Source organism: Chlamydotis macqueenii, chromosome 8, assembly GCF_036417535.1.
Source record: "Chlamydotis macqueenii isolate bChlMac1 chromosome 8, bChlMac1.mat, whole genome shotgun sequence".
Taxonomy (NCBI): domain Eukaryota; kingdom Metazoa; phylum Chordata; class Aves; order Otidiformes; family Otididae; genus Chlamydotis; species Chlamydotis macqueenii.
In genome coordinates this window covers 13,372,430-13,498,579 of record NC_141563.1, presented here as the reverse complement: position 1 = coordinate 13,498,579, position 126,150 = coordinate 13,372,430, and the positions used below count along the sequence as shown (strand labels likewise).

The following is a 126,150-nucleotide window of genomic DNA, read 5'->3' as shown; positions in this document are numbered from 1 at the left end:
TTGGCTGCAAGGGTTTTTGTATAAGCTGCCATAAAGATAGGAACTGCTTTGAGAACTCAAGCTGGAGTCTAATCCTATATTGTGCTGATATCTATCTCTGGAGTTAGCTAAACTCCAATATAACTTCACAGCAGCTTTGTGTAATCCCATGCTGCAGATACCCAGGGGTCCAGGGTGCTGGTTCATTTCCATTTCTGTTCAAAACAGACCACTGCTGTACAAAACCATTCTAATTTGTAACAAGTCAGCAGGAATTTTCAGAGAGTAATTTCAGCAGCTTGCAACTGGATTTGTACCCACTGTTTTACCCCATGGGGAAAAGGGGAGAGCTACTGCTCTGTATCATCACAGTCCTGTAGCTGGAGTCTGACAGAAGGGCATTTGTGCACACTTCTCTTCTGCACAGGGACCTTAGCTCCGACCTGATGTAAGGACACTTGGTGCGGTGAAAGCCAGAGGACATTGCTTGGGGGTACAAAGCTACTCCTGGAGCTAGAGTTGTGTGCCAGACCCAACGCTGCTGCATGTGAGCAGGAGGGGGGTGCTTTGTACATCTCCAGCGCTAGGAAGGCTGTGACTCTGCTGCCCTGTATTTCACAGGCATCTCCCACTGGGAGGAGTGGAGCAGGTGTGGCCTCGGGTGATGCTGCACCGATGTCCAGCATCTGGTGAACACAGGCAGCCTCAGAAAAAGAGGCTATAATCTCAAGAGCAGAAGGATAAGGAGAGCTTATTCTCCCAAATGTAAGGGTTTCTATTTTTTTCCCTGCTTTTATACCTTTAGTTGCTTGCACAATGATGTGGTTTGCCCGTGCTTGCTTGCTGTCAGTGCGTGCCACCAGCCGCCTCGTGAGGATGCTTGGTGCGCTCTTTGGCTCGTGTGGTAGCAGCAGCAGCAAAGGCAGAGACAACTGACAGCCACCTCAACGGTACCAGACAGAAGGTCCCTCGTGTAAGCTTCACGTGACTTCACCTCTGAACATTTGGACTCTTATTTTAGGAGTTTTTGGTTTTGTTTTTGTTTTTTTTCCAAAGCATTGTTTTATGTAATTAACAAATGTTGATTACATGCAGTCACCAGCTGTGCCAGCCACAATTTTACAGCAAACAGAGCTCCGTGACAGATCTATTCAGCCTAGATTGGTTACATTTGCCTCTAATAATCCATCAGGCTCTGGCTTTCTTGTTATGTTTCGATAGTCTTTGTGCTTACTGTAATGCTAGAGTTGAGTTGAAGAAAAATGTTATGGACAGTTCTTGCATTAACTTGGTCATATTTTAAATGTATTTGTATTTCTGTAGCCTTGAGTTCTGCTCTTAAATCATGTGTTATTCTCAAAAGTACTTCCTCTTGCTTAATTTAAATCTCCCCTCTGATCATTTCATAAGGTGCCTTCACATTTAGGTTATTAGAAAGAATGAATACTGAAATTCCTTCTGTATTTTCCATTCTGCTCATAACTTCACAAACTTGTATCCTCTGTTTTTCAACCACATGAATTTTCAAATTTAGAGTTTTGGGCTATCTCACCTGCCTTGCTGTGGAAATCACTGCATACCTCCTGTGCTACCAGCTGTGACCTTCTGTACACCCATCGACAGCTGAAGTGGCCAAAAGTTGATGCTGTTGTAGGTTGTTTGGAGCCTTTTTTTTTTTTTCTCTTCCCCCACATGTGTTGCTGTTTATATTTGTCAGCCTTCACTTTCTGCTTTGTACTGTATAAAGGTACTAGATAACTTCTGTTGATGCAAAAACTAGCATTAACCGCATACTTCAGTTAATATTTAAAAAAAAATAAAATTATCAGAAAGATCACAACGTACCTGAAAAAGAAAGGAGCGAGCTTTGGCAACACTTTGTGCTTTCCCAAGTAGCAGGTGTATATCAAAGTGAGTGATACAAAAACACTTCTGGGAACAGTTAGTACAAGGGGCAGGTAGAGTGGCATTTTTTTTTTTCTGGAACAACAATCTCAGTGTGCTATTGGATTTTTAAATATTATCCTCTATTTAGAGAGTGATAGATTTAAAACACTCTGTCCTGAGAATTTTGCTTGTTTGCTTAGCAATTTGAAGAGAATTGCAGGTGAAGGCTTCAGCTCTTTGATGCTGTCCCTTGAAATGCAGGCTCCTCATTTGTCATCTATTCAATTTTTCTTGTCATTACATCTTCATTTGTGTATAAAGAAAAAGACATCCAGTACGATTTTGTAAAAGAAAAGCTTAAATGTGGTTGTTTGGGGTTTTTTTATAGCATGAACAGAAGTAATTTGACAGCAATTATGGTGCCAGGGCTGTGAGTAGCGTGGTACTGAGCAACTGGAATCCTTTCAAACAGCATCACTTCACTTTGAGTGGTGAAACAACAGTGTCCAGAGCAGAATGGATGTGATATTTCTCCTGGGTGATACAGCCCCTGGTAATGGTGGAATGCTGTTTTTTTTGTGGCTCTGTACAAACATATCAGAGAACAAATAGGAGAGGTGGGTGGATGACAGGCTGACTAGCTCAAGGTCACACAGGGTATTGTCCCAGAGGGAGCATCCCGGGAATACCGTAACAGCTCACGTAAAAAGCTAACTCCTCTCTAACCTCCCATACTTCTTTACAGAGAAAAAAGGCTGGAGTTTAAATAAAAAGTACTATGTTGTATTTGTAGTAAAACTTAAAAAAAGCAATTAGGGAAGGCAATTTGTAAAAATCCCAATGATATTTTAAATAGAATTTAAAGTGAAAACACATAAAGCCATGAATTCCCGTGTCATATTTTCACTCTTAATATTGTATAACCAAAGACAGATTCGGCAATGTTTGAGAGGGGAAAAAAAAAAAAGATTCTTTTAACAGAAAAACATAATTTTAGCACAGCTACTGCAGAAATATACAGGAGCAAGCTCTGCCCACAATTGCTTTTGGAGATAGCTTGCTGATTTCAGTGCAGTTGCAGGAGCCACGTGAAGAAAATAACTGGCATGCTGTTACTAATTTAATTTGTGGAAGATGAGGTAAATAGTAATGGATATAAACGCCCATTAAGTGTAGACTCACCAGTTAAATAACTCTGCTGACTAAATTAATACACAGAGAGATGCTTTGTAGTCAGGATGACATTCAGCTGGAATGATACGCTCTGAAAGGCAATTTCTGCAAGTTTATAATTTTATTAATGCTACCTGAACTACTTTCTGTTTAAATCTACGTGGTGAGCCTGCAGACTTTTTTCTTCATGTCAAAGTCATTTACATTCCCTCTTTCTGCTCCTCGCTGCTTCCTTGGCAGTGCTGATCAAAGCATTGGAGGGATGCCCAGTGAGCAAACCTTCATTATTTCAGCTGGGACCAGTTTTTCGATCCAGCACACTGCGTAGTCTCATAAACAGCAGCTGCAGCTCAGGTGAGGAACAGGAATAAGTGCCTGAGGTTTGGAGAATATGGATGGGAACGAGCTTGACTGAAATAAAATAATGTGCAGTTAATTCATGCTGCCACCTTGTGGCTCCTGCTTTAAAAGAGTTAAAAATACTGAAAAGTGCCCAAATTATCAGAATCTACCATGCAACAGTAGGAAACACTAGAGCTGCTCTTTAAATAGCCAGTGACACAGAAGATTTGTGTGTGTGTTCCTAGGGGTTACTGTTGCCTTTGACATCATAAAGTAGATGGCCGCTTTCTTCCTTAGCCTTTTACAGAGGTGTGAAATAAAAGCTGGAAGTGCACAGTGTGTGCTTATGTATATCTTCTGTGACATGATGCATCTTCTTATGGAGAACAGACATCACATCATGTGCAGTTATAGGGGGGTTTTCATGCATTTTAACAAATTCATAAACAGAAAAGGGCACTAACATGGAAGTCAGTGCATAGCATTCGTTTATTACCTGGAGCATGAGTAAAACCAAGGAGGAGAAGCCTCACCGAAGTCTGCTGAAGGCTGTGTCCACCTTGGTGTCGTGAAAGAAGAAACGATGAGGGTGATCAGGAGGGTGAGTTGCTTAACTTGCCTTGCTTTCAAGAGTCAGGACTTGAACACGATGCTACCGAACAGCAGAATGTTTCTAATTGGGCGTAATACTTTTATGACCTCTTTGGCAGCTCTTGCATTTCACTTGACCTTGCTTTTGACCTGCTGTAGGTTTGTTTTGTGTGTTTTTTCCCTCCTCCCTGGAGCTAGGATTGCTCATGCTGATGTCTCAATTTTCTTCTCTGGCTGTGGATGACTCCATCCGATTCCCTTAGTCACTGTGGTCCCTGTTGCAGGCACACGCGGGGACTTCAGGAGGCAGTGCCTCCTGGCAGCTCCATGTGCTTCTCCAAATCTTTTTTTTTCAGGGCATTCTGAGTTGCCATTTGCCATTTATAACATTTCAAGTAATGTTGGATAGATGGTGTGTTGGACTGCCCTGCATAGGTTGCATGGCCGAATGAGATTTATTTTTCTTTCCCCCAGGTTTCTATCTCAGTATCACAGTTTGGTTTCTTCCAGCTTGCCTAACTCGGAGCTTGCCTCTTGAGCAAAGGGAGCGAGCTTTTGGTGACAGCGACCTAAAGTGCCACTACTACCTGAATAACCACAATTCTCCCTTTGTAACACTGGGATTTGTTTATATCTCTAAGCCGGCAAAACAAGTGCTTTTTGCTTTGTCATGACCCCTTAATGTAAAAAATACTTGTTATGATGGTGACAACCCTGCCTTTCAGTAGTCCTGGTAAACGCGACAAATGAGTACTCCTCGTACTATTAATGTGCAAGTAGGATAATCATGGGAACAGAAAGACCTATTGAAAAAAATATCAAGAACGCCAAAATGCTTAATGCTTTATTTTTTTTTGTGCTAGTCGTTGTTAGAAAGTGCAAGAAAAAGAAGTGCTGACTAGCACTGCTGGCGATAATGACAAATAGTGAGATCTCTGCTCAGAGTAGAGGAAAAAATATGAAAATGTTGGACAAGTAAACCATGTAGTTTTTTTTGAGGAAATTAATCTCAAACCAAAGTAATATCATCCTATGACAAGATTAAAAGGTCTTATTTCTTAGGAGAGAGGCAGTACGTGACAAATACCAAGTCTTTTTGGCATGATCACCCCTAATGTGACTCTAGATGAAACTGGATACAAAGTGGTTGGATGATGCTACTCAGGGGGAAAAAAAAAAATTAAACATGTATTTTCAGGTGCTTGTCCTGGGAACATTTCTTTCAGTTTTGGACGGTGAATAGAAATTGTAGTTTTGTATATTTCTTAACAAAACTAGTACAAATTTGGAGAATCTGTAGGCTACTGGGAGAGGGATATGGCTGGGATTCAAACCTTGACAAATACAGAAATGGTCATGGAAAAACTAGGATGCCATGCAATGAAGATAAATGCAGGTTGCTGAATTTGGGAAAAAAACCCCCAGCTCTGTAGCCCGCAGCAGACAACCGGCTGTTCTGACAGCAGAAACTGCTGGTGTTTATAGCGGGTCACAAGCCAAACATGAGTCAACAAACTGGTCCTATTGTGAAACAGCAAACACCACGCTGGGGTGGAAACAGTCACGCAGACAGCAAAACACACGCTGCTGCCTCTTCGCTCCGCTCAGCATGGTGTGGTCCCAGCTCCAACACCTGATTTTGGGGATTTGAAGCTGTGCCCTTGAAGAGAATCTGCGCGCTGCTGTAATCCCCAGCCTGTGCTTCCGGACCAGCGAAGAGCAGCTCTGTTTGCTTGCTGCCTCGTGACGTAGGTGTCGAATGATTCTCCGTGCTACAGAAAAGCTGTTTCCTCCTGTCTGCAAGCAGGGAAAGCAAATTGGGTTCTCTTTTTGGAGTCATGTGTGGTTCTGTCCTGAAGCTTGATTCCTGGCCCATGCAGAGTTGATCTGTGATGCCGGTGTGCTTGGACAGTTAGTTCTACATTCGATTGCTCCGTCTTGTTTAGTAGGTATTGATGTCGTCCAAGAGGGACAGATACCGATATTCAGGTAGCTGTGAAAGTCCATTCTTGTATTGTTTGCTTTATCTCATTGCATATTTGTTGTTGTGCACCACAAAGCTGGAGTACGGCTCCACAACACATTTTGCAGAGCTGCCGCTGACAGCGGGTCAGCTTGAGTGAGCGGTGAGCAACAGCCGAAGGAAATGAGAGAGCAGCAGGAACGTTGTTATATCCTTCTCGGCTGTGATTAGGAAGGAGCGCTGGAAGATGATGGCTCACCTCTGAGCTCTGCGTGCAGGGTAAATGCAGAATTAATAGCAGGGTTTTTTTAAGACTTTTTTTTTTTTAATCCAGAAATGCTTTAGGAAAACTGTTGCTCCCAGGGGCATTTACTTCAGGAGAGAGGTTGTCTTGAGTCTTTTCCCAAAGGAGTTCTCTGTTACCCGGTGTTTTACCAAGAAAGACCTTCTCCAGAGACTATGCTTTCTCTCAGGAGGTTAGTCTGTTTTGCAGAGCTTTTCTTTGTATATATCAAAAAAACTAACTTCTCTCTCTGTTTATTTGAAAACAACACTTTATACTGGTCGTAGCCTTTGTTCTGTTGGTCCCCTGAGGTGTGGTGGTCTCCCTTACCTCCCGGGCTGGACTGCAGTCACACAGAAGTTACAATACAGCCATCTGCAGCCGCTGCCTTTACTCAGTACTGCCCCTGGCTTGGACTCTGCTTACAGACGTCCAAAGCCCTGGGTGACCGTCCTTTCTGGAAATCATCTCCTGCTCTCTTCAGGTAGGGTATCCAGGAGCACGGCCGCAGGAACAGGGACTAGCGGAATCAGAGGCTACACAAGCAGCCAAAATGAAATGCTTTTTTTCTCTTGGTTTCCCTTTGGGGAAGTATATTTGCCTTTTCTGCCATTTGCAAGCCCAGTTTAGCCAACAAAGGGCTTTACCAGAGGTAAAGGGTTCCTGAGGTGAATCCAAGCCATCAGACTTTCCAGCCAGGATGGGCTGCTAATTTCAGTACTGGCGCTGCTCCGGCTGCCTGCTTCCAGAGCTGCTTGGCTTTTGTGTGTGCACGAGGAAGTTGTGTTTGGTGAAACATGGGGGATGTTGTCTCTGGGAGCACAGGGCCGGCACTAATGCCATCCTGCGTGGCTGTGAATGAATTTGCCCGTTGTTCAGTGCTCCCCACCCCTGCCGAGCCCAAAGCCCCGCACCGCTCACGAGCGTACATAGATGCTGTCGTTTGCAGTGCTCGTTCTGCTGGGCTTCCGCACCCCGGTGCCTCTAATCCCGGACAAAACCTGGCCTGTGGAGCAGCAAACACCACAAGACCTCTATTCTTAGCCTGCAAAGCCTCAGAGCCGGTTCTCCGGGGTGTCGGGCGATGAATATGCAGTTACTGGAGCTCTCGCCGAAGCGGAGTGAATAGAAGTGTTTGTTGCTAGCCCTGAACATACGCTCCTCTCCCATTGGATCCGTAGCCTCCACTGCAGCTTTTCCCAGTTACATAAATATGGCCTATTTTCCCCTCACGAATTAACATCTTGCTTGCTAAGTTTAGGCATTTGCAGGCATGCAAAACAAACCTTCCAATTTTTCACGCGCAGCTGGAAATGCTGGCTCACCCGGGAAGAAGCCGTCCCTGCCCAGATAAAGCCTTCACGCTGGTGGCAGGCAGTGGCACTGGCCCTGTCCCTTTGTGAGTGGCAGGACCCCACAAAGTCCTGGACACCGTATTGCAAAATCATTCGAGGAGCCTCGTCCTTTTTTTTTGTTTTGTTTTTCTTCTTCCTTCCCAGGAATGTTAGACCCCAGCCGTGCGTGGCTGTGAGGATGCTGGAGGGTCTGCCGGAGGCATCCTGGAGACTGGGAAGTTGGCTGCACGCTGTGGGGCACAGAGCAGATGGCTCCTCGCTCCCTGGAAGATGCAGATAGGGGTATTATTTTCCCCGAAGATGGTTCACCTCTGTCCCCCTGAACGTACTGGGAAATTGCACCGCAGTATATCTGCGTTAAAAACAGCCCCAGCTGTCACCTGGATATCTCCCAGCCCCGGGGAGTAAGAAAGCTGACTTGCATCCTCTGAGGCTCTGGGTACTTTATCAGTGATACAAGTAACCGAGATGCATGGGGCTGGAAAACACGTGCCCATGCAGTGATATTACTCCCTACTCCAGCAGCCTAAAGAGATCCAGCTCCCCAGCGCTGCTGGGGTCTCTCCGTGGTGGGGGAATGGTCAGGATTGTCACCTAGCAGCAAATCTCACCCTCTTACTCCTCTTATGGTGGGAATAAGGATACCTGGTTGTAGGTCCTGAAATGATCGTCCCCTGGGCCGATGCATCTGCCGCTACAGTTGGAGAAGCCGTCTGTAGCTACAGATCCACAGCGAGACATTTTCTGTTCCAGGGCTGATGGCACCCTGTGACTTGAAATACATTCTCACGGCTCCTGGCAGAGGGGCCGACGAGGGAGGTGTTTCCTGGAGCTGGGCCCCGATGTCCCCAGGCCAGCTGAGCAGGCAGGCCGTTGGGGTGCCGGATTTTGGCTCAGGAGGACTGGGTCCATTCCTACATGTGTGTGGGATCTCAGGTGAGTCTTGAAGATGTTTTACTGAATATAGTCACTTAGAGATAGAGACGGACCTGGCAACGTGGCTAGATATCCAGGTCTCTGAAATCATCAGTGGGAAACCTGAGAGTAGGGAGCTGCAGTAAACAGGTGACCGGGGGGTTTCAGGGAAACTTAAGGGGGAAGCAGAAGGGGGAAAGAGGTTTGGGATCTTTAAAAAAGCTGGCAAAGGCAGTAGGCACAAAGGTCTCTCCTCCTTCCGAAGGGGCACGCGCCTCTAAGCACGTGACGCTCGAGAAAAGCGCATTGTAAAAATCTGCGGAGTGAGGAACCGGAGCCCCTTCGGGGAGGATTACCGTTAGATCCCTGAATCCCCGGCTGTTTGGGTCTGTCGTTGCAGCAGATCAGCAGTGTCAGGGGCTGCAGGCAGCTCTGCACACAGCATTCTGAGCAGCATGCAAAAATGGGAGGTGTTATGGCTGGAGTGTCTTTCCACACCCTCCAACAGCCCTGCCATGCCTTTGGACCCGTGTCGGCATGACCCGGATAATGGGAATGAGAGGGAGGAGGCTGAGCTTTAAGCAATGCTGGTGCTTTGGGTACGTGCAGCCCACTTTCTGCTTGTCCTGATGCAATGCCATCTTTAAAAGCTCAGGCTCAGGCTAGCCCTATGCCATCCCTCGGCACAGCTGACGAGGACTGGGGTTGGGGATTTTTTTTTTTTAGGTTCAAAGGAGGGAAGCTGTAGTACAGCCCTTCCTCTCCCAGGTAAAAGCAAACAAAGACAACAAAGCCTCTGGTGCCCGAGCGGTAGTTTTCCTCGCTCCAGTGGTCCATGAGGTCCTAATCTCTTCTCGGTCCCTTTTTCCCCACCGTGCCCCCGGCCAGCGGCGGATGGATGCTGCCGAGTTCTCCACGGGCAGCAGCCAGCCTGCGGCACTAACGAGCGCAAGCCAGGCACTAACGAGAGTGAGCCAGGCAGTGCCGTCCTGTACAAGCCTCTGTCTGCTCTGCCCACCTGCGTCGGCGAGAGCGCGCGTTCTTGCTTTCTGTTCCCCCCCTTCCCTCTCTTCTGTAACCCCCATCCTTTCCTCCAGCCCTTCTTCTTTTCATAGGATGCAGGGCTAGGAAGCGATGCAAAGTGGCACAGTGCTGCTGCTCCTCCAGAGATAACTGTGTCTGGGCTGGGTCCCTCGCCCTCCCCGATGCCCCGGGAGTCTGCCAACACTGCTCCTCAGTGTCCCAACCAGCCGTGTCTATCAAGCACCAAAAGCCAAGTTACCAGTACCCTGCTGTCAGCTGCAAGGCAGGTAAGAGCTAGGAGGACCTTGGTGGGTGACAAAAGGCCCTGTTTTGGTCCCCAGGGAAAGGATTTTTTTTTTTTTTTTTTTACTTGCTTCTGTGCCAGTTTTCTGTGGGGAAGGATGGCTCCACAGGGAAAGCGGGAGGGGAAGGGCGCTGCTCAGTTGTCGTCCCTGTGAATGTCACGGCAGCCCTTCTCCTGGTACGTTAATCTTCCCGTGGCATCTTAGGAATGGTCAGAGGGACACAGACACTGCTTCTAATGAGCAGGCGGGGAAAGAGAGCGGCCTGGCTGGGCTGATACGGGAGCAGGAGTGATTCTGGAGCGATCTCCGTTTCAATGGGATTAGCAGCAGTCCTTTGATGCTGGGAGAAAACATCAGCCCGTGCTGGTGCCTGTAGCTCTGAGATCTTCACCATCTTTTCTTTTTTCCCCCTCCTCCATCGCTATTGTTGTTATTTTAAAATGGTGGATTGTGTTTCCTGTGAATATTTGGGTATCTGCGACATCGTGACTGACACCCGGGCTGAGCGTGGGGGCTGAGCTAGTTAAAAACACCACTAATTGGAGCGCAAGGAGGACGTGTTGGAGGCGAGAGGACTGCGTTGGGCAGAGGCTGTAGCAAGAACTTGCGGAGGGCAGGAGCGTGCGCACTCTTTGGGGGCAGAGCTGGGGGTCAACCTGAGGGGGCTCGCTTTCCCGCAGGCCTGACCGCGGGGTGGGTGGGTGAAATAAGCCGGTAATTTGGCACAGTGCTAAGAAATGCAAGGGACCCATCGCGCTAGCATCTTCTTTCTGTGGCTGGATATCACCATGCCAAATCCCGGAGGAATCCGGTTGCATCTGCATGGGCAGGACTAGCCTGGCCCCTTGTCCTGCCGTCCTCCCAGGCAGCTCTGGAGATGTGTCCCATTCCTGAGGGCTTGACCGGTGCAGGCATCGGCAGAGCTTGGCGTGCCTCCATCCAGACTGGCAGGACACGGGCGACGGTGGCAGTCCAGTCTCCCGAGGAGATGTCGGTGCAGGATGCAGCAGGCGTTTTTACTAAAGAACCATCATCTGCTGGAGAAAGGAGATGAGCCCATCTAACTCACTTCATTTATGCCTTAATTAAGGCTAGAGCAGCGGCCTCCAGGGATGAAGAGAAATCCCAGCTCACCCATCCGGTTAACTCCGTTTGTATTTTGTTGTACAAATATCCATTCAGCTGCTCACATGCTCGAGGTTGAGCACGTGCTCAGGTGTTTTGCTGCAGCGGGAATGACCTCCCAGTGCCACGCTGTGTATCCGTACAGCGGCCAATAGTCCCGGCAAATCCTTGCTGTGGGACCTGGGAGGCCCATGTCTTTGAAATGACAGCGATAACAGGAAGAAACATAGACCTTGTCCGTTATAAAAGGATTTGTGGCTGCAACCGCCAGATCTGGGAGCTGATTTCTAACATCCGATAAACAACTCGTTTGCAGCGTTCAGCTCATGAAATGCAGGCTTGTGCAAGCCCCTTGAGTGATCTCTCAGCAGAAAATTAACCCCATCTGTCAGCAGGGCTCACCCCCTGGCCCACATTGAGCGTCAGACCCCAACCCAAACATGCCAGGGACGGAGCATCCGCAGCAGGGGATCTTTGTGGGGCTCTGTCTATCGGGGTGGATCTGTCTCGGCTTCCCAGCCATCCGTCTGTGCTACAGACGCTGCCATATTGAAGGCAGCAGCGACGCTGAAAGCTGGGAGCACTCCAAGGCTGCACAGAGCAGCTCTGTGTCAACTCCAATCCTTTCTGCCTCCCTGCTCCGTGCTAACGACATCCTCTCCGACGCACACGCAGAGCCACCGATGCGCTTCTTCACGTGGAACCGCTCCTGGGCACGGGCAGCGCACTTCCTCGGAGAAGAATTATGAAATTGCAATGAAGTGCTTGAAAGGGGAAACTCTTCCCTTTGATTCCTGCCCCTCTCAGCCCAGAGCCTTCGGCTGTTGGATTGGCATCCTACCTGCCCGGAGGAGTCGGGCGTGCGCAGGCTGCGGCCAGGAGCCATCTCGCAGCCGAGGCATCTCTGCGCTGCAGCAATCGCCATGCCCCAGTGCAGCAAATGTGTCCAGCAGACACTTTTGTCACGGACACAGGGGAGAATTTAAATAGCGGCCGTGCTCTCGAGCTAAGCCAGAGACAGGACGTGGCCTGTGCTTTATGTAACTCATTTTTATTTTTAAACACAGTCTTTTATTTTCAAGAGAGGAGTTCAACTCCGTGGGTGTCTCCTGCCCTGCCTCATTAGCCCATAGGAGGTGGCTTCTTTTACCAACCCCCCATCCAGTATATCAGCTGCTTGGTTTCCTCACCTGCCCCTGAAACTCAAGCTCCCCTGGTTTCACCTGTCAGGATTTCCTCCCTGCCTGGGCTCATGTGGAGAATTATTTGAAGTTTAAGCTGAACAGAAAAATTAACCCCTTAAAAACCTTCTGAGCTACATCTGTGGCTATTTCCTGATGTCACTGGAGCTCCCTTTTTAGAAGGGGAAGCTGTGGTTCTCTTCACAAGTGAGACAAGCCTGTGATTTGTTTTGCAGTTTTGGAAGCTAGCTATGCCGGTCGTAATTCCCTCTTGCCAAGACCTAGAGAGTGGTTGTTCTTTCCAGTCCTCCAGCAAAAAACCAAAGCCCCCTTGGGCCACAGCAGAAGTGGGCCATGGCTGGAGGCTTGTGGTTGAGCCAAAGGCAGGCTTTGCAGCACGCAGGTCACCTGAACTCCCAAAGCAGTGACTACTGTGGGAGGCAGCCGGCCTCATGTAATCAGCATTTTGCAGTCACGGAGCCTACATCACTGAGCATCTTCCAGAGAGATCGCGGAGATGATGGGATCCTGTGAAAATGTACCAAAGAATTACTTCACCTGTGGGGATGCTGCTGCCAAACATCACAGCAGCCTGAAGAAGCACTTTCTTGGCACTAGGGGAAAAAACCTCTCAGACTAGCAAGTCATGAAGCACACCCTCGACACGATACTAGAAAAGAGAGATGCTGGCATGGAACCAGGAAAAGTCTCAAAGTAAGAGCAAAGACAACCCCGAAGAAGTTCAAAGCCCTTGTGACACACATCCCTGTAAGTGTGACACGGCCACGAAGTCTGAAATGGGAAGTGGAAGTGACAGCAGCAGGCTCGGTGTAACAGCTCGTTAAGCATAAAATAATGGAATCCCAGAGCAGCAGCAGATCCCCGAGGAAAGAGAGCAAGAGTGAGAAGATGAGAAGAAGTCTGCTTAAATGTCAAGGTGAAGGAGCTTATTTAAGGCAAACTCACTGGAGATGCCAGCCAAGCAAATGAGATCTTAGGCGTCCTCTGATCCTCCAGCTCCAAACAGAGCAGGGTGGTCAACCGCCAGCCCCGGAGGAGCATCCCTGTACCTGGAGAGGGAAACGCCACACAACGACCAGCCAGAGCTGCCTTCCTGGTCCGGGTGGATATGTGAGGGCAGCTGCACTGGAAGGGACAGATATCTTCAGGCCACACAATTTTATCTAGCAGTTGGGCAGCAGAAACTGGGACCAAGTGAAACTGGTGGAGGTGTTTGGTCCAGAAGAATTTTTTGGGTGAAAACCACTTGAATGATGATCGATGGACAAAAAAAAGGCAGAATAGGCAGGAAGGCAGTTAAAATAGGGAGGGTGAAAAAGATCCCTGGGGGTGGTGGAGAAAAAGTCAGCGTCCTGGGGACAAATTCCTTTCCACCCTGCGCAGTGACACCCAATGCTCCCAGCGCCGCACATGTTCACTGCTTGTGCGTTTGCTGTTAGCGGGTCGTGAGGAAATTGCTCTAAGATATTTCTTGGAGAGATTAAAATTTTTGGATGGGATTTAAGCCTAATATCAAAATGAGTTATTTTATTAAAAGCTTTTAAATACAAGCTACAGAGTAGTCGGAAACAGGAGGACCATTTTAGAAGGAATTTGCTATAAACCTCTTCCCCTACTGCACAGCCGCTTTCTAAAATATTACCCTGTAAAAATATAATTCTCTTTATCTGCAATTTAATTACATTTCCCATAGTGCCTGTGTCAACACAGTTCACTTATTTGTGTTCTCCATTAACTCACACCTGGCCTAGGAACTAGAAGAAAAAAATATTGATCTTCAGAGTCACTGGTGGGTTGCTCCAAGATCTCTGTTGAGGTTGTGAAAGAGTGTACTGCATACTGGAGAAATAGGGACTGGAGTCTGTCCATACTGGTGACGGCTACGAGATGGCAATATATGAAACTGGTGTAAGAGCAGGAGGAGGAGTGGGAGTGTGGTCCTCTGATCTGCCCCATCCAGAGTTAACAGATCAGAGTTTTTGATCCGTTTGAGACTGCAGCAAAGCCCAGTTATCTGAATAATGGACCAGAATTATCTAGAGTTTTGTTGATGGAACATTTTGTTGACCTCCCCTATCCCAACATGTCTGCGTAAATGAGATCTGAGGGGTGTCCTGGAAGTATTCTGAAAATGATGTCTCTTGTGACATCCTGCAGTTGCCCAGAGAGAACCTGGAAGTGTTAAAAACAAAAATGTATTAAACCAAAAATGACATGTTAGAAGTTAAAGCCTTGGCGATGTTGCATTAAATTTGGCTTTGGTTTGGGGCAAGGGCTGAAGCTGACAGTTATTTAACTTGAACAAACCAGCCTGTCGTACCAGAGGCATAAGATGGACTTCAACCTTTGACCTTGGCTGAGTGGCATTTTTTTCAGTGCTTGTCTTCTGATAACTGGAGACACGACTAGTCCGAGTGAGGATGACCTGGACTTTGCAATGGGAGGATGAGAACAAGGCAAATATTTCCTGTCCAAGCTGAGCTGTGAAGGAGAGGATCCAAGATGACAGAGAGCTGGGATCGCTGCTGCAGTGCTCCTAAGCCCTGTGTTTTTGTAGTAAGTTTGGCAGGACTCTGTCTCTCCCCAGGGATGCTGCCTGGTGATAATGTGCTATCTCAAGACACGTTTCCTGCTAGGGGCACCAGGATGTCAGGCTTACCAGTGCTTTAGCAGAGGAGAGGCAGTTGACTACCAGTTTCCAGGAAAAAGGCAATGACTTGTTTAGCTGCAGAGGAGCTTTTTAAATTTATTTTAAAATTTTTGTTACATTTTTAATTTAAATTTTTATTTATTTATTTATTTATTTAGTCAATCACCTTTGTCAGGGTCAAAAAAAGCAATAGAGATCCCACAGCTGGAGCCCTCAGTGAGCCAGTGCCCGTGCAGCCGGCGTGACGCCCAGATTGCTGCTGCCTGAGCGAAGTTCAGAGCTGGGGGGCCATGCTGCAGCCCCATGGTGTCGGTGCTGTGGGTTAGGTGGTTGTTGGAGTCATTGGGGTGCACTGGACGCCCCACAGACATCCTCTGGAGGATGGAGCTGTGGGTGCAGGAGGAAAAAGGGACTCAGAGCCCGTAGGGTGGGGTGAGGGAGGTTTTGGGGAGCCCGCTGCAGGGCGGGCAGTGAGCAGGACCGCTCAGGTGAGGGAAGGGGAGATGGATGAGTGGGGTCGGTTACATCACTGACTCACCAGGTGGATTTTTTTTTTTCTTCTGTCATCCCCTGCTCTGTAACAAGGTGCTCCCTTGCCTGTTAACAATTTTCTTTAGCCCTGCTGACACCAGGGCTCTTTAATTAAATTCTCCTATCCCTTCTGTGGCAACTCCCGATGCTCTGTGATCTGAGGGCAGCAACCTTCCCTAAACCTCAGAGGAGCCGATTAAAGCGATGCGGGCGGATGCTTTATTCCAACACACCGAGGGTGACAACAGCGAGCGCTTTCGCAGGCATCCCTCCCCACCCCTCATCCCCAGATGCTCCCTGCCAGCATTTGGCATCCGCCTCCCGTGCCGAGCGGTCCCCCGTCCCCGAGGGGGGAGAAGCTGGGCTTTTGCTGCCAGGTGGGTGAGGAGGGGATGCGATGAAAAGGCGCCCACCGGGTGGGTGGGCTCCTCGGCTGTGCCGCCGGTGAACGGTGGGATGGGGCTGCGCAGCCGAGCCCCCAAACCTGCTGTGCTGAGGCTGCTGGAGGGTTTTGCTGGATGGGAGAGAGCTGGGCTGCTGCTGCCCGGGGAGGGGAGGGAGGGCTGGCGAGGTGTGACTTGTCCCCCGTGCAGGGGGTTGTCTCTGAAGAAGACCGCTCTGCTCTCTCCCCAGAGCCTCCCTGGCCACGCTGCCGGCACAGACCCACCGGCAGAGAGGACAGGGCAGCGGCAGTGAGTATCTCTCCGCATCTGTCTGTCTGTCTGCAGTGCCTCTGTGTTCAGGTGGTTTGGTTTTGTTTATTTTTTTTTTTCTGGCTTTCTCTGCATGTGAATGGATGCTCTTGAAACCCCTGAGACCTCATAATTTGATTTTTGGCTGTTTGGCTTTTTTTTTTTTTTTTTTTTTAACCTTTGTGCTGCTAATTTTTTCCAGTTGGGATGGCTTCTTTATCTTTGCTCAGGTGATCCCCTGGGGTGGTTTGATAACCTGAATGTCATAACTGCACCCCTTTCTTTCTGTTTCACAAGGAGAAACCCCTAAAACACATCCATGGTGAGACTGGCGATTCTCCTTGACCAGGGTCCTTTCATAGGAGGGGGAGGTAGGTGGGAGGCAAAAAACCTCACCATGGACCCCTACTGGGATGCCTTTATGCCACAGATTATAGTCCTAAATTCATAATTGCCTGGCTTTGTTTGCAATCAGAGGAAATATTCGTGGGTATGTGAGCCTAGCAGTGGGGTTGCCTTCACTGGGAAACAAGAGATCTCGGCATCCGGGGAGTCAGACAGACTTTGGGGGTCACGGGGAAGTTTGGTACTGCGCAGGTTGTTGTCATGGGTGGGAGCAGGGGGCGAGCAGGAGGCCGTTTCGTAACGGGACCCCAGAAAGCAGGCTGCTAGAGGAGGCTTGCAAGGGAGAGGGCACCCGGCTCTGTGCCTGGCTGTCACTTCGGCGCAGTGGTGGGGAAAGAGAGGTCAGGGCTGCTGGACTCTAGGAGATCATGTGCCATGGCCCCACATGCGGGTGAGGCTGTTAATGAGGAAATTTAAAAGGGCTTAAGGAATTACAAGGATTGATTTCAGTTAAAGCGCATCGAAGCAGCCGGTCGGAGTAGGGATTAAGGAAATGCACTCACTGGCATGTAGCGCAATCCCGGTTCCATTAATTTAGTTGGGAAGAGGCTTTGTGCGTTTTTAATGTAATCAGGTTTTAAAAGGGAGGTTGCGTTGGGCAGCCCAAGCTCAGGGATCTCCCAGGCCCCAGCAGAGCAGAGTCCTGGCTCCTGTTGCAGTCTCTGCTCTCATCTGTTCCTTTGTCTCCTCCTCAGTTGTCCCCCTGACCAAGGGGATGTGGAGGTTATTTGGAGCTTGGCCCTGTCCTGACAAAAAAAAAAAACCTTTGCCCTTTGCTCGCTATACAGTCCCGTCCCATCGGTCTCCTGGCTGGTGGACCTTGCCTTCACTCTCCCAACTTGCTGCCTGTGTGCCAAGGCTCCTGGGGACCCTGCCATCCCCTCCGTCCCTCCCTCCTTCCCTCCCCTTTGCAGACTGTGCACCTTCATGATCCCATCACCCTGAAGAGGAGACGCTTTCTTTGAGTTATCTTTGTGTGAGTGCTTGAGCCTGCGATGGTGAAAGGACCGGCATCTGCAGAAGCATGAAGTCCTCCTGTTATTCTATTTGCAGTGCCAGCTTTTCCATGATGCCTGGCCAGTAACATCAACCATGACCTGGAGGGAGAGGGACAAGAGGTAGTTTGGTCTTCTTAGCAAGGTCAGCCCGGAGCCCTGCCCGTTGAGGAGAGATCTTCAGAGGTGTTGAATGATGAGTGTGGTAATGCCAACTCCTGCTGCTCCGTGGTGAGCTGTGACGCCAAACTCAAATCACTTTGGACCTGAAGCTGGACTTATCCCATGGTCCTGGTCTTAGAAGGGAATGCTGTCTCTCCTCTGTGGTCATCCCGCAACTCTGAACGTCTTCTGTTGAAAAAAATCGACCTTCTGCACTAGAAGGCAAGGATCAAATGGGTTGAGAACAACTGGCCCTCCTTTTTTCGCAGAGGATTCTTTGATATACTTTTAAGTGCCAGGACATGAAACAGTAAATCCCCTCCTCTCCGCACGCCTGCATCCTGCCAACAGCCTCGACTGCTGTCCGAGCCGGCCAGTTAAAGAGTTAACTCTAACTGGATGTCTGAATGGCTGCCTTACTGATCCCACGGAGGTAACTGAAAAGACATGATGCATCCCTCACCCCTGCCTCTCCTGTCGCTGTCTGCTTCATCCAGCAACCCTTTCGGCTCGCTGCAGTTCCCCTCTTCCCTCCTGCCCTTCCCTTGCCTCTCCACCTCCTGTGGACCTGGTTCCTTTCCCTCTCTTTCTTCTGTGTCCTGTCTTTGAAGTCCCCACCTCGACATCGCTGTTCCATGAGAGACGATGAGCTCCTCGCTCGTGGCGCAGCATCTCCGTCCCCCACGCGCTCTGATTCCCTGCTGCAGTCCCTTGATCTCAGGCATCAGAGAGAAATCTGAGCAGCATTGCGGTAATGCGTGTCACACCTCTTGCTGAGAAATTCCTGAGCTTGCTAGAGCAAACAGTGCAGGGAAGATAAAGGTTGGGGGCAGGAGATATCAGGAAAGGCACCAGAAAGATCCGATAGCGGACTTGGTGTAGGTCTGAGCACAGCAGGTCCAGCGTACTTGGCCAGGAACGTTAAATTCTGCACTGATGTCTGAGCTTTACGTAGCATGGCATCCCGAGACCACCGGCCACGGGTCCATAGTTTGAGGCTGTGGCTGAAGATCTCCAGGTTTTCATGCTTGTTAAATGCCGTGAGCTGCCTGTGCCGCGCCAGGGAGACGCTCGTTGCATTTAATTAACATTTCATTTGCTTTAAGATTACATTAAAAGTGCAATAATAGAAACTCTCTGAAGGGCAGGAGGGGAAGGGGAAACAGGCATGCTACAGGCTGGCTCAATGGCTGGTGCTGAAGCGTTCTGCAAGAATTACGTATGGAAGGGAAAAATACCGTGTTTCCCTCCGCAGTCACGGAAACTATTTGGCGGCAGGGGTCGGAGAAGGGCTTTCTCTGGCTCAGAAGCAGGTCCAGCAGCTGAAAAGTGGAGACTGGGTCACTAAATTCTCCTCATGGTCCGGAGGAGAGAACGGCCTCGTTCAGTGTCCAGGGAATCTAGCAGGAGAAATGCCCTTGGGCTGGAGAGGCCAAGTCACAGGCTCTGTCCTTCTAGGGACCACAGAAAACCGTTAGCTGGCACCTCTGTGTTTTTCAGAGGAGACGACGCCAGTCCTGTATAATGCATGCGCGTGTTGCCTTTCCCTCTCCCCTTGTGTCCCTCCCCATCCCAGGGTTATGTAAGGAAGGATCCTGGGAAGGGGCTGGTGAGGATGAGAGGGGCTGGTGGAGGAGTAAAGGCTCTGAAGCTGGCTTGAAATTTAGAAGGAAAGAAAAAAAAAAAACGACAAAGCTCTATTTTCTGCCTGGGTAAGCCTGTCAGGAAAGAGGCAGTTTTAGCCTGCTTATGTAATCCTGAGTCTAAAGAAGCTGCTTGGGATCCTGGCCGGGCTCTGCAGCACAGGCTCACCTTGCAGATGCCTTGCTCCCTGTCTTCTTCCTCCAGCCCCCTTCCTGCCCTCAAGCCTTGGTATTTGCCCTGTTTCTGATGCTGCTGGATGGTGGTGACTGATTTCTGGTATTGCTGTCCTTTGCTCTCTTCCCATGCCTGAGCAGAGCAGGTCTTTCCAAGAAACCATCCCAAAGGGCAGCATTTAAAACCCTTTTTTTTTTTTTTGCCAGCCAAAGTAGCTGAATGACCAGAGCCTTCAGCTGCTCTGGTGCTGTGTCCATCCTTAGCGTTTGCTTGGCATCTTACTGGAGGTGTTTCAGGGTCTCTCCCACCAGTGAGGGAACCAAGGACACAGGTTTGATGAGGCACAGAGCCACTGAGGTTTTTTTTAGTTTTGTTTTTGTTTGGCTTTTTGTTTGGTTTGGTGTTTTCATTTTTGCCGCTCTGGCTAAACTTATAATCGTCGTCTTCTTTGGTTTTCCCCTGCTCACACCCCTGCTCCCCCACATCGACCACAGGAACAGAGGGATGAGGACTCGCCTGGGCTGCCTGTCTCACAAATCAGACTCATATAATGATTTCACAGCTATTCTTCCGGACAAGCCCAACCGGGCTTTGAAGTGAGTATAGCTGCAGCATCCCACTCCAATCCCATTTCTGTCCTTCTCCTCCCTGCACACCACCCCCTCTAGCATTATCTTGCTTTTGTTGTACTTTTTATAAGCTCTCAGTAGTTCCTTTAGCTGCAAGGAAGCAGGAAAGCAAACCAGCGCTGATACAGCAGGAACAGCCTCAGAAAATGCCCGCATCATTGGCACGAGTTCTCCCGTGAGATGGGACACGGGCACTGTCCCTGCTGCTGTGTGTGAGACATGTCTGCACATTTTTGAGGACATAATTTACCTTTCTGGCATCACAAATCAAAGTCTGAGCAGTTGACTCGGTATAAGAGGCGACCAGCAACTTCAGGTCACAGTCCTCCTTAGCTAAGTCTTGTTGTAAAACACTACCGAAAAGTCCTGAATTAGTTTGCATAACACTTCAGGTAGACGCTTTGGACAATCCAGAGTCCTGATTTGAGATGAGTGGGATGGGATTCATCCGATTGCAAGTCACTGCTTACATCTCAGCTAACAGTCGAACCTTCCCCTTAAGGTCAGGAGAGAGAAGTAAACACTTCCGCAGGAGTGGGTTTTCATTTCACTTAACTTCTGGCTTTTACAGTGTAGATGTTTACATCTGAACTTGTTCCCCGAGCCTCTGCTTAGAGTCAATGAGGTTGGGTGTGATTCATCTGGCGTATTTTACCCTCCTGCCTGGGGATGCGAGGTGAAGAGAATCAAGTCCCTCCAAGTCCCTTGGTGTCTCCTCAGTGACTCTAAAGGGAGCCCAGGGTGACTTGCTCACCTGGAGACCTCTCCATTGTAGACATCCAAAGTTAAGTGAGAAGAAACCAGCCTTCCTCGGCGTCCTTATCGAACAGCCACAGAGGAGACCAGCGGCCATGGGTTGTCTATAATTTGCCTCTTCCTTTCTTTACAGAAGACTGTCAACAGAAGAAGCAACAAGATGGGCAGACTCTTTTGATGTCCTTTTGTCCCATAAATGTGAGTAGAGATCAAATTCTATCTTTTTTAGATTTTTTTTCCTTAATAATGTTTGTAGCTAGGGCAAACAAAGCATGTGTTGCACTGCATAGCGCAGGAATGGTCCCTCGAGTGGCTGCTCACTACTCACTAAGCTACAGTCACCGTTGTTTATAGGCAGGAGTCGTCCTCTGGTTAAAAGGCAAAGAAATAAGTTTCCGTGGTTCCCTTCCTGGCTTTGCTCTTCACTGGGTGATGGCAACGGATAAAGCCACCAACCCAAGGTCTAGGTCCTGGAGGCAGGACCCCAAGGCTGTGGCCGCGTGTACCGTTCTTTGGCAAGTGCCTCTGGGTCCAGTCTTTCCGCACGAGCAAATGTCAGGTTCTCAGCTTTCTAAAGCTGTGGTTGTCCATGGCTCAGTCACCTTGAACAACTTGCTCTGTAGCAGAGAAATCATGCATGGTAGCCCTTAGCAGGATCTAATTTACAATTACCAATGGAAACCTGAAAATTTCACATCCAGAAGCCTTCTGCAAACATATAATCAGCACGCCTCGCTCCATTCAATAGATCGATTGTATCCGTTCTGGTCAGAAAATATTACTCTGCTTCACCAACATTTTCACCCTGAGAAATTACAAACAGGGCAGCGCAGTTCACAGTACAGGTTCATTAATGTGTTTCTAGCGGAGAACAAAACAAGAGCGAGTCAAGGTTGGGGGGAAGTCAATGTGGGTGGTGAACTATTTTATTGCAATAAGGAGCTGTCTGGTTTTCTTAGAGATTCAGGATTTTTCTGCACTTGTATTTTAAAACATAAGTGTAGAATTATATTATTATTTTAAATAAAGTGTAATTTTGCTGGATTTCTACTGAGATGACAACAGTTTTGGCAGGGAATTAAGTGACAACTTTAAACAGGCTGGCTGTCCAAGGCAGAAAAAGCAATGTATAATTTTAGCAGCAGTATCTTGTTGAGATCATTGCTCTTGCAGCCAGTAGAAAAAAAAAAAAACAACCATAAAAATGATGTAGCTGGATATGGCTAAGAGGGAACATTTCTTCTGAAAAAGAGAAAAATGGACCAAAGAGACTATAGGCTGCCTTGGGGGATGGGGGGACGAGGACCAGAGGATATTCACACGAGTGTTACAATTCTATACTTCTGTCTCTCTTCCTCCTTCACCAGTGTAAAAGTAAAAATTTTCCCTTTTTAGGTTCAGACTGCAGCAAAAGTGCTTTGGTTAAAAAAAGCCAGTTTACGCATCTCCGTACTGGCGTTACACAGATTGTTCCTTCTGCGGTCAACTGCTGCGAGTGCTCAGTCAAACCTTAGTTCAATTATTTCATCCAACAGCCTCCATGACAGTGTCTGGTTTTATTAATAAATTAGCTTTATAGAGTGATAAATGAATTATCAGGATTTTTCCTGTCTCTAGAACGGAAAGTCATTCCGATAACTCTGCGGCACCTAATGAAAAATATTCGGTTCCTGATAGCAACAGAAGATGATCTTTACAATTTAAATTAATCTTTTTTTATCAGCAGTCATGGTGACATTGCCTGGTGATCAGTGACAAAAAAAAAAAAAAAGTTGTTTAATAAACTACTTTCTAAAGGAATATATTACAACCACTCTGCACCTGAAGTTTCTGGAATTGGAGCTTGGCAGTCAAGGGTTTTACTGATGTGAATATAAAAAGCTCTTTTGAAACAGAAGTGCTATTTCAGCTGCACTGGTTTGAAGGAGAGAAGAGCCTGCATCCATAAAAGGAATTATCTTCTAAAACCGTTGTGGTTTTGCTTATATATGCTTGTAGCCAAAACACAGAATAATTGCCAAAGATCTGCTATGAAAACAGGACAAAAGGGAATTACGTTTTTGCTGTTAGAGATGTGCTGATATTAGGCAGGTAAGGGGGGCTTGTGCCTTATCTGGCCAAAATTTGAGATTAGGAAAAGCAGCGCCTGGCCTGCCTGCATCCGTCTGTCGTAAAGCTGCTGGCTAATATTCTGTTTCTAGTGCCAAGAAGAGGACAGAACTGTCTCATTTCTCTGTGACCGTCCAGGTGAACAGTATTAGCCAGGGAAAATTCGAATTCATGCTTGGGGGCAGCGGCTGAGCACCAGCTGGGCTCTGGGAGAATTTCCCTTAGGGCTTAGAGCATCAGCAGGTAGACCTGCTTGACACATCTGTCATGAACTCCTCCTTCGCTAGATGGACAGTTCATCTGTTTTGGAAGGGACATTGTGATGCCAGTTTCAGGGGGTTGAGCAGCAACTTCTGCTGCAGTCAGTGTTGCAGCGGTTTCAGATCCCTTCCAGCCAACGCGTTGTTTTTTGGGAAAAAAACCCCAGAGAGCTCAAGCAGGACTCAGGAGCTGGATGTAGCAGCTAAGAATGGGGTGGTCTTTGCGGGTAATATTGCAAGGGGTTGGATAGAGGCAAAAAAAAAAAAAAAAGAGCTCCAGGAGCAAGAAAGCAGATCCGAGCTCCCTAAGAGTCTGTCTGAAGTGCGAAGGTGAGCAGGCTGCCCTTGTACACGGAGGAGGCTTGCAGGGCTGCAGTGCTCCTTCGGGGAAAGGCAAACAACTTGTACTCTTTCGCTTCCTATTTTAATGAATCTTCAAAAGGTTTCTAAATGGAATTGACCTGAACAGGTATTATGCGTTATACAGGCTCTATGGAGAGTGCCATGATGCTTGTTTTTGTCAAATATCCCTTGAAGTGTGCTGGCCCTGTGGAGCCTCCCCTTCCCTCTCCCCTGATTGCTTTATTGAATGGCTTCTGTAGGTAATGTTTGATCCTGATCTGCTAATTCTGGTGGCATCTTGAGTGGAGGATTGAAAAACTTGGGTTTTGAAGCAGCTGTGTGTCTGCAGAGATTCCCAGGCTGGGCAGCGCTGTCCGTATACAGTGGTCTGATTTGGATGAATTCCCTAGTCATTTAAAGAACAATTTGTGTTGACGTTAGGAAGAGATTGTGAGCAGGAAAGGCAGAAAGGTGCTCTCTGTCACACCTCCACCTTCCTTTTGTGCTGGCATTGGGATTTGACCGTCCCATGCTGGATGGATGCTGAATGGGAGGATGCAGCTCTGCTCTGTTTCATCGACAGCCCCAGATGCACAGGTCAATGCAATGATATCCTACTTGGTTTTGCTAACGGGTGAAGTGAATCCACTTGAAACTGTAGGGTCAGCCAGTTGAGCTCCTGCTGTAAAAAGGGGATCAATGCGTGCGATACAAGCGCAGCGTAGCAGTGCTCCCTTGGGTCAGGGCTTCCGAGCACGGCAAGCAACAGGACAGAGGAGTATGATCCTGCTTTGCAGCAGGGAATTGAGAGAGCAAGAGGCAGATCATGTAGCATGCTTCCTTGGGCACTCTGGGAGCAAAAGCAGTGGTTTTAACATGCTGGATTTCAGCGTCCTTTCCCATTTTGTGCCAGTGCGATGGCTCCCAGAGAAGTGGAGCTCAGTGTGGTCCACAGAGTGTGTGTGGATGCGTGTGAGTAACAGAGGAGTAATCCCTGCTCTGTACCCATGCCCAGGAGGTGCAGGCTGGTCAGCCAGATGGAGATTTCTTTTGACAGGCTGCTGGAAGGAAATACAAGCAATGGCATGTCTCATTCTGCATCCCTCGCGGGGCTGCACACATGGCTTCTCAATTGTCCGGAATCCAGCAGGACAGTCTGTCCTCAGCCCTTAGTCACTTTTCAAGGAAGCATCCAACAGAGAAAACCTTTGCACTGAATTTCCATTTTTATTTCAAGGGTGATTTCCACCCTTCCTCCACCATGTTTCGTGAACTCTTTGCTCTTCTGCACAAACTTTGTTGTCCTCATCCTCCTCCTGTTGTCTACACATTGCTCCTCTTCCTACACAGCACAGGAATATCGCAACCTACTCCTGTTTTTTTTTTTTTGCTAAGCTAGAACAGCGTTAGCATTAAGCATTGTGCTGCTGACAGGCAGCTAACATTCACCACGGCAATGCTAAGCAGCAGAAAGAGCACATACATATGCTGTACAGAGCATTGTGGCCTTGTCTCTTCAGCCCTGGACCCAACATCCTCCCTAGAGCTAACCCAGTCACCCACCAGCCATAAGGACTCTACCTTATTTCCTACATGAAGTGCTGATTGCCCCGACGGCGTGGAATGCATGCATTAAATATAAATGTATCATTGTCCATTGATTTCTTACTCTGGCACGGGCTAATGCTTGGCTATTGAGCTGTCTGCCTGAATGACTTATGTCACTAATCTCTTCCTCACGTTGCTGAAGCTTGTCTTAGTTAAGACCTGTGTCATGCTGTGTGCTAGCCAGTTGAGTCCCTTCCTCCACAGCCCTTCTTGCTGGAAAGGATCCACTCCCCACAGCCTGAAGGACAACGTTTGCATGGCACGTTGGGGAAACTCTGAGTCTCCATCTATAAACCACAAATTCTTGTCGTTGTCTCATTCACAGGTGACCTGCAGGGTTGTAGCTGCCCGCTGCACTGCAGGAGCCTGGGATGGGGTTATCTGTAAAGGCACAATCCTTCCTGAACATGTTCCTGCGCGTTCCCTTGGTCTATTTGAACAGAGAGCAGGTCCTTTTGAAGCTTATATTTACACTGCAAAAGTAAACAGCAAACGTCTTCTTCTCCTCTTTCAGACTCTTGACACTCAGTAGAAGAGCTCCTTTTCTTTGCCTTCACCCTGCCTGCTCCATCAGTACTGATTTACTCCTTTGGCTTCAATTGAGGCTCTCTTGAGTCAAATTCCTGAATAAGTGTCCAACAGTTGTCTTGAAGGGCTGTGAATCTACACCAGTACATCTCTGTCTTCTTGAATGGCCATGACTTTAGGCTACACATTATAGGGATAACTTGTGCTGCTGCATCTGAATACTTCTAATCCTGCTTTTCAGGATTTTTTTTTTTTTTGTGTAAAGCATCCCTTTGGAATTGCACTTCTCTGGTGCTCTGACCATCTTCCAGGAGGTGGACTCAGTAAATGATGCTCTCCTGCTCATATCACACTGCAATCCAGTGCTAGTTGCTGTCCAGTTGGGTGGGATGAGCTTTGAAACACTGATTATTCATGAATGATGCTTCCTTGGTAGTCTTCATGTGCAGGAGGAGATTAAAGTCAACATTTGGGGGTTGGACTAGATGACCCTTGAGGGTCCCTTCCAACCCTATGATCCAGGTCAAATTCCAGCTCAGGTGGTGGCAGTGCCCATACATCATCGCCCTCGCAATTAGATTCGTCGTTGTTCCATGATAAATTTGTGGGCAGTGATTTACTACTGCACAGTCATCTGGGCTCCCGTCTCTGAACTCTGGCTGCCAGGCACAGCTGTAAATGCTGGCAGGCAGTCAAAAGTTAAAGATGAAATTTGTGGAGAGCCAGGCAGCCTCCAGCCAAAGATGACCTCTCCTGCATCTAAAGCCACCTCTGCAAGGTCCTTCCAGCTACGGCCTCATAATCTCCAGCTCCTCAAAGGCTGTGAGGACGGCATGATGGGAATATATAAAGAAGTGGAGAACAGCCAGATATTATTATCAAGCACTATTATTTATCTATCCTCCATCTAAACTTACTTGAGGATAAAAAGGAGCTGATTGACGTGAGAGCAGGAGGCAGAGCATATGGAAACCTCCTGGTGCCAGGAGGGACTTGCTGTGGCTGCTTGCCAGGGCAGGGCTGAAGCAAACACCTTTCTCACCTCATCAATCATGAAGAAGTCCACTTCTTTTAGCAGATATTACATTTTTGCAGATATTATATTTGCCTCACCAAGCTTCTACCTCTGCAAGTGATCCTCTGTCAGTGCTGGGGTGCCAGGGATGTTGTAGAGAAAAGGGAGGGGAAAAAAAAAAAAAAAAAGACTAGGACAGAGAAAGGAGCTGCTCTGCGGGGACCAAGAGCAGAGGTTGTGTAGTGATAACAGTGTGCTTGGGTGCTGGAATATTTAACGTCAAACGTCCTAGGAGCTGACAATATGTAAGATGACATGTATCTCGGTGAACTGCTGCTTTCTCCCTTTTGTACTTTCTGAAACCTGTCAGCCTGCTGTTCCCTCCTCTCCGTTTCCTCCTGCAAAGACTCCCTGCTCTATTCTCAAGTCCTCCACTTGCTTTCGCACAGGCTCTGTGAATTTTATAGGCACTAAAGGGGGTTCTCCTAAATTTTGGGAAGGGGACCAGCCCTAAAACATTTCTCTCATTCGACATATTTATCTACTCATATTTATCTGCTCAAAGCAGCTTGATCCTGATGGGTACCCTGCTCCTGGAGATGCCTTTGGCACTCTGCTCTGCAGGTTTCTCCAGGGCTAACTGTCACATCATTGCCCCAGGCTTGAACCCACAATTTGCACCGTTAATTGCTCTGCAGTGCTCATGGCCGAGAGCCCTGGTTTTGTCCATAGTAGCAGTCTGAAAACCTGATCTTCTCCTAAAAGTGCATTAATTAGGAAGTGGCAAGGTGAGTTGGTACAATACAGCTATTTCTCACCCTCCTGGGGCTAACAGAAGAAGGAAGCACAGCTGAGATGGGCCGTACCCATCCCATTTTTGTTGCCGATTGCTGTGCTCTTTGGCATGCCGGCTGCTGATGCCCATTAATGAAAGAGCCTGGAGAAACAGAGTGGAGAGGTTTAGCCTGTGGTTTCGTCCTGTCTGGCCTAATATCTTTTTCTGCCTTTCCCTTTGAGAATCTGGGCAGCCGGACATCTCTGCTGACTTATGCGCAACCAGAAATAGGATTGTTTGCTGCTGTTTGACACCTGGGGCCATTTTTTAGGTCTTGAGACTGAGGACTTAGAACTGAAAAATATCTCCATGTCCTAAGTTATCACCATACGTGAGAGAAGCAGTCCCTGGTGAGCCCGGGCTTGCTGTGGACGTGTGGAAATGACCCACACCAAGCATCAGGCATGGCCCCTCAGGCTCCATCCCAGCTCCCGCACGCCCTGCCATGGGAGGAAGGAGGAAAGGTCACACCGCCGAGGTCTCCCACAGCAGAAAAGGGGCACGTGGAGCCCCCAGCCCACAGCACGGCAAGAGTTTGTGTCCTACAAAGCCTCACTGGTCTCTCTCCATCCCTGCCAGGCAAACACGCGCTTGCTCCCTCGCCCTTTTGAGGAGTCCGACCTTGCCGAGTGCATTCCTGATTCCGTCAATATTTTTAGACACTTGCTTGGAATTAGCCAGTGCTGACTCAGGAGGTTTCCAGTAATGAACTACAAATACTCAGACCCTGTAGAAAAAGACCAGGAAAAGTTAGAAACATGTTACTGGAAACAAAATTAAGAGTCAAATTTATCCTAAGGCTAAAGAAAGGGCATGTGTGAAACCTTCAGCTACTTCTGCTGATGCCATTCAGGGAAAGGAAATAAAAAACAATAGCCGTGTCCATAAATATGCCCAGGCAGGGGTTTAAGAGGACATAGATTGCCTAATAAATCTTTCCATATTTCTAATCTGCCCCGGCTGACTCAGATTACATTACTGAAATGTCACAATTGCTAAGCATTAGCAAGTGATAAGAACACTTTTACCACCGACTAGACAAGCAGTAATTATGCCGCGTCCTTTCCCTCTCCCCTTTATTGTAGCTGTAACAGTTAGACTTTCCATGATCCTTCCTCTGTTCAAATAAGAACTAAAAATATGTCAGAGAGCAATAAAGCAAAGTGACAGAAAGCATAGGAGGCAAGTCCACAGATGCTATGTTTTATTAAAGGTTCTTCTTAATGACAGATAGGACACTACAAAGTGCTGCATTAACGCACACAAGATGGGGGGGAAAGGGACCATATCATTGAAGCCCAGCGTTTTCAAAAGGAACTTTTCAACGGTCAGGTGCCCCAATCCCCATGTTAGCTGGCAAAATGCTCTTACAGAGCATCAGCAAAAGATGCTTGGCTTTGTGGCAGCTCACAAGAATCCAGCTGATGTAATGGTGTAAGTTATGGACAGGTCCTGGGATCACAGAACTTGGGAGAAAAATCAAATGTTTTTTAGCAGGCAGGGATGGATGGAGGGATGTCTGTTAAAGAGACTGCTCCCTGCCCTCTTACTCCTCTGGTTGTGACTCCCCGTGTCTCCCTCGCAGATGGGCTGGCCGCTTTCCGTGCTTTCCTGAAGACGGAGTTCAGCGAGGAAAACCTGGAGTTCTGGCTCGCCTGCGAGGACTTCAAGAAGACCCGCTCGGCAGCCAAGCTGGCCTCCAAGGCTCAGCGAATCTTCGAGGAGTTCATTGACGTGCAGGCTCCTCGAGAGGTGGGTACGCCAACAACCCCGGGGCAGGCAGAGCATCCCTTCGGTGCGAGGAGCGGGTCCACCTCCCCCAGCCGGGACCTGCTGGGTGCCAGGGGGTTGGGGAGCCCTCACTTCCCTCCCAGAGGTGATGGTGAGGAGTGGGTAAGGAGGACGGGAATGCCGTCCTGCCTGCTAGAGCTGCCTCTGCTCGCCGTGACTCATCCCCTGGTGAGGGCGACTACTTTGATGATACTAAATTAGTCACAGCCAGTGAGTTCGCTGGCAACTGCAACCTACATTTCCTAACCTCTGTGAGCTTCCTGGGAGCATTTCACCTTGCTCCTCTCGTTTACTGTCAATCCTCGAGCAGGCTATTGGGCTCATGTCTCGCAAGACATTTTGCACAGAAGCATCCCACGAATGACTAACTTGTTGACTCTCCAGGGAGGAGTGTTTATCTGCTGACTAACTCCCAGCTCACTTAGACCTCCTAAAAGATGTGTGTGATAACTCAGAGCTGAGCAAAAGGCGCAGTCGCGACCCGAAGCCTGGAACAGTTAAGTCCTCGTTCAGGTACTGACAGGCTGACGCGACTGTCGCATCCTGTGTCGTGATGTTGGGCTGTGTTATTGTGTTCGTGAGGCAAATGGGAGGGCGCTTGCTGCACCCACTCTCCCACAGCGGTCCTCCCGCAAGATAACACGGGTGCTTGCCACCGTACAGGTGCCAGTGAGCGGATCCCCCCTCAAAAGGGCTCTCTTTGCCCCATCTGTGGGCTAGGCAGGCTATGGAGAGGCCGCTGAAAAGTACCTGGATTTACACCAAGGGGTGCGGGCGTCTCGGGGCACGCTTCGATCCCCATCGCCCTCCATGAGCATCTTCTTCCTGTCATTCATGAAGCTGGGTGAGATTTTGCAGGGCTGAATCTGGATTAGAAACGTGAGTGCAGGCTGGATGAGGTTTTTTCCTAAAATTTGGTCCCGTTGCCATAACTTCAGCGTGCTAGAATGCGAGATGACCCTCAAGTGACACAAACAGCTGATCTATACTGCTGTCATCCGAGTAAAGGCAGACAGCTTTACTTTCTAGGCTCCTTGAAGTTTGGACACTGGGTTAACGACAACAAACAACATCTTTTCAGTCAGGTTTTAAACAATAACCCTAACAAACACTGACTGCTTTGCTATGGAAAACTCACGTTGCTGGCTTTGCAAACAAACGGCAGTCATAACATGAGGCTGGTTTATTTTTTCAAGTCCCTGCTGGAGATATTGTAATAGAAAGCTGTTATGGGAAAAATCAAACAATTTATTTTATAGCAACAGAGTTTAAAAACATTTAATAAGACTGTACTAATATTTTAAACCCAGCTAAAAGTTCATTCACCCTCATATTGAGGGTGTAGTGAAGAGCAAAGGGACTAGAGAAATCTTGGTCAACAGGAGAGAGGTTAGGCTGAGTCAGCATTTTTAGAAGATGTCCTACATAAACCCATACTTAAGAGCCTGAACAAAAGTAATTTTATTTCAGAAGTGCTCAGATCAATATAAATTTAAAAAGTTCAACTTTTTCACATTTGGGGCAGGATTCGTAACGCCAGACTGCTAAGCCCCGCAGTGTTTGAGGGGCATTTTGGGCAGAGGCGAGGGCAGGACCTTGGTTCTGCAGCCACTTGCGCAACGCGGCTGAGATGGAACGCACCGTTTGATGCAGGCAAAACTGGTTGCTTGGTACCAAACTCTTTTCTGCTGCTTTTCCCAGGTGAACATAGACTTCCAGACACGGGAGCTGACGAGAAGAAATATGCAGGAGCCCTCCCTCTCTTGCTTCGACCAAGCTCAGGGGAAGGTGCACAGCCTGATGGAGAAAGACTCTTACCCCAGGTTCCTGAGATCCAAAATTTACACAGACCTGCTGTCTCAAACCCAGAGGAGGCTCAGCTAGAGCAGAGATGGGGCCCTCGAAAACCACGTGCTTCCCACAACAGCCAAACCCCATGTCTACCTGTGAAACTTTCTTGGTGTTAAAAGCAGTGGGAATGAGAAAAGAGGGAGAAGGGGAAGAGGAGGCTTCCATAGTGTGATCCAGATGTGGCATTAGGACTCTCTGAGTTTCTGTGCTTTTTTTTTTTTTGTTGTTAGTGGTAGCATCTCGCAGTTGTTGCCTCTCTCTAGCACAAACCCATAACCCTTTCTAGTCATGGGGTCATCTGTTGGGAAGGCATGTTTCCTTTAAAATGATTACGTTGGTTCGTGTGTAAATAATGCCACTGCACCTTTCCAATCTTCCCGACATCTCCCTGCCTCTCAGCTCTCTCCCCTGTGTTTCAGAAGAGCCCTATGGGCAGTTCTGAAACTTGGGAAACCCAGTGCGGCCCAAAGCATTATCTCCCACACTGGCTGCCGGGGTCTGGATCCAGAGATCGTCAAGAGGGAGAGAGAAAGCAAAGGCACATGATTCACGCTGCTTCCCGGAGCGGAAACTGTCAGCGGACTCGGCTCACCTTCCTATTTTGGTTGCACACCTTACGACACCAGCTGCTACCCTGTCACAGCCCCGTATTTTCCAGGGATGGAGACTAAGAGTTATTTTCTGTACGACTGTCAAGAAGCTGAGTTTTTCTTACGAGGAAAGTAATCCCAAAAGCTCTCGCTAGACCTGGTCAGGCAAGTCTTCTAGTGCAAATGACTGTTTTCCATTAATATTATTTATTTTTACTGTAGTCCAGCCTCAGGACCCAAGTCGTCATTCAGGCTTCGTTGTGCTAGGCACCGTACCAAAACCTAACACACAGAGGCTCCTGGCCGCTGGAGACATGAACAGGCTTGTGTTCTTTACTGGTTAATGACTGTTGTTACCTACCTATTGTCCACTGTGGGTCCAATGCCATGTAAAGAGCTACACAAGACCCGGACCCCGCTGCCTGGCGCTTGCTTGCAAACAGGACACAGGGAAGCGGGCAGGGAGCGGGACAAGCACCCGGGTGTGAAACGTTCTTTGGCCCTGTTCCCTGGATAGCCAGCTGCAGGAGAAGGCTCTGTGCAGATGTCAGTGGTGTAGCATCTCCTCTGTGCTGTGCAGTCGTACTTACCATCCAATGGCATTGCTTTTCCAGCTTATCAGCCGTCGGATTCTTGCAATACTTTCTGGTGGAGAAGCAGACAGCCTGTCTGTGGATTTGAGCCTACAGACAAGAGGTCTATTTTCTTAGCTTTGTGAAGGCCTGGAAAGCCGTCCCATGGATCTTTTCCTTCTCTCATGGATCAGAGGCTGTTAAACCTCTGCTCTGGTTTAGGGTGGTGAGCAGGTTCCATACATCAGAAAGTTGGTGACAGAGATTTTGTGTGTGTGGTGTAAACGAGGTAGACTGAATTCTAAACCTAAGCATAACAGAATGAGAAATAAAACATCTGCTTGGCTATCACAGGTTACTGTCCATGAATTAGGTAGGAAGCAGGTTTTGAGGCTTTTTGTAAGGATACTGTGCAGGGCATTAGACAAATAGGTTTGGGATCAAGACAGGGATGGTAAGCATGTTTGGTTTGTTTTGGAGGTGTATTCCTGTGGTCTCTAGGACAGTATAGTCTACATAGGGTGCAAGTGCATAATTCATGTTCAGTAGGGAAACCTGCTTTTCAGTACCTGGTTGGTTGGCTCTAGAATTCTCCAGTTGTTTTGCCAGAAAAGATCAGTGAAAGGCTGGCACTGGAAAAGCCCCCCAGATTCATCCAAGGGATCCACATCTTGCAAAACTCTGCCAGCCATGACTTTAGCTGCTCATGGGCCCAAAGCTCGATGGCAAACAAGGCACCTGGCAAAGAAGGTCTAGTGGGAGAGGTGTCTGCGACGACTTGTGCGATGCTCTGGAAGGAGTCAAAGACAGAAGCAAAGGATATAGAGTCACGTATCCCATGGCCGCCTCCGGTGGTATCCGGGCTATAGGAAATGGAACAGAGTCGCATCACCTACACAGCCCCCTCCTGCTATAGGTGAAAGGGAGGGAGGAGGGCAAATCACCCCATATTGCAGTGGAACACCCTCAGCGCTTGGCCTGCAAGGGAAGATGCAAAGCCACGGACTGCGAGCAGGGGCTGGAAGAGCTCTCCTTTCCAAGAAACACTGTCTACTACGCTTGCATACCATGGGATGCATGGGATCTCTCAGGGGCACAGATTGCTTTGGGTGAAATAGTTCCCCCTGAGATGGCCTGTGGTGACACTCGTACCCGGTGCCACTGAGACCGCGACGTGGCACAGCGACCAGTGACCCAACAGCCGCAACGCAGCAGCTCGGCTTCCTGGTGCTGTGGCATCCAACAAGCCGTGTTGCAAGGGACGAAGGGAGGTCACCTTGTCTGGTTCTGCCTTCCTCCGTTTCTGGCTCCTCTCGACTGCACGTGCGAAAAGCATCCCAGTGCTGCCCTGGATGCGAGAGACAGCAGCAGCAGGCTTGTGCAGTCGTTGCTTTTGAAGAGAAGGCAGAAAGCCATGCTAACTGCCTTGTGGTATTGCTCTTAAAGCCACCCAACCGCTTGCTGAGTGGGCTTGGGCGGTGCTGACCTCTACTTCCAGCTGATTTCTCCCAGGCAAGGCTTGTCAGCAGGCAGAGGTGCCATTGCTGCAGTGGTGACAGGAGCCGTATTTGTGCTGGCTGGTGTGGAAGTGTTTTTCCCATTAAATTGGTGCCAGGTAATAACTTCCACAGGAAACGTCCTAGAGCACAGAGCGGAGCAAAGGTGTTGTCTGAGGCGCATGATGAGTCTTTCACAGTTATTTTTGTTGCTGCTCTTAGTTTGTCTCCCTTGAAGGAAAGCAGACTAGTTATTTTAAGTAATTTTTTTTTTTTAAACAAGAAATTGGCACCAGCTGCTTCTTTTATGCCAAATGTCAGTCTGAAGTGAATTGAAATAGGCAGCTTGTAGCTCTTCCCCTTAAACCAGGGGCTGATTAAGGAAATAATGACTGAGCCAAAGCCTCGGAAAGCACTGAGTGGTGACTAATCCCCATCAAGGACAAATATCCTATCTTTGATTCATCTCTTACTGATGTGAAAGGGACATTCGTAACTCAGAAATCCCATTTCCCCTCTCCACAAGCACACACCTTCAAAATTTTCCTCCTGTTTCAAGTAATGTCAGAGTGTGCCATCACATGAAGAGAGGGAAAAAAAAATGTTTTGCTCAGCTCTTTTTATTCTGTGTGTTTGCTGGCACATATCCAGTCAGCTCCCAACCCCTCTGACAGCAAAAGGGAAGAAGAGTTTACAAATTGCCTTTCCCTTTTCCGTAAGCTCCGGGTGGTGGTAACTCCAGAAGCAGATGCAGAACCCCAATCTGCTTTGAGTTTCTTTCTCCTGTTTTGGCCCGTCAGCCAGATTCGGGATGATTTCCATCACTTTTACTCAGACTTTTTAATGTACTGGTGGGTCCCTGCCCAGGGTGTGAGGGGCAGAGTCCCATCAGTCTAAGCGGGGGAGTGAAATCGGGGTGTGTGTCTGCGGGTGTGGGTGGGTGAGAGCGCATGTGACTTCATGTGTACGTTATTTAGTGTCTCCTACTAGAGAAGTTTTTCTGAGACATAGATGTGCATGTTAAACTAGGAGAATTAGGCATAAATGACATAAAATGAGATTTTTAGCCAGTGTTGTGTTTGCCTCGTGTCTAAGATTGACTAGTAATCAGAGGCGTAAAATTCTGCTAGGCTTCCAGTTACCTGTAGAGCACATGTATCAAACTGAACTGAATGTTCACTGATAGACACAAAACCAAAATGTTTACAGCATTCAGAGCAATAGCAAAGCATACCTCACGCCAGTCCCGGAGTGCCTCTCACCCATCAGTGCAAGCTCTCCACTCCCCGGGGGCCTCTTGCTTCTCCCTCCAAAACCACCTGTCCTCCTCAGTCCTGTCCTCGTGGTCCTCCCTCCTCCTCCTCCTCGTGTTTTCCTCCCTGAAGCACTCCGGCCCGTGCCAACCTTCCTCTCCACCAGTATGCTTTGCCCCCACGTAGCTGAGCCTAGGTTTCGCGTAACTTCCTCCTGCGCCCTCCTCGTTGCGTACCCTCCATCCCCATCTCTCCCTCCCACCGTCACTGTAAAGCTCCTGGTAGCTATTCCTTGCCCGTTATATAAGAAGAAAACGTTTCACCTCATCATTTCTGCATTATCCTTCATTCCTGGGGCTGCGGCAGTTGTCTTCTTCCTTGGTACTGTGTTTTCTCCGGCGTTATAGCACAGAACTGGCATTAAAGTACATTTTGCTGCTAGACCGGAATGCTTTTCTCTACCACGCGCCCCTTGGGCTCGTTTTGCCCCCAGCGTCGTGTCGTCATCTTCTTCCATCCACGTTCCACGTGCTGCGCTTGTGGCAGGGGCACAAAAAAAAAAAAAGAGAGTGTAAATAAAGGTGTGCGTGTTGTATGTGCTTAGTAAAGTAAGTCGTTCTGCTCCATGCCTCCTCTTGGTTTTACTGGAGGGATGCATCTCTGATTTGAGACTGCAGTAAACTCAGCTGGACTTCAGAGGGCATGGGAGAGAGGTGGCAAAAGGGGATGAGCTTATGACCGAAAAAACCCCAACATTTCTGGCAAAAAGGCGCAGAAGAAAAGGCAGTGCCTGCTTCTGGAGGGACCTGGTGTACCAGGGAGGAATGGACACTGGCGGCAGTGTGAGTCACTTATCTCCAGCAGCCCCGCGACTCCCAGTCTGCATCACATGCTGGATCTAAAACACAAGGGATGAGGAGCCGCTCAGCTTTGCATTTACAGCGTAAATAACGGCACTATACTACAGGAAATGTCTTCACGTTGCTCCGTCAGTGCCCGCAGCCAACAGCTAGAAAGCAATGAGGGGAAGGAGGCATCTTGTGTCATGTTTACTTTGCGGGATTGCTGGTAATGAGCCACAAGCACTCCCTGGGGTAGATCCCCCTTCCTTAAAAAAACCCCATGACTGAAGTGTCTCGTCCCCCTATAACCCCTCACCCCACCTCCTCTGCAGGCAACCCAAGCCAGACACGCAGAGTTCAGATTTCTCCTTAAGCTCTCTGGCATCTCCATCTTTGGCGGGACAGCAGCATCCCACCGGCAGGAAGGGGCCTTGAGGACCCCAGTCCAAACTCACACACCGAATAAGGCGTAAATCATAAAAATGTCTCATTCCTTGGGAAACATGCTTGTGGATGGCTCCAAAGAGATTTAGGAGGGTGTTACTGTAGGGAGCGAACTCAGGAGTGAGCCACCATGTAGCCGGGTAGAAAGACCAGCTCTGTTAAGACCTTCCCTATGGGATGTTTTTATTTTAATTGAGTCCTGATGCTGTAACCGCCTCCGCGGTGCCTGGGCGCTGCTGGTGCTGGTAGACAACAGCAGGAGCTGTTTGGACAGGACACGCAGGCTGCTCAGTCTGAATTCCTTCCCATTCAGGGAAAAAGCCTGGGTTTAGCTTTGGTTTGCCCTTCCCTCTGCGTTAGCTGCTCATTTGCTAGGGTCACTTGCCCCTGGGAGGCTGGAGAAGCTCCTCAGCCGTACCACATGTCCAACCGGCGATGGTGTTCCCACTTGACCGCGTTGTAAAATGTACTGTATAGAGACCGTGCGGAAGTAATAGAGAGCCCAAGACTACTTGCTCTCTGCCCGAGTGCCTGAAAAAGTGCGAGTCGAGCACACATTCCTGTGTGGCGAGGAATGCGGGAACCACGAGGCCAGGGATGTAGGGGTGTCTCCCGGCAGAATTGCTGAGGAGGAGAAGGATGGGGGAAGCTCGTGCCTTGTCGGGCCCTGCCCTCGTCCTTCTGTGGGCTGGTTTCACCAGTGCAGACATGCTGGATGGGGACGTGTTAACTCTGAGCAGTCTCCTCTTTTGAAGGAATTCAGAGCCAATCTCCCTGAGGTACAAAAATCTGGCCAGTAGGATGTGGGAGACTACGAGGAAGGTCAATCTGAAAAGCCTTCCACCAGTGCACGGTGGTCCTTTTCCGGGTACACCCTGCTGCCGCCTGTGATGGATTACCCACCCCAAACCCCCAAACCAAGGACCCGAGCACAAGCAGTGCCAAGAACAGCCGTTCTTGGAGAAGGCTGCAGCAAAGCCTCCCCTCAGCAAGGGGCTTCAGCCCTGGAGGCAGGCAGGATGGAGACCGGCGATGTTCCAGTGCAGATGGGTGGCATGAGCAGCCCTTGATCGCAGACAGATTACCCACTCCTCTGAACCGAGGACCTCATGCAAACACAGGTACATCTGCAGGACCTTTCTGCAGGGGATGCGCTGCATCAAGGTCTCATCCATCCTTGGCGGGTAAAGTGGGGAGAGATGAGCAGGAATAGGCAGGGGCTGGATGTGGGGATGGAGGCAAATGAGTAGGGAACAGAAGAGGCAAGGGCTGGCTCAGCACACAGGGAAAGCATCTCTGAGGACCAGGGCACATGTGAGCTGGAGAAGTCAGGGCGAGTACCAAGGACCAGTTCAGGGAGCCTGGGCTTGCTGGGGAAGGGTCAGGCAGCAGCTGGGGGCAATCCTGGCTGCTAAAAGGGGAGGGGGAGGTGTTAGCAGGGGCAGGGATTGGAGTGAGAGTGAGGGAAGCTGGGTGGAGGGGAAAAATTGTTTGGGTGTCAGCAGAAAATGGCAGGGTGGGAGATCTGCTGCAGTGATTCCCTGGGGGCTGCTGCCCACCCAGAGGAGAGGCTCCAGCGGGGAAGGGCTGAGGCCGACCAGAGCATCTCCCAAGGGCGCCTGGCAAGTGAGGGAGAGTAGGGACTGGGTCTGGTCTGGCCCTGGGTACCACGGGTGCTCCTTGCCTGGTGCACAGCCTGTCCTCCTGCTGAAAGGTGAGTGTGTGCCGCAGGGCCTGCACAGCATCACCTCTAAAAACAAAAATTAAATGAGCTTGTTTTTTTTTTAATTCTGGGAATTGATGCAGTGGAATTTATCAGACCCTCTACCTTTCTTCTATTTCCCCCTCCCCTCTTTTTTTTTCCTCCCTAATTCCCTTCCCTTCTTCTCTTGTTTTTCCTTTTTATTTGCTGCCTCTTCCCTCTAAGCCTGCCTCTGAGCCAAAACAATTTTCATGCATCCAAGGAAGGATCTGCCATTAGTGCTGCTCTGCCTCTCCTCTTAGTTAGGATATATTTAGCCATCGCCTTGGGTTTCTTCCTTTTTTTTTTTTTTTGTTTCTTTCTTTTTTTTTTTTTTTTTTTTTTTTTTGCTGTTCAGTGGCTTTAAAGAGCAGGTGCTGGGAACAGAAAGAGAAGATTAAAAATACCTGCTGTCAGATACAGCTCCCTACGCAGATGTGCTCCGGCGCTGTGCGAAGCAAGCACGTGAGCTGAGTGGATAACAGCTGCCCCTCGAAAAGCTCATTTGTAATTCTAATTTTTTTTTTTTATTATTATTTCAATAATCTCTTTCCGCACTGCTACAAATTTCCAGAGCAGCTATTTCCTCTCATGCTTCATGTGAAGGGAGCGTGTGGTTTTGCTGGGAATCGATTAACTGGGGCGAGGGCCTTCTGTCACACGGGAGCCACCAAGGGGCGAGCGCTGTGGGTGATGCCCTGCCAGCACCCCTTTCCCCATCTCTTTTACCTACATCTGTCCTTAAATGCAACCAGAGCTTAACAAGTTCCCCCTTTGCACTCAGCATCTCCCCAGTTTCACGCAGATGGCGCCGGGTCGGGCTCCTGGCAGCCTCTGCTGAAGCAAGGCAGAGGCCGTGCAGTGCTGTCGTTGGGTTTTACGGCTCCTGAGCACCGGCTCTGCAGTTCCCCATCCGTTTAGGAGGAATCGGCTGTCAGGGCCCTCGGTGAGCCTGCCTGGCCCACATCTTCTGTGATGCATCTTCTCCTCCTCCTCTTCCTCCCTGCCGTTTCTGCATCCTCACCTTCTTATTCCACCCAAACTGTACAAAAATACACAAACACCTGGTACCAAAAACTCTCCTCAGAGCTTGGCTGTGCTTTGGTGCACAGGTCCAAGGATGCTGTCCCCAGTCTCTCCTGGTTTCCCAGCCACCCACCTCATGTGTGTAGTTTTGGGGCTGAAAACTTCATTTTCTGCTTTTCAAGGTTGCTGGCACTTCACAAATACAAACCCAGAAACAAGAACACCCTGGGGCTGGGAGGTTTTTGTGTTTGGCTTCTGATGGGGAAGCCGATAGCTGTACCCCGGCAAACGCCGGTGCTGCACTGGCAAAAGGCGGCTGTGGGTGCCTCCACAGGCCAGCCATCTCCCGGTCCAAGCATGTGGGGTCCCCCAGGACCACCCTGCCTGGGTTGCCAGGACCAGCCTGGTGCAAACAAAACGCTGAGGGAGCCTGTCCCTGTGGATGGGAGGTGGGCTTCGTGCTGGCGAGGTTACGGGAAGGGAGCCCAGCCCCAGGCGTTGCAACACAAATGAGTTGTTTGGATTTTTTTTTTTTGGTGTTCCAAAACAAGGACTGATAATAGAGGCAAGCAGGCTGGAGCCGCGGGAGGCTGCTAAGCTAAATGAGACAGGAAGCACGTAATTAAATTAGATACAGAGCGGCATAAAGACATATGAGTACACATACGTCGTTGGGCTGAGAGGCTGTTGCATAACCCTGCTGAAGAGCTCTGTATTGTAAAATATTGCACCCACCGCATCCCACGCGGGCGAGCTGCCTGTCCTTGAACAGCCTCTCCCACCCCATCCAAGGCGAGCGTGAAAAATGCTGCCCCACCAGAGCGGAGCTGCCAGCCCGTGGCTTATGCAGGGGGCCGGTGGCCACGGCAGAGCAAGCGGAGGGCCTGTCCCAGCTGTGGTGGGAAGGATGTCACCGAAAAAGCCTCATCCTGTTCCTGGGATGGGATGGGGGGAGGACCCCAGACTCAGACCCGGATGCGTGGTGCTGGCACTGCAGTCTGTCCCAGAGCCATGTGCTGGTTTCAAACACCCAAGCGTGAGGCTCCGTCATGAGCGTGGCAGGGGTTCAGGTGGGATTTCCTTCAGCTTTGTGCATTTTCTGGCTGAGCAACCATGGTGCCCAAGAATACACAGCCTTTCATTGACTCTTTCACTCCCACTGAGGATTCTCAGAGATCTCTCCCTTGCTTGCAGGGACCAAGCTCCCACCGCAGGCATTTCCTCCCTTCTGCCTGAGCCACGCGCTTCAAAATTTGCTATGGAGGGGACAAGGTAAAACCACGCACGCCATTGCCCAAAGTGCTTTATTTCTATGGGTGGAAAGCTGTGGGGAGACAGGGGCTAAAGCCAAGTGGAGGTTTCCGTGGGCTGTCACACCAGGGCAGAGGTGCGCAGAGATTCTCCACTCTGGTTCACTTCACCCGTGCTCCTCTCCCATGGGCTGGGGCTGTGTTGCTGCCGTCCTGGCTCATGTTTTTGCCGTACGACTACATTTCCCCGGCTGCTTCAAGCAGCACGTGGCTCCCAGCGCAGCAGCCGTCTCAGCCACCGTGGCCTTGCTGCCAGAAGACATCTGTCCCGCTCCGTGTGTCTGCCGCACGTGCCCAGCATCCCAGAGGTTTTTCCTCTCCGCATAACCTGCTCAGGGGAGGCCTTGGACTCCGGGGAGGGCCACCAGAGCATCCTGTGACTGCAGACCTGTAGGTGGAAGAATGGGGTGCCGTGCGTAAGGACAGTTTCAAAGGGGAAAAAAGCCACAGATGAAGTCTGTGGCTTTTTCTAAGCCGTGGGAGGAAGACAGGAGTCCCCACTGCAGTTCAAGGGAGCTGAGGTGCTTTGTGCTTCTCCTAAAGTCCCATCCTGAAATCCTTGTGTTTGGGACCCCAGGGGAGCCTTCCTCCCTGGCCTGGGGCCGAGACTGCTGCCTGCTTCCACCTCCCTGGCACGGCTCATCTCCCAGGGGCAAGATGTGCCGGCAATGTCCCGCACGTGATCAACGCAGACAGTGAGGGTAGGAGACAACCTGAGCTCTGGACAAATGTCTGTGCTGTCTGCGGAGCTGGTAAGAGCAGGGACTGAGTGGGGAGGAAGGAAGAGGATGAGGAGTGGAGATGGCAGCTCTTGCTTTTGCCCTGGGACAGCAGTGAGCAGGGGTGTTTAGGGTCCCTCCCTCCCAGAGCCACTGACCAGGAATTGCAGGGAGGGCAGCTCTTTAGGGCTCTGTGTGATGCCAGCCTTGGCGTGGGGGGGGACCTCTTGGCTGTCATGGACCCCTCGCTTGTCACACCAGACCTTGGGGTTTGCTAGTGCGCCCTGTCTGACACTGGTTTAACCCTTGCTCGTCATCCTTCTGTTTTGCTGGTTCTGTCCTTCCCCTCCAGTTCCCAGCCTCCTCCCTGCTTTTAGTCTCTTCTTCCCACCTTTGGTTCTCATTAGGATCCACCTTTATTAGATGCTTCCCCACACTTTGCTCAGACTTTTGTTGATGTGCATTACTCTCCCCTTCTCCTCTCGCACCACAGATCCAACAGAGAATTTGTGATGAAGAAGGGCGACTTCCGCTAGCTCATGGGGCCAGACATCAGTTGTTGTGTATTCTGGCAGTGTAATTTGGGGGGAACGTGGACACATCACACCCTTCTGCTCTATCTGCAGTGCAAGGGGGTGTATTTCGTTGCCCTGGGGAGCGCAAGCCCTTCCCCCAGGCTTTGCATCCTCCCCTGGGATGCTGCAAACCAGCCTGACTCTGCCTGGGGAAAAGCGTGCTGCCGCAATGCCGCCGGGAGGGTTGGAAGTCCTCGAGCAGCGGGACGGAGCTGACGAAGAATCGCCGTGCATGACCGCGTCTGTCCTGTCCCTCTCGCTCTCCCCATCTGCGTACCCACCCGCTGGCGGTTACTCAGCAGGCTCCGCGCGTCGGTGGAAATGAGCCTGTTTTTTCCTGTTATCGAGGAAGCAGTTATGACTGTGATGCTCAAGGACAAGCCTGGGCCTCCCGCTCCCCCCGCCCCCCCTTAACAGTACAAAATAAACCTACCTAAGCCGTTATCTTCTCCAGGCGCTGCCACAGCAGCTTTTGGTTGGCTGGATGCTGGAGCGATGCCGAGTCCACGTCCCAGCCCTCCTGCCTCCCACTTGCTATAAAGCACAGCTCCTCTCCGCTTTTCCAGCTGACAGCACACAAGCGCGGGCGCAGGTGTTGCTGCTGCCGCCTGTTGCACGCTCCCGCCGCCGCCGTACGGACACGATGAGTTGCTGGGTGCCTGGGTGCCCAGCTCTCAGCATGTGCCGGGGGTTAGCTGCGCTCCCCATCACTTGCCTGGAAAGGTAAGGGGCTCCGCCACGCCGCAGTCCTGGGATGCAGAGGGTTTGCCGGAAAAAGATGCGCCTAACTTCGGAGCAGGCACCGGGCCAGCCTCTGCTGCTGGTAGAATTCGGGATGCAGACCGTGAGGAAAGATGCAGTGAAGGATGGCCTGGGTGATTTGTTTTGGCTGCATCCCTAGGAGGTAAAACATGCGGAGGGAGAGGAGGCTGGACAGGGCTGCCCGGGGTGTGTCCGGGTGGACAAACACACAAGGGCTGTTCCTCTGGCTCCATCCCTGCAGAACTTGCTTTAGGTTGACAGCAGCAGGACTATTGGACTATTTTTTTGGTCAACATGGTGAAAATGTTTAGCGACACGTTGCTCCTCCTGCCAAACACGGCTACAAAGCCCCACGCCGCCGGCTTGGCATTTAAACACTTATTTTTGCGCCTTGGGATGCCTGAACGAGCCTGCAGCACACAAATAGCAGCGGGGGGGACCCCGGGGAGAGGGACTCGATTTAGCAACAGCTCCAGCCGTATTGCCGCAGAGACCTCCGGGTAGGGAGGTGCCTCTGTGCCACCGCCGCAGAACCGCGGTGACGGGCAGCTGCATCCCAGGCTCTGGCAGAGCCGCCTCTGCCGCAGGAGCATCACGCTGTCACCGGGCTCGATGGGTCTCGAAGGCATGGGGTAGGTGGATGGTGCCACCGGGGAGCACAGCCATCTCTGTGGTGTGACTCAGGGGGCAACCCTTCCCCCCCCCCCCAAAAAAAAAAAAAAAAAAGCAGGGGGACTCTGCCGAGCAGAAAGCAATCGCTGTGTTTTTCCAGTGTTTTCAGAGCAGCATAGCACTGGCGGGAGAGGGGGATGGGTAAAGGAGCTAGGTGGGCTACAGGGGATTGCGGGGGCTCCAGCTGGGCACTCAGCAGCTGCTCTGCTACCTGCCCCAGAGGAAAAAGCTCCCCGCGCTTTAAAAATGCGTGCGGCGCGACTTGGGAAGCCAGCCAGAGGTAAGGGTCCCCTGGGCTTAATGCGCTGCTGAGCGTGGTTGCCAAGGAGCAGAAAAAAAAAAGCAATTGGGGGAGCATGCATTTAGTACATCAGAAGGTAAAGAAGCAGCTGAAGCTGAGGAGCGAGGGCTGCCCCTCGGAGCTGTGCTGGGTCTGTGGGGTGCAGATCCTGCGAGGCTGGGGGGGTGGCGGCAGCACTCCGGTTGTCCAGGCATCCCACCTCTCCCTTTCTTCCCTTCCAGAGCCAAGGACCTGAAGACTCGCTTAGGGATCCTGCTTCATAAACCGGAGCTGGGGCATAGGATCGGGACCTCCGGCAAGCTGCAGCTGGGCTCCAGGCGGAGGTAAGCAACGTCCCACCTTCGGGCCGTGACGGGTCCCCACGGACCAGGCTGTCCCGGGGGATGCTCCTGCCCATCTGCGCAGCAGAGAGGACAGAGCACAGCTCGCCCTCCCCATGGTCCCACCCCGGCAGGCAGGGAAGGCGGATCGCTTCCCAGCTCCGTCGATTATAAAATCAGAGGGGGGAACTGATGCTCTGGCATTAGGCACAAGGGAGCAGGGGCTTAGCAACAGGCTAGAAACCCAGAGGGCTCCCGCAGTTTCTGGTGTCTCAGACCAGTGCCTGGGACCCCTGGGGAATGCAGGCAGCATTAGAAACAAAATACTAAATATTGCTGCTGAAGGCAGGGTGTCTTCTTGCAGAGGAGGCTCTACTGGGCTTGTACCAGCAGAAAAGGGCTCTAGAGGGTACCCTGCCTGGCCAGAGCCGCACTATGGAGCTGAGGTCTGGGGAGCCCTCGGGGAGGGTAAAAGAAAGGGAGAAAGGAAAGAGAGCTCACAGGTAATGGATGCTGGGGTCTCGCTTTGGTTTCCTACCGAGTGCCGCTGCCTCCCTTCTCGCACTGTCTCCCATTAACTTGCTTCACTCAAGCGCTGCCATCCTTCGCCGCGGGGCAGATGTGTTGTCGGCAGAAGAGTGAGCCTTACGTCCTCTTGTCTTTTCCAGAGACTCCTCGCGAGAGGTACTGGAATGGAGGGAGTCCTTCGACCAGCTTCTGAAGAGTAAAAGTGAGTAGGATTTTGTGTTCTCCTCTTGGTGAAAGCGCGTAGGACAAAGATGCTCCCAGTGAGCAAGGGGGTGACTGTATGCCCAGAGCCAGCGTACGAGGAAATCTTGTTTCCTCCCCAGATGAGATCGTTTAGCATTTAGAAAGAGGCCCCTTTCCTGCCCTGACAGAGCTGATGCAGGGGTCTCGCTCCCTGGCTTGCTAAGCTGTACCCTTTTCTTCTGCCTGGGTGCTTTTTGTGGGGCACAGGCACTGTCTCGCAACCCCTTGCTGCTGCCTCGAGGCAGGAGCATCGTCCTGGGCACCCCGTGTGCGGCAGTCTGCCGGGGGTACGTCACGCCATGCCCTGACCGTGCCTTTCTCCACGCTCTGCAGCAAAGCAGCCACCTCCCCGCAGGCTTTTGCTGCTTAGAAACCTGAGTTGCTGTCCTCTGCCTGTCGCATGCCTCTGGGGATGGCTCTTCCACGTGGAAAAGGAATTCAGCTGCTTTCCAGAGTTACATGCAGCCATTTTCCCCTCCAATATTTGCTATACGATGGCGATGCGCAGGGTCCCCGTAAGCTGCTGTCTCCCTCTCCCCCATGCAGACAGCACCTCCAGACCCAGAGAGGGGACCTCTTCTGAGTCCCACATGTAATCCTCTCCTTAGACTGGGCTTTACAGCAGGTACACAATGCTAGAAGTGCCCAATTTTAATACAAAAGTAATTGTCTACCTTAAAAGCTACTCTGCAGCAAGACGAAGTCCTTCTATAGTGCTAATTTGGGGCTAGGCATATTTTTTTTTTCCAGCCTTCCTCATGTGCTGTGATGGCTAACAAGCACCTCCAGCTTTGTAACTTAATATATCCCCCCAGCCTGGCTCTGAAATCCTTGCTGCGATTACTCTCTCATACTCCTCAGCATCTCGTTCCCCTTAGATTTCAGCTGGGAAATAAAAATAAAGCCATTGCTGCTCGGTTCCTGCAGGCGTACTGATACCTCAGTGGATTTTTCCTTAGGTAGATTTAGTTATTTTCCGAAGCTGTAAAGAAAATACTCTGAAGCCTCATTACAGAAAGGTCAGATAAATAAAACCAAAGGATTACTTGTCTGTGGGAAAGGATTTTATTGGAGTCTAGAGGCCAATTAGCAGTGTCTCAGAGGGTGGAATTTGCCCATAGGGAAAGGAAATCTGCAGATGTCATGGTCCAAGCTCCCAGGGCGATGCTCGCCAGCAGTGCTCCATCTGGCAGCCATCCTCCTCTTCCTCCCCTTCTTCTGCCCTCTTAACTGCTCTTCTCTCCCCACCCCCCCCAGGCGGGGTGACGGCCTTCCACACCTTCCTGAAGACAGAGTTCAGTGAGGAGAACCTCGACTTCTGGCTGGCATGTGAGGACTTCAAAAAGACCCGGTCAAAAACCAAGCTGGCCTCCAAGGCCAACAGGATCTTTGAGGAGTTTGTGCAAAGCGAGGCACCCAGGGAGGTGAGAGCATTTTCTGGCTCTGTCCTGTGGCATCAAATAGGGTGGGAAAGGAATAAAAGATCCCAGTGGGTTTTATGAAAGTGGGAAGACAGGCTGTTGTTCATGAGAGCTTTCATTTCAACCTCGCGTGGTCTACCAACATGAAGGGATATAAAAGCTTGGGAGCATCTTCACCCTCATCTGAAGATGAAGAAAACAGTTTTTCTTCCCCCATGGGAGGGGAGCTAACGCCGAAGTTAATCTTTGTGGATGCTGCTTCCTTGCAGGTGAATATTGACCATGAAACCAGGGAGATCACCCGGAAGAATCTCTCAGGTGCCACCTCTGCTTGCTTCAATGAAGCCCAAGCCAAGACCCGCACCTTGATGGAGAAGGACTCCTACCCCCGGTTCCTGAAGTCCGCCTCCTACCAGGACATGACCAAGCAGGCCGCCAGCCATGGTGTCAGCAAACGGTCGCATACCTGACCCGAGCCCGAATCTGCCACAAGGGGACGAGCCGGGGGACCAGGCAGAGGCTGAGAGATGGTTTGCGAGGGCTGATGTCTGCGCGGTGGGGTTTTTGCTGACGTCCTGGTGTTTTAGGAGGATCTCCAGGACCTCAAGAGCTTCGGCTTCTCACCATGCTGCTGGGAAGAGAGGTCCTTCCTCCCCAGAGGAGCGGAGCGGGTGGGAACGGCTTGCGTGCCAGCATGCACCTGATGCCTCCCCTTGCAGCACAGCCAGAGACCTGCACTGCCGCAGGGACAGAAAGAAATAAGATTTGAGTTGCAAGCCTGGGAAAAAGAGACTGGATTCCCCTGAGCATCCGTAACTGCAGAGCTCCTGCCTGGTTTCAGGACCCTGCCTCCGACCTGCAACATCACAGGAGCCTGCAATCCCCGCAGTGCCTGGGGCAACCGCCCCAGACCTGTCCACAGGACTTTTTCTGAGAGAATGGCCAGAATTAAAGCCCAAAGACTACGTGGCACCTTCAGCTGGAGGGACCCTGCCCCTGCCTTCTCCTCATCCTGAGATCCTTATTCTGCCATTTCCTATGCATGCTCTGCATCAAAGCTTTCCACCTTCTTCCAGTGCAGCACACCCCTAGCAGCAACGTTTTTATCTCTCGCTTAAGCTACATGATCTTTAGGCTGCACATAATCTTAGGTCACATGAGTAACTTTTAATTACTGTTATCGTTATTTATTTTATCATTATTATAACATAAATATTTATTAGAAGAGCACTGCTCAAAGCATACACACGTCCCTTGCTCCAAGGAGCTTGTAAATTAAATTATTATTGTAGCACTGAGCATGCCTCCCACCTTTTCTGTAGAGTAACTTAAGAGAGATGACCAGACAGATCCGTAACACGAACAGGGAGGAAGGTACGCGAGCAGCAGCAGAGCGGGCTGCGGTTTGGGGTCTGCGGCGGCAGGTTTCCCGTGAGCTCGGAGGATGGTTGATGGCAGTAAAAAGGATGCTGTGCAGTCCATGCTCTTTCCTTTCTGCCCTTAAAGACGTGGACGGCATCTCACCAGGTAGGCTAGCAGCTTGTCCTAGACAGAATAGCGGGGTAAGCCAGGCACTTGGGTGAGTGATCCTATTGAAAACTTATTTTTCACATATGGATGCAAAAGCCTAGGGCTTTCTCTTGGTTTAAAATTGGGCTCAGCATTCCCTTGGCCAGTGAAACCAGCCTGCAGCCACAGCACTTTACCAGGAACCCGGGGAGCCAAGTGAAACAATGATGCGTGCCGTGAATTCAGTGTCTCAGGGGGCGGCAGGATGTTCCCTCAGCTCAGACCTGTGGGGTGAGCTCCTCAGAAAGCCCCACAGAGCAGGGATTCCTGGGTCCCGCAGCTACCCCAGAAAGCTGCGGATCCCCTTTGGCAGCAACGGTGCCAGCAGTCGGGTGGGTGGGTGACGAGGAGCCCACCAGCGTCCTGTGCTGGGTGATGGGGAACGTGCCACCAGCGTGTCCTATCGGTACAGCCTGGGGCTGACAGGTGTGACTCCATTCATCCCTAAAGACCAAACCTGGAGGTCCTTGCCCCACTGGTACTCACTCCTTCCCGAGGGAACCGCGTTTTGTCCCCTCCAGCATTAGCCGGAGCATGGGATTGCTCGGGCTTTTTGAGGCTGCTAGAGCAGAGCAAGGGACCGAGGAGTATGGGGATGTTATTCTGAATCCTCTTCCACTTTTCCCATCCCGGTTCTACCTCTGAGCCTCCGTGGGTCCCGGCTGCGTTTACAGGGAGATTCTAGCTGTTTTCTTATTTATTATTTATTTTTACAACTGGAACCACCTCTGTTGTGTTACTGACGTGAACGATGCACAATGGTTCGTTTTCATTGCTAACGCAATATTGTCATTATAAAATAAAATGTAAAGAGGAAAATACTGTGACAATGTGGGGTTTTTTTTGGTTGTGGGCTTTCAATTAATTTTTACATTCTAATTTTGGATGAGTTACAAAGCATACTAAAGCAAGCTGCTCATGTTGGATGGCTCAAGGGGCATTTACAGTCTCTTCAACAGTTGCAGTGTCAGGAAAAGGAAAGGGAAGACTTGTGAAGAGTAAAGCTTCATGTATTCGGCTTATTGAAGAGAACTGAAGAGCTCACAGCAAGAATGAATGCAGAAGTTTTTAATACATCAGTTGCCAGGGTGTTCAGTACTGTTTGTATTGCTCGCCCTTCTCCGAGCGCTTACAGGGCTGCAGTTTCCAGCGCCTATTTAATATCACTGAGATGCTGTTGTCCTAAAAGCACAGGAGGGTTCAAATTAGGGCTGCTGTTTGCAATGCCTGCTTTTGAGTTGCTGTCATAAATAATATTTGATTTTTGTCAATAACTCAGCCGATGACCGAGTTAATTTACAAGGGGGGGAAGCAGCTGGCTTCTAGAGGGGATATTAGAAAGCATCCTACCTCTGTTGCAGCATGCGCTGTCTCTGAGGTCTGAGCAGTCCCCCGTGCCCCTGCGGGATGCTCTGGGAGAACAGAGGTGGGGTGTGGGGTGTGTGCACCTCCAGGGACGGTGGGAGCACCGGAGAGATGCCGGGAGGGGAGCATGCAAGGGTGGCACAGAGATGCTAATGCTCCGAATAAAAACCAAACAAAACATGTTCGCAAGTTGTCATTTTTCTATTCATTGTGTGGTTTGGGAGCCAAAATTAACCGGCCTGTGTCAGCGGAGCAGACTGCCAAGGAGGAGCTGGCGTCGCAGGTGACTGACTCGGGAGCACTTAGGTCACAAGGTGCTGCTGTTAGCGCAAGCCAGCCCCTGCCATTAAAAAGCCTTTTACAAGCAACCGCGTCTGTAACAGAAGCAGATAGAAACAAAATAATGTGGTTTTTTTAAAAAAAAACTACAGCTTCTAACTGAAAAAAAAAAAAAGAATATTTTGCCTTGCATACACTGAAGTTAATTTAAAACCAATTTTCCATAAAAAAAAATTAAATTGGCCAAAAGAAAAAGTAAGAAAAATGCAGAATAAAACCCTTTTTGAGCTTTCTTTAAAAGGACATTTGGGGCTGCATCCATTCTTAATGCACTGTGCATGGAGATGGATGGCCCAGGCCGAGTCTGAGCCTCGGTGGTAGCACTTAAACCTCACCTTAAATGGCACCGGAGCATCCCATTGGCAGCATAGTTCCACTGCCACAAATCTGATATGCTTCCCAAAGAGAAAGCTCGGTCAATAAATCCGTGCTTGCGTCCAGCGTGTCCTCCGCACTTGCTGGCAAAACCCAGTGGTAATATAACGAAACTTTTAAAGCCTTGGGAGGATAAAAAAAAAAAAAAAAAAGCCCAACCCACAACACCGTGTTGAGGAAGAGGAGCCAAAGCTGCCTGTGACTGGCTTTGGGCACAGCCAGCTGTGGTGGCTTCCAACAGACCACAGCCAAACGTTTCCCAGGGCGGAGGCTGTGAATTTGGAAGCAGCAGAGATTTGAGCTCCGGGGAGCAAAAGTTGGGGCTGGCGCTGGCCCCCCCAGGCGTGACACATACTTGCTCCAGGGCCAGGTTTCCATGAGTCGGGATGGGGGGTGGATTTATTTGGTGGAAAAATAACCCCACCCGTTTCCCTCTGTCCTGGGACCTGGCGTGTTCCCAGCAGCAGCTCAGTGGGGTGGCATCGCCGCTCAACCACCCCGTCTCCTGCTGCGGCTGGGGGTCCCCACTCCGGCAGGACGTGGGGACGTACGTACCTGCACGAGCGGCCCCACGGAGACACTTATTTGGGCAGGGGAAGTGCATGTATAGGCCTATGGATGCTGAGCTTTCTGTTGGGTGCACCGCAAGGCACACACACGTGTAACACCACACATATGCAGGCAAATTCGTATGTGTTTGCACGTGCGTGCACATAAAGGATGATTTATTTTTTTTTTTAAAGACAGTCTGCAAATAAATGCTACAAAATGTTGTTGAAATGTGTTTTTGAAGGAAGCTGGCCAGCAAAGGGGATGCACTGAGCCATTTCAAATCCCGCAAACGCCTTAGCCAGCGCTTTGCAGCGCTCTGCCAGCCCCTGCGCCGGCCGATGCGGAGGGAGCAGCTGTGTCGCCCTGCTTCCCGCTCCGCGGCTTCCACTTCAAGGCCTTAGCCTGAATAAAGCATCAGAAATCACGCGCGACACATTTCCATACAGCTCACCCTCCCTCTCGGTACACATGCCGCTAAATGCCAAGGTTGGCAACCCAGTCCAGCTGCAAGCAGGGATTCTTACCTCCAGGCTGCCTTGGGAATTGATAAAAAATTAATGATAATATTCATGCTTTCTGGCAGTGCTGGGCTCTGCAGCCCTCCTGCATCCCTGGGGTCAGGCTGCCTGTGCTGGAGGGCAGCTCTGACCCAGTGCAGCTGCAAACTGGGCTCAGCCTGCGGGGAGAAGCAGCAGATGAGAAACAGCTGGGAGAAAGGCTGCTGGGGAACCACCTCCCAGCTGGGAAATGCATTTAAGCTCACAGCCTCAGCTTGGCCCCTTGTTTGACCTGTTTGGTTGATCTGGGGTGCTTTCAATGGACCTGCTATGCTCTTCTCACCAGGGACTAGGACACCATGCCCTGCTTGGTGAGGTCCCTGCCTGTCTTGCTGTTGCCCTCATCTCTTCTTCTCAGCCCACTCCAGCTGGAAATATGCCATGGTTTGGTCTTGTTTGTGTTTTGTTTTGTTTTGTTTTGTTTTTTTTTCTGGTGATGAGGCTTGAGCAGCCATCTAAAAAGGTAGCAAACGTGGATTAAAAAATGTAAAAATACTTCACAGTGAAGTTAATTGTTGTTGATGCTCCGGAGTGGACAGCACCACTTGTCAGTGTTTACATTGCGTCCTTCTGTGGATTATTTTCCAGGGCCATGCTCCAGCACTGAACGTCACATCGGCAAGGCCAAGCATATAAACCCTGGGATATTCCCATTTGGAAATATAATACGGAAACAAGTACAGGGAACACAGAGAAAAAAGCCATCCTACTATTCATAGCTACTTTAAAAATTATTCTGACTTTAGCAGGCAGTTTTTGTTACTGCGCTTTAGCTCATGTTTATTTGTGGCTGATGGCCAGGGCATGGATGCTCGGAGCTGTTATCTCAGGGGAAGGGTGGCAAAAATCATGTAGGCCCATCAGGATGGAGGAAAAAGAAGATTGGCCTAATTGTGCCTGTGATTTCCCTGTTGACCGTGTCTCAGCAGCTTGTCTCTGGAGTCCCTGTTGCCTATGGGCAAATAAGGACTCTGCAGACAGGAGGAGCTACATAGCCCAGAGGCACAGGAATGGTTGTGGAGAGGAGCTTTGTGACTCCTATGCTTTAGAAAACCTCTGAGGCCCTTCTATTCCCAGTAAACTGCCTGCCACAGGGACTCAGAGTTTAAACTTACGACTATGGAAAGCAATCTGGATTAGAGATGAGAGAGAGGGAAAGCGTTACAAGAAAATCCTCCTTTGCTGGGGTGCAGGCACAGCCCTGCCAGTTGCAAATGCCTCATTCCTAGCATCCTAGGGCTTGGGTTCCTACCATCCTTTCCATCTTTCATCTGTGGGGCTGTGCCAAGGTCTCCCACAGCAACGCAAACTCTGAGATGCCGCACCTGGAAACCACAGGATGCTCCCAGACCTTGCGGATGAGCTGCAGACAGCAGGATGCTCGATGTGACAGTTAGGTACAAAGACGTGACTTCTGCACAGGGCAGAGCTTTTCAGGGCATTTGTGAATGCTGGCATGCAGACATGAGCAGGCAATGCAGGGTACATAAGGATTTGGATATGCATGTGAAACACTTGCAGGACTGCATCCACACATCCCTTTAGGGTACGCTTTTCTGTGTTCATGCCCTCGCGTTTGCACCCAGCCACGTCTCTGTGCAGACACTCAGATTTCCAGTTTGTACATTAACTGGAAGTTAATCTATTGATTAACTGATGCAGTTTCGGCCTCATTTCAAGCGTGGTCTGAATCTTGCAGCCCGCATGGTTGGGTGGAAGTGGCTGAGGAGGTTGCACAGGCTCCGCGCGCTGGTGAGCTCATCTGACATTATCGGGCAGCAGGGGAAACTGGGTGGCACATGGCAGCCTGGGTTCCCTCACGTATTTCCTGCACACGAACAGGAAGGGCTGGAGCAGCGGGCTCCCCCGGGCAGCACCGTGTTTGCACAGAGCTGGTGGCTGGGCAGCTGCCCGCTTGCGGGACAAGTGGGTGCAGCTGGGAACACGCCGACCGTGGTGGGAATGGAGCTGGAGCTCAGGGGTTTCCTGCGTGAAATTTAGCGGCGTGGCTAGTTCCCTCATGTGGATGGATTTACCAAAAGGTGAGCAAAAGCTTAAAATAAAATAAAATTTAAAAAAAACAAAAGCCCACTCTCCAAAAAAAAAACCCCAACCCCTGCCCCTCTGACCTCCCCCCAAAAAACCCAAACCCCAGCATTGGCACATTTAAGGTCTCTATGCCTCCAGCTCCTGAGCCACTGCTGAGTACAGGTTTATAAACAGGGGCTGCACGGGGGGGGGGACTGTTTGGGGACAGCGTTCTGCTCATAACCTTTCTGATGTGTGCTGAAAGAAGGTCCCCAAAAAACCTGAACATCCCCCTGCAAGTGGATAAAATGCTCCTAGGGCTGCTTTTTGCTGGGAGGGGACAGCGCATACTCCCAGGCTTTGCTGGGAAGCAAAATAGTATCTGAGGATGCTCGCTGGGAAAGGGGAGGGGAGGGAAGCGCAGCCGCTGAGAAAAGCTGCTCCCTGGCTTTGAAGGCGTTTCGAGCCGTGACTGGGTTTTCCGGCCGGGCAGAGGGATCTCTTCCTCTGCTTCCTGGGACGGGTGACGGCGAGTGATGCTGAGCAGGGTTGGGTGGCCCTGCGCATTGGCTGGTGCCTGTGGTGCGCAGACGCGAAGCGGCTGCTGGCCGAAAGCCAGCGTGGGATGGGACGGGAGCGTTCGAACGTTTCCTAGCGTAGGGCGCTTGCGGCAATGCTTGCTCGGTGGAGGACGAGGAGGAAGGGGTGCAGCCTTCTGCCTTCCCAACGGGGGTGAGGAACTTGAGCCCCACTGTGTGCAGGGAACACTGTGCTGCTTCTCCAGCCAGGAAAGTAATATTTATTTATTTTCTTTTTTAATACGCTGCAAAAGGCGTAGAAGTTACTAGAAGGAAATGAAAGGCATGTAAATCAATGAAATAGGGTATTCATTTCCTGCTGGGCGGGGGGAGAAACCATCTCTAAAACAGTCCTTGTCTTTCCTGAGGGTAAATTTATGTGAATTTGTACTTTGGCTTTGTACCTTAAGACTTCTCTGTTCCTTTTCTGATTTGCTTAGATAATTTCTTTGGCGTTCACCTTGTCAGACAGTGACTCCTGAAAGCACTGGTCACTTGAACCAGCCTTTGCAGTCAGGAAAATGGGTACTGGAGTTCTGGTTTTCTAGATACTAGGTAGATAAAGAGAGACCAGGTCCTACCTGATTAACCTCTTAATGTCATGAAAAGCTTAGGAAAGGCTTTTGGCCAGGTGGGGTCTCCTAATTGCCTATGGAGGCAGGCAGGATTAAGGCTGGCTTTCCGTCTCATTCCAGGTATCGGATCAGGGACTCCCCAGGACCATGTGTGTGGCTGCCGTGCAAAACTGGAGGGTAATGCCCACCTCTGCCTGCTTGCTGTGTTCTGCACCTGAAAACATTGCCAGAGGCCCGCTTACTAGGTGACCTGTAATAAATATGAAATAACACTCACAGCAGGAGCACCCCGGGTTCTCACCCGACGCCCAGGGGATGCCTGCCTGGGCTGCAATTAGTGCTGAGACCAGGCAAGTGAGCGTGATGGGTATGTGTGTCTGGGTAAGTGCTGAAGTCATGTTTCTTGCCAGCCCTTGGCTGGCACTGGCATTGCTGTCCTCAGTTTCCCCTCATATATAGACCTGCAGGACATCAAATATAAATGGCAAAGTTTCACGGTCTAATCCAATCAAATTTTCTGTTTATTAATTAGGTGAAGACTGTGAAGCCTTTAAAATAGCAGCCTGTCCTACCTAGCGTGTTTTGTCAGCCAAACCCAGAGCATCACCCGCAACGAAGGCACTGAGTATTTCACCTCTCCCATCCGACAGTAGGATCCCTGGGGTCAGGTGAGGAACATCAGAGGTACGGAGCCCTCCCTCTGACCATCATGGAGCCCACAGCTCACAGCCAGCAGAAGACATCTACCCCTCCCAGCACAGAGACAGCAGAAGACCTCGCCTTCAAGTTAAATGCTGCTCTGAGGAAAGGTAATAAAAGAGATGTGCTGGAGCTGCTGGAGAAAGGGGCAGATGTGAACTCCAAAGCAGAAAGCGGCTGGACACCACTGCAGAGCGCTGTGCAAGCTAATGACGAGGACCTGGTCCGGCTTCTGCTGGACAAGGGTGCTTGTCCACATGCCAGGAAGGACAACGGTGGGACTGCATTTACTGAGGCAGCGATAGTGGGAAACGTGAATGTACTGGAGCTCCTCCTTGACTGTGGGTTAAATATTAATGACCACGACAACAATGGCTTCACAGCTTTCATGGAGGCTGCCTGGTATGGGAAGGAGGAAGCCTTGAAATTCCTGTATAGCAAAGGAGCAAATGTGAATTTGAGGAGGGAAGTTAGTGAGGAGAAACTGAAACTGCATCAAGGAGGTGAGACAGCACTTATGGATGCTTGTAGGAGGGGCCACTTCTCAGTTGTAAAAACTCTTGTCCAGGAGATGGGGGCTGACGTGAACATTTGTGACAACAAAGATAGGAATGCCTTGATCCATGCCCTCAGGGAGGGTTGTGCCAAGAAAAGATACGAGTCAGCTGTCTCCATAGGCCATTTCCTGCTGGGCTGTGGTGCTGATGTAAACAGCAAAGACGAATGTGGCAAAACTGCCCTCATCCAAGCTGTTGAAATGCAGAGCCTAGATTTGGTGAAAGCTTTACTGGAGAAGGGTGAAATAGATATCGATGATGCAGATGAGGAGGGCAACACGGCACTGATGGTGGCTGTAGAGAAAAATGATTACAACATAGCAAAGCTGTTGTGTGAAGAAAAAGCAAGGACTGATGTTGGGAACCTTATTGCTGTTGCAAATAGGAACCGTGCTCATGACATGTCGCGTCTTCTTCAGCAGTATGATGCCAAATTTGTTTCAGAAACCCTCAAAGACTGGGAGCCAAACAGCAAACGCTGGAGGGACCAGCTGAAAAATCTTTATAAAATGTATCGCCCTATGATTGGGAAACTGAAGATATTTCAGTGCATCCAGCAGAGAATTTGGAACACTTCCCAGGGTGGCATTTACCTGGGGCTCCACGGTGGGACTGAGGTAGCAGTAAGAATAAGCTGCAGTACAGAGGGTGACAACGAGAAAAGGTTCTTCGAACAATGTGGTAACTGTGAACATCTCCTGAAGCTCTTCCAGTTTGAGAAGGCAAGAGGCTACATGTACTTCTGCTTCCCCCTCTGGGAGAGAAACCTTGAAGAACATCTGCAGGAACCAGAAGACCAAATGGATTACAAAGATACTCTGAGGATGATCCTCCAGGCAGTGAGAGAGCTGCACTCCCTTGGATTTGCTCTCCAGGATCTGCATCCCAGCAATTTTTTCATAGGTTATCTTTTGCTTTCTCAGTGTTTTCATTTTGCTATCCTGTTGCTTGTAGTTTAGAAAAGAAGATGCTTCATAGCTGTCTGTATAAAAGCAGATATGAAACACCAGTGCAGATGTCTTTATGCAAAATGAGCTGTCTGTGACACGAGCTCTCCTCATTGAACAAGTATAGATATGCTTGCAGGCAGCCTCAGAGGACTGAACAGAACAGCTTTACATGTTCCATTAGATCTGCCTTCCTTTCCAGGGCTTTGTAGACACACCAGCCCACAGCAGATCTCTTCAGAGATTTGTTTTCTAAAGAAAGGGCCATCCAGAAGTCAGTGACAGACTCTATAAAAAGTTTCCCATTGTTATTTGTTAACAATTTCCCTTATTTCCTCAGATTTAAGGGGCAAAATTTACTTGACGGACTTTGATAATAAAAGAGAGCTGATTGAAGGCAAAGAAGAACTTGTCAACGCAGATTTAGAGGTAACTTCCTGCAAATCATCATATGGTTTAAAATTTCAGGTGCTCTGATATTTTCTGTTGCTGTGAATCCTAGGGGAAGCCCTTCTGCGTCTTCGACTAGAAAACACCTTGATTTTGGGGAAAGCCCGTATCACAATAGGCGCTGCGTAAGAATGCCAGTGGTTAGGATGCGAGGATGTGGGGGGTGCTGGGATATCCACAGGTACCCCGTGAGCATGATGATGGTGCCTGTCTCCTCTATCTTTGTGCACAGAGCTTCGAGGTTTGCGTGTGTCGGTATACTTCTGCACACCTATAGGCGCATGCATGGTCTGCTCATTTAGGAGTACCAGTCCTCTTCCAGCTGGGGAGAAGTCATGCATCGGGCACGTGAGCAGTCATGTGTTTCTTTGCAGGCCCTCAGCAGGCTCGTGCTGTATGTTTTAGCCCGGGGTAGGAAACCCCTTCAGCAAGTCAGTCCTGCAGATTTGGCTGCTGATTCCCCAGATTACAAGGAGGCTCTGGACCTTGTAAGCTGCCTGGCCTCTCATGATGAATGGGGCTTGGAAGGTTTGAGCAAACATCCCTATTTCTGGAGCAAACAGACGTAAGTCCTGGAAGAAGCTTTCAGTACAAGATCTGCCTGTAGTGCTGGGAACAGTGATGGCCTGTTGCAGCTAACGAAGCTCCTCGCTCCACAGCAGGTTCAAGTTCCTGAAGAGTATATGGAATAAAATCAAAGACCTTCGCAACCGAAAAGCTGTCTTTCAAGCTTCTAATGCTACTGAAAGTTCTCCTTACCCACGGTGGACCAAGGAGGTACTCCTCTTATCTTTGGATTGACATGAGGTTTCAGCTAGACATTTAGGCAGAAGCTTTTCCTGAGCATTTCACAGGCCTGTTTAAAGCTGTAACTGGAAAAAGTAGCACCACATAAATACAGATAGCTGAGGGAAACAATTAATTCTGTGTCACGTAGTCAACATACACCAGACTGAAGACATTGACACCAAACGGAGCTCTGCTGACTGAGGTGGTAGTATGGGATGGTTGTTATAGAACTGGCTGGCAAACCTTCAAGGGTGTTTGGTGACCCCTCAAGACAAGGACCTCTGGCCCTTGTTGCCAGCAAATTTCTGGCAAAAGTGTTGAGTTGGATGGGCTCAAAAGCAATGAGACCAGGCCTGCTTTTGCAGGTAGCATCCTGGAAAGACGTGCTGCATTGCCTGAGATCTGACAGTCTCGGTTTGGTACGGCAACCCATGTGGTCTTCTCAACAGCGGCACAGTCGGATCAAGGCTCTCGAGAGTCTCTCCTGCCCTCCAGGCACGCATTAATATTTCATGTGCCGTGTTGACGGCCCTAATATGAATGCCACGCCTTGGCAAGGCAGGAGAAGTAAAACTTAGCAGAATCAGGGGGTCTGCATGCTGCATGCCCTGCAGCATGAACTCTTCTGCTCATGTTGGCAAAATACGTTTTTAAGGGTCACAAGATTTACCCATGCAAGATTTACTCTGCAGAAAGGCAGCGCCTGGGGTGAGTCGAGGTACGTGTGCTGCTTTCGTGGTGTGTGAAAGACAGAGAATAATCCATGTGGTTTCTTTTCAGATTGACAAAGATGTTCTGAATATTATGGAAAATCCTAGGAAAGGAAAACCATTCAAGTATAGCGATGATGTCACCGACCTGCTGAGGCTCATCAGAAACCTGGACGAACACCCAGATAGCAGGTACGTGTTCACATCCTTGCCCCTGCCACGACTGCATTGCAGGAAGCATGTGGGTATCTGCAAGTGTCAGGGAGTTTGAGAGCAAAATCTTCTTCAGATTTTGCGAATGCAACTGTGATGTGGGAGAAAGTCCATTAAAGCTCGTCTCGTTAGAGGGGCTATCTCCCCTGGCAGCACAATAGAGTTTGAAAGGTTATGCATCACAAGGGCAAGCAGTCTGGGGGGTCAGCCCTCAAAATCACCTTCCTGAGGGTGAGAAAAGGAAGTTAGCTCACAGGATTAGACCTCAGAGTTTGAAGAAAAATCTGACTCCCAGATCATCTCCCACAGATGAGCATCCTCATCCAGAGCCTTACAATCCTGAGGGACAGCAGCGGCTTCAGGGAACCACTTGCAGGTCCCTCTGCACCCTTGCCTTTGCAGAGCAGCCTGTGGGCTGGAGAGGCTCTGTGACAGCTAGGGCAGTCCATGGCTCTACAGCAGAGGACACTGTGAATGTGTCCTTCCTGGCTGTTATTTTTGCTGCGGGCTGGTGTTTCTTGCCATAACTCCAGGAAGGTTTTTAGATCGCTCTTAAATATTTGTATCATCTTTTATACCTTTGAAAAGCCTCCTTATCACCTTGCTAGTATTTCCAAAGTGATGATGTTTACTGTGCTGAAGTGCTTTGAGATACGGATCAGGAAGCACCAGTCCTGTTAGAAGATCCTGTTAGGAGGTCTTGATTCCTAAAGAGTTGCCAGAGTCTCCAACCCTCTACAGTCATGGGCACTTACTTGTGGGGTTAGAGGTGGTGTTAGCTCCTAGTGATGGTTTCACTGATGCTGGTGGCCAGCACTGCTCTTCAGTGAAGATGCAGGTGGGGTTAGGCAGATAGAGCTGCAGGAGGAATAGCAAAAAAAATAAAATTGATTGAGGAGCTTAGGAAAGGTAGAGAAAAGTTGCCTCTCAAGGATTTCTAGGAAACCTTCCTGTGTTATGAGAAAGCCTCTGGAATAGCTTTTTCTCTGCAAGGGAGGAACCAGGGCATCCTGGACACTTTGATTACTCGCGCAAGCTTTAAGAATCCATTTTGGTTTTGTTCTCTTTCAGGATCAGCAACAGAATAGGAGACCACGCTGAGTATTTCTTGAAGCTTTTTCCAGCACTTACCATTTATGTCTACAACAGTTTACGCCAGAATCCCAAATACAGTCACTTTGCAGACATTCAGGACCCTTCTCTGTAGGATGTCATTGCCTCATATCCCATGTCTTGAACCCACCATCCAGCCAGAAAATGAGATGCCTAGACAATGATCTGACTGCAGAGTTGCCCTTGGTCCGTTATCCCTCTGATCTGGTAGAGGCACACTCAGCCCAGCCTGCTGGGACCTGAAGGACTTCTGCTGGGGGAGCATAGGAGAGGTTTCCATGAGGGATGGACGCAAGGAGCAGGATGTAAGGAGATACTCTGCTACTATGAGTAGTTCTGACTCACCTGAAAAAGGCCGCTGATGTTAAAGGGACTGCAGGGACCGGTTCCTCCTGGAAAGGACAAGCTGTGCTGTGGCAGGCTGGGTGCACAAGCACTCCCTATCTCCAAAACAGCGGTGCATGGCTGTCCTCCTGCCAGGCTCGCCTCCCTTGCAGGGAGCTGGCGCCCGTACAGCTGCAGCACACAGCCGGCTCGGAGCTTTGATGCTGGAGGCTGGGTGGCACAAACCCACTTCTGAAATCCCGGGGCATGCGATGTGCGTCTGATTGTCTGAGGGCTTTCTTGTTTCTCATCTAATGCTCTGATTTGCAGGATGATTATATGTTGCTTACAGAAATATTTTTCCGCTGTTGAAAGGATTTTAAATTTTTTTTCAAACTGTGATTGTTATTCTTTCAATTAGCCTATGGAGAACCAAACTTGGAATAAACTTGCATGGAAAACCGAATCTACACTCATCTGTTGATGAGGTTTCCCCATCCCCTCTGCACAGAAAGTCTGCAGCACTATAAAATACACAAAAGGCTGGGGTTTTTGGCCTCCCTGCGGAGGTGCGTCTTGGGTGTTTAGCTAAGGTGGTGGATGGCTCTGTCACTGCTCAGACAAATTGCTTCTGGCCCGTATGGGTATCTGATGGGAAAAGATGTTGGGAAGTACTGAAGGCTTCCTGCCCTCGGAAGCAAGCGGACTCTTGTGAAATAATGGGCTGAATGGTGGGGTTTTTTTGAATTGTTTTTGTGGGGTCAGGGTGAGGATTTTGTGGATGAGTTGAGGTGTGAAGATGAGCATCAATGCTTGCACACGCGTGTTTGCATACCTGTAAAACTCTGGGAGTGGATGTGTTTGACCCATCTCCTCTGCAAATGGGCGGCTGCCGGAACGCATCGCTGAGCCCCGCACATCTGTTTAGCCGTGTGTGTGTTTACAGACGGATGTACCTGCAACCCGGCAGGCATTGCCGCGCGTGCGTTTGATTGCAGACTGCCAGCTATGTCCTTGTGGCTCATGAGGTGCGTGTGCCAGCCTGCATCAGTGGTCCTGACTCAGAGACAAAGGTCTTGGGAGCCTTTTATAATACACAAAGGTAACAACAAGGAAGCTTGACTATGCAACTGTTGGTGAAGTGCCATTAGAGAAAATGCAACCAGGAGAATGTCAGCTCCTCTTGTGTCAATATTTTTATTTTTTCCTTTTCTCCCTGCTCACTTTTTCTTGCTCACTGGGTCTTTCTCGTGCCCAAGAAGCAGGAGGACACTTGGAGATGTGTGCCCAGGTCTCAGCAGCGTGGGGCTCAGGGGTGCTATGTGAAACACAGTGACTCTTGCCCAGCAGCAGCACATTTCTGATCTTGCACAAGGCGAGGTAAGGCTATGGGCTGGGCTCCTTCAGCCTCTTGTAAAACGCCATGTTTCTGGCTTGTTTTGACCTTTGTGTCTTCTTACATTGCTCTGCTGTTTTGCTAAAGGGCTGTGGCTTGGCAGCCTAAAAAGGCTGTGGAAAGACCTTCCTGAAAGCAGAGAGTGCTCAAGGATGTCCAAACCAGAGAAACAATTAAACCCATAGAGGCTGTCACTTGTCTCTCTGGGGCAATCGGGCTGCTGGGAAGAATTTCCAGGGAAAACCCATATGGTCTGCAGGGCCATGTCCTGCTTTCCGAGAAGCCGGAGGTGCCGGCAGGCTGATGTCAGAGGAGAAACTTGATCCAAGCACAGCATCTGCAAAACTTATTCCTCACAGAGCATCAGGCCGCGGGAAGTGGCGGGGATGCAGTACTGGGACCAACTCTTGGGGAAAACCCCAGGCTGCCTCTCCTCCTTGCGGGGCCTGGGAGGGTGGGCGAGTGCTCAGTGAGAGGCCAGGCAGGACAGAAAACCAGTGGCAAGGACAGCCGTACAGTATTGCAGCTGGGTGGCGTGGCAGTAAGGATGTTGTAGGGAGCTGGGGGCAGAGCCAGCTGCCAGAGTTAGTGCCATCAGATGTGCTGATGGCTCCCAGCATCAGTGCCCATCTGGGAGGTGCTGCCTGCCCTTGCCTTGTGCAGGCAGGCTTGTGGACCATGCACGGTGCCCGAGGACATGCTGATTTGGCCCTACACGCTTCATTCCCCTGCTGTCATGCCTGTGTGTTGTGCATTTGCTTTGCCTCTGCCTTTTTCCTTTACTCCCACTGGGTGAGCCCAGGGGCAGCTGGCTCAACCTGATGTGATGGGATCAGGTGCTCCCCATCCTGTCACTTGTGTACACTGAGGTGGCCCCAGGTCAATGTGTCTGCTTAAAAAAAAAAAAAAAGTTTGCAGAAGCAGTGGAGTGAAGATTGGTTTTAGCTGAGGTTTTGCTGTGACGAGCTCCAGGCACATCCATGAAGCCTTCTAGGGACCGGGCTCAGCTGGGCTCAGACCATGGAGCCTGACGTGTTAGTACAATGCACACAAAACTGCAGCTAGCTTGTGCGGCTGAAAGCTTCTGGGGCAACATCAAGTCGCAGCAGAAGGGCAGTTTTGAAGAGCTGGTCACAGCTCAGGTCGTAGGAGTGGCATCAGCTTCCTAAGCCCTGCATTTATAGAAATGCTGTTGGACTTTGGGTTTGTTTGTTTTTTTGATCCTCCAGAAGCAAAGCGTTGATCATCATAACTGACAAATATGAACATGTTGTCATCTGCCTTAAATACACTTGTGTTATTCCCAGGATGCAGTCTTCTAGGCTCTGAGGGTTAAAAAGTAGCTAAAAACAGCTCAAAATTACAAAGCTGAGAGCTTGCAAGGGAGCTGTCAGAGGCAATGTGTGATAAGGGTCATGGTCTTCTCTTCATGAGGTCCAAAGAACATTTGGGATTTCTGCAGCTCCTTGGTGACTTGGCAAAGCTGTTCTGACTCAGTTTCAGCTGGTGAAAATGAAGGTCTTTCATATGATTTGGTTAGTGCTTTGTCAGCGTACTGGTTTTTAATAAAAACCATGCCAAGGCCCCGAGTCAAGCATGAGCAGGTTTTGATCGGAAAATTGGAAAGGCGCTGGCAAGAGAGGCACCGTCTCCCCACCTGGGAACAGCTGAGTGGTGAACCAGGTGGGCTCCCTTAGCCGTGCCACCCACAGCAGGTATTTAATTTGCATGGAAACCATGGTGGGGGGTGAGGAGCTGAGGTAATGTTTGCTGAGCAGAGGGGGAGTGATTGTGGTCCTTGGTGAGAAGCATGGCTCTGAGCACCTCAGATCCTCTGTGAGGATCCTCATCCTTAGGTGAAGTATTTACTGTGAGTGCTTTCTGGCTTTAAGCACCTTCTGAATGTCTTGTAAAAACCACCTCAAAGGTGGTGTGGTGCTGTGCACCCAGCATGATTTATTTACATTGATACAGGGTCCCAGCTATGGGCAATGCAGCCTTCTACAGTTACACATGAGGAAAGAGAGTGTTGTGTGGACAAGGGTGTCTCCTTGGGTGGAAGTGCACTGTGGCATGTCCCTGCCATGGTTGCAGAGGTGCAAGCTGCTACGCTGTGTTACCACAGAGGATGGAGGATGCTGCGAGTTCCTTTATTTTCAGGTCTTACTGCTGATTAAGTGCAAACTATGGAGTGTGTTCAGGCTGCTCAGCTTTCTTGGAGCACACCCTCATCCTGATAATAGTTGGTTGGGATGTCTGTTCTTCCTTGGAGGCCTGTCCTTCCTTCGGTGCTTGCAGGGAAGGGAGAGATGTTGCACCAGTGGCTGCTGCTGATGGAGGCAGGGTGTGGGTGATCAGGGATGAAGAGGATCGCTGTGTGCTCCCAGGGGGGTGTTCAAGGCATGGGGAGGTGCAGCAATGGGGGATTTTCTGTGAATGTGTTACTGGAGATGGTGGCAGTGTCCAGCATCCTGCACAGACCCACCCCTTGGCCTTTGGGTTTTAAGGGGAGTCAGTTCTGCTGCTCCACGTGCTGGTGTGGTTTGAGGGAGGTAGGCTGCCTCTGCAACAACCTACCTGCTCTGCAGGACAGGAGCCACACGTGCTGGAGCTCCAGGTTCAGCCTTTTCTCAAGAATTCCATCTGAATCTGAGAAAAACAATGTGTACAAGCGTCCCATTGTGGACTGATGCAGGGAGCCCTAAAGCCCAGCTCCCATCCCAGCAGCTGAAGCAGGAATGGTCCTTTCAGCACTGGCTGACCTTTTTGCTCCTCCAAATGCTCCATTTTCTTCTGGGGCTGTGGCAGCAGGATTCAGATCCCTTTCAGGAGCGTGAAGCTGATGATGACATGATTGCCTGGTGAGGGAGAAGAGATGAAGTGGTGCTGTGCGCCAACCGCTCTGATGGCAAATAAGGGAGGACAGCAGGATGTGTTGTCCCCTTCAAATCCCACGGGGCTTGTACAGAGGTCACGAGCGGGTGGTTGAGCAAGGACGTGGGTTACCCAGATCTCCTTGACTGCAAAGCTGTTTTGGGTGTTTTGTCCCACTCTGGCTCTGCTGCAGGGGTCGAGGCGTCCTGCATGGGAGATGGGAGGCTTGCGAGGAAATGGCATTCGGAGAGATGAGGAACATGTGCTCTCAGCTTTGTGCCCGCATGGGTGGCTTCTCCCAAGTGGAGCTGCATGTTTGTGCCCATGATGTGAGGTGCAGGCAGCGTGTCCGGTCTCAGCGGATGGGGCCTCTCCGCTCTGTGCAGAGGCAGTGCCACAGTGACGCCTGGTGATGGGAGATGGGCTCATGTCTGGCACCTTCCCAGCCCTTGCGTGCAGCGCGTCTGCGCAAAGCAGCAACCCTCCAAAGGAGAGAAAAGCAGGACGTGGGCGATAGGAGGTCTTCTCTGGAATTACAGGTATTTTCCCTAGCAATTTGAGTGCCTTTTAAAGACAACAGAACCAATTTTTCCCAGCTGAAAAGGAAGCTTTTTATCTAAAGGTCAGAAAAGCAAGATCGTTAGATAAAGGTCATGGATGAGCATGACAAGGTGCAGAAAAGTGTCCTGAGCTAAAGGTGGAACGGGCATTAGCGCAGTTAGAAACAGCAGCTATTTTTGGGTTGCACACCAATTTGGTTTGCTCCTCTCTGGCAGCCGGGGCTGCCTGCACATTGGCAGGCGATGCAGAGCAGGAGCCGGGCTCCGCTGCATCCCCCGTCATGCAGCTCAACCAAGGCGTGACAGCGTATGCCCTTCTTACTCAACCAGCCAGCCACGCAGGCTAGGGCAGGAGGAATGAGACAGGTCTGAGACATCACACATGCCTTCCCACAACACACCACCGGAACAGAGGGATTTTTATCAGCATGGCTCTTGTTATTCATTGCTACAAGGAACTGCAGCTTGGGGATGAGAGTTGTCCTAGGCACACTCACTACAGGGTTAATGTCCATGTGAGAAAGATCACAGCCTTTTCAATAGGTTCCCCAGCTGTCTCTCCAAGCAATATTGTTGTGTGCTCGCTCTCTGGTTAAATATGGGCTGCGCTGCTTGGGCAGCAGTGGGACTGTCCCAACCCTTGCAACAGTTTGCACTGCTTGAACATCTCTCTCCCTCCCCACCAGTTTCCTGAACACCTTGGCAAACACATGGTTTTTATCCCAGATAACACAGCAGGGAGCTCCTCTGTAACACAATGCTTCTGGCTCGTCACTAGCTGGGCATACACTTGTGATGGGTTAGGTGGTGTCTGGTTTTTCTGGTGGCAACAGGCTTTGGCCTTAAAACATGTTTGAGAAGGCCCTGGGAGTGCAGTGAGGCTCTTGTAGGAAGGTAGAGACTCAACATTGCGTGTTATTCAGAGGAAAAATCAAGGCATGGGGTGTTTTGAGCTAATAGACGTGGCTTGGCAGTCTTGGGGGTCTGTTACTCCAGCTCGGCCGTGGAGCTGTAGCTCAAGCATCTGCCTGTAGGTGTCAAATCTTACAATTCTGCTGATTTTTAACCAGAACTTGACAGTGATAAATGAGAGGGAGCAGAACATCAGCTTGCTGACACCCACTCGACCGTCAAAGCAAGATTAGTACATGCCTATTTTGGTTTCCTCTTTAATCAAAAATCAATTAGACAATTACCAAATGAATATTCACCCAGGGAGCCAGGTTGTCAGGCAGACTGACAGCACTTAGCACCACTTTCTTGGTGTTTTTCAGTTTAGAGTTATTCAGTGTATTGAAACTAAACAAGTGGATGAGGAAAGAAAAAAAAAAATATCCCTTTCCCCAGAGATGTCCTAGTGAGTGCCACCTTGGTCCTGATGAAGCTTTTTCTGCATTCCAGATCTTGAAAGCATCCTCCATGTAGTGCCACTGAGCCTGGTGCTGGGCTGCACGGTTCTTCTCCTTTTCCTGCTCCTATCTGACTTGCAACCCGAAAGATTAGTTGCTTTATTCCTGTTTCAGGGTGTGTGCAAGAGTATTTTTAACTTCGTTTTCAAATAAACAAGGGTTATGCAACAGCTCTTTGTTCACAAAGTCTCTGCACCCACTTCCCTGTTCCCCAAAGAAATTTCTAAAAACCCACTGGGCAATTTTGACTAAATTTGAGGGGAAGGAATGCTTTCAAAGATGCTTAATTTTCCAATAGGCCTGCACCACCTGTATCCTCAAAGCTAGGTGAAGCAGCTGTGTAAAGAAAGGAGTTTGGCTTTTTTTTAAGGGGAATCCCTGAGCGACACTGAAAACCCAGGTCTGGACATCTCTGCGTTGGAAGAACAAGCCTGAGGACGGATGTGGAGCAGGGGGACGGGCACTCAGCTTGCTTGGACTGTACGTGTCAGATGATTCAGAGGAGGTTTTTGTACTGAGTGAAGAGATTTGCACCCTGTCCTTTGTGGAGACCTGAAAGCTCATTATCACCTTCCAGGTGCAGAACCTGTACAAGAAATACTGAAGACAGCAAACCTCCAAGCAGACATCTACAGCTGAGCTCCTGGGGAGTGTCTCATCTGCATTTTCATCACGTCGGAGGAACAGTGGCTGGAGAAAAAGGCTGGTATCCACAGAGCCTCCCCCACCTTGGGAGAGAGGGGATAGGTACCTTCTCCAGAGGTGCATTAGGGGAAGATGATGACCTTGGCCCTGTAGTAGAGGATGTGGTTTGGTAGCCCCTTGGAAGATAAACTCCAGATTAAATCTCTCTTCTTCAGAGATGTTTACCTGGCCACAGAAGAGACCTTGGTTAACCAAAGCAGTTTGTGGCACTCCTGGTGGGCCTTAGAGGCATGTTTCTCTCCCTGACCCCACCTTGCATTTCTGCAGCCTCTGAGAAGAGATACTAGTTCCATCCTGGTCAACTGTTCCAGGTACAAGGGTGGGATCTCCCCTGGATTTCTGAGGAAAACACTGTGCTGTGCTTTCCAAAGGGAGATAGGCAGAGCGATGGCTATTATAGGGGAAGAGGTGGATGCAGTGGGGAGGGAATGATGGTGACATTGACCTCTGGAAACTGAAGGGACTGAATCAGGGGAGGGCAGCACCCATTCTGGTCCTTCAGCCCTGGCATTACTCCAGCAGGTAGGGGATTTCACTATCTCCTTGTCCACTCACTTGTTCTCCGTCCGTCTGGGTCAAATGCTAGTGTGGGTCTGGTGGTGGATCAGTTCCCATCCCATGGAGCGAAAGTGGAGTTCCCAAGCTCCAGAGCATGCTCCGAAGCTTCACAGCATGCTTGACTGGAGCAGATCCAAACCTCTGCCTCGTTCCCCTTTCCCCACAACTGCTCACAGCTGCAATGCAGTGGTCTTGAGCAATGAGCAGACAGCAGCCTTCAGCCTTCCTGGGTGGGTCCCAGCATCTTACCCACAATTTAGGGGGAATATCGGAGTTCGGAGTTTGCTGATGATGGCAACTTTCCTTTTGAGAAAAGCAACTTCATTTTCTGCCTGCATGCTGTGAGCTGCCAGAGCTTCAGCTGAATCAGCCAGCCTGGAAAACCTGCAAAGACACATGGGGTCTTCCTCTGAAACAAGTGCTCTGGACTGCTAGGCTAGACAGCTGTGTTCTTGCTTAGCTTCATATTTACGGGGCCAGGAAAAGAAATCCACAAAGTGTGGAAGAGTGAAACAGGAGGGATGAAAAGCTGCTTCCCTCTTCTACCACCCTCGCGGTGACGGAATTCACCTGGAGGACATGATGTTTGCCGTGCTTGAGGAAAAGAGGGGAATCAAAACCTGGTCTTGCGCATGTTGGGGTGTGCTGACTACAGGGCTGTTGTGCATCAGCCACAGCTTGGTCTTATAGGTTTGTCTGGAAACTGGACAAAGTCAATGGAGAAATGCCACAACCAGCATGTCAAGAAAGGTGTTTGCAAAATGTCAGATTGCTTGGGATTACCAAACCAAAAGTATTTCTACGATACCCAAACAGGAATCCTGAGCCAGGGAATGAGTTCTGGTTGAAGTGGAGGCTTCTGGGTGCTCCATGGGCAGGTAACCACGAGCAGATTAGATTTAGACAGCTACAGGGTGAGACTCTGGTTGTGTTGTATGATGACCAGACACCAGCCTTGCATAGAGGTGCTGATAGGAGTGCAGGGGTGGCAGCACAGACCTGGGGGCACTCTGCCAGGCTTTGGCCTTCCCCACCAGCCAGCAGTTGGCACGACTCGCCAAGCAGCAGGGTCAGAGTGGCTGGTTTCTGACCGAGATACAGGCTGCTGAGAGCAAGCACCAAAAATAACCCTGCTAAGCCTCCGAGCGGTTCCCCTGACATCGGTGCAGCGAGACCCAGGAGGAGTTTGGCTTAGGGGACACGACACCTGCTGAAGTGCTAATTGCACTCCCAGACAGGGTCTGTGCTCTGAGAGGTAATTTCCATGACAAGAGATGGTGGAAAACTCCGGGCAGCTAATTAACTTACAAGCAAGAGCAGTTAATGAATCAGGGTCAGGAGCTACCAGCTGACTTTTCCAAAATGCTCAGCTCTTGCTGACTGAGACGCTGGCATCTCCGTGAGCCAGGTCTCTGGGGGCAAGAGCCCTGACAGCCTCTCCTTACCATTTCCAGGATCAGCTGCTGATTTTACATTGCAGTTTGGGCAAAAGCCTCACGGTCTGTTTTGAAGAATAACATCTGCAGTGATCAAAATTGCCTGTAGAGGTTGTGCCGGGACCCAAGCAGGTGGGATGCTTGGGGTTTTCAGGCTGCGAGGAGGTTTCCCGGTGTAAGGTCAGCATTTAGGACATTGATAAACATGAGGTATTAGTGGGATTTCTGCTGCCAGGAGGGATAATAATCCAGGAAGATGAGTGCTTGTGTGACTCTGTTTTCTTGAATCATCCCTTTACACAGTGGAAAAAATATGTGGAAAACTTGAGTGCGGTTGAATCAGAGGCTAAAAGGCTGCATGCCCTCTTCCCCCAGCATGTCAGCCAGGCGCTTGGGCTGGGACAGGGACATAGGCATGTGTGTCTGCACACGAGTCACATTAATAGCAGTATTTGCTGTGGGCAAGGATAAAAGGGGGAGGATTAATTCCCACAAGTGTTTTGTCCATGAGGCAGTCACCTGGTGCACTGCCCGCTGCTGGTCTCGCTCCTGGTTTTAGGTGTCCTTGCTTTCGGGCCGGGTGGTGGCCTGTCTCTGAGGAGCTCTCGCAGGGCACGCCCCGCGCTGCTGGCTTATGGGATGCTGCACTGGAAGAACTGAGGTGTGCATGCAGAAGCAGCCCCTGATAAATTTTTCAGAAATTGAAATCTACATCCCTGCTGCCATAGCTTTCTTTCCAGTGGCATTCCCTTGTGTTGACATGTAGGCTGGCAAAGCAGGTGGCTGGGCTAAGAGAACTCATTTTAGGGGTAAACTGAGCACCATTCAGACTTGCTGCCAGCAGGACAGACTATGGCATAGGCCTATTTTCCCAGCTTAGCGTGCATCAGATGAGGAGTGTGTTGCAATACAGTGCAAGAACCCTGAGCACCCTGTATAGCAGCAAACCTGAAATTCCAGGATCCCGATTTTCCAGGTCTGAGGATGCTCTCCAGCCCTGCTCCACCCATGAAACACATGGTAAACCCTGCTAAGCAGCTGTTTCAGCTCAACTCACGGAGGCAGCGAGCCTGCACTAAGGGGGCTGTGGGGTAAAGTGCCACTCATCCCTTGGAAACCCTGGGATCAGCTACATCCCTAAAAATGGGATATGCAATGCCTTTTTAACCCAGAGCAGAGGATCGACCCACTGGGCAGGCACCAGGCGCTCACAGCCCTGGCGAGAGGAAGCCTTGATGCAGCGGTAAAGCCGCTCCGATTTCCTCCGTGCCGCGATGACTCACTTGCTTCCCCCCACCGAATGAAACCCAGGAGCTTCTGGCAGAGGACGAGGTGGAGGCAGAAGCTGGATTTGCAGAAGTGAGGCAGGCGGTGCTTTTTCCAGCCAAGCCATTAAAGCTGAGGGGTTGGGATCCTGCGTTTACACCCCCTGTGCCCAAGGAGAAGATTAGGCTGTGAGCAAGGAGCCGTCTCTTGCCTGGGGATTAGGGTGAGTAACGGGCCCCTGCTACGGGGGAAGGAGGCAGGGAAGGTGCCCTGTTGCTGGATGGTGATGCAAGCCATCCTCATGCTTAGAAAGAAGGGGGATACTCAAGCTATAGCCCCTGCCCGTGTCCCTGTGAGCTCTGCCTACGCACCCGCGAGACCCAGCGCTGTGGGGCTGCCCGCAAGGCTGCCTCTCCTCGCAGCCTGCCCGCTTTCCCGGAGCCCAGGTGGGAAGGCACAGCAGCTTCCCGGCGGCGTCGAGAGGAGCAGGTTCCCTTTTGCAATGGGATCTGAGCACCGCGAACGGCATTTGTGGCTGTGGGGAGGGGGGGACGTCCGTGGGGAGTGCTGAGCCAGTTTGAGGATCAACAGGACATCACTCCTGGGGAATTCAGGAGGAGTACAGGATGCACGAGGCTGACGTTTGTGTCCTGCTTCCCTGCCACCGCACATGCTCTCTTTAACTCCAGCTATCTATGTTTACAGGGTGCTGGATGGACCCTGTAAGTGGTCCACGCACCAGGGCTTTAACTGGCTTGTGCTCCTCCCAGGGCTTAACAGCAAAATGATGCCTGGGTTTGAAATAATCCCCTGGCTGCACGAATAGGACAGCCAGAGAGTGGCCTTGGCAATGAGAAACCTGTTCCTTCCCTCCCCTGCCCTGTGCCCTTCCTCCCTCCTCCTCACCCTCCTTGCAAGGGGCATTTTCTCACCAGGTGGCTTGGCAGCTCTGGCCAGAGGTCCCACTGGCCTGTGCTGCTGACATAAATGGGTATCTGGCCAAAAACCTGTATCAAAAGGAAAAGGGAGAGCTGAAAGAGATGGAGGGTGGCAGGGGAGCCCAGAGCCCAGCTGTTCCAGTTAGTCCTCACTTTGGTGAAGGGTGTTGCCTTCCCTTCAGACTTCTGTCTCCAAGGTGAGGTCCTCAGGTTTCCCTCATTTTCCAGCCTGGTGTATTCCAAATTTTCCTGGGGCCTCTAACACCATAGAAGCTGAAAGATCACCTGAGAATAGCTCAGAAAGGTCCCAGGCTTTATAGTGCAGAGTGGACTTATGGGAAGATTCAGAAGCGTGTTGAGAAAGTCAACAAAAAATATAATCTCCATGGAGGCTGTGGTGGCTACAAGGAGGAGAAGAGAAAGTTACCCGGGCTTTGCGTTGCCAAGCGTGATATAAATGTGAACCAAATGATGAGTTTCGAGAGGGACAGTTCTAGCGAATGTGTGGTATGGGCCTGTCCCATGCACACATGGGAGGGTTTGGACCTGGGACAGTCAATGAAATTTGGGTCCCGGTGCATGTGGGTGTTTGGAAAGCACCAGCTTCAGCTGCATGCAGGAGCTGGAAAGGTTGAATGGCAGCTTCCTAAATAGCAAAGGTACATGGTTCATGGCGGCTGGGGACAAATGTGTCCATTGCATAGGGCAGGAGAAAGGAGGTGCTGTGTTTGGAGAGGATGAGCGGAGCTCCTCCACCTTACCCAGACAGCAGGCATTATCGTGCTCTCATGGAGAGGAAATGTGTGCTGTGCTCTGGTGCTGCTGCTCCAGCCCCACTGCCCTGATGCCCTCAGAGTCTTCTTGCTCAGGTTCTGGTAGCAAACTCCCCCAGATTAGCAGGCACCATCAGGCTGGGGGCAGCTTGTGGCTCTGGGTAGTGTCAGTCACTGCAGACCCCCACCCAGTAACTCACTGGTGGCTGCCATGTTGCCATATCCCAGCGATGTGGTCTGGATTTCCATACTGCTTATGACACCGTTGTTCTGTCAGGTCCTCAGGGACTGCAGGGCTCGCAGCACCTCCCTCTTTTCTGTCCTTAAGGGAAATGTAACTTTTTTTTTTTTAATCACCAGCCCTGGCAAACACACTTGGGCAGTCCTGAACCAAAACCCTTCCCCTCTCCGCACTTGGGCAAAATTTTTGCCTTCAAACCCGGTTCTTGGTAGCACCTCAGCCCCGTGCATGGTTGCTGTGAGTGTGTCTGCTCAGGTGGTGATGCAAATTTCACAGGACACCCTGTACGGACAGAGCAACCCCAAATTCCTTATTAGCTGTCCTGCTTCATCAGATCTGGGGCTGAGACCCAACCTTGGAGACCCTCCAGCAGGAAGAGGAGAAAGAAAGAAGGAACCATGTCTCTCTTGCAGCAGCAGTGACCTGTTTCCTTGGCAAGAGGGGGAATCTGCTCCCCAGGTGAGTCATCTGTCCTCCCTGTCCGTAATGCCGCAGTGTCAGACCTGGCAGGGCTGCCGGTGCCCTCCAGGTTTTGGGCGTCATTGTGCCTGGAGTCTCTGACGTGCCTTGCAGCGGGAAGTGAGTCTGCTCGTCTGTGTGGCTCTGTGCTGTTGGTGGGCACGGGAAGGGTTTCGTGGCCTGTGGAGAGCGTGGAGCAGAGGGTTTTGTGGCCTCTCCTGCACTGGGCATCTCTTCTGTGCTTGCCTAAGGGGGAGGCTGCAGGATGGACTCTGCCAGCCTTGCATTTCGAAGAAGCCCTGAGCTTTCTCCTTCTGGCCATTAAGAAAACGCAATTGCCTTATGTTGAGCACTGTGTCCCCTTCTTGTCCCTGTTACTGTCACCCGCGTGGGCACAGGTGAGTTAAAACACACCTGAGGGGGTGCAGCCTGCCCGGAGCCACCTCCGCCCGCACCCCGCGGGGTCCCCAGGAGCGGGGCCACCTCACGAGATGGCGCTGTCAAATCAGGAATGCGAAGCTGTCCCCGGCAGCGACAGGGCTCCGCATCTCGGCATCGGGCTAGTGACTTCGCAATTAGCGTAGGGACGGCTCCTAATTAATTGTGGGGTTGGTGCTGGGGGACCCTGAGCAAGTGAGCTCAGTTCTTTGTGCATCGCTGTGCTGCCCTGTGCAAGGCGAGTAACCAGTGCTGTGCCAGGTCGGGAGGGACTCGTGCAAGCATGCTGGAGATCACGCGTGAACTGTCCATGCACACAGGTGTGCCCCGGGGAAGGTCACGTCCTGTCATGCCGCAAGGCACCGGCCACGCTGCGTTAGTCCAAACGGTTGAAGTGGCTGGGTTTCACAGCACTGGGTGGGGTGCACGTCCTCATGGTGCGTGTGGGATGCATGTCCTCATCGTGACAACGAAGGGACATCGTCCTTTGGGTGATGTTTTGCTTTTGGGAAGTGAGGGTGAGGGCTGTCTTGTGTCCCGCTGTGGGATGGCTCGGCAGTGCCTGCCCTGTGTCGGCCATTGCAGGGACATCTCTGGAACGGGGCTGAGCACGGCCCCTTGGGGGGAGGCACACTCGCCTTCCTTCAGTCACAGCCCCAGCACATCAGCTGGTCACTATGCCAAAACCCAGACTGACAGGGGGAAGGGGTGGCCATGAGCTGCAAAACATCTGCTTGTTCTGGTGGTGCCAGGCAGAGCCATGGGAACGAGTTATGGGAGACTCTGGGGAGGAGCAGCTCCAATCACAAATTCATAGTGATTTCTGCTGCTAAACCCAAGCGATGAGAGAGGAAGGGTTAGGGATGAGCTGGCATGATGGCTCTCACACATGACAGACTCAGAAGTCCTCAGGGAAAGGTTACAACTGTAAAAAAAAATATATATATTTTCCAGTTGGCAACTGAGCAGATGCCCAGGGAGACGCTCAGAGGCTGGTGTAGCTCCGCTGGTGCCTGTCTGGCTCTGGACTGACCTCAGCAGGACTACGGCAGTTTCTACCAGGAAAGGACCAAGGTTGTGAGCAGGAAAGGCCAACACAGTTACTGTGGGATGGGAGCACACAGGGCCATTTCTGTGGAGTCTCTCCTCAAGAGGCCTGGTGGGATGGAGCCCTGCTCAGCCTGTCTGCAGCTTCCTGGGGTTTGCTCGGTGCGTGCACGGACGCATCTGCCTTGTTCGTCTTGCTGCAATGGCTCCTTGCAAATGAAGCTCACACGAGCTGTGTGGCTATCGAGGAAAAAAAAAGGAGGCTTAAAAAAATGGATGGACACATGAGCACAGCCCAAATTTAGAAAGGGACTTGGAGAGAAGCACAGAGTGGCTGGACTCTTTGTACAAAGATAAGGGCAGGGTTGCAACACCAAACACGTCAGAAGGGCTTCACTCCCACTCTGTCCAAGCCCAAATTACCTACGCCCTCCGTCCCACCAGCGCAGGGAGCAGCCCACCCTCGGCAGACCTGAGGCCACCTCCGCCAGCTGCAGAGCCTTGCACTCCCGGAGTGGCAGAGGGGATGGGGCTGGGTTTCTTATCCTTGCCCAACATAAACTGGCACAGCTTGCTGCAGTGGTGAAGTCCAAGGCTGCCTGACCACCGGTCAGCCTCGCCGCCTGCGGTCACTGGCTGCTCATAGCCTCCCCAGGTAGCCTAGCCTGCACGTTTTGGTGTGGTGGGGAGGGTGAGGGTGTTTCTCCCCTGGCTGCGGTCAGGACCCACAGCAGCCCCAAAGACCTCTGCATTGTTTTTGGCCTCAGGTGATACTTTACAGCCACTGCAAGCTGGGAAACTCCTGCAGGTGGGAGAGGTGCAAGCATCTTGCTGCACAAAACTGTTCTCCCTCTAGCACAAATATAATATTTACAGAGTGAGCTTTTTGGGGCAAGAATGGTTTGGGTTCCCCCCCTCCACCCCTGTACAACCCCAGCCTGTTCTCACATAAATCGTTTAGGACACCTCAAAGACTTCATCTCCAACGGGTTTGATCCGTTTGGCCCACAGCACTTTAAAACTGGAATTATCTGATGTCTCAGGCATGGCAGCTCAGCTTTAAATATTAATTCCTTTCTTGAATATATTAGGATTATTTTTTTTTTAATGTGATTTTCATGCTCGGTCTCCTGGGTGCATAAGACTTGTTTGCTCAGTGAGGACATCTCTGGTATTTCCTTGTATTAATCAGAAGTATTTCTGAGCCTATTGCCATCTGTCAGTAGTTTCCTTGCTTGGGATTTACGGTGAAGGCTGGGCTCTGACCCGGTACACCTGACAGCCCCTGCAGCAAGCTCTGCGGCCGCTTGCCTCTCCTCCAGCTCAAGTGAAATCGCTTGTGTAACCTTATCTGCGTGGCCGGGTCTGTTGACTTCACCAGTCCAGGTTAAACATGTGCTGTGGCAGGACAGGGACCGAATTCAGCCATAGGGAAGGGACAGGGACAAGAGCACTTTGCTGGTTACCTTTTATAATTTACAACGTCGGCGCTGGATCCTGCCCTTAAATCCACTTGGGCAGCGCTTGGAGGATTTCTGCACTCTCACTTACGCAGCTGTGAAGTGTATTAGGCTGAAATTAATCTGCCAGCCACAGCTAACACGGCCCTGACAGAGCTAGGAGGGTGTTTAGCAGCATGAACAGAGCTAATAATAAAAAAAAAAAAGACAAAAAAAAAACCAACAAAAAACCCAACCCTGCCAATGCATACTGTGACCAATTTCCAACTGCAGGGAAAGGCATGCGCTGAGCGCTCCCTGGGATATTCTCCACCCTTGCGCCGAGCAAACGGAGCCAAGCAATCTCTAGGTCTCAAATCCCGCCTGCCCATGACGTTCTCATCTTCCAGCTTCCCCTGGTCGCTTTTGAAGGCAAGCGAGCACGTGCTTCTCGGCGGCGGCCCCCTGCTCCCTGAAGACGCTCGGCCTCTGTGCAAAGTCTGCAAGGCAGAGCCGGCGAGAGGTAGGTGCTGCCCGCCGGGGTTGCTGCCTGACAAGCCCGGAGCTGGCAGCGGCGGTGTCCCCTCTGCAAAGAGCTGTCCCTGGGGGAAGCCGGGGAAGGGGGCTGCTGGGGGACGAAGCAACGCCATGGTTTCCTGCGAGCGGTGACAAGGTGGGCATCGGGCACGGTGACCGGCGCCAAGGTGGCTGAGAAAGGGATGGAGAGGCAGGTGCAAGCAACTGGGGGGGGGTCTGCATAAGGCTCTCCTAGCTGCTGTGTCCCCAAGGCCCCTCTTCCCCTAAATGCGTCATGGGTGCATATTGCAACCAAGCTGCATGAGAAGGGAGCTTTTTTTTTTTTCTGTTTGCATGTGCCTCTGCACGTTTTTATTTATTAATTTGCTTTCCTAAGTTGCCCTTCTGTGCAGCCCAGGTAAACTGCTCTGCCTCCGAAAGCCCTCTGGTCACCAGCCCTCGGCTACCCTTGACCCAGGCAGCATCTTCAAAGGGAGCATGGGCCTGCTGCGGAGCGTGCAATGTTTGCTCACCTCTCGGGCAAGCAGCTACCGCCTCCCTGCCTTGGGGGGTTTCGTCAGCCTCCCGCAGCGCTCCGGGGGAGACCGGTCGGCCACTGCTGCTTGCACAAGGTCAGTCCCCCCTCCCAGTGCAGCCGTTTCCCCCGCCCTGCGGCGAGCTGCCTGTCCTCAGGTGGTGACTGCTGTTCCAGACTTACCCGGGCAACTCGTTAATTAAGCGCTTGTTCGTCTTGCTAAGGCATTATGTTTATTTTCATGGGTACAAGGGGCTGCATCTCCAGTTCCTCAAGGCCCCTCCACAGCCCAGGTCCCAGCAGTGGTGGACGTGCTGTGGTGGATCCAAGCAGAGGCAGCTGTGCCCAGCTGTGAGCAGAGATGGAGGCGATGCAGCATCAGGACATCCAGCCCATGTCTGGTCTCACTTGGGTGCTCTTCAGTTCCTTACGTGGAACCTTGCAGCCTAAAGTGCTTTCCTGGATGGATCTGAAAATGGTGTGTCCGAATTTGAGAATGTCTTAGTTTTTGGGCATGGGGCGAGGAGAGATGCACATCCCTCCTCCCTCCCAGCTGTGCCATTGCTGGAGGCTGGGGCACTCCGGCTCCATTGGGCCTCCTCCTGGGATCTAACCAGTCACAACAAAACAGACCATTCCTTCTCCCTGTGTGACATCTCTGTGTTTTTTTTTTTAAAAAAAAAAAAAAAAAAAGGAAAGATTTAATTTCTATTTAAGAATTTTATTTTCAGTGCTGGTGCAAGGCAAATGGGGACCTGGGCTTAGCAGACCAGGTCTGCATCCTGCTGAGGCTGAGATCCTGGAGGTGGCCAGCTCTCCAGCTGCAGGCTATGCAGTGAGGGGCCACCCTTTGAGATGGCCCCAGGGAGCTGGCAAAGAGTCCCAGCACTGCAGGAGCAAAGCCAGCGCCCACCTGCCCCAGGGCCTGAGCCACAGGGAAGTTTCATATCCTGCCTTTTTAACCCTTGAATTGGCCATACCCCTTTTTTTTCCCCACCTTGTGGTGTGGGAATGCATTTCTGCATTTTAAGGCATTCCCAAATTCATGAGCCCCTACTTTCAGGGGGTTTCAGCAGCCAAGTGGGGGTGCAAGGCCCCTGCGCTAAGAACAAACTGTCCAAGGCAGCTGGAGGTGACATGAGGACAGGGATGGGAGGGACATGTGGACAAGGATGAGTCGCAGCAGTCCCAGCAAGGCATGGTGGGGAGGGAAGCCGTGGCCCCTCGTTGCTGCCTGGCTTGTGGCTGGGGTTGGAAAAAGAAGATGTCAGGGTGGTATTGGATTGGGCATACACGGGAGAGGGCACGTCCCATGCTAACCATGAGAGATGTTAACCACCCTGGTCCCCAGACCTCTCACAGAGAGATCAAGGACCTCACCGTGTGCCATCCCTGCCAGCTCTGCGTTGCTGCCTCGGAGGCAGAAGGCTGCAAAGTCCAGACCCGGCCGACCCTCCCAGCTCACCGGGCGCTTTGCGACCCTGGCAGTTCTTGCAGGATACAAACCGCACTGGAAGGAAGTGCCGGGGCAAGCGAATAAAGGTGTTCCCACGAATTAATAGGAGGAAAAAAGAAAAACATGTGCCAGTTGGGACTCGCCCCTGGAGCGAGCATTGTTTCTGGCCGGCTCGCTGTGCATTTAGAGAGGGGATGGGGGGGGGGGCGGCCTTTGAAGCTTGATTTAAATCCACTCCTGGGAGGTGTCACCTGTTGGCGTCGTGCCTTCCCCCAGCTCCCTGATGAGGTTTTTGTCTCGTTGAACGCTGGCGACAATAAGGGTCACTGGAGCACGCAGCTGGGCGAAGGCACAGCCTGAGCCGTGTTTCCCAAAAAAACCCCGGCAGCCTGCAAGGGGAGGAGGGGAAGGCAGGCGGTAAACAAGCTGCAGGGAGCCCTGCGAGATGGCAAACGGGACGTTTTTTTTTTCCCTGCTGGCTTCCCAGGAGAGGGTGCTGGCTCTGCGGCTGTGGCGCCCGGCTCTTCTCCACTGCCTTGTAAACAGGTTGTGCAGGCCAAGCTGGGCCAGGGGGAGGGCATGGGCATTAGCACTGCCACCAAACCTTCCCCTGGGGCAGGGAGCGACATCCTCCCACCCCAGCCATGAAACCCTTGTCCGCGCTGGGGCTCTCTCCCAGGCAGGGGTTTGCGGGCCAGCGTGTATTTATTGGATAGAGAGGAGAGGTTGACATCGCAAGCTGCCTTTGCTCCCTGCTTCCCTTTGGGGTTGTTGGGAGCTCAGTGGGTGAAAAGAGGAGCTGCCTGGCCCCAAGGCTTGGGTGGCATGAGGGTCACCACATGCTGCAGGGACTTCCACCTGTAAACACCCTGGGCTTGTTTGCAGCCAGCTCTGGTGGCTGAAGTTTCGGGGAAATTTGCAAGTAGCAAGCACATTTCCAAGAATTTGGAGCTATTGGAGCTGTCATTGTCCTGATTGTCCTCTCTGCAAACCTAGGGAAACAGGTTGGGCATGGCTTTACCTTGCCTGTGGCTTGACAGCTCCCCTTTATGGGAGCTGTTTTGAGTTTCTCCTGGCCTGACTGGGTCTCAGCACTAGCTCCTGCCTCCTTTTTCTTCAGCTGAGCCGTTAGATTCAGGTGATGACAGCTGAACTTGGTCTGAATATGGGATCCTGCGCTAACTTCTAGGGGTCAAATGCAGCATTTGTTTCTGTGTTGAAACCTTTGCTCTGTACATCAGGGTGCAGGAACTCGGGTGTTGGGGGAAGGCAGTTTCTGCTGTAAGGCTCGGTGGCTCTGCCTTGCCCAAGCAATAGGAGGAGGTGAAAATCACCTGGATTTCACCCTGGTCCCGGGCAGCCTCGGGACACACGCTGGTGGCAACAGCAATAGCAAGGTGGTGGTAAAGAATGAGCCGGGTTGTCTCCGGAGGCAGGGTGGGAACCTGGCTCTTGAGATGGGCAGTAAATCAAGGCGAGGCCTTAGCCAGCATTTCCACCTCCTCCTGGCTGAGGATCCAGCTCTCTCTGGCCACTTTCCCTCCAGGCTCTGGCTGTGCAGAGGCTGTGTGATGGCCAGGAGGGTCCAGCTTTTGGAGGGATAGCAATTTTTGTGCCGTCCCCTCAAGGCTGGCGTGGGGCGGCCCAGGATCCTGTCGCCCCAAGGCAGGCGTGTGGGTGCTGTGTGCTTGGTGTAGTACCTGCGTGTGCAGGCGTGTGCACACCGGCTGGTGCTGGCATCGCTCTCCTGGCCCTTGGGTCTGGGCCGGGAGGTGTGGAGGGCTGAGCAGGAGCAGGAACGGGACAGCGAGCGAGCTGCTGGGGTGGAAAAATACTGGGCAGCGCCTGCGGTTTTGCTGAGTGCCCCTCGCCACCCGAGCGCCTCTGAAGCGGGTGCTCCCGCACCCACGGCGGGGCTGGGGGATTTCTCCTCCCCCGTGTGACAGTGACCGATCCCGTGCCCTGGAGCGAGGGTCTTGGCTTGCAAATCCAGGTGCTGGAGGCTGTTAACCCGCTCGCAGGGGCAAAGAGGGGAGTTGTGCTGGCACTGCCTGCCCCCTTCCCACAACACGTTCACCAAGGAGGGGGGGCTGCTGTTCCTCCCTCTCCTCGCCGCTGCCCTGTTTACCCAGGGCGGCTGATTTCCATCCCTGTGAGTTATGCAAAGCCAGCCGCTAATGTAAACGCGGCGGAAAGCCCTGGATCCGCTCCCGCCGCCGCTTCCCTAGAACTATGCGAGATGAGGGGTTGTTGTTTTCGGACAGAAGGGTTGCAAAAGATACTCCCCTCCCCTCAGTACGGGGCGAAGAGGGGGGTTCCCGCAGCCCGGGGGGGAGCGCCAGCCCCGCCGCGGTGCCCCGGCAGGAGGAGGAGGCGGAGCGCGGCCCCTTGTCCCCCCCGGCCCGGTCCTGCCCCCGGCCCGGCCGCCGCTGCCCAATCAGTGTGGCGGGGCCGGCGCTGCGGCGCCATAAAATGGCGGCGGGCGCGGCCCCCGGAGTCGAGCGTGGGAGTCCCGCGCCCTCACGCAGTACCCCGCAGCTGCCGAGCCCAGGTAACGGCCCCGCGGGGGGGGGGGGGGGGTGCGCTCGCCGCAGCCCCGGGGGGGCGGGCAGGCAGGCAGCTCTGCCTTGGGCTAGGACCCTCACCGTCCCAGCTCAAGACCTTCTAGGGGAAAATTCATGCTTCGCCTTTTTTTTTTTTTTTTTTTCTGGGGGGGGAGGGGAGAAGGTGGAGAGGGAGCTCGAGTTTTCTCTTGAAAACAGATGCTTTTTTTTTTGCAGTTTTTTCTTCACAAGGCTCTTTGGCCGCTTGCTTAAATGCGGGTGCTTTCCTTCCTGCCAGCAGATGGGCGCGTGGGTGATGCTTCTGGCAGTGGAGCGGGGCTGGTGGGAGCCCCCCGGGGCGAGCAGAGCCACCCCGCCGTAGCGAGCAGGGCTGGTCCGGGCACCTCTAGCCTCCCTGCAGAGGGATGAGGTGTTGGAGTGACTTTCTAAGTCACTTCAAACTTCCAGGCTTCCGCAAACACGCGTGGATGCCGGCTCCTGACACGCGTGGGGTCGCTGGCCCTGGGAGGGCAGCTCCAGGCTGCGCTGGGCTGGGAGCCCCTTCGGCCTCCCCGTTGCCGCCCGGGTTGTTTGCGCTGCCTGTTGCTCTCCCTGCTGCCCTAGGCGAGGCCTGTGTCACTTCAGACCAGCTGGTCTGAGAAGGCGGTGGGGGCTGTCAGGATGAAGAAAGCCCCAGCTGAGCTTTCCTTCTGCGTTAGCCTTGCTCCGGAGCGGTAGCGAGCGTGGAGGTGAAAAGTTCACGCAGGGCTGAGGAGGACTTTTGCAGGCTGTTGCTTGGTGGATAAAACCTAGTTTGTTGGCAGGAATTTGAGTATTAACGGGACGCTTTAAAGGCATCGCTTCTGGAGCAGGGCTTTCCTTGCTGCCTGTGTCTGCCTGAGCCGCTGTGTTTTCTGCCTGCAGAACAGCATGGAGATGGCAGCCAGCTCAGTGGTCGAGCCATCTCCTGCTCCTCTGTGACTGGGAGTTGAAAGATCTGGGAGCACCAGGAAGGGCTCACAGTTGGGGTTGGTTTTTGTGTTCCTCCCTCTAGGAACCCCCTCGTCCGGTCTGCAGCCATGGCCACCTCGGCGAGCTCCCACCTGAGCAAAGCCATCAAGCACATGTACATGAAGCTGCCGCAGGGGGAGAAGGTCCAAGCCATGTATATCTGGATCGATGGGACAGGGGAGCACCTCCGCTGCAAAACCCGCACGTTGGACCACGAGCCCAAGAGCCTGGAAGGTGAGAGGGTTGGTGCAGGATTCACAGCCTCCTGCTGGGTGGAAGAAGCAGCTGTGCTTGGCTGCTCTGGAGGAGATGCCATTTTTCTCTTTTCATGGCAGAAGGATGGTATTTGGGGAAGATGTTGCTCTTCACGCCCTCCCAGTTACCTTTGTCCCCAGATACCTTAGGGGGATGATCCCAGCTCTCCAGACGTGCAGTTTGTGAGATGCCTGGGGTTGGGAGCTGGTCCCTGGTGCTGCCCCCCTCCAGAGGGGGCTGTTGGCAGGGGCTGGGGGCTGTTGGCAGGGGCTCGGTGGCCCATTGGCTCTCAAGTACTCGTTTTGGCCGGAAGTAGTTTGGCAGAAGAAAGTGGAGGGGAAAGAATGGAGCTATCCGGTGTAATTAAGAGCTTGTGTCCCTCAGAACAAACAGTTCCAGCTTACACAATAATAGCATTAGGATTTTCCCCAGGTTGCCATGGTGCTGGCTGGAGACAGTTATGAAATGAAAATACTGTGTGTGACTGAGCAGAATTATCTCTCTCTTTTTTTTTTTTTTTCCTTTTTTTTTCTTTCCCTTTCCTTTCCCTTTTTCCCTTTAAGGGAGTGGTTGGCACAGCTCCTTTGAAATCTTTGTATTTCCCATCCTCCCATTTTCCCCCCAGGATATGGAGGAGATAACATTGCCCTGGTGGCTTTGCTGCTGCTCTGACTGTGCTTTGACCTGGGGGGCAGTGCGCAGCTGGGAGGGGTGGGTGAGGGGGCCAAGCTGCCCGTACTCCTCTTTCTCCTCCATGTGAGACTCCAGCTAAGGTGATTTGCTCTCCCACCTTCTTGAGGCCATGCAGCATGGATAAGGGTATTCCATGGCTCTCCTCGTTCCTGCAGCTTCAAGATGTCTCGTGTTCTGCCCTTTCCCAGTTTGTCCAGCCACCTCTGCAAGGAGACTGTGTGCTCTGCTCGTCCTGGTGGCTGTTGTGACATGGGAAACGTCCTCAGTGCTGCTCAGTTGGCTTGGACTTGGCCAGCAGCCCAGCTCCTCGTGTTTCCCAGGGTAGCTGGGGAGTTGCACTCCCCTGTTCTTTGCTTGTTTTTTTTCTTGGTGGTGTGGTTTTTCATTTGTTTTTGGTTGAGTTGTTTGTTTGGTTTTTTTTTTTTTTTGCTTCCCCCATTTGGAACAGAATCAGCTGAGCTGGGATTAAACCCTTTATAGGTCTGTTCTCTATAAGCATCTTCACCTCTGTAATACTGGAGGGTGGCAGGGAGTCCATCTTGGTGACTGGGGACCCTGGGTCACTGTGGCTCCTTCCTCTCTCCACTCCAGATCTCCCTGAGTGGAATTTTGATGGCTCCAGCACTTTCCAGTCTGAAGGCTCCAACAGTGACATGTACCTGCGACCCGCTGCCATGTTTCGAGACCCTTTTCGCAAGGATCCCAATAAACTAGTTCTCTGTGAGGTCTTCAAATACAACCGCCAGTCTGCAGGTGAATGGACCTTCTCTTGGTGGAGGTGATGTTTCTGGGGAGGGGAAAGGGAGACCTATCCAAGTGCTGTTTGTGTCCATAGCATCACGCGTGACACAGAAATAATCCCAGCTCTGAAAGTAAAAGGCAAACAAAATACCAGTGGTGGAGAAAGGGCTGGTCCTGGGATTCTTCACCAACACTGTTGGCACTCAACCTATAAATAAAATGGAAAAGGGGAATGGAGGTGGAGATGCTAATAAGCGTCATCTTGCTTTTCTGTTCTAGAGACAAATCTCCGACACACCTGCAGGCGGATTATGGATATGGTGTCCAACCAGCACCCCTGGTTTGGGATGGAGCAAGAGTACACTCTTCTGGGGACAGATGGACATCCGTTTGGTTGGCCTTCCAATGGCTTCCCTGGACCCCAAGGTAACCTCTCGGGAGTCTGCGCTGGACCAAGGCAGGAGTCCTTAATGCCTCCTTTGAACTGTAGTCCGCGTGATGCAGCTTCAGTGCTTCAGGCGAGCTGAAAGATTCAAGGTGTTTCTAGAAGTGAAGGTGGACAATAGCAAGCAGGATATTCGCAAAAACTGACCCATGTAATTAAGATTGTTACGGAAAAGCTAAGGCGAAGGTTGGCCACACTTAAATTTGCTACTTGGTTTGTTAGTCTGCAGGTGACTTAAACTCTTGCCCAGCATGACAGAGCACAAGCTCAGACCTTCAGAGGGACTTGCTTTATGTCAGTGCTCTGCTCTGCTAGTGCTTCTGAGAAAAACTGGGGCTTCTTCACACATCCCAAGCCTTTGGAGAATTCTTCCCTGTGTGTGCCTGATCTTCACTGAATTTAAGCCTTTTTTCCTGCTGGAAACTCATGTTGCCCTTGCTGTTCACCTGTGCTGTTGCAGGTCCGTACTACTGCGGAGTAGGGGCAGACAAAGCCTACGGCAGAGACATTGTGGAGGCTCACTACCGAGCGTGCCTTTATGCTGGCGTGAAAATTGGAGGAACCAATGCAGAAGTGATGCCAGCCCAGGTAAATTGTTTTTGGTGCCTCGCAGAGTTGAGATGGTACAGAGAAATCCCAGGCAGCGGGAGCTCTTGGCACTGAGCCACGTAGTTTTATCAACAGTTGGAGCATAAGTGGGTGGGGAGTGTCTTGCTGTGAGTGTCTCTGCACCGCTAAGCCAGTGATTCCTCCTCCTTGTAGTGGGAGTTCCAAGTGGGACCATGTGAAGGGATTGAGATGGGGGATCACCTCTGGATTGCACGCTTCATCCTCCATCGGGTGTGCGAAGACTTCGGTGTCATTGTGTCCTTCGATCCCAAACCCATCCCTGGGAACTGGAACGGTGCTGGCTGTCACACCAACTTCAGCACCAAGAACATGAGGGAAGAAGGAGGTCTCAAGTGAGTTTTCTGAGATGGGACAGTAGTATCTGTTTGCTGGGCAGCAGGCTGGGCTTGGTTGGTATCAGCAAGCTTTTTTGCAGAGCTTTTGACCCCATGGGAGACGCCACTCTTGTGCTTGGTGTTTATGTTTTTGAACCTTTCTTCTGGAATTTTTTTTTTTGTATGTGTATATATACTCCCTTTTTTGTGCTGGGTGGGAAATTCAGCCAGCAGTACAGGTTCATGAGTGCTGTAACAGGCTGTCCACCTCCTGATCTGCCAATGCTGCAAACAGACTCAGCATAGGCCTCTTTTTTGTAATCATGATAAAAGAGGGACCTTGCAGCACTGGGTTGCAGTGGAGCTCTATGAAGGGATTCCTTCTGGCAGCTGTGTTTTTTTTAGTGATGCCCTGAGATCATGAGCCAAGCCGTGACCGTGTGAGCTTCCCAGACAGAAACTTCTGTGTTAAGGAATCTCACCTCTGAGAGCAGGTTCCCCAGGGTGGTGTGTCTATGGGATTTGGCCATGGGTCAAACTGGTGGTGTCCCACGCAGAGCACTTCTGAGGGACCTTTTGAGGTCATGGGGATCCTCTTCCAAGAATCAGCCTGGGTCAGAAGTGGGAGTGGAGAGAAGCCCTGTGTGGTGGTGAGATGATCAGAAAAGTGGGTTGTAGGGCATAGGCTTCATCATGAAGTGTCTTGGGGACAGCAATGAATCTGCTGTCACTTGGATGCTTGTACCAGACACTCATTGTGTCTTCTCCTCTTCCTTGCTCCCATCACAGGCACATTGAAGAGGCCATTGAGAAGCTGAGCAAGCGTCACCAGTACCACATCCGTGCCTATGACCCCAAAGGGGGGCTGGACAATGCCAGGCGCCTGACAGGTTTCCATGAGACATCCAATATCCATGAGTTCTCCGCTGGCGTGGCCAACCGTGGCGCAAGCATCCGCATCCCCAGGAATGTGGGCCATGAGAAGAAGGGCTACTTCGAGGACCGCCGGCCCTCTGCCAACTGTGATCCTTATGCTGTGACAGAGGCCCTCGTCCGCACGTGTCTCCTCAACGAAACTGGAGATGAGCCTTTTGAGTACAAGAACTAAGTGGACTGCGCCCACAGACACCGCCTTCCCCCCACACTTCCCGCACCCCTAAACTTCCCTTCTAGATGTAATCCCAAGGATACGAGATAACACGTTTTGTGTCTCAGTAACTTGTTGTCTTGAGGTGGGGAGGAGGGCAAATGTAGTTTTTCCATGTCTGTCTGTCGTTGACTCTTCAGAAGACAAGAGGAGGAGAGGGTGTTAGAGAACTTTTAACCACTGTTTTATTTTTTTTGTCTAATTCATGTGTACATCTGATGGGGATCCAGTGGCTTCCGGGGACAGACTGCACATGCAAAAAGCCAGTAGGTGAGTGGAAAGCTTAAAGCTATAGCTGACTCTTCCCAAGAGTCAAATATGGGGTGTTAGCCCCACAGCTGGTTCTCTACAGGCTAATGGTTCTTTAAGATTGGTGCCCTTCTGCAGAGAAGGGAAGGTGGGAGCTGTGATGGAGCCCTGCGTGCTCCTGCCTGTATGGTGTGATGGGGAGATCTTCACCCTCTGGCCACTCTGAGGTTTCTGGGAATCTTCTGGCATTGAGCTCAGCATAGGAGTGCTGAGAACTCCTGGTTCTGTCACTGGAAGTCAACTGGTCTCTGGCTCATAACACAGAGTGAAGTAGTATTTTTCTATTTAAATATAAAAACAACAAAAAAATTATATATGAAAGTCTTTTTTTTTTTTTTTTTTTTTAAAAAAAAAGAGATGATGTTCCAATGACTCACCCAGCTAGAGCAGGCAGAGCTCCTGAAGATGCTATTGGAGGCCCTCCAGGTGGGACTGAGGGTGAGCTTGGAGGGCTTGGTGGAAGAGACTCGGATGAGATTTGTTTCAGCGTGGAGTGGAGTTTGCAGGAGGCAGTTCCTAGATCTGGAAAGCCTGCAGAAACATTTATCATGATAACTCGAGCAGCCATGACGCGCTCATGAGCACGTAGATCAACAGGAAGGTGTCCTGAACTGGGAGTTGACTGGTCAACTTAACTGGGTTCTGGACAGAGCTGTGGGTGTCTTACCTTTCCAGCGGGGCTAGATGTCACTAAAGCAGGGCTTTTGATAAAGGAAAAAAAAAGTTGTTTGTTTTTTTTTTTGTTCATAATGTTCTTAGTTTCTAAAACTGAGTGGTTTTATGGAGACCGTTGATGTCACTGTTGTGTCCTGGCTCTCGGGCTGCCTGCCATCCAGCTGTGATGGGGGCTAGGAGAAGGGAGAGGCCACCTGTACCTCCCGGCCAGCCTTGGCACCTCCCAGCAAGTGCCAGGGGGGTTCAAATGTTCTGGGATTTTACACTTGGTTATCTTAGATGGTGCCAGTAATATTCTGTTGCATTTGGACTTCTTCCAAATAGTTGTTTGTTTGTTTTTTTTTATAATAAAAAAAAGAGGAGAAAAAAAAAGAACAAAACCCTAATTCTGACTTCTGCCTCCTTTCCATGGTTCATCATAGCAGCTTCTCTTGTAAGAGTGTTGCCATCACCATTAAAAGGGAATTTGACCCTGATAGGGGTAGGCTTTGGCTTTTAATTTTTGGGGTGGAGGTCTTGCAATGCATGTGTGCTTTCCAGAAAATGGGAGTCTGTAGGTGGGTGATGGTCTATCTGTGACCTGAGTGAGGTTCCCTTGATATGGGAAAGGGACTGGGCTTGTGAGTGTCTGTAGGGAGGGTTATGGCGTAAGGACAGGTGTTTGTGCATCTCCACAGAAGTTCTACAGGATGTAGAAAGCCCACTGAAAACCAAATTCCAGCAGCCTTCAACAAAAAAAGGGGGCTTTGCAGAAGAGGGCTCTTTTGCACTCTCCCTGTGGAGAAAATGCTGCTTATCCACCTTTGGTATAAGGACAGGTGTTTAGAAAAGCAAGCAGAGTAGTAGAAATGTGTCACGTTGCTTCCCTAAGTCCTTTATTTAGCCTGTGGTGCTATTTCCCAGCCCCCTGAGAGCTACTTTCTCCAGGGGTGGATGCTTTAGCCAATCCCATCTTTAAATATGGATTAACTACACACAAGCATACTGCTGGGCTGATAAGGCTGTTCCTGCCATCGCCCTTTTGTGGACCAAGTGACCTTTTGCATCTCCTTTCTGGGGAGTGTTCAAGGCAACACCTTCCTCACCAAGGCCCCCAAATTACCCTATCTCCCTGTGCTTGTGTGGGGTGGAGTGTCACTGGAGCAGAAGCAAAGCGGACACAGTGTCCTTTCCTCCAGTTGTGACATGACCATGAGGACTTTGGCCTCTGGGCTGGAGCAGGGGTACCACAGCCAGAAGAAACCCATGCTGCTCCGAAGTAACTCACAAGCCCAGAGATGTTCGGGTTTTCTGCTGATTTGGGTGCAGGGTGGGGCAGCTACTATTTTTTTTTCTGCCTTCCAAGAAAATGTTAGAGGGGAAAATATGGATTACACTTAAATTTAAGAAACTTCTTTAAGGACATTTGCACAGAAGGAGGGACAAGACATAGTAATGTTTGGTTTTGGTTTTTTTGTTGGTTTTTTTTTTTTTTTGCGCTTTCTCTACCTCTGAACACTGTGCATCCTTGAGGCTAGAGCCCTGTCCCTCCAGAGACCCTTCTGTCCTGGGGAATGATGAAACTGGGAAAAAGGGGTACAGCTTAATTTTGGCCACCAAGCATCACCAGCAGCCAAGGCAGTAGCCGATGGGCTACCAGGCTTTGTTCTGGGGTTAAACATCATCTCCCTGAGCCTCGCAGAGATGTGGAGTACCCTTCGTGCCCCTCTGCAGAAGGTGCCGAGAGGATGCTGTCTCCAGGCCAGTCATCGAGTGATAACGGCAGCAGTCCTTTGCTTCTCCAGCTGCCTTGAACATAAATTCAGGACAGGAGTTTGATGCTTAATGGTTCCTCTTGTTCTCAGCTGAGAAAGCATTTATCCACTCACTTCACAATTACCCAACTGAAAACAAGGCTGAAACAACAAATGTGCTGCAAAATGGCTTTTCAGATGATTATTAAAAATATATGTAGAAAAATATTATAATGAATTAGAAGGAAAAAAAAATTGGTCCTTTCCTCTAGATGTTGTTTTTTTTTTTTTTGCCTGAGTCTGCTGTGCAGTTACCTAAAGACTATGTAGGGTAGAAAAGCCTCCTCCTCTTAAGGCTGTGGGGCTCTTGCAAATTGAGCCTGAAACCTTCAGAAGCTGAATTTACTGCTTATGTATTTGTATAAAACATTTTGACTATTAATCTTAGCCTCTCAGGAGGAAGCAAATGCCTTTTCTCTGCTTATTCACACATCCTTAAAATGTAAGCAAGGATATAGGAACATTCACTGAACACAAGAAAATGCGAGTATCGCTCTTGAAGGGTTCGCTAGGCGGTCAAAAATAGCACCGGCTTTTCGAAGGGCCTGTTGGTTGTGCTCCCTTTTAATCAAGCAGCAGCTTAGGAGACAAGGCTGCTCCAAAACGATTAATAAATCTGCTCACACACCAGGCTTTTCCCCGTAACTGAATTTTAAGGCGATCAAAATAAGATTAGCCGCGGCTCCCTTCAAATATAGCCTGCAGCAGACGAGCTAATCAAGATCACGCTTGCAGCATCTTTCAACACTGGGCCGTGCCAGCCCGGCTGTGAGGACATGAGGGCTTTTCTCTTCCTGAAAAGCCTGATGGATCAGGTGTGTCTGGTTGGGTTTCTTCCACTCTGTCAGAGTGGCCTGATGCTACTCCAGTATCCGCACACCAGTCCCCTTATTTTTTGTGTGTGTGTTTTTTAGTGTTATTTGATCTTCCTAGATGACCCATTTTGGTAGGTCAGCCTTTGGCAGTGACCGCCTCTCCCTTCCTGAACACAGCATCTGGAGGAGAAGCCAGCCAGCCTTAGGTGGGTACGTTTTTGCTGAGCTGTCTTTTGGATGCCATTACCTGGGGTGGGGGGAAAGAGCCACTCTTTCTTGTTGCTGGGCAAAACTGTTTTTATTTCTTGGAGTCGGTGTTTTCCTCTTTTCCTGAGATGTTGATGTTGGCCCGTGTGACTGTCCTGCATCTCTTCACGCCTGCGGAGGATGGGAAGGGATGGTCCCAGGGTGAGAGCCAGGCACAAGCTGCTGAGGGGGTGATTTGCAGAGCTCTACAAGAGCTCCTGTTTGTGCTTGAACCTCACGTTACCAGAGCAGCCCTGCTTTGTGCTCTTGAAATGCCTCCTGGAGCTCCAGCACCTCCTTCAGTGTGGTGTTCAGAGATGTCCCATCCGAGATCGCTGCCATCAGCTGTGTGGTGAGCCAGGGCAGAGCCGTAGAAGGGGGACTAGAGGTCCTTTGCCCTCTTGAAGGAGGTCAGGGCATGCTCTGGAAAAGTCAAGTGTGGCTGGTTTGTAGTCCCTTGTGTGATCCAGACGAGAAAGGTGGTGGAGCTGGAAGGGGAATCCTGCTGTCACAGATGTCAGCAATTCGGTTTCAGCTGAGCCGGGATTTCATCCCACTTGTTCAGTAACTGATTAAACTGAGGAGAGCGGCTTAGGAAACTAGTGGGACCTCTTGAAAGGGGAGATCTCCTTAGGTCTGTCTGGCTTGCCCAGCCAGCTGCATACAGGGTCAGACCTGGGGTGGTTCGTGAGCAGGCCCTCCTGGCTCTTCAGCTGCGACTGACCACCTATGTGCAGTGGCCCGTTTCCCCGTACTGGCTGTTGTGGCCTTTACATTGAGTCCTGACTCTGCTTGCTGACAAAGGGGCTGGTCCATCTGTAGGATTTGTGGTAAGGAGACACGAATAGCTTTTCCTGAGGTTATGTGGATTATGGGGTCACTGAGTAATATTAGTCACTGGGTAATGACCCATCTGGATGCCCAAAGGTGTCACTTCTTAATTGTCTGGTTGATGAAGAAATGGTGATCTCTGTTCATTTCTTGTGACTCTGCTCTGAGCCAGTGCTGAGTGTTTTGGGACTGTCCCTTTCTTTTGTGCAATAACCTTTGATGAAAACATGCCCCAGCCCTGCTGCAATCCGCACTGAAGCATCTCCAGGGTCACCATTCCCAGGGGGAGATGGTGTGGATCAGAGCCTCTCCCAGCTGCTCCTGGAGGTGTCTGGCCTGTGTTTGGAGGGAATGTGAACCTGGGCTGGATGCTTCTGCAGGTTATCCCCCAAAACCTGCAGTGGCCTTGCGTGCAAAGTGTGGGTTGACCTCAATAGGAGCCGGCCTGGATAGGGAGAAACCCAGGGGTGGAGGGGGAATCTGGGGGAAAATCCACAGTCTGTGACTCCAGAATGAGCACCAGGGCTGCAGCTCTTCACCATCTTGTAGAAGGCCATCCATTTTTGCCTCTCCTAAGCCTCCTTCACTGCTCCTTTCCTCCCTTCGCTGGTGAGGTGGTGCAAGACTGCTGCGTGTGCTGGGGTAGCAGTGCAGGGGGACAACTCAGGCTTTATCTCAGCCAAAAATATTTTTTTTTCTTTATTCCTTTTTTTCCTCTCCATCCTGGCCTGCCCACAGGCTGGCACGGCCGGGCTATTTTGCTTTCATAAGCTGCATTATGTAAGCTGCGTCTTGAGTGGGGATGCAGTGCCAACTTGGACTCCGCAGCGGGAAGGAGCCGCATTCCTCTGCCGCTGGGTTTAATCCTTGCCTCCAGCCACAGTTGGTTTGCTGGGAAGAATCAGAGGGCTGTGCTGAGGTTTCTAATCCCTTGCCCCAGGTGAAGCCAGCCCCTTTGTGCCGGAGCCCGGCTTTCCTATGTCAACAGGTTGTGCCCATGACTCCTCTTAGCAAGCCCTTTCTTTGGCTGCTGGGAGGGTTGGCCCAGGCACGCACACCGCACCTCAGGACCTCACTCTCCTCCCCTTGTTTGTTGAACTCTCTGTGCTCCGTGGCTTAGCTTGCACTTGCTCAGAAAGGCTAGTGAGGGAGTAAAATGGAAGCAGAGGCTTCCACAATTCTAGCCCAAAAAACAGCAGCAAAGGTGGGTTGCCAGGGTGCTGTGGAAAGCAGGTAGGAGCTTCTCCATCCGTGTCAGCCACCACCAGCTTCTCCATCTGTCCTACCACTGACTGCCCTCCCAGGCTGCCATGTCTGCAGGACATGACCTACCAAGGATCTGGGGGAGCCCTGGAGATCCAGCACCCAGGGATGCAGGATGTTCTGCACCCAGGGGTGCAGGACAGCAACGGGTGCTTGGCAGGGTGTTCGTTGGCTCCCCAGCTGCCGGAGCAAGCTGCCTTCAGCCCCTGAGCTCAGGATCAATGATCTTCAAGACCCCATTTGGCTGGCCATGGGCCACGCGGCTTCAGAAGGAGGGGTCCTCTTTCTCCACTCGGGTTTCGGATGAAGCTGACAGCAGCAATGCCTTGCTGTGTGTTTTCCTGTCCTGTGGGTGGACGAGGCCCTAGACTCCACAGTTTTTGCTGGCAGCTTTCCCCAGTGCCAAATATGCTGTTAAAAAGATAATTATTAATCAGATACGGGTTTGGGCTGCTTTTCCTCATCACAAAGCCGGATGGCTCGAGCCCATCCGTACGGCTCATGGAGATGCTGAGCAACTGGCCGAATTTCCCAGCTGCTTCTGTCCTGAGCCAGAGCTTGGCCAAAATACCAAAAATACTGGGAAAGTAAGTGAATAGGATCCTCCTCCCCTACTGAGCTGAACCTGCAGGATTCTGGAAAGCATGCTGGCCAGCAGGTATTTGCTAAAATTCCAGGATCCACATTTGCTTCAACCACAAAAAGCAATCTGCTCAATGCCTTTAGGAGATCCTGAGCAAGCCAGCAAGCTGGAGGTGGGAACAGCCATGCCCAGGGCTATGTTGTCCGGATGCCGTTTCCATTTAGGAAGCAGCCTGGGAGCAGCTGGGCTTGGAGATGGGCTTAGCCTGCCTCTTAAACTTGGAGGCCAGGGCTTCAGCTGGCTGAATGACCGAAAACTATGCGTTTGCTCTGAAATACAGGATATTTTCAAACTATTTTCCACCCGGACAGATAACACATGCAGGATGATTAACTGGCTCCATTTTTTCCACCTCTCCTTGTGGCTGGCTCTGCTGGCAAGATCTCCATCCGCTCTGTAAAATGCTCTCACTGCAACATGGATGCCTTCCCTTCTGGTGAATAACTGTGCCGGTGATCAGCATGTGCCACTGTCACCGTGGGCTGTAGACCTGTGAGGAAGCATTTCATCAAGAGAAGAGATCGCTTTGGCATGGAGGTTTTTTATCTGTAATCTCTGTTGTATGGAGAAAGCTTCTCATGAAGCTGGCTGGGGAGGGAGGTGGTCTCTGGAAGGTTTTTCCTCTCAAAACAAAAGCCAGCCCTTCTCTGTGTTGTTCCTTGCAAAGGGGCAGCCTGGGCTTTGCTGGGAGAGCTTGTGCTGGAGAAGGGCATGAAACTCGTTGGATGGGAGCTTCTGCTAGAAGATCTGGTCTTGGCGGAACAGAAACCTCTGTGCAGAGGCTGAGGTGGGGGCAAGGCGGTGATGCTGTGTGGGTTCTGCAGAGCACCTGCAAGATTAGGGTGAATGGGTTTTTAATGGGCCGGGGCGCCTGCGAAAACCGTGTGTGACCCTGGTGGCATGGGACATCTTGGGTGGGAGCTAGCGACGGCTTAGCCCAAAAAGCTCTCTGTCATCCAGCAGTTCCCCCTGCTCGTCTCCCCCTCCTGTCCAACCAGTGAAAACTGCTCACATGAAATCTAAAGCAAACACTGCAGTACTTGGTTTTGTGTTGTGAATAACATCAGGCCCTTTTTTCTGCGCGCTATTGAAGCAGCAGCTGTATTTCAACCAGCTGGCAGTGCTTTGGGAGATCAAGTGTTCTCAGCAAAGTTGGGCCAGATCTGTGGCTGGTGGAAACGGGTGTAATTCTGTTCGACCTCAGCACTGAGCTGCTTTATCCCATCTAGGAACTGGGCTCCCAGAGCAAGGCTTCGGGGTATTTTTTGGGGAGAAGTCAAATAGTGTAGAGGTGAAATAGTCATGCACACTGTTAGTGGAGCCTGTTGAGCCCCGGCCCTGCCAAAACACTCAGCCCTTCTGGGAAGCATCCGCAGCACCATGCACTTATCCCACAGGATACGCTGTGCCTCCCTCTGCCAGCTACCATGGGGCGAGCGCCAGCCCTTCCTCCGGGCTCGGGAACAGCTTGTTTTGAACGTCGGTGGCATGGAAAGCAGAGAAAGCAGGAGCAGATGTGCCTGCGAGCACCACTGGCCTGTCTCCCTGGCACGAGCTGGCATCGCTCCTCCGGCACTGCTGCTCGCAGGCACCTGCCCCTCGTGCTGCCGACCCCTGGGACATGCTGGACCCCCCCGCACCAGCACTGCCCCACGTCTTCAGCCAGACCCCTGTCCTTTGCACAGGAGGTCTTGGGCAGCAAAGCTGCTCCATGTGCTGGATTCATTAAAATAGTGTCTCCTCTCGATGCTCAGCACAAGCCTCCCATCCCTCTGCTCTGCCTGTCCGCTAGCGGGTAGCTCAGCGTGGAAGTGGGTTGAGAAGGGCCTGGGGGACTGGAGAAGACTGGGAGGAGTTGGAGGGGAAGGAACATGCTCAGATGAGAGGAGAGTTTAGTTGGTGGTGTTTGGTTTTGTTTTTTTTTTTTTTCCCCTTTGGGTCATTTCTTATATTCTCGTAATGAGGAGACATGCAACCTTTCTCAGTAAGAAAGCCCTGATATATATATATATATTTTTTTTTTTTAATTTTATTTTTTTTTCTGCACCCATGTCCTTGTCAGAGCTCTTTTCTGTTATATTCAGAGATTTGATTCTTAGTCCTGAGGCTCTGAAGGGATTTTTGCTGTCAGAGGCAGCGTGTCCATCATCCTGCTACTACCAGAGCTTTTCCTCTGCTTCACACCCATCTCTGCCCCTCGTTGAAAGAACAAATGCCTCTGTCCCAGCTGTGCCGGTGCCGGTACCTATGCTGGCTGGTTCCAGCTCGCAATATCCACAGGGCCTGAGGTTGCTCCTCCAGAGCAGCGTGGATGTGCCCTCAACACATTGTTGAGTGGAAATAGCAGTGACAGGAGCTGCGGGGCTGAGAGGAAGGCACTGGATAAATCTGGCTCATGGATGGCTTTTTCTGCCTGACTTGGCTTCTCTTTACTGGGAGCTGCACGGGGTTTGTTGCGTTGCGCGTTTCTGCTCCGTCTCTAGGTTCAGTTGGGTGTGCTGGGCTCATGACTTGTTTGCATGGGTGTGCTTTTCCAGCGCTGTTGACATCTGCTGATCCCAGATTGCTTTCTCACCATTAAACCCTATGTGGCAGGAGAGAATTGAAGGAGAGGAAGACATCTCATTAATTTTTGCTCCACCCTGCATCCTTCCCATCTCTTTCCTCTTGCAGTAACAGGGAGGAATATTGTTTGGCTCTCCCTAGGGGGAAATGAGATGCTGTTTAATTGCCTGCCACCACACAGCATGGCTGGTGGAGTCAGGGGCTAAAGGATGCTGTCCTTGGCTATCACTGCATGGTGCTTCAGGCAGGAGGGTGCAGCCTGAATTGCAGCCTAGCCTGCGTCAAGGCTGCTGCTCCGACTGAAGCTGAGTGGGGTTTGGGCGAGGTGCATTCCTCTTTGCTGCCTGGAACAGCTGAGTCCCCGGTGTGGGAGCCCTGACTCCTGCTTCTGCCTTTGCTATAGGCCACCAGAGTCATCTAACCAGCCTTCTGGGCAGGCTCCCAGTTCAGCCTCCTGCCTACCTTGGCTTGTGGGATGCTCGCACAGGCGCCAGCCTGGTCCTTGCTGGTCCCCATGGGGGTGGCTTGGGCACAGGGAGGTTCCTGGAGGAGGAGGATGACGATGACCAGGAACTACTGAGTAACAAGGCCAGGAAAAGGGTGAGCTCACTTCTGCAGTCTGTTGTCAGCGATGAAATGATTAACTTGGTGGGAAGGTCAGGGAAGCACACGGCCTGGAAGAAGTCTCTCGCAAGCACTTACGAGCAACTGGCTGTACGCTGTAGTTTCAACCCATGCCAGCACACAGCATTCAACCCTTGCTTCAGCTCCTCCTGACCACACATCTCAGAGTCGGCAGCAACCCTCGCCTCCTCGCGCCCCGCTGCATGCAAGGTGGGCTGAGCCCCAGGCATCCCCCGGCTTCCAGCTGCACTTCCACAAATCACCCTCCACAGGGTAAATTGTGCCCTAGCAAGGCCATGCCCTTTGGGGTTTTGTGGTTTGGGGTGGGTTTTTTTTTTTGGTTTTGGTTTTTGTTTTGTTTTGTTTTTTGAGTACGGTGCTATTTTGCAAGTGGCATAGCAGAACACTGCTCTGCAAAGCAGCTCTGTATTTAAAAGCAAAAGTGAGGCATGGGACACATGTTTTTAGCTTTCTAAATATATTGAGATCAAGAAAATGATGGTTATTGCTGCCTCCCAGCCTGGGGTCTGAACAGCCGCAGGGTGCGCAACCTCGCTGGGTCCCAGCTTGGCTCCTATTGCTCTCCTGGGCATGGAACAGGGAGTCCATTCCCATCTTCCCAATCCAGGAAGGATTAATGCAAACAGCTGGCTGGGCAGATAACAGCTGAATTCTGCATCGATAGCTCCCGGCTGCCCTGCTCCACTCTTGAGTTGGTGTCTGGGGAAAGAGGGGTGATGAACCCGATGCCACTGTGGTGACGCAGCATCCGGGAATCTCTGCTGGAGTCTTTCTGTGGAAAGATGACTCCACCTCGTAGGTGTCACATCAGGGCTGGGGTGAAGCAGCAAGCAGGCAGGAGAGACAAAGGTGCCTTTGTCACAGTTTCCCTGCCCTGCAGAGTTGCTTGGCCCCGTGCCAGTGAGGTACCTGGCTGGCTACCAAGACGAGAGGTTTGGGAGAGGCTGGCTAAGCTGCCAAGAGCTTCCAGAGCTGAAATTCGGTGGTTGTTGCTCTCTCATCTGGAGATGTAACCTCTGTCCTAGCAGCAGTGTAATGTGTCTCAGATGGGGTAACCCCTGGCTCCAGCACCTTCCCTCCCAGCCTGCCTCCGTACAGCAGAGATGCTCATAGCGAGTCGGGTGGCCTTTTGGTGTACACCTGTGCAATGCCTGGGGTGGCCCCAGCGGGCAGGTAATGCCCCCATCATGCAGGGTGAGTGGGCTGCCTGCGGGAACGGGGCAAGCGTCAGTGCGTGGGTCTGCGGCGGGTGGGCACATTGCCAGCTGGGCACTGCCTGTAATCGCCGGCGCTCTGACCTCGGGCAGAGATGCCCTTGGTCTGGCCTGTGCCAAACCAGCCTCCGCTGCGCACAGCCGCCCCCTCGCCAGGCTGAAGGGAAAGCTCGAGGATCCATGTGCGTGGGTGTCAGGACATCCTTTGCTCTGGAAGGGGAGGAGATGAGTCCCTCCAGGTCTAGGATGCACCCTGACACATGCCAAATTCTACCCAGGGGATGGAAAAATCCCATCCTCTGGGACCTCCAAGCAGCTTGTGCCACCAGCATGAAACCCATTTAAAATCCGTCCATTTTTGGGGGGTAGGAGAGCATCCTCATGCACAGGTTTTTCTCCAGTTCACCGCCATGGGGCATGTGGGAAGCAGGAGGATGCTTGTGCATCCTCCCTTCTCCGTGATGCCGTTTGTCTCGCACTTTGCTGCTCCTGTTTTGGAAAGCCCCTGGGACTGTGAGAGTTAATTCTTCATCCCAGCTGCTTTCCTCCTAGAGCTCAGCAGGAAGAGGGATTGTGCTAGGCAAGGGGCACCACTGCCTAGGGGGAGGAGGGAAAAAGGAAAAAAAAAAGCTTCATGTTCAGACCTTTTACCTAATTTCCAAAGGTTCAGACCTGAGGGCCATAGCAACGAGAGCTGCTGGCAGCGTGATTGGAGGCGGTGGGCTGCGCCGGCTGCCCTCCAGGCAGCATCCTCATGATGGGACGAGGCCGGCGTCGAGGCCGGCGTTGGCTTTCTGCCTCCTCTTCCCCTTGTCAACTGGATAAGCTCGAGGCATGCAGTTGTGGGTTTGTTTTTTTTTTTCAGCTGATTGCCTTTGCTCATTACAAGTGTGTTTTCCCTGGTTTCTGTGGGTTGTTTAAAAAGTTCTTGGCATTTGTGAAATCCGATGGCATCCAGGAAGGGCTGTTCTCATGAAAACCTGCCTAGAAATTAATAGGATAGTAAAAACCCAGAGATTTGTTGTGTGTATTTGTATAACCATGTAGCCCTGAGAGGGGGCGGTACTTTGCAGCTACAGGACAGAGTTTGGCCCAAAGGAGCTTGAGTCCAGCGACACTTTCCTTTGGCCAAGGCCAAATAAGCCTTTGCAAAAAATATCAGCGATTCCTGCAAACCAAAAGCAAAGACTTGACTTTGGGCAATAAAGACTGCAAAATGTCCTCATTATGTCTATCACTTGCTAGTTCTCCTTTTGGATTTATTAATGTGGTTCAGCCCATCCTGGAGAAACATCACGCAGTCTCCATGGGGAACAGACCTGTGCTCCCCGTGGGTTTTCTGAGCAACAACCTCTTGCTTTGGTGGCACCGTCCCTGTCTACTCCTTGGTAGCGCTGCAAAGCTGGTGCAGCCGTGGGCTCACTTTCTGCAGGGCTCACTTTCTACAGCCGCTCTTCGAAGAATTGCGTTTTAAGCTGAAGATGTGAGCATTTCTGACAGCACTGAGTCTGTCATGGCAGTGAGTGATAAGGGAAAGGAAGCAATAAAAGTGGTTACAAGCAAAAGCACTTGCTATAGAAAAGATGGGGATTGTAGGAGCAACTGAGTTTATTTAAATAGACCTAACCTGTATTCCCTGGACCTTCAGGATCACTCAAAGCTTCAGCAGAGCAGCTAAGTTTGATTACATCTGTGCTACAGTCCTCTCATGCAACAAGCATCATCTTCCTTCAATCCTTCCTCGAGAAGCTCAACATGAGCTAGCAATGTGCACTTGCAGCCCAGAAAGCCAACTACATCCTGGGCTGCATCAAGAGGAGTGCGGCCAGCAGGTCAAGGGAGGGGATTCTGCCCTTCTACTCCACTCTCATCAAACCCCACCTGGAGTACTGCGTCCAGTTCTGGAACCCTCAACATAAGAAGGACATGAACCTGTTGGAGAGGGTCCAGAGGAGGCTGCGAAGATGACCAGAGGGGCTGGAGCACCTCTCCTATGAGGACAGGAGGGTCCTCATAGGAGGACTGTTCAGCCTGGAGAAGAGAAGGCTCCATGGAGACTTTATTGCAGCCTCCTAATATCTAAAGGAGGCCTACAGCAAAGATGGAGAGAAACTCTTTATCAGGGCCTGTTGTGATAGGATGAAGGGTAATGGCTTAAACTGGAAGAGGTTAGATTTAGATTAGACATAAGGAAGAAATTCTTCACTCTGAGGGTGGTGAGGCACTGGCACAGGTCGCCCAGAGAAGCTGTGGGTGCCCCATCCCTGGAAGTGTTCCAGGCCAGGCTGGATGGGGCTTTGAGTGACCTGGTCTGGTGGAAGGTGTCCCTGCCCAGGGCAGAGAGGTTGGAACGAGATGATCTTTGAGGTCCCTTCCAACCCAAACCATTCTATGATGAATCACAAGTTTAACAAAACATACACTTAAGCAACTCACTGAGTCCCCGTAATTCTCCTTACGCTGGCACCAGGTTCTCTTTGTCATGAGGAAAAGTTTTTTTTTCAACGTGAAGCTGGCTGCATTTCTGCTCTTCCTAGCTTGTGCATGGCAGTGTGCATTTACAATTCCTTTCCTAGAGAGCAGCATGTATTTCCACGCATGTTAAATATTTATCTTCGAGTCAGAATTAGTATTTAAGAAAAAAAGAAGGTCGATATACTCCAGGCAAAGCTACCTGTGTGTTTTCTGGACACTTGCTGTGCCCAAAAGCTTTCTGGGGCATCCCTGTAGCATTCGAACCCTGTGACAGAGCAGTGAAACCGTTCATCCCCAGAGAGCTGTGTGCAGAGAGGATCGGCTTCCTCGGCTTCCTCCAGATTTTAATAAGCCACAAACCTGGGTATTCAGCTGTTTGCCTTATTCTAATACTCTAATTTGTGTATTTAAAAAATCAGCAATTTTTAGTCCGTTCAGCTTAAAGAAGATCTATTTTGATATTTCTGCTCTTAAGTGCTTTTTGAAAGTAAGGTAATCAATCTTTTCAGCCACATCCTACTCCAGTGCTTGTCAGCCAGCAGTCACAGGCAGCAGCTCTGGAGAAATCCAGAGGTCTGGATTTGGGGCTGGATAGCTTTTTGGGGAAAGCAGTTGCAGGAGAGCTGCTGTATGAAATAACCTTGTATCATGTTATACAGGAGTGATTCCCCACTGTTCCCTGTCCCTTCCACCTCATTTACAGGGTACTTCTGCTGTGCCGCTGGATCTGTGCAGAAAAGCCTTGAAAGCTCCGAGCATCTCTCCTTCCCCAGGGGTATGAGCCTGCAGACGCGTTTCCCTTCCAGGCGTAGAGCAGACAAGAGCAGGATTCCTCACTTGCATTCAGCTTTCTGTTCTTAAGGAATGGTTGGAATATGAACAGGATCCTTATCAAACCAGGTTCATCCAAAGGACAAGGCCATATTAATTGTTTGCAGAACTCTAGCAAATAAACAGCGTTCCTCCCGATTCCTTATTTGCCTGCTTTAGCTCCAATGGCCAACTCAAGCAGAGGCCACAGAGCTCGGCAGCGGGGGGGGTGACAGCTTTTGGCAAGTGTTGGACCATACCCAACTTCCCAGGTGGTACGAGTAAGCGCTATGGAAACAACTTCTGGCTCAAGCCTTTAAATTATGTATTTAGGAAAAAAAAAAAAAAAGACTGCCTATCGCATCTGGGGGTCTGAATGTAGAGGGGAGACCTGCTGTGAGCTAGGCTTTTTTTTTTCCTTGAAGCCATTTACCATGCTCTGGAGAAAGGTGGGGATAGCAAGAATGGTGACAAAATAGAAGTGTGGGGCTTGGCTCCCTTCCCAGGCAAGGACCGGCATCCTAGAGCTTCAAGGTTGGGGTACAAGAGGCCAAAAGCTGTAGTGACTTTCTGTGCCCCAGGAAAAAAACAGGTGACACAGGGCATGGCCAGAGCTCTCAACACCTGACATCTCCATTGCTTCTGAAAGTCCTCTTTGGTCAAGCTAGCCATCTGCCTTAAGAGAAGAGAAAAAATTGCAAGCATCTTCCTTTGTCTCAACGTAGACTGGATGGCCAAAAAAAACTTGTTATTCCAACCAGACTGCCTTGTCCAGCCATTGCTGCTCTCCAGAGCACATCTGGGTGGTTTCTTTGCTGATTGGCAGCCAGGGCTCTGCCCCACCAAGGACGTCGCTGCTGGGGCCGGAGGCACGGCGGCTGAGCTCACGGGGAAGGAAGGGCGCTTGCTCAGCACGCTGCGTGGCAAAAGCTAGTGTTGATGCTGGCCAGGCTGCTGGCTCAGCAGAAGGGCTCATGTCTGCAAAACTTCAATCTAGGGCTAAATTTAAACACCAAAATGTGGCATTTAGAAGCCCAGAAAATAGCCCAGCCCTTGTCTCCAGTGGCTGCCTCTAGCCAGCCCTCCCCTTGGCAAAGGAAGAGGCTTTTGTTTTCCCTGGACTCCAGGCCAACTTGGAATAATAACACCAGAGAAACCCTGCCTGCCCCAGCACAAAGGAGCAACGCTCTGAATTCCCAGATGTGCAGGAGGGAAGTGCCTAGTGTGTCTCTTCCTGATGCTTCCCTTCCAGATGTGGAGTGGCAGGGAGCCGGAGACAGCCTGTTGTTGACTGGGAGGAGGGTTGGGGAGTTTTTCCCCAGATCTCTTTGCTCGTGGCTAGGGGAAGTGTTTTGGGCTGCCCTGACAGCTCTTCAGCTGGTTTGCAATAGTTTGAGTGGGCTGCTTCTGTGCTGCAGCGAGGAAATGCTCCTCCTCAAAAGTGAGGATGCCTTCCCTCCCAGACACATCATCTTCCTCAAAGAACCTTTGGTCTTCATCTTCTCCTTCTCAAACAGCCCTCATACCCCTTCTCTTCCTCTTCAAACAGCCCTCGGACCCCATCTTCTCCTGAGCAACCCCTGCAAACAGCTGGATGGGACAAGAGACTCGTCACCAAAAGACCCATTGCTCTGCTCAGTCCTCATGTCCCAAGGACAGGGGTCAATGTGAAACTACCTCATGCGTGAAGCCTCCTGCCAAGGTCACGCCGAGTGAGCCCCAAGAGAGCTTATGGCCCTGCAGGACGAATTTTTGGAGATTGGAGCCTGTCCCCCTGGGATGAGTTCGACAGTGTTTCAGGTTCAACTGGCCCATGAAAGGTGCCTTTTTTGGGCAATGCCCTGGGCAGAGGGATTTAGGCAGCGCAGGAAGGGGCTGTCTGCGGGCACAGCTGCCTCTCATGGTGCTGATGGGCGATGCAAGCCAGGACATCGCATTGCGTGACCCAGTTTGGCCGTACCTACCCGGTGGAAAATTCCTGCCCATGGGCAATGTCCTCCTGCCTTTATTTTTAAGCAGTTCACTAAGTACGCAGCTAACGCACAGAGATAATAGGTGCTGACAGGAGCCTGGCTGCTAATTGGGTTTTTGCCTGGTCTTACATGTTATTTGTAATTAAAGGGAGGCGGGAGGAGGGCTTGGTGAAGGAAGGAGACAAAAACATACAGATGTGGTGGGAGAGACTGAGCTTGCAGAAGGGCTGAGACTCTCAGAGGAGGCTGCAGGAAGGGATGCTTACGCTAAAAGTCAACGTCAAGATTACTCACATCCATGGCATCAGCGTGGGTTCCCTCCCAAATTGTCCCTCTGCTGGGGAGTCTGGGGACAGGGTGTTCTTGCATGTGGGATGGAGACCCAGACACCACACGGTGTCAGGGATGGTCTATCCCCATGTGGCAACAGTGCTGGGCACTGGGAGAGGTCACCTTAAATTTGAGGGTGCTCGTGGCATTTCCCTGCAGCCCTGCAGAGGCTCTCTGCTCTTCCTTTTCTTTCTCTTTTCCCCTTATTTTTGTGCAGCAGTACTCACCACTCGTGTTCCCAGAGCCCACCCAATTTGAGCGGATGCTGTGCAAATCCAACCATTTATTTCCAATGCTTTTTCTTTTTTTTTTTTTTTCCCAAATAAAATTTTCCGCAGGGTAGCAAAGGTGTTCAGTTTGGCTCTTTGTTTACAAGGGAAAAAAGCACACCAGAAAAAAAAAAAACAGTAGGTGCAGGTTAACTTTCAGCGTGAAGCTGTTTCCCTTGCTGTGAAGGAATGGTGCAGGTGTCTCCAGTCAAACGCGTGGGTGAATCTCTGCGAGAGTAGATCCCGGAGTTTGTCTTCCCGAATGTGTAAATATATCTGAGGGAAACCTTTGCCCCCGTGGCAACTCAGGATAGTTTCCAGCTTATCTCAAAAAGAAATCTCGAGTAAAATAGAAAGATACAGACACGCAAAAGCCTCAGAAAGATGTAAACAATCTGCCTTAAGAAGGGATGTATTTAAAGCAAATTGGTGAGTGAACAATACCAGGAGCCCTGTGGAGATGCTGGGCCTCTGAAATCTCAGGCTGGAAGGTGTTACACAAATGAGGGTAATTCAGGTGGGGCACCAGGTAAAGCCTAGCTATGGGCGATGCTGTTCCAGAAAGGGTGGGAGAATAAATGTTTTATACTGGGCTGTAAAGCCAGGGCTGTCCTCCTGACCGTGGAGCCCAGATAGGAAAGAAAACCAGAGGTGGGACCTACCAACACAGCAGCTGCCACCCCTGAACCTATTGGCAGGGAGAAGACGTGTTGGTAGGGCTGCAGAAATATCCTGATCTGAGGATGCCTTCAGGTGTGAGGAAGATTTCCAGGCTGAGTTTTTGGAGAGCAGAGTGCAGTGTCAGAGGTGTGCAGGTGTGTCCATGCACGGGCCAGGGGACGGAGGAAAATCTTCCTTCTCCATCCTTGTCTGTCAGATGGTGTTGCAGCATCATCTGCGGTACAAAGCCCAGCGCCCTGGGCCTGGACGCTGCTGTCCTAGCTCCTGGGTTTGCAAGTGATGCTTGGGGTTTGTAACTGACTCACGCCCTGTTTCCCTGCATGGGTAAATGCTTCGGGTATCACTTAGAGAGTCTGGACTCCCAGACTTTATTCATCCCAGAGTGGCTGGCATCACCTCAGGACAGGGAGGAGGAAACTCCAGGATTTCACCATCCCATCGGAGGTTTGGAGACCTCCAGCATCTCCGGTGGGGCCGCCATCTCTGCTTTAAATTAAGAGACAGGAAAAGTTAAAGTTAAACAGAGTTAAGACGAGAGGAAGAAGGATAAAAAAAGGGATGGGACCAGCCCTGTGCTGGAGAGGTGAAGCGCATGGCCAGAGGAGGAGGAGGAGGGGAGCTCCCTGCCAGCCGCTTGGGTAACATTGGTGGTGGTCACGTGTGGAGATCTGCTTTTGGCGTAAGCCTGCGTGTTTGTGCAGCGCAGGGAGGGGGTGCGAAATCAGGTCCTGCTTCCAGGAATCCTCCCAGCACAGGATATGCGGCGGGGAGCTGGTAAACATGATACAAGCGCTGGCCTGTAACTCAATCAGCTCCCTGCATTAGCTGCTCCCTGCCCGGCAACCTCGCTAGCCTGGTGGCTTCTCAACGGGGTGTCAGGGCACAGGACGGCGTGTCCCAGGGCGTGGGATGTTGCTGGCAGGGGGTCAGGAGTGATGGGGTCTGTTCTCCAGCCCAGGGTGGGTGGTATTCCTTGGGTGCAGCCCGGGTCCAGCTGCTGCTTTCAAACCCGCCGGCTCCCAAAGTCAGAAATAGCCACTTGGCTGAGGATCAAACATCTCACTGGACCTCCCCTTCACCACCTCCCCGTCCCAGCGGCGGCGGGAGCCATGGGTAACATCCTGCACCCATTCACAGATAACACCGGCTTTCCTACGCCGGCTGCCAGCATGCCTCAGGCTGCTCCTCGTCTGCCTCCTCACAAAAATACATCTCGCTTGGGCTTTTTGCCCACCTCCCTCCCTCCCCTGCAGGTCAGGAGAGCTTGTTTATTGCTGGGCACGGGGAAACCTTGACCTTCGCTGCCTGCCATCCCCTCCAGCTCCCTGTCCCTGGGAGTGGCGGTGGGCTGGCGTGCCGGCTGGGGACAAGCGAGGGGACACTCGCTGCTGTGTGGGTGTGAAGGCAGGGCAGGGTACCTGGGTCCTGGTTTCGCTGTGTCCCCGGATGCGAGACGAGGTGGGTGGGAAGGGGGTTTCACAATCACAACGAGTTATATTAATTAGTCCCGTGTCGGGCTTACGGTTGGTTTCTACTGACAACCTCGACACAGGGGCTGAGTATCGATGAGCCCAAGTGGGAGACGTGGGGAGGTGGGAATGGGGGTGATATTAGATAATGCAGAGCATAAAGCCACACAGGTGAGGATGGGGAAGATCCTGTTGCCGCTTCGGGGCTTGTGGCAGAGGAGATGTCTGGGGGCAAGGACACCATGAGGGTGAGATGCTCTAGGCAGGTGGGGACAGGCTTCCTGTGGCACAGAGGCCCACCGTGCACCCTGCGCCCAGCCCAGCCTGCCTGTAGCAGATGGATTTGGATGAGAGGGGTGATGGGGTGGTTGGAGGGATGGGAGAGCCTAGGGGAGATAGGAAGAGCTTGGCTGGTCTGGCTTAGAAAATCAAGGAGTGTGAGGGGGACACGGAGGCTGCCCCAACCCTACGCCCAACTCTTCAGCAAATTGGACCCAATTGAGTTCCAAATATATTCTTCAGCTGAGACCAGGAAATAACAGAATGTGGCCTGTTTTTTTAGCCCTCAGCTTAATTTATTTCACAAAGGAGGAGGCAGGCAGAGGAGGCCGGGCCTGGTCAAGCAGCCCTCTGTGGGAAACGGGGTGGGTTTTGTGCCGCCTGCAGGTTTATTTGTATTTTTAGAGCACGCCGCAGGCACAAGGCCACCAAAGTAAGTGAAATTCCACCTGGGAGCAGCTCCCCATCCTGCTCCTTGGGAATGGGCTGGAGTCAACAGCTGAGCCAGGGCTCAAGTGTCCCAGCCACAGCAGCGCTTGGCTGAGGCCAGGGGCATCTGGGTGGGTGGAGGCCGGGGCTCTGGGTGGAAGAGCTGGGGACCAGCAAGGTGGTGGGCAGTGGGCAGCCCTCCTGCTGTTGTCATACCTAGAAGAGCCTCCTGGGAGCAAGGGTCTGGCCGTGCCATGCTGGAGACCCTGTCCCGGGGTGGCACAGGGTGCCTGAGGGCTCTCCATCGCAGGTTATCTCAGCAGGGGATGCGTTTGGTAGGATGATGGGTGCCTTGCCCTGAGGGAGTTAGGGGCATGGGGTTGCTGAAATGAGACTGGGACAAACTGGGGAGCGGTGGGGAGCTCAGATACACTGAGGAGGAGGCCAGGGTGTACCACAGTTAGTCGATGGAGTGATGAGTTGACAACATGGTGAGTCAAAAGCTGAGGGGGGGAGGGGAGAACCTAGTGAATAGGAATGTGTGGGGGCTTAAAACAGCAGAGAACATCTCCTCAAGAACACACCTCGAGGCTGCTCTTCATCATTTCCAGCAACAAGTGATGCAAGCGAAGCATCCTGCTAGGGCCTGGGCTCGACAGCGAGTGAGTCAGGCGGGCAGGAGTCCCACCTCCTGAATCACTGCTGGCAGCGCTGCCGGCCGCAGCCTTGGCACGGGGAGCTGCTCCTGCCCACTTTCACTTGCGAGGGGTAACGTCGTCACAGCCCCCGTGGGGTGGTTGCAGGGGAAATTCGTCACTCTATGAGCTAAACCTGAAATAAGGACAGAAACTGTCCCCTGGGATGCTGACTCCACTGGAAAGCGTAGCAAGAGATGCTCCGAGAAAGAGCAGAAAGTGTCAGATTTTCGATTTAAGGTAACCAATTTGCAGAGCAATTAGGACAACAGAGTGCTGAGAGTTGTTGTTTGAGAGGTGCTCCCTGTGAGGTGTGAAACACCTTGCTCTGCTTTTTCAGGTGGTCTTCTAGGAGATGGTTTTCCCTGCTTGAGCTATGCAGATGCTTGGCATCACCCGGTTCAGGTGGCCCGAGCACCCAGCAGTGATCACATATGCAAGGGGCCAGTTGCTTTTCTGCAGAGATGCATACACTGATGGGAGCCAGTAGGATCAGCATTCAAACCGTGGCTTGAACCTCAAAGGCAGTGACGAGGAGCCCTGCATGAGGGAGATGAACGCCAGAAGGGGATGCGAAGCACTGTCGTTATTGCTAGAAACACAGCAGATGCTGCGCGGCACTTCGTGGGCTTCCATCAGGGAATAACGTGCCCTGTTGTGCATGTCCTGGCATTTCATTCGCCTTTGTTCTCAGACTTGGGCACTCACTTCTGAGACATCCTTCCCTGATGTGGTGGCACAAGATGATGATTTGGGGAGAGGGTAGACTGGCTCTGCTGGGCAGGAGAGTGGGTGAGGGATGCCCTGTGGGCGCGTGGAGCCCCTTCTGCCTGTCCATGCTGAGAGCAAGGGCTCCCCTCCACCCTGCGCCCACATCTTGCCTCCAACACACCACAGTTTTGGGGTGATTTCTTCCCTCTGATGCACAACCCAGTGCATGCCTGCACCTCCCCAGTGCCAAACTGCCATTCCGTGGCTCTGCTCTGGGGCACCCCCTCCCTTTATTTTTTTTCCCACACCTCCTCAGAGATTCATCCTCTTTTTTTCCCAAAGCAGGCTGTTTCCCCTAATAGCAAGCGCTCAGCAACCAGCAGCTGAAGGCTGATTTGCTTCCCCGTATGCACAAAACTTTCCACTTGTGCTTTTCGTCTTCCCAGCTGAGGGAAGCACCCCCAGCCTCTCGCCTGCAGAAGCGTGCGGGAAACGTCTGCCCTCCTGTGTTCAAAGTCCCCTCCGAAGAGAAGCCAAGGGAGCACTGACCTCACGGAGTAAATATTTTCCATGACATCTCCTTCCGACATCTCCCTTCGGGCGCTGTACCTGTGGCTGACCTGGCTCTGGGTTTGCAGCCAGTTTGCCTGAGCTCTGACGGTGCGGGGAATGGGGCTGGATCCTGCTCTCTCCTTGCTTCCCTACACGTCCCTGTGAAATGTCCATGCAAATGAACAGCCTGAAGGTTTCTGTGACCCTTATGCACCCTCCTCCAAGGGCTCTGCCAGCAAACGAGGTGGCTCATGGGCCAGTGCTGCTCCCTGGAGACAGGGATGGTTTCTCCATCACCTCCGCTCGCAGCTAGAGCATGCTTGTGGCTGTGGGCTGCTGCCAAGCCAGCTGGGATGCCAGAGGCAGCAGCCTTAGAGCAGGTGCGAAGCATCCACAGGCCACGGGTGGGACGCAGAGAGGTTGTTTTGCAGTGGGAGCAACTTGTCACCAGGCTTATTGACTCCGTATCCTTGCTGGTGGCCCAGCTGAATGAGAAGGGGAGGACGAGCCAACAGGTATTTTTCACCTCCAGCCTCTTGATTCTCTTGTTGTGTTTTTTCCCCTACAGATGCCATCTCCTGACAGCACTCTTCTCTTGGGGATGGTCACATCTGGCACTGATCCCCAGCGGGTCTCAGCAGCTGGATTGACAGCACAGGTCCTGCAGAGCCCAAGGCTCTTCATGCACGAGGTCTGTTTTATTTGCAACCACAAAAAGTCAGTGCCTTTCTCTCTCCATTGGTTTGCTAAGAGAAGATGCTGTGGTCATTCTCCTGCCAGGGCTTTTCAAACCACGTGGTGGTTCCCAGGCCCAGCGCAGTCTCCCAGAGGGGACTGGGACATTTCGGGCTGCTGCATACAGGATTGGATCCCTTAGGATTGGATCCCTACCACCCCTGCCTCATCGAACAGGGAGCAAACACAATATGCTGCCAGAAATCACACCAAGCTTGTGGCATACATCCGGAGGTGTCAAAAAATGCTTGGATCGGCCTCAGAGGCAGCCCTGCGCCTTCTGCTTTGGCCGTGTAGGGAAAATTACCGAAGCAATGTGCTGTGGGTGGTTCAGAGCTCTTTATTCCTAGGGCTGGGTCTCACCTGCAGCAAAAGTGCCTCTGCAAGTGACATGAGGAGAACAGCTACCCCTGCCCGGGTAGTTCCTCCCCAGTTTGTGTAAGAGATACCAGTGTTTCCCAGTGCTGCATGGGAGAAGCGCCATTCTTATCTACAGGGTTAACAGTGCTAGAGAGAAAATTAATATTAAACATCTATTAACCTAGGTGGTTTTAGGGAGTGCTTTTTTGACTTTTTAGAAAGGCTTTTTTTTTTTTTTTTTTTTTTTTTTTTTTTTTTTTTAACAGACCCCTTTTTGACAGCCAGGGAAGTCTTTTCCATTTGCTCCACAGCTGGCCAGATGGTAGCTTCCCAGGAACACTTAAGGATGCGGTGGAGTGCTTGGCTGTGCCGGGGCTGGACCAGCCTGTGACTTCCAGATGTTGTCGTCCACCTGCTGCAGAGCAAGCCGTGGACCTCCTCCCTCCATCCCCTGCCCTTGAAGAAACGTGTGTGTGTTTGTGGTGCAAACACTCCCCTACGGCTGCAAACCGCAGTGCTCTCGTGCTGAAGCATCAAATGCGCAGGCTGCTTTCCAGGAGCTGCAAAAGGGGGTGAGCTCATTTGCCCGTGCACTGAAGGTACCCGTGTCACTGGCACGTTTTTGCACCTATTTTTGTCTGCTCCTCAGAGAAGCCATGTATCCTTGCTGTTAAGCAAGTGTTGCGCTCCTCCTTGCAAATACCAGGGTGGCTCTGGGCTCCTGGGAGGATGAAGGGGAGCATTTCACATCATATATTGGAGGCTGATGCTTAGCTGGATGTACAAATCCTGGCTTTCCCAGAGGCCTGGGTCTTCTGTGGAGCTGCTGCTCTGTCTCCTCGCATTTCTGCGGAGAGGAAGCTGCGGCTAACCTCACCGCAAACATAAATTAGTTGTTTTTCACTGCTTTTTGGGGTGAGGGCTTTTTTTTTTTTCGCTTTGTTTTGTGTGTTCAGTTTGAACAATAAAACATCTGTTCCTGAGCCCAGCAGCTGGACCAAAATAAAATGACGTTAGCATCAATTATCCTCCGGGATGGAGAGGCTGACGGGAGAATGGTGCAGATTTCCTTAACGCTGAATAACAAATGAGAACAGCAGCTTGGCAAGGTGGCTCGTGTTCCCGGAGAGTCTCCGAACAACCCCCCTGCTCAAGCCCTGGGCTTGGGGTTCCGGCTGTTGTGCACCACGGCTTTGGGTACCAGACATCACCTCTGGGGTCGGTGGGGGAGACGCTTTGGCAGCTGTTGGAGAATGAGACCCATTTTTGGTGGAAGGGCTTACGGATATTGTAGCAGCAGAGATTTTTCTCAATGTACCGACCCAAACCACCGCTTGGCTCTGATACAAAATTAAAGTGCTTTTTTTGGGGAGGGGGGCTGCGTTGGCTGTGGTGGGTGTGGGCAGCCAGCCTGGAGCAGAGCTGGGGTCCGCAGCGGGGTGGCATGATGCGGAATCACGTTCCCTGGGTACAGAAAGGGGCTATTAATGGGGAGAAAGCCGGGAGGCGAGGGAGCGATGGAGCACAATGGATCTGATTTGTTGGCAGTCGCGACCTACAGTCCCTGGCAGCACCTCAAAGCAGCTGCGAAGTGCCAGTTGGTGGCGCGTGATGCGGGCGCCTGACCCTGGCGTAAGGCTGGGACACGGGCCGGATTCTCCTCCCGGGGGCCCTGCAGAGGACACCCAAGCAGGCTTGCGATGGACTGAGCGCTCCATGGGCATGGGGGCTTTGTTTTCCAGGCCTCTCCCCAAGCCCATCCACCCTGCCAGCTGTGCCTGGGTCAATTTTTACCTCTCACAGGACTTGGGTTGCCTTTCTGCCCAAAGTCAGGTGAATGCAGCCACCGCTATGGATGGGATGGTGTCAAGCTCCAAGCCAAGGATGGGCACATGGATTCTGTGAGTGTGGGCGCACACACACACACAAAAAATCCTCTCACCTCATCCTGAACAAGCTCACAAGAAGGCGGCTATTTCCCCACATCACAGTAGCACAGAAAAAAAATGTGACTGTGATAAAACACAAAGAAATTATCACAGAGCAGCAATTTTATGCGCAAGCTGCTTTATAGCTGTGCAGCCAGATGCCTGAATAACTTAATGCAGGCTTCAGGAAATAATTTGGGCTGCTGCAATTTTTTGAAGCCTCTAAAATAGCTTTCCTGCTCCCCGGGGAGCTGTGAATTTTTAGGCCTGACAGCTTCCAGCGCTCATCACAGAGGAGCTCCCCATGGGGCAGGGCTTGTGGGGCTCACGTGATGCTCGTCGCAAATTCTTGAAAGGAAGGTGAGCGGCTGGGGTGAGCAGCAGGGGAGAAAGAGCCTGTTTGAGAATAACGGCTTGCTCCAAAAACCCAACAGCATCAAGGACCAATTTCGTCTGGCTTCTTCCTTGAGTGCCACAGGTCCCACCACAGGACAGAGTGTCCGTGACGGGCGGTGTCCCAGGCTCTCCTGCTGTCCATCTGTGCGCCCGGCTGCACTGCAGCTCTTGGGGGAGCATCACCCAACAAACACACTGCTGAGAAAACCCTCTTGCTTGCTTGCCCACACCGTTTTACTCTCACCCCTTATTGCCTTTGGCCTCCAGCCTCGGTTACGTCAACAAGCCCCAAACCAGCCCAGGTGTCACGTTCGATGTGCCTCGCCTCTCTGCTCCCAGTATGGGCTCTGCAGGTGCTCCTGCCCTAGCCTCTCCTACCAGAAAATGGAGTTCAGCTGGGAAAATCCCCAAAATCCCCACTCAGAAGAGATTTGGCAGAATTAGGAGTAAAAGTAAAGGAAGCTTTGGCTTTAAAAAAAAAAAAAGTCACTTTTTGTCTCAAAGCAGCTGAGCTTACCCCAGTATGTCTAATTTTTGTTATTTTATGTACTGTACTTCAGCTTGTTTTCCCAAGCCTTACAAAAGTGAGTGTGTCGTCATTCTGTTTGCCTGTCCCTTCCCTTACGAACATGCTGAACTGGCTGATTTTGGGTAGGTCTGGCAAAGACATTAATTCCTCCCCAATACTCAGGTCTTTCTGGCTGCAGGAAAATAGCTGCCCAGTGCTGGAGGCTGGGCTGACCTCTTGTAGAGAGGGAAAGGCTTGTTGGGTCCCCGTTTCCTAAAAACTCTTGGCTGATGGTGACCCCATCAGCTGGAGCATCGGGCAACCTGGGAGGTGTCCAAGTCAGAGCGCAGCAGCCTGGATGGGAAGGAGACCGATCAGGGGTGAGATGGATTTAATAAGAAAAACCTTCCCCCTCCGTCCAAGGTGGGATTAGGGAAGAGTTCGTCAGCCAGACGCAAAAGTTGGTAATCCCTTCGTGCTGGGGTGAGGAGGGCTGTGCTGAGAGCCCAGGGGTTGCGTGTGGGATGGGGCTGCCCTGACCCCAGGAGTCTCTTCCCCTCCCAGTCTGGCAGCAGGAACAGCTTGGAAAGACCCTCTGGTGCATTGGGATCTGGAGGGATGGAGCCGAGATAAAGGCTGAGGTCTCTGATTCTCCAGTGATCCATCTGCGGGCTCTCCCTTTCTTCTTTTGACCCAGTTTGCATGGCCTGCTTTTCCCAACCTGCTTCGTAATCCAAGGTAACAGGAGGCAGATGCCTAAATGCCTCTTGAGGAGCTGGACCTTAATCCCTACCTACAGCGCTGGTGCTCTGGATGCCTGTAAGCCGTCTCACGTCTGTAAGGACTGAGCCTCCCGTGCATCCCTCTCCCTTATCCAGGGCAAAACCTGCCCTGAGGGGCCTGGGGCAGTGGGGAACAAAACCCACTGGGTTTTCTGGTCATTGGGCAAGGATGCTCTGTGTGGGTGCTGGCTGGGCATGGGACACACTGCTCCGTCTGGTCCCAGTGGCTCCGCCGTGGGGCTCTGGAGCTCTTCCAGCTACTGGGGTAGGGCATAGTCTCAGGCTGGGGCTAAAAATGTTGTAATAACATCTGCATCCCACCTTGGTGGGGGTCTTGTGGTCCGAGGGGCTCCTGTTCACCCCTGCTTGCTGGAGGGGCTGCCTCCACCCCCAACCCAGACTCAGCATCACTGTCCTGGGCGGCTCTGGGGGTGCCGGGAGCTTTCCTCCCCCCGGTACCCCTCACCCCTTCATTTCAACACACCCCTCCACCTCTGGCTTGTTTGCGCAGCTCAAAATGTTCCGAGCATTATCAATGTTTGCACTTTTGCCACTGTTTGTGCTAGTTGCACTTTAAAGGCAATAAAGTCAAAGCTTTGTTTGCTTACAAGGAAACCGTTTTTGGTTTTTTTTTCCTTCATTAGACAAACCAGCGCTCACCCTAAAATATGACACCAACAACCCCTGTGCCTGCATGTGCTCCTGAGGACGATGTTCCTGGAGGAAAAGGGGCTTTACGTGTGCAAGCACACCGGGTTCACACCGTGCGTCACCCCATGGCTCTGCCTGACAGGCTTTACACTTCCTGGGGGGCTGAAGCCAGCGTCCCCCCTCCCATTCCACTTTCAGATGGTTCCGAGGTATCCTGGGTTCCAAGGGAACTGGCACTTCATCCCAACTAAGGCTTACGGGAGCAGCTTGGGAGCCGGGTGCCGCTGCCGACACCAGGCGACGCAGGTGCCATCAGCGCGGGGAGGTGACCTCGCGTGTGGCCAGCCGCCCGCTGCCATCCCCGCACGCTGATGCCGCCTCCTGCGTGCTGGCTCCCACACGCTCTCCCTCGCCGGTGGGTTAAACATTAACAGGCTGGGGGCCAGCGCAAGGCCAGACGAGTCCCAGGAGTGCCTCGGGGAAGGATGTTATTTCTGGAGAAAGGAATGCTAAGGAAGTGCCTGGCACTGTGCAGCTCCTCCATCCCTGCTCACGGAAAGCCTTCCTCCATCATTCCCCCCCCCAAAAAATAAAAAGGGCTGTGCAAAAGGCAAAGCTTGTTCTGGGCTGGAAAGAATGGCAGTGGCTGGCTTGCCACCACCCAAAATGTTGGTGCTGTGCCAGCGTGCGTGGTAGCTAACCCACCGGACACCGGCTCGCTGGCAGTCAGCCCCCTTTGGGAAATTTCCTGACTTTTGAAATGTCCCCCCAAGAAATGCAGAACCAGCTGTTTGAGGGGTGCCGTGCAGGGAGCCACGGGAAGGTGATTGCCGTCCCACTGCGCTTCGGCCCTACGGCTGGTGTTGCTTGGCGTTCCATTTGGTGTTTTGGATGGCTGCTGATGTTACCTGTGGATAAAGCAAACAGTGCGCCTGAGTCAGCTTTAAATCCACATGCCGTCTTTGCTGAGACGGCCAGGAAGGTTTGGGCTGGGATGACCAACGGGAAGCACAGCTGGGCCAGGGCATCCCGATGCCTCCTCAACGAGTCAGCACCGGCGGCTCCCTGAATTTCCCATTTGCTTTGTGGGGACCATTTTCTGCACCAGGAACAAACAGCCACAGTCTGCCGCAATGCAAACTTCCAGCTGCGCTCCCCGTCTCGGAGGCAATGGACGGAGTGAGGCCCCAGCAAAGCCTGCAAACCCGGCGCTGCAGCCCCCAGCCTCTCGCTCATGCTGGGGGGATTATTTTGCAAGGCTGGGTGGATGCGACTGGCTCTGGGGAGGAGGCACTGGCTGCAGCTGTAATTCACAGGTCTGGAAAACAGCCCGGGACGTGCCTGGTGCTGCCTGCTCCCACCCAGCGTGGGCTGAGCCGCGCAGGTGGGCACAGGGTGCCTGGCACACACTGGCACGCGAGGAGCTCGCCCTTGCCCAGCACAGCTTTGGCTGCGGCTCCCATTCCCATCTCTCCCCCATCTCCCACCTCTGCTGCCAGCTCTCCCCCTCTCGCAGGTCCTTGGGAGTCCTCCATGCTCTGCTGGTGCGAATTTCCCCAAGAAGCTGTGATGACAACACGTTGCATTCACCGCAGCGTGGTGCAAGCTGATGGGCTGAATCCTGCCTTAGCCCAAACGCAGGGACTGCGGCATGGGGTGAGCTCAGGTAGGAGACACCACGCTCCAGTCCCAGTAACATGCTCCCGCCCCAGTAACGCAGCCCAAAGCCGGCAGGCAGGGCGCACGGGGCGACAGAAACATACCCGCGGTGCTAATTGCTGCCTGTAATCCCAGGATTACGTTTTACTGCTTGTTATATCCCTCTTACAGCTCTTAGCTCCCTTCCATACCTCAGGCCAAACCAGCGCACAGCAGGCCTTGGGATCCTCCTAATTAATTTTTTTTTTTTTTTTAACATTGCATTTTTAAACACGATTTGAAACACATGACATAAACACGCAGCCCCGGGATCAGAGACCGAGTGGAAAGCCTGAGGGGACCACTGCCACCGTGCTCACCCTGGACCCCAACAGTGAGGGGGTGCCATCCCCTGGGATGGGTAAAATGAAAGGGCCCGTTTTGGGGTGCGTCTGGAACTCCCTGCTCACCCCAGACGGAGCAGCCGTCCAGGGCATCCATCCAAATGCAGGCACCTCCTTGGGAACAGCCGTATTTCATCCCTGGATCGGAAGCTGTTCATGAAATTATCAGGGCTAAATGAATGGCAATTTTTGTTTCAGCAGACACGCCGTGAACCAGGGCACTTTGCAGAAGATAAATCTCTGGCCTGGTAATTGTATTTCTCCTCCCTCCCTGGCTTCAAATAAGTGGGTTTAAACTGGTCCCAGCTCTCTGAAAAGGTGGTGGTGAGAGATGAGAAGAAAGGATAGGGAGAAGGCAGCAGAAGGCTCTCCCAGCCCAGTGTTTGGAAGGTCCTGAGGGCCTCCTGAGCTGTTTCACCATGCACTCAGGTGCCTCCAAGATGCTGCATCTGCTCATGCTCTTCCCTCCTCCCCATCTCCAGGACAGATTGCCAGCGAGAGGGTCTGCTGAGGTGAAACCTCTCACCAGCTCTTGCTGCTCTTCTGCAAACATCCTTCTGGCACCAGCAACAGCAGCCATGCTATAGCTTTTCCATGTGTAGCTTTCCTGCTTTATCTGGGTTTACCGGACATTTTTGCCTGTTACGTGGCTCAGTGCTCAGAGTAGCTCATTTGGGAGGATGCTTGATCCATAGACAGATCTCCACGGACGGAATAAAAGCAGGGGATAACAGCACTCGGCGTACGTAACTGAAAGAGAAGTGGGGGGATTTGATTTAGACTCACGCTGTAGGTCAGATTTTAGTGTCTGCTCAATACAGGCTTGCAGGCTTTTAAAAGGCTTTTGAGAGTGTCTTGCCTGCGGGTCAAGAGTCCTTTTGAGCTTTGCTTACAGCAGTGAAGAAGCCATGAGGAAACCACAATGTGAAGCCATACATATACTTGCCCGGAGAAGGGGTTAAATAGTGGGGTATTTTTACACAGCTTCGTGTTTTCCTGCCTTTCTGACTACTTGGCAATAGAGTGTTTGTTCCATGGGTGTTTTGTCCATGAAAAGGCAAACTGGTTGTGTTTGCAGAGGTTTTCTGAAGAAGCATGAGATCAAGGACAAGAGCTAACCTCCTGACAACAGCTGCCAGTCTTGCTGCTTGCTCGGTTTGGCCATGCTGGTTAACTTCTCAAATTGTGAAACGTTTTGAAAGCACTTCTTAAAAAAAAAAAAAAAATCCACACATTGGTATCTTTTGCATAGCAGCTGATGGACATGAGCATCAGTTTTCAGCTCAGAAAGGCCATCAGGGTGGGACTCTGCTCCCTCTTCCTCCAGGTGACAAAAATTATTTGAATTCTTCTCATCTAATAGCCAGCTAGCGATCTTGCACTGCGTCGGCTGAAGAGCAGATGCAGCTCTGGCAGGCAATCAGAAAACCACTAAATGAGCAAGTTTTTCTCCTGCCTCTCACATCCGCACCATTCCTTGGTGCTTGCAAGTGCGTGGTATAATCATCTTCCGTTTGTTTCTACGGCTTCGGCTCCAGAATAGATGGGAGTAGAAGCTACAGTAAACGCTGCTCCTGCTGTCGGGAGCCGTAAGAAAAAAATGGGGTGCAGTTACTACTCTGTCCCCTTAAGCTTTCTCTGTCAAGCACTCAATAACTGGGATACCCCAAAGCAAGCCAAATGGCAAAGGTGCCTCTAGATAAACTCTCTACTGTGGAAAACACAGACATTTGCTATGACCTGAGTATGCGTGAGCTCAGCCGGCTTCTCTAGCTGATTTACTTCACTAGCTAAAACACATCAACCTTCCTGACTTCCCATCAACTGGAGAAGGGAAAGCAAGAGGTCTTTGCCTTTACACAGAGCACTGGACCCCAAAAAGCCTGGAAGCATTGATGAGGCTGTTGGACACCAACCCCATTCCCCAGAACATAGTCTGGGATGGTACAACATGCAGGAGCACAAAGTAAAGGGTTTATTGGAAAGGAAAAAAAAAAATCAACAATTCTTGCACCAGTGATTGGGAAATGAAGAGAAAAAAACTTGTATTTTTTCTTTTTTGATGGTTTGTGTATTTCCCCTGGTAACTGTGCAGTGATGGAGCGTGTTGGTGCAACCCTGGCGCAGAGGACGCGGTGCAAATATTGCACGAGCAGAAGGTGGAGGGTCCCTCCTCTCTTACCTTTGCACATCGCTGGTTCATCCCCCACTCTCTCTCCCTGGGTACCGCTGCAGACTGGCTCTTTGGGCTCTCTCTCCATCCCCTTCCAGGGGCAGTTCCAGGGCTTTGCTCGTCCTTCCACCGCAGCCATGCAACCTGCCCGGCACAGCCGCCCTGTTCAGGCAGGCTTGGCACGCCGACAGTGAGCTGTTTGCAAACACACACAGTTCATTTCCTCATCTCCCAGTGATTTATCTGCAGAAGGAAAAGCTAAGCTCAGCCTTCACATCCTGCTTTTTATTCCACTTGGTTTTCCAGCCAGGGCCTGAGTGTGGCCGAGGTCAGACCACAAATCAGGGCTCAGTCAGCCCGGCCGCGCGGGAGTCTCCCAGCTCAGCCTCCCAGCCGGAGGCTCTTGCCAGTGATTTATTTTTTTGCCTGCTGTTTCCTTATTTTTAGTGCCTGTGCTGGAGTTCCTCCTTACTTCCAAAGAGCTTATTTGAGACTCCCCGTCCCTACGCTGGAGGGTCAGTCGTGGCCTCACAGGGCAGGGTGGTCCCTGCTGTGCAGCGGGGCTGGGGGATGGCCACGGTCTCCAGGCAATGGAGGTGCTTTTGCTCTTCCAACTGCCATCCATAAGCAGCCAGACATCGAGGAAAGAGTTGGGTTTTTTCCTTTGCCTTACCCACAACAAAAGTCCCCAGTGTCACCCCAGAGACAGCTTTTGGCTCTGCCAGACCACGTCCCCCCCGGGGCCAGCCACAGCTCTGGTGTTTCAATCCTCCTGCTTGTTCACTGGGATGTTGGGATGGGATGGCTGCTGACGGACTCATGGGTTTTCACTGGATTATTCTCCAGGTCCACAAAAATACCCTGAAGCTGGATCAGGATGAGCAGAGGGGATTGCCTTGCTCCCTTCACGGGTGGCACCCGGCATCGGCAGGGTGGCCCTGGGACACAGGCTGTGTCACAGCCCTGGGGCTGACACCGGTGCTGGACTTTGGCCAGCCGTGGGAAGGCGTTTATTGCTGCCGTAATAACCGCAGCTAAAGAACTGCCTGCTTCCTTCGGAGCCCACACCCCTCCTGCATGCTGGGCTGCTGCTGGGAGACAGGGATCTCGATGGGCAGAGCCTGCCGTGGGGAGGGTGGAGAGGTGCCCTTGGGGATGCTGGCGGGGCCCTGGGGTGCTGCCTTGCTGGATGAGCAGATGCTGGATGCAGGTATCTAGCAGAGACAGCAGCCTGGGCTGTGACAAACAGCCCAGTCACCAGTCACACAGGGCTCCAGCCCCAAAGGCAACCAAAACATTAGAAAGTGGTTTAAAGACTTCTTTTTCCAGTTCCTAGGCCTCCTGGAAGCACTGGGACTGATGGGTGATGCTCAGCAGGACCAGCGCCACTTTACCCAGGGTTACTTTGACCTACAGCGTCCAGGGCTGCAGCCCTTAATGTTGTAACTTGATTCTGCAGCCCTATAAATATGACCAGCGCACCCCATAAATACAAACAGTGCAAAACAGTAACAGTCACTGCAGTAACAGTCATCTAATTCAGTTAGATATAATGACTATAACCCAGCAGATGAGCTGAGCGCGGACGGGGACTCATGGGGACCCCAGGAGGAGGCTCTGCCCGGTGCTGACTGAGCGATGGGTGAGGAGGAACACCAGCCAGCCCTTCACTGATGTGAAAGCGCTCCAAGGCTGAACAGTTTTTGCAGAGGGGAAGATGGTATACGGCCACGCAACGTTGCATGATGGCCAGTTCCTAGAGCAGTTCATGAGGAATTCGCTACGTGTCCTTTGAGCACGGAATCAGCTCCCATGTTGCAGTGCAGAGGTTGCACCATACCTGTTAGGAGACCATGTCTGGTGGTCGCTGGAGACCAACCCGTCTCTCTGAAGCCACCGTGCCCTGCCGCGTTACCAAAGGCCCAGCAGCTGCCTGGGAGCCACCCAAGATGCTCAGCTGGTGCCTTCCTGGCCCAATCCACCCATCCACTGGGTTTTACACTGGGAAGCTGTTTCTTCCCTTTATATAACCCACCTAAGCATGGATTCCTACACCAGTGACCAGATGACACCAGGAGGGGGACAAAAGGGTTGCAAACATGTTTGAAAGCCACAAGGCTTGTAGCCACAGGCAGAGCGAAGCAGCAGAGGCACTGCCAGCAACAGCTGATTTCCAGCCAGAATTTGTCCCCCTGTCACTTCTCTCCCTCTCAAGATCCCCACTTGCCCCTTTCTGCTGGGTTCATTGGCACTAAGGCTTCAACAGCCTGCAAGGAGGCACCACCCTTCATCTCAGACAGGACAGCAGAGCCTAAGACACCACAGGCCCATAACACTGACAGGGAGCAATCTGATTTAGGGCACAGGAGATGACTGTTCTACCCATGTCTCCCTGCTCCTTATTGCCCATCCTTGGCAGCGTCACCAGACAGGAACTGTCTATTGCCTTGCTGTGATTTTTCCATCAAACCTGATGAGGAATTGCTCTGCACAGCAACTGCAAGGTGTTTGTCCGATGGATGCTGAGCATCCAGGCTGTCTTTGAGTGCAAGCAGAGGCAGGTGAACCTGAGCACCAGTGCTTGAAAGTCCACACTCTGAATTGCATTGCCTATTTGGGAGCTTTGAGTCTTCCTTTATTGGGGGGGGGCGGGTGTCTGAGAGTGGAGATCAGCAAAGGAGACTTGGACCAGAGCAGGGCTCTCATGGCTGCATCGTAGTGGGGATCAGAGGATCATTCATCTGGAGCTGATGTCGGTGAGGAATCAGGGGGTGAGTAAGCATCATCTGCTTCTCCCGTGGCTGGAGAAGACTGACCTGGAGGTTGTCAGTGGGGCCCCATGTTGCAGAGTGCTTCTGTGCCTCCCCTAGGCATCACCCATTGGCAAGGGGTCCAGGCACAACTGGGAATGAATGGGGACCAGTGGCACGTGGGGACTTTGCCACACCTGCCTGCATAGGTACCCACATGCTTCCAGGGAAAAGGAGCACGTAGGGTAGAGCTGTAGGACACGGATTTATTAACTTACTTTATTGCAGCACAAACCATGTTTTCCCTTTTTTATTACCGTAGGAAACTTCATTTGGAAGAAAATATTGGAGCACATAGCCCAGCCAGCTCTGCAGCATGTGGAAAGCAAGCAGGAGGGATGGGAGCAGCAGGGAGGAGTGGGCAGACCAGAGGGAAAACTCACCCCAGGCAAAATGGTGCAAGGGCTGGGGAGAAACTCCCTGCACACCATTTGCCAGAGTCATCTTTGCAGTCCTGGAAACAAGTGCCAGATCCTGGAAATGCTGCTAGAAGAGAGGTTGTACCATGAATATTGAATGTAATGCAGCCCTGAAGAGGCAATAAATATGTCTGCATGCACATCCACATGCCAGCCTTCTCACCTCTTCCCACTTTGACACCCAGCCATCCGACATCTGGGATATACTCTGCTCCATTACCAGCAGCCTGACCCAAGTCCTGTCCAACAGGTCATTCCCAAAGTTCACCTTCCTGTTGATCCTTCTTCCCTCTCTGATCCTCCTGCCCTGCCCAGGCCAGCTCATGTCCGAGTGTCCACAGCAAAAGATGGCAGTCAGGAGGGCATGGGAGTCATGGGGCCGACAGCAGTAATTTATAGCTCATACTGCAGTGGATTTGGGTTCAAGGGGGCGGCTGAAAGGGCAGTTTAATGATTTAATGAAGTGCAAAGGAACGGGCAGCATGAGATACTGAAGCTGGAAAAAATACCAGCCTACGACTAAATAATTTCCTTCTGACTAGGCACGTCCTGCAGTCTCTGAATCCTTCTTCCAAAATATTTCTTAAATCCCCTGCTTTCCCCATTCCCCCCCAAACCAGACACTCCCGTGTGGAAGATGGGTCCATCTCCCACCCCATGTCCTCCGCGCTCTGCAGCAAATAGACAGGAGCTGGTCCCAGAGTCATCCTGGTGGGTCTGTCATGGAGAAGCAGAGAGCAGTGTCCCGGGAAGATCACTGAGACAGGCACAGGGATGGAGATGGGGACAGTCGCTTGTCCAGCTTCTGAGTTGCTTTGCAAGAGAACTGGGCTGGAGACGAGAAGCTGGTGCAATGAAGGCACAGCGGATCCCGACTTTCCTGGAGACAACCAGTCTGGCAGACACTGGCGGGGTCCCCCTCTGCCGATCAGCTTCTACCCACCCTGCACAGCCCCTAAGTTAGATTCAACATCATAGCTGTGGACAGCAATTTCCAGGCTCATGGGGCAGAGCTGACATCCTTATTCCGACCTTTCTCTGTGCCCACGTTGGAAGGGAAAAAAAACGTGAGTGGCTCCTTTCCCAATAAGCACTGAATGGGGAGGTCGTGCAATGCTGCAGGATGCTGGTGGCCTCAGCGATGCCCCTTAAAAATCGGAGCAAGCCAGAGGCCCTTTGGAGGAGGCATCTGGGGTGCCAAGGGCAGCGGGCAGGGCTCAAGGCGGGCAGTGCTGCTCCTTGCTTCTGCCTTGAATGGATTTCAAAGCTCTTGGCACCATCTCTGAAGAGCCACAAAGACCCAGCCCTGGAAGAGGGCTGCAGCTAGAAAAGCAGATGCTATATCACTTCTTTTTGCTGGAGGACGGCTGGGAAGAGGAGACCCAGGAAATGAGGGTGTATTTCATGTTGACTTTGCTATTTGGTGCGATGCCAGAGTATTCAGCAGTTGGGGAGGAGGGGAAGATTATCCTTGCAGCAAAGAGAACTGAGTCGCTCCACCACGAAAATCTCCTCTGAGATTTAAAAACTGACGGGACGGTCACTCTTGATGCCCTGGACCAGCATGATGCGCCCTGCTGCAAGGTTGCTGCCCTGCAGTAGGTACAGCTCAAATCACCGAGGGGGAATTACCACAACCCCAGGACCATGCTGCAGCTAACACACCCCTGACCATGTTTTCCCTCCCATAACCATGATGTGAAGCTGGGTGTCCCCACCTTTTCCCATCCTCCTGGCATAAACGGCTGAGCTCGAGCCCAGCCAGCCCTACCCTGGCTGCCTCACGGCCACAAGGCTGCCCTGCAGGGAGGGACCCTCATCCTGCTGCTAAGCCCATCCGTATCCCTAACCCAAGCCGGAGTCAGGCAGGGAATGAAAACCCTCCTCTCTCTTTTCTTTAGATTTGGACAAAACCAGCCCATTTCCTACCACTGCAGCTCTTGCAACATCCAATATGAAATCCAGCTCTTGAGTTCTTTGCTTGGCTGATGTTTTCTAAACCAAGCTGTAGCCTGGGTCTGTATCCCATACCACTATCTCATATGGAGTATCCTATAGCTTGTGCCTGCATCCTACTTCTCGCTCAAGCCTGAGTCTGAGTGAGCAGGTGCCTGGCACGACGAGATTGCCCAGTGAATACCATAACCAGCCCAGGGGCAACCAGCACCTGCCCTCTCCCTGGCTGTGCTCCCATGGGTGGACAGAGCAGTGAGGTTGGTGGGTAAACCTCTATCCTGCCTACAATCAAGTCTACCAGAAGACTGTATCTGTCCTTCACCTGTCTGACACCAGCCATTCTCCCAGCTCCGCTTTCCAACCTGCCCTCGCTGACTGTCCTGTTGCCTCGTGGGGATCGTGTCCATGGCTTTAAGTCAGAAGGGCTGTAAGGGTTAAAGCCTGGGAATCTGAATTTTCCAGCGCTCCTCCTCCGGCTGTGTGCTGGAGGTGTGCAGAGCCAGGAAGCCAGGGTGGTGCTGGTTATCCATGTAAGATGTGTGCTTTTCAGGCCAGACATTCTGTGTCCTGATACAATTCAGTGGAATCAATGAGAAGTGCAGATGCTGGGAAACAGATGAGAGAAGCAGGGCACAGGAAAAAAAAGATCCTGAAGTCTTTTTAAGAAATAACACCTATTTATTGACACAGCCCTTCCTGGTGCTGCCTGCCCCATTCCCACAGAGGGAAGATCCTGCGTGGCCGAGCTGGTCCCGCTCGCCTGGCAATGCCCTCATCCCCCTGGAGCTGTAACTTGGGTGTTTCCCGCAGGCAGCTGCAGCGTGTTCGGTGCCCAGCTCCAGCAGCTGTTGCAGGAGAGCTGCCATGGGACCTCCCGAGTTGCTCTGTGCCCTCAGGCTCTGGCTTTCCTCACCCTACGCAAACAGTTTGTGCAAGAAGCCCGGGGCTCAGCCTCTCCCTGGCATGGGAGACACGCACAGGGACATGGTGCCCTCGCCAGCCTCTCCCAGCCACCCTCCCAAAGACCAGCACCAGTTTGCAGCAGTTGCTGTTTTCTCCCCAGCCATTCACTGCCCCTGGAGCCAGGAGGATGTTTATCCCATCCTCCCTTCAGCCAATGCTGTGTTACAACACTCAAAATGACTGGGCAAGCGTGATGCTCCTCTGGAGGTGGCTGCAAAATGTTTGGATGTCAGGACAATCCCCATCCGGCTGGTAGTATTGCTGTCAGCAGTTTCCCCACAAGCCATAAACTGCATGGTTACCTGGCCTCCTGCTTTCCAACCTTTGCAACAAGGCTGCCACCTTCAAGTCCTCAACTTACTGAGATCCCATAAGGATGTGGTTGCACCTTCCTGGGCCAAAGCTTCAGCAGGATGCTCTGACCCTGTGGAAGGGCAGCCGTGAGCTGGCCTACACCTCTCATTGGGCACTGCTGCATCTCAGCAGGCAACACAGGACACATTATCCCGCGTGCCCGGCCGGTCCCGGGGCCAAACACTCATCCCTTACATGCGGGATGGGCACTGGACATCCCGGGTGCCTCTGTGCCCTAAGCGTGGCTCACACCTTGGCAAGCTCACCCCAAGGGGCTGCCCCACACAGATGCCAGAAAAGACCAAAATGTGTTTATTATTTTGCACGCAGTAATTGTCAGCTCGCGCTCTGGGGCTGCTAAGCCCAAGGGACCTGCAAAAAGCCCTGATGCAGGGAGGAGGCACAGGGACCGGCAGCTCCCCTGCAAGGCGGCTGACGTCCTTCAATTAAATCCCCTGAAACCCAGCACATTTGGGGTTTTCATCCCTGCACCTACCTCAGCTGCTTCCCAGGGAGGTTTGGGAGGGCAGCAGGCAGGAGCCCAACCGACGGCCGCTATAAATCACCCCAGGATCACTGGATTTAAACCAGCCCAGCTCTGCAAACACAGCCGCTGCCGCAAGCACGGAGAAAAAAAACAAAGCAAAAAGGAGAAGAGCAGGCAGGAAAGCCTGAAAAGATCTGGTTGGACCCAGGGAGGACGAAGCGCTGCTTTCCTTGCTCTGCCCCCCCTCCTTTCTCCTTCGTCCCACCCCTAAAAAAAACCCCACAGATCTGCCTGGGATTTAAAACAAGGCTTCCTTGAGCAGCAATAAAATCTCATTTTTGGGGGATAGGTTATGTTACTGGGAACGGATGGGGGCTGCATCCAAGCTCCGTCCGACCCACGCCTCCCCTCCAGCCCTGAACTAAAAAACAAAGTGGCTCCGGAGGCAGAAGGGGAGAAGGAAAACATGTCGTTCCCTGCAACTCCACCAGCTCCTGCCCCTTGCATCTCGGCAGCGGAGGCCCTGGCCTGTTGGCAGTGCGCGGATTGGCCGGGGTTGGGTGGGAAAGGGAGCCCAGTTTGGTGTTACTGGGCAGACTTGGAGATTTTGGGGGGATGGAAGGAGGGGGACAGACACACACACACACACACACACCACGCGCCTGCGTCGAGAGGGGAGCATGCACAGGGCTTGTTTTGTGATGCTGGATTCCAGTTCGCCTCCGCCAGCACGCTGGGACACGGCGTCAGCTGCTTTCTGTCTCACGCTGCTATTCGGGAGATGGTGATACGGGGGCGACGGGGATGGCGCGGGGGGGTCTCTGGCTCTGGGTTGGTGCTGGGCTACGTGGTGCCCGCCTGAATGTCCCCATTGTGCTGCCAGGGAAGGAGCAGGAAGCGCTGGCATCGCCCCTCTGCCTGCCTTGGCACCTCCTCGGCAACCTGCCAGGGCGAGGGGGATTTGGAGGGGGAGGGAGGGGGAAATAGGAGAGGAAAAAGAAGAAAAGGGAAAAAAAAAGAACAAGGTTTGGAAGTAGAAAATGTTACCATGTAGAAAGGGGATTGAAAAGGAAGGGAAAAACACAGCCAATCTCTTTGTCTGCTACACTTGGGCATTAAAAATGGCATTTTTTTCTCAGGGAACAGTAAAAAATTCCCCTGTCACTGCCCCAAAATGCTAATTTCATTCCAAAAGCTGGATTTGCACCCGTGACTGGCCTGGGACAGGGAGCTTAAACTGATCCCAGCAGGATGTTTCACCCAGCCCCGAAGCCCAGTGCTGACTGGTCCCTAGAGCCACCCCCGTGCTTCACCGTGGGGGCTCTCCCCATTTCCCAGCCCCCCAAACCGCCCCCTCTCCCTCCCTGCCTGCAGGATGGGTGCCGAGCAGGGGCATCCATGGCACCTACACCCATCCCACCTAGGCGTGAGTGTAGCTGAGCCAGAGATTTACCTGGACAACATCTCCTCCACCACCAGCACGGGCTGAGAAACTCCAAAGCTGCTCAGCACTCCCACGCAGCTTGACAGCACAAAATTAAACCTGAAAGCAGGAGACCAAAACTGAAATGGCATCACAAAAGGATTTTTTTTTCTTTTCCTTCCTTAAAACTTGTGAAAGCCAATTGATTTCTCTAGGCCAAAGGCCAAGTGTCTAAGTAAAATCCTCTCCCCACTTGCCGTGCCAGATGCCCCCTCCATCGTCCTGCGCGAGGGCTGGGGTACCTCTGGACAAAGTCTGTGCCATGCTGAAGGAAGGGTCCAGGAGTCAAGGCTTGGTGCATGGAATCAGGGGGGCTTTTGCCCTGTAAAAGTTACCATAACAATCTTAGAAAAAATAAAAGAGATTTTGGAGTAACGTTTTGAAGAGCACCTACATGGCTTCAGGGCCCTGGTGCCGTGTCAAGGGGTAACATGGGCTGGTAGGACCCTCATGCTGGACTTCAAGCGACAAGTTGTGGGGCTAGCACCCATTCAGCCTTTTAATGTTTCTTAATTTTACTTCCCCATTAGTGTGCAAACCAGAAAGTTCATTCCATGGGAAGCCACACAGGCTACTGAATATGAAGTTTGTCCAGAGCCCAGCATATCACAGGCAAGTGCGTGAAGTACAACCTCCACCTGGGGGAGTCCAATTGGGGCCCACTACACCCCCGAGGGGGTATCTCACCCTCCCAGGATTTCACTTACCCATCCCACCATCATAAGCATGCAGGGCCACTGCGGGTCTGACCTGGGCAGACTGCAGAGCAAGGCACCTTCCCAGTGGCCATCAGAGAGAAGATGGAGTAGGTGACAGCAGCTTGGAGGCCAGCCTGGAAGATCCAGTCCTGGGCACCTCTGAAATTCAAGCAAAGCCCAAAGCATTTGGAGAGTCATGCTCATTAGAGAAGAGGGTGAGGTGTTTTTCACTT

General features: G+C 51.6%; 4 protein-coding genes and 3 long non-coding RNA genes across 13 annotated transcripts in view; 4 read left to right on the top strand and 3 right to left on the bottom strand.

Annotated features, from left to right (window-relative positions):
• Positions 1 to 9,525: 9,525 nt before the first annotated feature.
• Positions 9,526 to 35,653, top strand: RGS8 (regulator of G protein signaling 8). Its single transcript, XM_086753747.1, has 6 exons — positions 9,526 to 9,798; positions 15,958 to 16,016; positions 19,891 to 19,992; positions 20,915 to 20,979; positions 29,064 to 29,230; positions 30,971 to 35,653. The coding sequence occupies exons 1-6, from the start codon at positions 9,694 to 9,696 to the stop codon at positions 31,151 to 31,153; spliced, it is 681 nt and encodes a 226-aa protein (XP_086609873.1). The 5' UTR covers positions 9,526 to 9,693; the 3' UTR covers positions 31,154 to 35,653.
• A 4,717-nt stretch (positions 35,654 to 40,370) lies between these two features.
• LOC147599934 (uncharacterized) lies at positions 40,371 to 42,252 on the bottom strand. Its single transcript, XR_015259250.1, has 2 exons — positions 42,122 to 42,252; positions 40,371 to 40,782 (listed from the first exon to the last, which is right to left on the bottom strand). It is a non-coding gene; the product is annotated as an uncharacterized LOC147599934 (long non-coding RNA).
• Positions 42,126 to 48,326, top strand: RGS16 (regulator of G protein signaling 16). The gene is made up of 5 exons (XM_010119069.2): positions 42,126 to 42,411; positions 43,645 to 43,746; positions 44,412 to 44,473; positions 45,772 to 45,938; positions 46,205 to 48,326. Exons 1-5 carry the CDS (start codon positions 42,173 to 42,175, stop codon positions 46,403 to 46,405), a joined length of 771 nt encoding a protein of 256 aa, XP_010117371.2. The 5' UTR covers positions 42,126 to 42,172; the 3' UTR covers positions 46,406 to 48,326.
• A 4,240-nt stretch (positions 48,327 to 52,566) lies between these two features.
• Positions 52,567 to 60,141, top strand: RNASEL (ribonuclease L). Of its 6 annotated transcripts, none has more exons than XM_086753928.1 (8): positions 52,567 to 52,734; positions 53,994 to 54,050; positions 54,406 to 56,032; positions 56,417 to 56,505; positions 56,901 to 57,091; positions 57,186 to 57,303; positions 58,096 to 58,217; positions 59,310 to 60,141. In XM_086753928.1, the coding sequence occupies exons 3-8, from the start codon at positions 54,583 to 54,585 to the stop codon at positions 59,443 to 59,445; spliced, it is 2,106 nt and encodes a 701-aa protein (XP_086610054.1). In that variant the 5' UTR covers positions 52,567 to 52,734; positions 53,994 to 54,050; positions 54,406 to 54,582; the 3' UTR covers positions 59,446 to 60,141. The 6 variants fall into 6 exon arrangements, with proteins under 6 accessions (XP_086610054.1, XP_086610051.1, XP_086610055.1 ...); XM_086753925.1 differs by having other exon boundaries at positions 53,994 to 54,240; XM_086753929.1 differs by having other exon boundaries at positions 53,994 to 54,254; positions 57,189 to 57,303.
• Positions 60,142 to 76,213: 16,072 nt separating this feature from the next.
• Positions 76,214 to 86,121, top strand: GLUL (glutamate-ammonia ligase). Of its 2 annotated transcripts, none has more exons than XM_086753848.1 (7): positions 76,214 to 76,362; positions 81,319 to 81,509; positions 82,815 to 82,976; positions 83,244 to 83,390; positions 83,870 to 83,997; positions 84,172 to 84,371; positions 85,143 to 86,121. In XM_086753848.1, the coding sequence occupies exons 1-7, from the start codon at positions 76,229 to 76,231 to the stop codon at positions 85,459 to 85,461; spliced, it is 1,281 nt and encodes a 426-aa protein (XP_086609974.1). In that variant the 5' UTR covers positions 76,214 to 76,228; the 3' UTR covers positions 85,462 to 86,121. The 2 variants fall into 2 exon arrangements, with proteins under 2 accessions (XP_086609974.1, XP_086609976.1); XM_086753850.1 differs by lacking the exon at positions 76,214 to 76,362 and adding an exon at positions 80,182 to 80,272.
• A 33,671-nt stretch (positions 86,122 to 119,792) lies between these two features.
• Positions 119,793 to 125,280, bottom strand: LOC147599933 (uncharacterized). Its single transcript, XR_015259278.1, has 2 exons — positions 125,190 to 125,280; positions 119,793 to 120,043 (listed from the first exon to the last, which is right to left on the bottom strand). It is a non-coding gene; the product is annotated as an uncharacterized LOC147599933 (long non-coding RNA).
• Positions 125,281 to 125,415: 135 nt separating this feature from the next.
• The window catches only part of LOC147599932 (uncharacterized), a 2,909-nt gene continuing 2,174 nt past the window's right edge, over positions 125,416 to 126,150 (bottom strand). Inside the window, exons 3-4 of the long non-coding RNA XR_015259228.1 lie at positions 125,927 to 126,076; positions 125,416 to 125,541 (exon numbers count right to left, since the gene is read on the bottom strand). This is a non-coding gene — a long non-coding RNA (uncharacterized LOC147599932). The remainder of the gene's footprint in view (positions 125,542 to 125,926; positions 126,077 to 126,150) is intronic.

Bases quoted from the DNA above. Each gene is read 5' to 3' on its own strand.
- RNASEL (XM_086753928.1), top strand. From the start codon at position 54,583: ATGGAGCCCACAGCTCACAGCCAGCAGAAGACATCTACCCCTCCCAGC. The intron at 56,506-56,900 runs GTAACTTCCTGC...GTTTCTTTGCAG, and splicing joins TTGTCAACGCAGATTTAGAG to GCCCTCAGCAGGCTCGTGCT. The intron at 57,304-58,095 runs GTACTCCTCTTA...GTTTCTTTTCAG, and splicing joins ACCCACGGTGGACCAAGGAG to ATTGACAAAGATGTTCTGAA.
- RGS16 (XM_010119069.2), top strand. From the start codon at position 42,173: ATGCTGGAGCGATGCCGAGTCCACGTCCCAGCCCTCCTGCCTCCCACT. The intron at 44,474-45,771 runs GTGAGTAGGATT...CACCCCCCCCAG, and splicing joins CCAGCTTCTGAAGAGTAAAA to GCGGGGTGACGGCCTTCCAC. The intron at 45,939-46,204 runs GTGAGAGCATTT...GCTTCCTTGCAG, and splicing joins AAAGCGAGGCACCCAGGGAG to GTGAATATTGACCATGAAAC.
- RGS8 (XM_086753747.1), top strand. From the start codon at position 9,694: ATGCCCCGGGAGTCTGCCAACACTGCTCCTCAGTGTCCCAACCAGCCG. The intron at 9,799-15,957 runs GTAAGAGCTAGG...CTCTCTCCCCAG, and splicing joins TGCTGTCAGCTGCAAGGCAG to AGCCTCCCTGGCCACGCTGC. The intron at 29,231-30,970 runs GTGGGTACGCCA...TGCTTTTCCCAG, and splicing joins ACGTGCAGGCTCCTCGAGAG to GTGAACATAGACTTCCAGAC.
- GLUL (XM_086753848.1), top strand. From the start codon at position 76,229: ATGGGCCTGCTGCGGAGCGTGCAATGTTTGCTCACCTCTCGGGCAAGC. The intron at 83,391-83,869 runs GTAACCTCTCGG...GTGCTGTTGCAG, and splicing joins TGGCTTCCCTGGACCCCAAG to GTCCGTACTACTGCGGAGTA. The intron at 84,372-85,142 runs GTGAGTTTTCTG...CTCCCATCACAG, and splicing joins AGGGAAGAAGGAGGTCTCAA to GCACATTGAAGAGGCCATTG.